Genomic DNA, 110,599 nt, shown 5'->3' with positions numbered 1-110,599 from the left:
AATAGTAATTAATAACATTATTGATTATAAAGTAAACGTGTAACATATAAGTTTATTTTGAGTAATATCAGTTTGTAATTGAACAATAAATTCATTACTATATTAATTAGAACAAAAAATTACCGATATACTATGGTCGAAAGAATAATAAGAGCAGTATTGAAAGTGAAATATTTATAAAATATTCTAAGAAAATGCTTTAACATTACATTTATTCATTATGCAAGAGAATACGTGACAAATATTAAGATAAGAAATTTTTAATTTTTTTGATTATAGGTAGCAAATAATACCATACTATATATGTAATGTATATCATATATTTCATTGTATAATAGTGTCATATCCGTTTAATGTACTCGTTGTCGCATTTATCAATGTTGGAATTATAAATAACCTGATGTTTCGTTCATTAATACATCTAATACTATTTTGGAAATTTCTTGATGATTCCTTGCTATGACTTTTATACCCAGCTTTTATTTGATTTTTGGAAGCATTGTTTTAAATAAATGAGAAATTGAAAGTTACTCTAATATAAATATAAATATATATATTTTTTTGTTAAATTAATTAATGTCATACATTAATTTTATAAAAAATCTCATTAATAAAAAATGAAGACGGGAAATTGATCTGTAGATTATATGAAAATACGATTGATGCGAAAACAATGCTTTTTTAACTATGAATTACCGTTCTGATTAAAAGTCTAGGGCTAAACTCCAGATTTATCTGGGATAAAATTTGGAATAAAACTTGAATTGATCAATTTCCCCCAGATTTACCCATATTTAACCCTGGTGTTTAATCCCTGTAAAAATATAAATAAATACTGGATGAAAATTTTAAGATAATCAGTTTTCAGAATGCAAAACGCTTTTTTCAAACCTTGGTATGATTATGTGTCATGTATAAAGTGATAGTATATAGAAAATAAGGGTTATTCGTGGTAGGTTTTGTAAGTAAAGATGAGTGATATCACAGAAGTAAGCGTCATAAGTGGTGTGACGAGTTTTTAATGTGGTTAATCAGATCTAAACACGGATATACTAAAAAAGTGCTGACTTACACGTATTGAGATATAAAATACAAAAAAGCTATGTTTGATCCATTAGACACACGAAACAAAAGAAATATTTTTCATAAAATATAAATCCTTTATTTTTTTTTTATTTTATATTTTTTACATTTTTTTTATATTTTTTTAAAGTTTTTTTAATATATAAAAATGTTCTTATATATTACTAAAAATATATATAGATAAGATTTAAAATATGTAATAATAAAAAAGAAAGTTCCTTAGATTTACAAAAAAAAAATACATGTATAAGTCAGAATAAATTAATAAATCCATAATTCACGAATAATCACCAATTTCAAAATTCTTAACAACACCTAATTTGGTATACGTTTCAATAATTTTCATATTTTCAACATTTTTATCTAATCTATTTTTACAAAATGCACTATCAATGATCACAAAAGAAAGTGGTTTTTGTGGTATACGTTTTTTCCAATCTATAAAAAAGGACTCTAATTCACTTGGAAATAATTCAAATTTTAAGTCAAACTGATATTGTAAAATTATTTCATAAATATTTTTTGAATATTTCAAAACCGTCTCCAATGCTTCCTTTTCGTTCAAAAATCTATCTCCGCACCAAATTTTAATACTTTCTAAGTATTGACAATTATTAAATAATATTTTTAACGTTTCCAATGCTTTATCACTAAATCCAGTAGAAAGTTTTCTGATGTTTGGACAATATTTAGCAATAGTTAAGTTCAAGGAATTAATACTATCTACATCACTATCCTCACTAATTCCACTTTCACAATCATCGACATCTATGTGAATTTTTTTTAAATTTTTTCCGTTATTTTTTAAAAATTTTATTAAAAACTCCATTCTTGGACATGAATATTTAATTATTAAAATTTGTAATTGTGGGAAAATAGCATCTTGTAACTTTTCAAAACTCTCAATACATTCACTAAAATCAAATGATATTTCAAGTTCTTGTAAATTTGTAAAATTTACTAGAAATGACAATGAAATTTTATAATTCCCTCCAACAACAACAAATCTGGTTAAAGTTTTAGGAAGTTCCATCGTTAATAATGGAATTGAATTGATTTCATCTTTCGGTCCATCATGTATCATCATACCAAAACATTTTAAATTTTTCTGAATGGTAATTAAATCAACTAATTCCTTTGGAACATGATAAATAATTACTACATCTAAAAGGAATAAATTGTGACATGTTTGAGTCAAATTAATAAGAAGTTCAGGTGAAATATTTGAACTAAAAGTTAATTCTGTAAGATTTTTTAAGAAATCTCTTGGACTAGGATAAATATCATAAGTTACATCAGAATATTGAACGTATTCTAAAACTTTTAAAGAGGTCTGATTCATATACATTTTACATATTTCTTGTACTGTTACGTGTGTATAATTGATAAGATCTTCAAGTAAAAGATTATATTGATTTTCAAGAAGGTGAATAATTTTTTCATGAACTTTACTAATTGATAAAACTTTACAAAATATTGCATAATTGAAAATTGGATGTGAGGTAGAAATAATAATTCCATTTTCTTTTAAATTTTTTTTGGACTCATCTGGAAGACAATTAATTAAAGTTCTATAATCCGAAATACTATAATTATTGCAATCTCTCCATAAAATTCCCACGGTAACTCGACACCAAAGGCGATTAACTAATAAACATGAATGTAAACTATATTTATCATCATTTAAATATTCAATAACTTCATCAAGACAATCAGCGAGAAGTTGAGGCATTTTGTTAATATTATTGAAAAATTTAGGTTTAATTTTAAAAAATGAAAAGGTAAGAGTTTTGGAATTTTTTTTTTTTAAAAAAGTAAAACATTTGCTTCTACGTTCAATACTGTATTACAAACAAAAAAAATCATATGGATCTTATTATTACTATTTGTGGTTACATTATAATATCATGTGAGAATAGTAAAGATTTTAAACTAATTAAGATTTTTGTTGTGCCAATCAGAATTATGGACATTTTGTATCACATTGCGTCAGTGATGGAGGTCATTTGACCATTTTGAAATGACCGAACCTAGTCATTCGGGTCATTTGTCATTTGAGTCATTTAGAATTAATTGACCAAATTTATGATGCCGACCGGAATTACAAATTCATATTATCACGTAATATAATTTTATCCTTGAAACAATGAAATTACATAGATAACTAGATAACTTTGGCCAGAATTATGATGTAATTTTAAATGGCTAGGTCATTTGTCATTTAATGCTGAAATGACCCAAATGGCACGTGACCAGTCATTTGAGCATGGCCATCACTAGGATCTGGATATCGAGAAAAGAAAGGGTAGAATAGTTAGAGGTTTTCACTAATTTTATGGAAACATTGACAATTTGTACATCTTTAAAAGCCTTGATTCTTGAAGCTACACTTTAATTATTTCAAGTTGTAATTATTACACTTTCTTATAAAAATATCAAAATATATATTATAGTTAATATTTCTTTTGTATATCTCCACTCAAATGTAGCACAATCTGACATAAAAAGCATGTTCAAAATATCATAATCCCAAAAAATCGTAATCCCGAAATGTTAATTCCTTGGCACTTCATAATCTTCGTAATATAAAATTACAAAATCCCGAAATGGTTATTGTACCATCAACTTCAGGATTTTAAATCTTTATTCTTCAAGAATTTTATGCAAATGGTGAGTAAAATTTTCTAATGGCCTAAATTCTTAGGAAGTCCTAGTAAATGTTTTTTTTTTGCATTAAAAAGTGAATAAAAAACGATGGATCATTTTATAGAGTCGATCACCAAATAGTAGAGTTTGGAACCGGTTGCACCAACCGGTTTAAAAATCGGTTCCAACCGATTTTTTGACAATTCGGTTTGACCCGAATTCATATTCTGAAACCGGTTTGCGTTTAAAACGGGTGCAACCGGATTTCCAACCCGGTTTGATATTGAAACTTTATAGTGCTGGCCCGAATTACGAATTAAAATCACGTGACCACGGCTAAATAGTTTAGCCACCGGGTAAGTTATGTTACACAAAATTTTATTACAGATAATTGTGTCCCACAAAATTTCGTATTGTGTTACACAAGGGTTGTAATTCCGGCCGGAATTATAACTTGGCCAGATTTATGCCGATCACATTTAATTCTGGCCGGAATTATCAAATATATACGATTCGGTTATTCGGTTTCAATCGGGTTTTGCGAAATCGGTTTGAAACGGATCGAACCGGTTGCACCCGTTTTAAATTCGGTTCGAAAATAGAACCGGTTCCAAACTCTACCAAATAGATATAGTCATCAATAATGTCATCCAGAATTCCAGCTATATCTAAAAAATGGATAGTATGTAATGTCTTGTACTCTTAAACATTTATTGACTTTAGTCTCCAACTACAATAATTTTTTTTTCCTGCAATAAAAAATTATTAAGAAATGATCTCTGAATTTTTTTTTAAAAAAAGTTTTATTGTGTAGAGAAATTATCTAAATATGGTTAATTTTTAATTTTTATAAGCTCATTATGTTACGAAAAAGGTAATGAATTTTGTCTGAAAAATATTTTACTTTATTATAATATCGAAATATGCAAATAACACTTTACAATCAAAATTGAATTTTTGATTTCGCCTTTTCATTCGAAACTTCAAATTTGGTTCATTAAACATCAATTGCCAATAAAAAAATCCCAAGCAATAACTAAAATAAATAATATTAAAAAGTTAAGAAAATTAACCCATTATTGATATTTAATATTTTTTTATTACCATTGAAATTTATTGATAACATAGACAATCGCCATCACAAATATGGCAATTAAAATTTTATTTTACTATGAATTTAGAGGTGTTTCACATTTGAATTCTATGATGATTTGATAAAATAGGTTTTTTTCCAAGAACATCAAAATTAAATTTGCAATAAATAATTCTAGTCTACAAAAGCTTAAACTTAACGTCATTTGTACCTTTGTAGTTTTTACATCATATATGTTTGCTGGCAATGTCGGATTTTTTGTCTATATTGTATGATCAGATGATCATTATTTTGTTTACAATACAGCACATGACATAAAATTTTGGTGGTTGCACAACTTATTTGTTTAACCGTCTATGAAAACTTTATTTTTTTTTTGCAACTTAAAAATATTTTTTTTTTCTTTTACAAAAATGTCCAATATTCGGAAAGAATTAATACGTGCAGCAATTAGTAGAGCATTTGCATTAATTGATTATAATGTTCACAATAGCTTCCATGAACAACATGAATTTATGCAACAAACAATTCTTGCTGATAATTCTCTTACAGAAGAAGAAAAAACGGAAGCAATAAAATCAAATAATAAAAATTATGACCGAGCTAAAATTATTTATAATGATGGGACAAGAAGAGTTTGTGAAAATTGTAACCAAAAATGTTTAGCTACATTATATTGTGAATTTTGTGTTCGAAATTATTTAAAATCTAATTTTTCAAATTGGACTTCTGGAAATAATGTTATTGATAATTTAATAATAAATTGTCAAATGGAAACACTTAGACCAGATGTTATTATTGAATGGATCCCATTTAATAATTTAGAAAATATTAAATATCTGACAAAAGGTGGATTCTCAGAGATTTATACAGCAGATTGGATTAATGGTGGATATGAAGAATGGGATTCTAAAGAGCGACAATTAATAAGACATGGAACTCTTGCTATAATACTTAAAGAATTAAAAAATGTTGAAAATGCAAGTCAAAGTTGGTTTGAAGAGGTTTGTAAGTTAAAAATATTTAAAGAACTTTAAAAAAAATAAATAATATTATTAACAATTAAATTTTAAATTCAAGGCTAAATCACATTTAACTATAAGTAATAAATGGGCAGATGTCGTTCAATGTTATGGTTTAACACAAAATCCATCAAGTGGAAATTATTTACTTGTAATGTATAAGCTTGATTTGAATTTAAGAGAATATTTACAACAAAATCATAATCAACTTACATGGAATGAAAGAATTAGAATTACTTTTGAAATAATCAATGCACTTTATTATGTTCATAAAGAGAATTCAATTCATAGAGATTTGCATTCTGGAAATATATTATATTCACAGTTTAATAGTCATTGGTTTATTAGTGATCTTGGATTTTGTGGCCCTGCAGACAAACCATCAACAAGTATATATGGAAATCTTCCTTACATAGCTCCTGAAGTTATTAATGGAAAAGGATATACTTTTAAATCTGATATTTATAGTATTGCAATTCTTATGTGGGAAATTTCATTTGGGCAACCTCCATTTATGAATTATGAACATGATTGTATTTTTGCAATCAATATCATTGATGGTATAAGACCAAAAATTATATCAGAAATTCCTTCCAAATATAAAAATCTAATTGAGCAATGTTGGGATGCTAATCCATTAAAAAGGCCTGATATTAATACACTTCGTGATAAGATGAATGAAATTATGACATATTATCGAAATAAACCTGATGAACTACCTCTATCAATAATAAAAGTAGGTAAAAAACCAAATAATATAATGAGTAGTAAAATATTTACAAGTAAAATTCATAATTTTGAAAATCTACATGAACCAAAAAATGCAACGGAAGGTATGCTTTTTAATGTTTATTAACTATTTGATTCTTTTTTCTTTAACATTATAATTAACGATACCTTTTTTTTAATTAAATAATAATAGAAGAACAAATAGGTAATATAAAGTTAATAATGTTTTAGTATAAATCCTTTAATTAATGATCTTTTTTTTTAAATAGCATTTTATACCACTAGATCATATGATTTTAGTATTTCTAGTAATGGTAAGTATTTATTAAAATAATATTGAATTTTATATAAATAAAATATTATATGATTGATTTTCATTATAGCTAGTAATCTTAGTAAATCAAGTAATCAGTGTACATCAATTAATTTTAAAAGTATATATTAGAATTTTGAATGAATAAATACTAATTTATATCTTGATTACAGATAATGATAGCAAAGAATCATCCAGATTATTTAAAAAATTGAAAATGGAGAATGGTAAAGTCTTAAACATTTAATTCTAATTTTCGTTAAATATAAGAATGAATATTTTATTAAATTTGATTTATTAAATAATAGACGACGTTCAAAATGACTATGAGAGAGAAATAATGCAGCAACGAACAAATATTAGTATTAATGGTAAGTAAAATAAATTATATATAATAATGGCCAGTATTATTATTCTAACTTATCATATTTTTATAGATGAAGTACAAAATAATCCAAATCTTCATTCAGAAAAAAAGGATAAACAAGAAATTCCTGATGGTTTGTTTATAATTTAATATTTTAATAAGATTAAAATAATATATTATATTCATTCACTAATATATTTATCCTCTTTAGATGGATTTTAAATTAATTTACTTGATAACAAATTCATTTTTCACTACTTATTATTTTTATTTTGAAATTATTTAAACACTAAGATTAGAGTATTAAAAAGATTCTTAGTTTGTAATTTAAATAATTCAATTCTCTATTTTTTTATAGGACTTTTCAATTATTAAATAAAGATAATTATAAAAAATATCATGTACAAGCAAGTTAATTTTGTAACAACGCACTAGTATTTTTTAATAAAAATTATTTATAAAACATTCATTTGATTATTATTTTAAATTGTATAAATTTTATTTAATAATTATGTTTTATCACCTGGCTACTAATTGGTATTTAGGATTTTTTCCGCCAGTTATAAACTGGCGGACCAATTAGTATATCTAGGATGATAAAAAAGTTATTTACTGATCTAGTTTAGTATATAAATGGGCCATCATCCTTCGGATGATAACCCATTTATATACTACTAGATTAGTAAATAACTAATACATAAAATTATCAGAATATCTAAATGATTATTATTCATCAAAAAGTGTTAACCCATTTTTAATTCATTTAATCACATTTAAATACAGCATTTGATTAGATTACGTCCAGTTCTCATCCTGTAAACAATATCCAACTGCTGGTAACCCGTTTCAATCAAATATATCCATTTTTGAGAATATTATTTGAATTTCAAAGTTGACGAAATGTGCATTGTCCAAGTTCATGGAAATATTGTCATCATAATGATGTTCTTTTCCAAAGTTAATCAAGAAACGAAAATAGATTTTTTCTTATCATTTTATATCCGTATATTATAAATTTTTGTTTATCTCAAGGTAATCATTAATCCTGATGCGAAGCAACGGGCTTGTTGCTAGTTCAAATATTTAAATAATTAAGTTACATTAAAATTTATCCAATTATATTACAAATTTGGTATGAATTCCTTCCCCTAAATCAGTTCATTTAAAAATTTAAGATCAAATTGAGTAACTTAAAAGAATTTTTAAATATTCTCAAATATTTTATTAAAAAGTCATTCATCGGTTAATATAGATAGAAATGATCATGGCTTTAAGTTACATAATTTGATATTATTTCTCATAGCACAGACATTATTAAATCGACGACCGATAATAAATAATAAGAGATTGGTACTGTAGGTCTGAATTACCCAAATTATACAAGGGAGGAACAATTTACGTATTATTTTTAGTTCCCTTGTTTTTGTTAAAAATATAAATTATTTAAATCCAAAATACATGGAAAATTAGAACAAACATAAAGTTGTTAATCTTCAATTTTTAAAAGCTTAGTAGAATTCATTTTTAGCGAAATAATTAGATGAGAAGCGTTTTTTTTTATTGCAAAAAATTGATATAACAAGTAAGCTAATAGCAGAAAGTAGATTATAAGGTGAATAATAATAGTAATTACCCATTTTGATTGTTCTTTTTGATTCTTTGTTACGACTTACGAGTTCGCGATATTTTAAATCAATTAGTAACGTAGGACAAGTATAGTCACGTTCTTATCGCCTTCATTACGTTAACTACTATACTTTGTATTTGTAATATCTGATACTAATAGAACTACAATGGACGATTGGACGTAGCATATTCAGTGATATTACTAATTTACCCTTCCAAGTATAGGCGAACTGCAAAGCAGTTCAGATGATTTTTTAACAATAATTTGTTATTTGTTTATATTTAATGTAAGATTTTTAATACTGAATATATCAAATTTAGTAATCTTAATTTAAATTTATCGTATTGCTTTACCGAAATGGGAAACATTAATCATTTCTGCGACCGAGTCTGATCTACACATGATCATTCTCTAAATTGAGACAATATTAATATTTTCATGACTGTTTTTTCGATTCTTCATCATTAACTTTTATTTATAAAATATTTCTTTAAAATAATTTATTTTCTCGCTCTTATTGAAAAAATGATTTAATGTTACTATGATATATTATAATTACGAAATTTCATATTTATTTTTAATGGAATTAGTATGAAAATCTTTTTGACGATTAGAATGATTTTTTTTTGAGTAAATTTCATCGGTTATTAATAAATATGAATTTATTTATTATCAGATAAAACAATTCCACAAATTAAACAAATTAAGCAAAATTCTTATACTCTTTTCTTTATTTTAACATTGACAATAATGGCTGAGAATAAATTTTTACCAAAATTATCACAAAATTTAATCGAAATTTTATATGATGATGAATATTATGATATTACAATTGAAGTCGATAAAAACATTTCGCTCTCACATGGTCATTTTAATTTATCGTTCTCCTTATTTACGAAGAATTTTATCAACTAATAAAAAGAAAATGACGGAACTTTAGCACATATTAAATTACCAAATATTTTATCTAAAATTTTTCAAATAATTATAAAGAAATGACAAACTAAATTGTTATAAAAAAGTCATTATTTTTGTAAAAATATTTTTTTAATTATATCTTAGATATATTTATGGTGGAAGAATTTCTTTAGTAGAATATGATATTTTAGATATTGTTAAAATCTTGATTGCCGCTAATGAACTAAGTCTTCAAGAATTAATTCCTCATATTCAATCGTTTTTGATTGAAAACAATGAAAACTGGTTGAAACAAAATTTTAACCTAATATACCAGACGAGTTTTGGACATAATACTTTCTTGGATCTCCAAAGTTTTGTGCAGAGTTATTATCCAAACATCCAGAAAAAATTTTCGATTCATCTGATTTTACTTCGACTCCAGAAAAAGCTTTAATAATCATCAAATGACTGAGGTTCAAGTTTGGTGCATGTACTTAAATGAGGTATTGCTCAATATAGGGATTGGAACCGTCCAAAAAACCTTAACCGGTTAAAAACCGGTTAACCAAGGGTCTCGGTTAATAACCGGTTAATATTAAAAATATTTTAAAAAATTTTTTTACTGCAAATTGTACCAATTTTGGATTTTAGTTATAGGAAGACTATATATCACTAAAATTATTATAAATAAATAGAAAAAAATTCGGCATTAAAACTTCAAGTTTAGGAACACATGGCCGCAATTTACATGTCTCTGGGCCGCATTATATAAATCTGACTAGAATTATGATAAATATAGTTTTAACCGGTTAACCGATTTTCAAAATCCTTTAACCGGTTAACCGTCTTAACCGGTTAATTAACCGGTTAACATTAACAGGTTCCAATCCCTAGCTGGGCTTTTGTCGGATCCTTCATGTTATTCAAATGATGATTTTAATACTTTAAAAATACTTTGCAACAATGTATTCCTTTTATGAAATTCTTTAATTTAACCCAAGAGAATTCTTGAAAAATGTGTTTCCTTATAGGAAAATTCTACCAATGAGTTTTATATAGAATTATTAAAACTATTTCTGAATAGCAATTATAGTCCATCAACTAAAAATAGTTGATTCCAAAATAATTAAAAACCAACACGCTGAATTAATTTCAAAATGGATTGATAGATTAGAAATTACAGATGAATTGAAAATTAAAATTAATTTTTCGTGGACCTCGTAATGGATTTACAGCTAGACAATTTCATAAGATATGTGATAATCAATCTCGTACTGTAGCAATAATTAAAGTGCAAGACACCAATGAAATTCTTGGAGGTAGAGATTGGACCCGTCTAAAAAAATCTCTACCCGGGTCACCTGGCAGATGGACCCGCGGGTCACCCGGGTGAAAGTCAGGTCAACCCAACCCGTCAACCCACCCGCTACCCACCCGTAATTCATATAAAAATTACTATTTATTTTAAAACTTGTAAAACATTTATATTATATATTAATTTCTTTTGTTATATAATGATTAAAAAAAGACAAATTTATGATATTTCAAATATTATTAACTCCAAGCTTTACAATATAAACTATTTCTTTTAACAAATAACAATGAATATCATGTTTTGAAGATAAATGTAACTTCATCATTTTACTAATTTATTAATAATTAATACTAAACGGGAACTTTTAAATGATTCATATTGATCAATAAAAAAATTTAATCAACAACAGTTGACTAAACAGGTGACCTGACGGGTAATCTGCCAGGTTGACCTGACGGGTTGACCCACCTGTCTCCACCTGCCTCCACCCGGGTGGAAATTATTACCACCCGGATACCCACTCACCTGCGGGTAACCCGGGTATAGTCCAACCGGGTCCAATCCCTAATATATATCATATAACTTACACCCTGTAGTACAATTAGTTAGATATAAATTTAATACATATAATACAAAAGTTATATATATTACTTACAATCTAGCTATTTAAAATATTAAACAAATAAATATAATATAATGTGTACAGCTAATATAAATTTTTTTTTTGATCTGGCCTTTATACTGTATGAGTGTATGTATATTTCAGGGTTCTTTAAAGACTGAAATAAAATTTAAATTAAAGATTGTGTAACAGAAAAATCAAATTTCTTTGTGGATTATTATTCACTTGTTTATATACTGTAGCACTTGTGCCCGTCATAACGACGTTTGCCATCACAAGCTACAAAGAACTTATTAAATTTGATAAAAATTCATAACAAATTCTCGAGTTTCATAATAAATCAAAATATAATAATAAAATGAAAAATTCAAGTCGGTAAGAAAATAAATTTGAAGTCTAACTTCTAATTAGATCTGAACTAAAATATTTAAATAAAATTTTAAATTCCCTTTTTTTAAATTACAAAGAAAAAACCAATTAAAATGATAATTTCTTATTTTGACATATATTAATAATTCGTTCAGCCATTCGTCGCGTAATAGTAGATCATTTCAAGAGTATTAACGTTATCTAATACCCGATCCTAAATAAAATAATATACCAATAAAAAAGATAAAGTAAAATAACCATTAAAGTAGAAATTATAGTTTAACGTCATTCCTGACCGCAGTCCCCTAATTAATCAATATGAAAAGCCGTTTAACCAATAATTTAAGGTCATTTCAGACCGCAGTAAATTTAATAAAATACTGCGCCCAAAAATTAACAATACTGTACATATATATGTGTGTATTATCTGATACAATTAAATTTCACTAAGTTAAATCTACGTAAAAAAATAAATTAAAAGTTATTAATCATTGATAGAGGAAAAGATTTATTTATTTTATTTATTTTATTTTATTACTAAAAGAGTAGTACTCCCAAAACTATTACAAAATAAGAGTAAAACATCATTTACATGATGGTACAAATAGGCTAGTATAGAATTTTGGAAATTAATCCCCTACGGGACCCCACCCTTCGAACAATACTATTCAAACTACTAGAACTACGCTGTAACCCGAGAAATCAGGATAATCACGTGAGCAGATGAATAAAAGACCGAATAGAACAAGGATAAATAATTAACCGATGGATAAATAATTAGCCGAAGGATAAATAATTAACCGATAAAATAATATTTATAGTTTAGTTTAGTTTAGTCACAAGATAGTCATATGATAATATATCTTTATTTTCTTATTGTTCTTAAATTTTTATTAGTAGAAAAGTTAGAAGTGGTAGAAATAGTTTTCTTAAAAATGTATAAATATAGGTGGGATTCGTTAGGAATTCCGCAGTCAGTTTTGACTCAAATTTAATAAAATAAATATTAATTATTAAAAGTTATCTTGAATATGCTCATTGTACGCTTGAGAATTAATTAATATTATTATTAAGTCCAGAAAAGTAAAGTAAGAGGAGTTATTCTCGTTTTATTGTATGAAATATAAGAAGTTAGGAGAACTCTCGCAGTTTATAAGAAATAAGATGGTAATATTTGAAAGAATAAATATTACAGGCAGCATAATATTTTGGGAATATTATGAATGAGCAGTAGTATTGAGAATAAATACTACGGATATATGAGAAAGAAAGCGAGAAGTTAAAAGAAAAATAAAATCTAAACCAAGCAAAGTAACGAGAAATAAGTTAAATGAGAAAGATGTGTTTATCCACGGGTGGCAGACGTGGGTGACAATTTGGTGCAATGCTTCCGAGAAAGGAAATGATCAATAAAGATTAAAAGAAATGAAATATGATCATTCTGACTATCTTCATATAGTTAGGTACCTGTGTGGTATTCCTAGAGGATCTGGACTTGAGTATAAAAAAAAAAAAAAAAAAAAAATTATTAAGTGTACAATGAGAAATAAAAGAAGTACAAGTAATGAAGGATAATCAAAGCGTGTATTGCTTGTGATTAGGAGATTTATCAGGAAATTATGAAGTTTATTATAAGAAGTTGAAAGAAGTATATGTTAGTATGAAAAAGGACTAACAAGAAGTGTATGTTAGTATGAAAAAGGACTAACATGAAATGAAAGAAATACACTAGACGATGTATAAGCCTGATAAATAAGAAATAAAAAGTTGTTAATGACAAACCTAGAAACTATCATACTTCGATATGAAGGTAGAGATAAGCCTAGTATAGGTTATTGGAAATAAAAGGAGATAATTCTATAAGAATTATTGGAGTTAAGTTAGTCACGATAATTGACTATAAAAGAAAATAAGACCGTATTGAGATTTCACGGTAAGAAAGTAAATCTAATAAAAGAAATAATGCAAAAGTTGCGGGTGAACTATAAACCCAAGAGGTTGCGTGGGAACCTTACAAGAAAAACACTAGTGGTTATGTGGGAACCTTTAAAACACTATAAGATTGTAAGTTGTGGGTTAAGCTGTAATAAACCCTCTAGATTGTAAGTTGCGGGTTAAACTGTAAGAAACCCCCATTATTATTATTGTACGTTGTGGGTAAAGCGGTGTTAAACCCTCATATTAATTTATTTTTGAAGAAACTTGCTGGTCAAGTAAGAGAATAAAAAAAAAAAAAAAAAAAAAAAAAAAAAAAAAAAAAAAAATAGTTGTGTCACCAGGGGCGTTTGTCAACAGAAATTTTAGTAAGTTGATCGCTTAAAAATCTGTGGCTATCCAACTATAATAAAAGAAAGAATGATGTTAATGATTATGAGAAGTATAATAAAAGAATTGTATCAAGTATGAAATAAAAAGAAATAGTATTGTTGAATATTTGATGTTGTAAGAACGGAGTTATAAAAATTAAATATGAATCCAAGGTTTAAATGTAACAACTATATGTTGTTGGTATAATGGTAAGTGTTTGAACAATTGGGCTTATGATCTTCAGTTCAATTACAAATGTGAGTGAATAAAATGAGATTATACTGCGGCAAGTCACGTGAGTAATACAGATCATGTGAGTAGTACAAGGCACAGTAAGAGAAAAGTTAAGAAAGAAAGTAGAAAGGAATTAAAGAGCGAAAGAAATAATTAGAGAAAAGGAGATTGAAGTTGAGAAATAAAGAATTATAAAAGAAATAAAGAATTTAATGAAATACTGAGAACGGTTGATGGAACAATAAGAATGAATAACCAATAGAATAATAGGAAAATATCAAATTAAGAGTATATATATAGTTGCCCCTGGGCAGGGACGACTGACTAATAAAATAATAAATAAATAAGAAATAATAAATCATGAAATTAAAAATTAAAATATCGAAAGGAGAATTGAGAAAAGTTGAAGAAAAACTAAATGATTGTATTGAAGTGGAATTTTATGATGAAAATGACATGAGACTAAAGAATTGGATTGTCACATGCGAGATAGTTACTGAAAGAATATTTAACGAAGAAAAAATTGAACTTGATGAAGATATGATAGAAGAAAGTGATAATAGTTCAGGAAATAGGAATGTTAATGATGAGTCAGAATTTAATATAGAAAATGATGAGAATGATAATGATAATATAGTAATAGATGAAATAAATAATGATGGAATAGCTGATGAAGAAAGATCAGAATTAATGGAAATAGATGACAAGAATGATAAGGTTAGAGAAAAGGAAGAAGATAATAGTAGTGAGAAAAATGGAACTGATGATAGTGAAGAAAATGAAGAAATAGTTAGATCAGAAAATTACCAAGTTTTAATGATTAGATTAAAACATAAGAAGGAAGATATTGACGAAGAAATGTTAGAAAAGGAGAATGGAGGACTATCGTTATTACAATTATGTCATAAAATGAGAAGGAATAATCAGATGTTATTGGAAATACATTATTATTTAGGAAAAAGGTTTGAAGAAAGATTAGAACAAGAAATTAATAAGCGAAAAGGGAAAAATAGAAAAAGGAGAACAGATAAAGAGGAACGAGAAAAGATATATAAGGAAATGTTGGAAACAGATGTAGTAAGAACAAGAAAAGGATTAAAAAGAATGATGGAAAAAGCAGAAAAAGTTTGTTTATTAGTTAATAAGATAGGAAAGAAAAGAGTATTCGAAAGTAATTGTGATATTACATCAGTAGATAGTTGTACTAAGAAAGAAATAACAGAAATAGCGGAAGATCTTATAAGAGGACAAGAAATAGAGGAATGAAAGGTCAAAATATAGAGATTAAAGTCTGAGAACCTTGAAATGTTTAAAATAAAGTTATAAAAAGGGCAAAATTTGTACCGTGAAAAGAATATGAAGTATATATATTTTAAGGAGTAATACGAGAGATTAAAATGGAAATACCAATATTTTATGGTATAAAAGGAGAAAATCCGAAAGAATGGACGAATCAAGTTGAGAAATATTTGTCGAAAATAGGAATTAAGGATGATAAAAGAATATTTAAGATTGCAAAGACACATTTGTTAGGAAATGCGCTACAATGGTTTGAAAATGAAGGAATGTGTATTGCAGATTGGGATAAAAATGAGATTAAATGGTTGAATTTAAAATTTAGAATAATTGATAAATATTCGAGTGATGATAGAAACTGAGTAATCAATTATTATAAAAGTAGGAGGAAATGAATAATGACAAAATAAAATAATAATAAATGAGAAATTTTGAATAAAATACGAGAAATGGAAACAACGGTATTTGAAAATATAAATGGAAAAGGTTTTATTAGAATAGACGGTAAAGTAAAATGTAAATATTGCGAGAAAATAGAGAATGTAACGTTACAAGAAATTAATTATTTTGAAGTCAGGGAAGAAAGCGAAGAAAGTTTAAGAAACAAAATAGAAATGTTATGTAAAGAATACTTTCGAAAAAGAATGGAATATCTTAATGAACATGAAGAAAGATGTGAACACAAAAATAGGAATATATTGCGAATGGGAGAATGTAAAATAGCTGCATACAGGAATAATCAGAAAATTTATGAACAGACAGAATATAGGAATTGAAGAATAAGATGAATATTAAAGGATGAAATAAATATACAAAAAGACGTTAGAAGATAACAGGTGGAATAAAAGAATATCATAAGAAGAATAATAAGCGTGAAGAAATCAAGCGGTTAAGATGGAAATACAGGAAAAATGTAAATAATAAGAATTTAGGGACAAATAGTTGTCCGGAAAGACGTTAAACTAATTAAGAATTAATGAAGTTAGAAGAATATCAAGTTATAAGTAATAGAATACCATGTAATATAAAATATAATAAAGAAATGTAGTAGAAAGTTGTAAACATGAAAATATAAAAGAAATAAAGATTGAAATGATAAACGAATAAATACTATATGAATAAAAATATAAATAGACGGGAAATATGAAATGAAATCATTTTGCAAGTAAATAGGTAAATAAAATAAATCAAGATGTCTGAAATATACGATGAATTAGAAGAGATCAAAAATAAACATGAAATAGAAAAACATAATGAATCGAGGAAGGAATATCAAGTAGATCCTTCATGCCTGAAATGTTATGGTATTGATGAAATAAAGATAGAAGATTGGTTTAAAAGATTTTGGAAAATTTTTCAAAAAGTAATATTAGAAGCAATGAGTTATAACAGAAATACGTATATGAAATTAATGGAATACATAATACTAACAAGAAAGGATGGGGAAGAAAATTATCCATCTAGTAAAAAGAAAAGAAATAAAGAATTTGAGAGAATGAGAAAAGAAGGAGAAAAACTGTTGGATGTAGTCGTAAGATCAATAAGGTATAGAAATAAACCGGACTACAGAAAAATAGGAATTATATCAGTAATAAAAGTAATATGTGAACATTACATACTGAATGAAGATAATGAACTTATATTAGATGAACAAACAGAAGAGAATTTATTAGGAAATAGGGAATTGTTAACATATAGATATATTATAGAAGATGATGAATTAGATATGAGATTTGCAAAATTTGAGGAATGGTTAGAAAAAACAGAACCAATAACCATTAAAAACAAAGGATATAGCACAATGAGATATTTCAAGGAAATATTGCATTTAGAAGAAAATATAGTAGAAGAAGAGAATAGAGAGAAAGTCAGAAAGTTTCAGAAAAGTATAACATATCAATGGTGGGATGGAAATAAATACCCGAAACCATGGATAGATGACGACATAACAGATAAGATAATAAAGAAAATTGTAGAAGCAAAAGGTTTTGTTGAAGAACAAAGTGATGTAGGAGAACTGGAAAATTCAGATGATTTAGGAGAATCAAGTTCGAATGAAGGAGATGAACATATAGAAAGAATATACAGAAATTATTGGTTAGAAAATGGTTATGAAATTGATACTGAAGAGATAAGGCGAATAATAAATTTCAGAGTGGAATATGAAATAATGAAGACTAAAGAATTTATGAGTTTTTATAAAACTATTGAAGAATTAGATGACGAAAGAATAGAAGAAGAGTTAAGAATATGGCATTATATGTATACGATAGAATGCCCAATGTGCAATAAAATAATATTAAAGAAAGAAGCAATAGAAGCGGTAGAATACAATAAAGAATTTATAGAAAAGATATGTAAAAGTTGTTATGAAAAAGGACCAGAAAATTTAGAAGACGAGAATAAATCGGATGATGAAACGGAAATAGAGAAAAGATTAGAACAGCTAAGGAACTTAATTAAAGTTTTAAAAATTGAAGTTTCTGATGGAGAATTATTAAGATTAATAAGTATGGGATATAGAGATGTTGATATATTAAGTGCAGACTTTATAAGAAAATTTCAAGAATATAAAAATGAATCAGAAAGGGAAATAAAGAGAATATTGGATGAGTACTTAAGGAAATTCGAGATTGAAGAAAGTGAAGAAGAAAATGATAATTCAGATGATTCGGAAAAGATTGGAGAGATATTAGATCCAGAAGAATATGAGATTTGGGAAGAAAATTCTGAAGACTTTGATGAAAATAGAATTGAAAACAATGAGGAAAATATTATAAATACGGAAGATTTTGGCTTAAGTCAAAATTCAGATTCGAATAATTCGTTAAATATTAAGGATTCTGATATTGAAAATTCTGATACAGAAAGTGAACTATCTGATTATAATTTACAGGATTTATTTCAAGAGAATATATTATTGAATATGGCAGAAAGAAATCACATCAGAGAAGATTTGAGAACGTTTGGAAATATAATATTAGGACATGATATAGGAAATGATTGGAATGCTTTAGTTCCACCAGCAGATACAATATTTGGAAGAATTAATCAAGTTGAAACAAGAGTTGGAAATTTGACAGGACCAGTGAATAGAGCAGCGAAAGTAGGAGATTTACCATTATATTATGGAGGAGATCAAGATCCATATGAGTGGATTAGAGATTTTGAGGTTGTTTGGAGCGCAAATGGTTATCAAGAAGGAGCTAATCAAATAGATAAAATAAGAAAAGCAGCAGCATGTATGCGAGGAGAAGCAGCTGATTGGTATGAAAACAAACAAGGAGATATACAAAGATGGGAGGACAATGGTCATAACCATGGGAATAATGATTTTACTAAAATACTGAAGGAACATTATGCAAGCGATGTTAGAAAGAATCAATGGATTAGAGAGTTACAAACGATTAAACAAGAAATGAATGAGAAAGTAGGAGCATATGCAAGCAGATTCAGAAAGTTAATAAGAAAAATAGCACCAGGAGTTAATGATTTAGGAGAAATGTATAAAATTAACTATTTTATTCAGGGACTGAATCCAGTTATGATATCAAGAGTAATGGAAACAGCACCAGCGACGTTGGATGCAGCTGTTGAAAGAGCTAAAATTATAGAGACAGGAAATCAAATGATGATACAAAGTATGATGAATCAAAGTTTGTTAAATCAGAATAATATTCAGAATAATAATATTCAAGATATTAGACAAAACAGTGATAAAAGAAATGAACAAGAAAATAAGTTTAACAAACCGTTAAAGGAAGATTATGAGGACGATTTAGTGGAAAAATTAGAGAAAATGAGAATTGCCAAATTGGAAAAACAAGTACGAAATATGGAAAGGGAGTTGAATAATAATGGGAATAGAAACCAATTGAATCAGAGAAGAAATAATGGAGCACCAATTAATTATGATGAAATAACTTGTTTTAGGTGTAATAGAAGAGGTCATTTTGCGACTAGATGTCCATTAGGAAATAATATCAGAAGAAATGAGAGAAGAGTTAATTTAATGGATATAGAAGACCATGAAGAAGATTATGACTACGAAAATGAAGAATCAGATGATGATTACGACTATGAAAATAATGAATATGATGATCCACAATTGTATAACTACAATCGTGATTTGTATGAAAAAGATAACCCAGTACAAGAAAGAAGGAGAAGTAATAGAATAAATCCTAAACAAGGATGGAAAAATTTTGGAAAGCCAAATTTAGACAAAGAGATTGAGGAAAGAGGGAAAGAAGAACATAAATATAGAAATAGAAGAGAAGTTCCGATGGAAGAATATGTGGAGGATGAGCAACCAATGTATAATAGACCAATAGGACCAGACAATACGAATATCCCAAAAAGATATAAATGGAGTAAAAAGAGAGGAGAATATTATGACACAATGGAAGGAATAAATAGATGGAAAGAAGCAGGGGGAAAACGTAGACCAAGAGAAGATAAAATTATAGGAGTTAAATCAAAAGATCCAGTAGATTATGGAAATCTACTTAATATTGTGGAACAACAAGGAAGAATGATAAAGAAAATGATAAGAAAAGGAGATAAAACAGAGTGACTACACTCGGAGGTGAAAAAGACTGAAATAAGTGGAGAAAAAGAAGTTACAACGGCAATGAAAACACAGTTTATAATAAATGATAAGGAAATCGAAGTTGTAATAGATTCAGGGGCAGCAATAAGTGTAATAACAGAGAAATTAAGAAAAGAGTTAAATATACCAATAAAAGGAAAAAGTAATATTACGTGTACATTAGCAGATGGAGGAAAGATTGCTTCATTAGGAAAAGTGAATACAGAAATAAAAGTTTATAAAGAATTAGTATTACCAGTAACATTAGATGTAATAGATTCAAAGCAAAAAGAAATGATTATAGGAAATGATTTATTGGATAAATGGAATGCAAATATCAACTATAAAGAAAAGATATTGGAATTAGAAAATGATGAAGAAATAATAGACATACCAGTGTGGTATATTAAACAAGTGGAAGAGTCAGAAGAATCCGACTATGAAAGTGAATCAGGAGAATCTGATTATGAACAAGAAGAAGGAAAGAAGTTATATACAGTAAAAGAAGCAATAAAAGAAAAGGAAGTAGTAAAAGAAAATGAGTCTCAAGAAGATAGTGAAAGTTCCAGTGAAGAAAGCTCGTCTGATGATAGTGAAATATCTAGTGAAAATGAGGATTGAATTATATAAAAAGGGCTAAAATTGTCCCAAAATGTAAAATTGTTGAAATAATAATAAGAAATAAAATAATAAATAAATTTTAAAATGATAAATGAAAATGATAAAAATGAAACTAAATGGGAAAAGTTCGATAAAAAGATAAATTTGGGAGAAGTAACAGGTAAAAGAAAGGATGGTATAATAAAGCTAATCAAAAGTTATGAAGAGATATTTGAATACGATGGAGAAAAATTAGGAAGGGTAGACACTGTTAGACATAAAATAGAAATTAAAGAAGGTCAAGAACCAATAGCACAGAAGAGGTATAAAGAGACCGAGGAAAAGGGAAAGTTTATAAAGAAAGAAGTTGAACAGTTATTAAAAATGGGGAAAATTAGAAAGTCATGGAGTCCATGGGCGTCTCCAGTAACACTAGCAGGAAAGAAAACAGGAAATTATAGATTTTGCATTGATTATAGGAAATTGAATAATATAACTAAGTCGGATGCATACCCATTACCAAGAATAGACGAATTATTAGAAAAATATAGAACAGCGAGATGGTTTACGAGTTTGGATCTAGCGGCAGGGTATCATCAAGTAGAAATGGTAGAAGAAGATAAAGAAAAGACAGCATTTATATGTTCACAAGGATTATATGAATATAATGTTATGCCATTTGGTTTAAAGAATGCACCAGGAACATTTCAGAGGATAATGGATGAGATATTAAAAGAATATATTGGAGAATTTGTAATAGTATATCTAGATGATATAATGATTTATTCAAAAAATTTTGAAGAACATGTGGAACATATCGATAAAGTGTTGAACGAATTAAAGAAAAACAACTTGATTGTGAAATTGAAGAAATGTAAGTTCGGTGAACGAAATATAGAATTTTTAGGACATATAGTTGGAAGAGATAGTTTGAAACCAGATGCAAAGAAAGTGGAGAAGATTAAAGAAATAAAGATACCAGAAACTGTTACACAAGTGAGATCATTTTTAGGATTGTGCTCATATTATAGAAGATTTATAAAGAATTTTGCGAAAATAGCAAAACCTTTATATCACTTAGTTAAAAAGGATGTACCATTTGAATGGACAGAGAAACAGCAGGAAGCATTTGAAGAATTAAAAATAAGATTAATGGAAAAACCAGTATTAGATCACCCTAATTTCGAAAAGGAGTTTATATTGATTACAGACGCGTCAGGAGAAGGGTTAGGAGCAGTATTATCTCAGAAAAATGAAGAAAATAAAGAATTTGTTATCGCCTATGCTAGTAGAAGTTTAGTGGGAGCAGAAAAGAATTATGCAATAACAGAATTAGAATGTTTAGCAATATTCTGGGGGATCAAGTATTTCCATAAGTTCTTAGCAGGAAGAAAATTTACGGTTATAACGGATCATGCTGCGTTAAAAGGATTAATGAATGCTAAAGTACCTACAGGAAGAAGAGCAAGATGGGTAATGGAGTTACAACAATATGACTTTGAAGTAATACATAGAAGCGGTAAAGAAAATAAGAATGCAGATGCGTTATCAAGACTAGAATTTGAAGAGAAAGTTATAAAAAGGGACCCTGGAGACTTAAGTCAAGAAATAATGAAAATGGAAAATAATAAAGAGAAAAAGCTGAGATATGTTAGATCAGGAAATGAATGGTTCGACGCTAGAAGATTTAAGGGAAAATGGGATGATATGAAATATTTTAATGATAAAGAAGCAATATTACTGAACTTAGAAGAAAAGACAGAAAAAGAATTATTAAAGAAATTAGGAAGGAAGAGTAAACCACAGATTATTATTGTTGATGGGGTTGATGGTGTAGGGAAATCCACCATAGTAGAAAATATAATTAAACGATTAAAAGAAAAGGATGATTTAAAAATAATATTTAATAAGTTTAAAAGAAGAAGAAATGATGATAAGAGATTTGAGGAACCTTCAAAAGAATATGAATGGTTATTTAGAAAACAAGTTGTAGAAGAAATCAATAGGAGAATAGTTGAATTTACAGATGAAGACATTATAATACTGGATAAGTCACCATATTGTGAATACTTTTATCAAAAGACCAAAAGTTTTGACAGAGGATATATTACTCCATATGGGAATCATAAAATGGAGAAAGAGATATTTAAATATAAAGATATTATAGATAATGCGATAATAATTTTCTTAGAGAATAAAGAATGTTGGAATAATTATATTGGAAGAGAAACTAAGAAAAGTAATGAAGGACATAAAACATCATATGAAACGTTGAACGAAGAGGAATACATGGACATGGTGAAAATGTTTAAAGAGCATCAGAATATTTATGAGAATAAAGGAAAATATAGGAGAATTAAAATTAAAAACGATGACAAAAGTTGGAAAAAAGTATATAAACGAGTAGAAAAGCTATTGGAAAAATAAAAATGACTACTGAAAATATTGGAATAGGAATATATATTTACATCATACACAGGAATACGAATTATCACTGCGTGTTATTTGAAGATAAAAATATTAGGTTTATTTTACCTTTTGAAGAAGAAATAGAAGATATACTAATTAATGGAAGAAGATAAATATAATGAGATAATTAAAAATATAGATAATAAACAACACTATAGGATGAAAGATGGTTTGTTATATAGAATAAAGGATAATAGAGAATTGAGAGTAATAAGAAAATATGAGTTTGAAGGATTAATGTATATTGCACACGACCATGAATTATCTGGACATTTTGGAATAGATGCAACATATGAAAGGATTAGAGAGAAATATTACTGGAATGGAATGAGACAAGATATAGAAATATATGTTAAATCATGCAATAGTTGTCAAAGAAGAGGAAAACCGATTGGAAAACACGAATTAAATGTAATAAAAGTTAAAGAACCATTTTATCAGATTGGAATAGATGTTGTGGGACCGTTACCAATAACAGAAAGAAATAATAGATACATAGTTACGGCAATGGATTATTTTACGAAATGGCCAGAAGCTAGAGCCTTAGAAACAGCAGATGCTAAAGAAATTGCAAGATTCATTTATGAAGATATAATATGTAGACACGGATGTCCAAAGAAGATATTAAGTGATAGGGGAAGTCATTTTAATAACAAATTAGTAGAATTATTAATGAGGGAATTTCAGATAAAACACAATTTTTCGACACCTTATCACCCGAAGACGAATGGATTAATAGAAAGGTTCAATAAGACACTATGTGAATCATTAGCAAAATTGAGTAACATTAAAGATTGGGATTTAAGAATACCAGGAGTCTTATTTGCATATAGAACAAAGAAGAATGATTCGACCAAGTTAAAACCAGGATATCTAATATATGGAAGGGAAATGAGGACATTACTAAATATGGAAGATGAAAATGTTACAATAACACAAAGGATTAATAGTTTAATGGAAGATCTACCGAACATTAGAAGCCGAGCCAGAGAGAATATAGAAAAATCTCAAGAAAAACAGAAGAAATATCATGATAAGAAATATAAGACGAAAAAGAACTTTCAAATAGGGGATAAAGTACTATATTATGATGCAGCAAAAGAAAAACAATGGTCTGGAAAACTAGAAGAAAAATGGAAAGGACCGTATTATATACACGAAATAATTTCTAAAGGATCTTATAAAATTAAAACTATGGAGGGAAGAATACAGAAAACGCCAGTAAATGGAGAATTATTGAAGGAATATATAGACAGGTCAAGTTTCGAAGTTATAATTAGAATTTGATGGGACTCAAATTTTTCTTGGGGGGATAGCTGTAACCCGAGAAATCAGGATAATCACGTGAGCAGATGAATAAAAGACCGAATAGAACAAGGATAAATAATTAACCGATGGATAAATAATTAGCCGAAGGATAAATAATTAACCGATAAAATAATATTTATAGTTTAGTTTAGTTTAGTCACAAGATAGTCATATGATAATATATCTTTATTTTCTTATTGTTCTTAAATTTTTATTAGTAGAAAAGTTAGAAGTGGTAGAAATAGTTTTCTTAAAAATGTATAAATATAGGTGGGATTCGTTAGGAATTCCGCAGTCAGTTTTGACTCAAATTTAATAAAATAAATATTAATTATTAAAAGTTATCTTGAATATGCTCATTGTACGCTTGAGAATTAATTAATATTATTATTAAGTCCAGAAAAGTAAAGTAAGAGGAGTTATTCTCGTTTTATTGTATGAAATATAAGAAGTTAGGAGAACTCTCGCAGTTTATAAGAAATAAGATGGTAATATTTGAAAGAATAAATATTACAGGCAGCATAATATTTTGGGAATATTATGAATGAGCAGTAGTATTGAGAATAAATACTACGGATATATGAGAAAAGAAAGCGAGAAGTTAAAAGAAAAATAAAATCTAAACCAAGCAAAGTAACGAGAAATAAGTTAAATGAGAAAGATGTGTTTATCCACGGGTGGCAGACGTGGGTGACAACGCTAATACTTCGAATGGGGAAAAGAAAAAAATAAAACCTAAAGACCCATCCGTAACGAGAGAACCTAAAAATAAAAAAAAAATTATATATATAGAAAATCAATAGTTCTAGAGTAGTATAGACTATTAAAAGCAACTACGTGCGAACGATCATTGAGGATTCGCATTGATATTTAGTAAATAAGGTTGTGTTCTCATGATCCGTATTTTTCTTTTGGCTAAAAAAGCCACCACCTGTAAATACTGTTAGAGGTGGAATGGTTCACACTAATTTTGAGTTGTTCTGTAGATAATCCTGGCTCATTACAAAAATTAATATCGAGCAGAGGTAAAACCTTCATCCAGGGAGTCAGCAAGGTAACTGGAATAAGTTCGTTTAGGTTTTTTGTGAACTGAATGTTGATTAGAAGTGTTTTGAGAATCTTGAATGATAACATTATCAAGTTGTGTATTGATGACGTTCCATTGACGTTTATTGTTTTCAATAATGTGTTGTTGTAAATTTAAAAGGTCATTGTGTTGTTGTAAATTATTGTTGTTGCGTGAAATAGAATCACTAAGTGACGAACTATCTGAAATAGGGTGGGTGGAAATAGGACTAGAGGTGTTAACCCTAAAGTCTCGAAAGGGTAAAATACCGTTTTTAATGTTCTTTCGTAAGTAATCAAACCACAAACGTGATCCAGGGATGCAATAAGTGTATGTTGGGGGTTTAACTTTTTTCTTATTCTTTTTGTTTGATGAAGGATCCAACATATATATTGGTCCATCAGGTATATATGGGCGAAGTTCGTTTGGAATATCAATATTATCAGGAACAGGATCCATATCAGGAGGAAGAGGATAAATGATATCTTTACAGAAAGTAGTCGTTGAAGCTACATCATCAATATAGAGGCTAGAAGATTTCTGAGATCGAGGTACATAATTATAACTAGAAGTAAAATCATAGATAACATGATTTGTTCTCCTAATAGGGGGTACTTTCTTTTTAAAAGAAAAAAATGGAACATTAAAATTATAATCTGATTTTTTGATACTTCTTCTCTTGTTTGAATATCGAAGATGGGTGACCGGTTTATCTATATATTGCGATATTGAAGTGAGAAATCTGTGGCGAACAGCCGACCTAAGTTTTTGTCGATCATTTAGTATTCGTAATTTGTTATTCTTGTTGTAGATACGAGTACAATTCCGCTTAAAGCGAGCCTCTTGTTTCTTTTTCGTTGAATTATTGATACTATAATTGTGACTAAAATTATTATAACGCTTTTTGTACATATAGCGATATTTGTTGTTTTTCTTAAAAATATTTTGATGACCGTTAGCGTAATAACTGGTGGTATATTTAATTCCTAACCGATTTGAATAGATTTCTTTTTTTGTGTGCGAAAGCCATTTGTTGAACACATTCGAAGCATGTGTACTTTTGTTGTTATTCATTTCATTCCTTAAATTCTGAGTAGGACGCAAGAAATGATTCACTTCTGTGCTAAAAAATTTCTTCTGATGCATCACGCAAGCACGTCGATGATGCGACATAATGAAAGGGGATGGAATTTGACACAAATGAAGAGTTTTTGGAGTTTGTGTAAGAAAAGCAGGTTTATCTGATAAAGAGTCAGATGTACAATCAGGTATACAAGGAATATAAATACCGAAATGAAAGCGATATTTTTTGTAAGAAAAATTGAAAAAAGTTTTTGTAGATCTATTACGATCGCTAGTGCTAAAACCACGTGATCGTATTATATTAATTCTATCCAATAATTTTGAACGAATAAAATCAAAAAATTTTGTTTGTATTCTACGAGGCAGAACTTCTTGTAAAGAAAAAAAGTGTGTGAGCATTTTACTAATTTGGTATTTGTGATTAGGGAGTATACTTGTGGAATGAAACCTAATTGGGGTAGTATCCATTGTATAATCGTTAGTGTGGATCTTCAGATGAATTTCATTGGTGTTTTTGTTAGGATCAGCAAGCTCAAAAAAGAAACTTTTTGAGCGGTGGCTATCATAAATCTTGTTATAACCAGATCTTTTGGGTTTTGTCACGTGAAAATTTTTCATAGAGACCAAGAAAGAATTTTTTCCCACCGGAAAATGAAAAGGTTTTGATAAAGACATAATAAAAGAGTGTAAAAATAATATTATCTAATAGTAATAATAATGTAAAACACAAAATAATAAAATTTTGAAAAATTTAAAATATAAGATATCGTAAAGTAATAAACTCTTTGTAATAAGTGACTTGTGTATTTATTGAAACTATAAAGTGTGTAAAAAAAAACTTCACCCTTCGAAAAAGGTCGTATATTTCTTTTAAAGGTCGAAACCTTTACCATATGTATATACTGTAAGATATGGAATGATGTCGTCAAAAGACGTATCCGCACTTGTGTGAGGTTTTAAGCGGAAAAGAAAAAAATAAATGTTGTGAAGTTATAAAACTTTACTGCGCCAAATTATGAAAATTTTGAGTTATCGGAAAGAGTTTTTTTTTGTATTTATTGATAGAGGAAAAGATATATGGATTAAATATCTTTGAGTAGAAGATTAAAAACCACGTGATGTGCTTATGCGGAACAAAAAAATTTTTTTAATTTTACACTACAACTTTTTGATATCATTTATTTATTTGTATATTTACATAAACCACTTTAATAAATAATTAATATCTTCCGCAGTCCCCTAATTAATTAATATGAAAAGCCGTTTAACCAATAGTTTAATGTCATTTGGACCGTAGTAAATTTAATATAATACTGCGCCCAAAAATTAACAATACTGTACATATATATGTGTGTATTATCTGATACAATTAAATTTCACTGAGTTAAATCTACGTAAAAAAATAAATTAAAAGTTACTAATCATTGATGGAGAAAAAGAGTATATGGATTAAATATCTTTGAGTAGAAGATTAAAAACCACGTGATGTGCTTCTGCGGAACAAAAAAATTTTTTAATTTTACGCTACAACTTTTTGATGCCATTTATTTATTTGTATATTTGCATATGCCACTTTAATAAATAAACAAATAAATTTTAATAAAAAATGTATTTATAATGTAATTAAGGAAGTTAATATTGACTACATGATATTGTCATACAATTGCTACGTAGTACTGCGGATAATTATTTTAGTTTTGAGGGAACTTTTATGATAATTCTTAAAAAAATTTCAATTATTTTTATTAAGCAGCTTAATAACAAAAGGAGAATAATAATCTTTTTAAAAAAGAAAAAGAAATTTTTGCTTTAAGTACTTGAGGACACTCAATTATTAATTCGTTCTTGCGTAAAAAAAAAATATCTATAAAATCGCCTAAAATTTTAATAATCGTCAGATAATTTCAATATTGAACTCGTTGTTCTTCTAATAAAGCGCAAAATTTTCTGTATCGAAAAAAAAATTAAGCATTAGGAAATAAAACTCGATAAATTTAATATTTTTTTCACGGGATAAAGTTGCAAATGATTCTAATTGGCTTACAACAGCCAGCAGAAAGTATTGCATGTAAAATTAGAGAAATATCTGGAATAATAAATCATTTTCTCATTAAGGTTTATACGAAAACTTTATTATATTAAAGAATAGTCATTAAACATTTTCAAAACGTATAGATATAAAGCGAAGTAATTGAAAATAAAAATTCGCTTTATATTAAGCAAAATTTACATTTTTATTAAGAAGAAATATGAAAAAAAAATTTACAAAAATATATATAATTAAAAAATATACATAATAAAAAAAATTATCATATTATTCGCCCGTCTTAATCAAAGATTCATAAAGGTATCAAACATTTTCATTTGGATTTTCTATTTTTTCTGATTCTAATTTTTTTGTTAAACATTATTTTTATTTCCCTCATTTTCAAGGGGCATGGAAAATACTTTCCATTGATTTTCTTTTTCAATGTCCAATTCATTTAGTAACGTTTGAGCAAAATTTACAAGGAATTTCCTTCTATCACGAATAATATCAACACCCTCGCTTTGTATTTCATCCAATTTATCAAATGATTTAACAATTTTATCTTCATATTCTAGGAATTTTTTATTGTCGATTGAAATTGGTAAAATTTGTTTCCCATTTTCTTTAGTATCAAATGTTAAATTTCCTAAATGCTTCGTTTTTTGAATTTTCTTTAATTCATTCTCAATTCTATGAAGTATATGTAATTTATTTAATATTTTACGAGTTTGTTTATTTGCCGATTGATTCTTAATAAAATTATATATTTTATGAGCCGCTTGAGATTTATTGATTTTGGCTTTTGCTTCGTCCTCATCACTCTGAATTTTTACTTTAAACGATTTTTTTGGTTGATAATTGGTGTTATACGTTGATACTTCCGGTTGTTTCTGTTGCCTTGCTTTATGATCATAAAAACTTTTCAATCGTTCTAATTCTTGTTCTCTTTCATGTTCTTGTTGTTTGCGTAAAAATTGTTCCCTTAATAATTGTTCTCTTTGATCTTCATCAAATGGAAAGTAATTTCGCGGAGTAGAATAATAAAAAGGTTCAGGTTGATTACTATAATTATTATGATGATAAGAACATGGATAATTCCTTGTATGAGGGTAAAATGATGGCGGAGTTCTTGGCTCGTACATGAAACTTGGGTAAATAAACATCTTTTATCAAAAGAAAAGAAAAGTATCTGATGCTAAACAAAATAAAAGGTGAATAAAAAAAAAAATTTTTTTTTTCTTATGTATTCAAGTTAAAACTAAGAAAAAAATTTTTTATCATATTTATAGTTTTAATAAAGAAAGTTCTAGACAATTTACAGTAAGTTTTTCTAGTAATTTCTTTAATCGAGAAAGTTCTAGATATTTTGTAAATTTTTACGGATTTAGACTAGACTAGATTCTAGAACCGCCCAGAAGATCCGCAAATCACGTTCCTATTTTGGTCATCATCAGCCAATAATACATTATTTGGCAGAGACCATAATTTCGGTGATAGATTTACTGTGTCTTCCTAATTTTTACTTTTTTTTTCTAATCATGGGAGTTAGCCTATATAAATAGGAGAACTCTGAAATAAAATGGCGTCATTTCTGGCCCCTAAATTAAGTTAGTATTGAAAAAATCAATGATGCCGCCGCATTCCCTAAATGCCGATCTCTTCCGCGAATAAACTGATCGACAAATCAGGAATGCTAATTTTTTTTTTGTTCGACACACTAAAAATGGATTCATATTTAACATATAATTGTAAAAATGATTTTTTTATTATTATTTTTTTTTATTGGCGCAACAAGTGGAACGAAATAAGTTACTATTGTCAACCTATAATAATTGAAATAGTTTCAAAAATTTTGGTTCATCATTTGGAATCCAATCTGTCTTAGATTTCATTTGGATTAGATAGAGTCCAATCCGTTATTTGGATTGAATTGAGTCCAATCCATAATTCAATCCGAATCTAAATCAGGTTTATAATTTGTAATTAAGTCTAATCTTAAAAACCTGATGGGGTTGAGTCCAATCCATCAAAAATCCTGATATAAAATTTGGATTGGATTGAGTACAATCCATAATTATAAAATTATTTGGATTGGATTGAGTACAATCCATAATTATAAAATTATTTGGATTGGATTGAGTACAATCCATAATTATAAAATTATTTGGATTGGATTGAGTACAATCCATAATTATAAATTAATTTGGATTAGATTGAGTACAATCCATAATTATAAATTAATTTGGATTGGATTGCATAATTATAAATTATAAACATGGTTTAGATTCAGATTGTACTAAGTCTAATTTTAAAAACCTGATTTGATTTGGATGGGTTGTGTCCAATCCATTAAAAAGCCTGATATAAAATTTGGATTGGATTGAGTACAATCCATAATTATAAATTATAAACCTGATTTAGACTAAGTCTAATTTTAAAAACTTGATTTGATTTGGATGGAGTTGAGTCCAATCCATCAAAAATCCTGATTTAAAATTTGAATTAGATTGAGTACAATCCATAATTATAAATTATAAACCTGATTTAGATTCAGATTGGATTAAGTCTAATTTTAAAAAACTTGATTTGATTTGAATGTGGTTGAGTACAATCCATCAAAAATCCTAATATAAAATTTGGATTAGATTGAATTTTAAACCTGATTTAGATTCAGATTGGATTAAGACTAATTTTAAAAACCTGTTTTGATTTGGATGTGGTTGAGTCCAATCCATATTTATAAATCAAAAATCCATTATAAAATTTAGATTGGATTGTGTACAATCCATAATTATAAACTATAAACCTGATTTAGATTCAGATTTGGATGGGGTTGAGTCCAATCCATCAAAGATCCTAATATAAAATTTGGATTAGATTGAGTACAATCCACAAATTATAAATTATAAACCTGATTTGGATTCGAAATGGATTAAGTCTAATCTGGTTAAAAACCTGATTTGATTTGGATGGGATGAGTCCAATCCATATTTACAAAATTTTAAATCTGATTTATTTAGATTTGAAATCCATATTTATAAGTTAATAACCTGATTTGAATTGGATTAGAAAATTGATAACCTGATTTGGACTGGATTTCATTTGAATTAGGCTAAGTCTAAACTGTACTTATAAATCTAAATCCTGATTTGGATTCAAATTGGATCGAGTCAAATACGTATTCATTTAAAATTAAAAATCCGAATTGGGGATTGGATTAAGTCGATCATTATTATGTCGCACTAAATGTCACTCATGATTATAATTTCACACGTGATTATATTGTAAACGGAAAGTTCATTTATTTCCTACTAAATATATTGGGCATGAGTTCTACTTTACGTATAAATAAAAATAAAATAAAAATTCGTTTATCTATAAAAATGTTTGCTTTAGGTAATAAAAATAAGGAGTTATTATATAATCATCAAATGACACGCCAACTGATCATATTAGTAAATAACCCGATCCATTTGATCACACTACTATTATGGTACTATCAAAATTATAAATTATGTAGATCTCAATCCAATCCGAAATGACTATATGATCGGCAAATCCAAATCCCAATCCAAAATTCGATACTTTTACCAACCTTGATTTTAAAATCATCATCTGTGTAACTTAAGCCCACAGAAACATTATTAACATGTTTATTGTTGGTACCATATACAGTCAGACCTCCATAATTGCACACCCCTTGAGACCATATGCATAATTTTCAAAATAGTGCATTTAAAGAGGGTGTGCAATTATTGAGGTAAAATAATTAGAGATTATATAAGCTTGTGACCGAACCAGAGGGTGATTATGGAGAGTGCAATTATAGAAGTCTGACTGTATACCATAAACTTCATTTATCAGACTTCGATAATTATTTAAGGACAAGAGCCGATCATAATTCGAGCGTAACAAGTTTTACTTACTAGAATACACAACTTTATTTAATTGTTTAATTAAATATCTTAGAAAATTACATATAGATACGATATTATATTTCTTTAAAGTTATATTATTATTATAAATCTTAATTTTTAAACAAATTTTAAACCGATTGTTAAAACGATAAATATAAATTAAAATGCGAGGTGCCACGAAAATGAATTTTCTTAAAAATATCTTAATTACTGCATTAAATTCAAAGGAAGTCCGAACTCGTTTATATAAGCGTAGCACGCAAATAGTAAGATTTTTTAATAAGAATTTGACGTGACATGAAATTTATTATAGAGAAAAAAATTAGTGTCACATAATAATAGACGTATGATATACCGGGATCCTCGATATATGGATCATATTGAAACGGATTATTATATATAAGATAACGAATTTTTTAAAAATTTTATTAATGGACCGGATTGTCCATTATGTCGAGTATTTAACTAATGAAAGTGGATATTATAGGTAAACATTAAGTGCTTTTATGCACAATAAGATGTAAGGAAAATTTTTTAGCTGGTGTTCTGGAGCCCATTTTATAACTTTATGAGAAAATATTTATGTTGAGAAGCCAACAAATTAATGCCTTATTTTAAAAAGAACCTTTATTTATTATTGTTAATAATGGAACCAAACCAATCATCAAAATAAAAAAATGGCGTATTAAAGTTTAAATTTAGTAATAGGAAACAACATCATTTACACCGACGATGATACGTACGTACGGTTAAACAATTTCGAAGAAATGCTGTTCATATTGTAATGAATGCAACTGATCCTAGCTAAAGTTTGCAAGAATATTCTCTAATTAGCAATATTTGATCATCCACTAAATGAACAGTATTCACACGAATGAATTAATACGGATTAAATAATTATAATAAATCGTTCCTGTAGTCTGAACGCCGTACTAAGAAGACAACTCATATTGTAGTGAATATGATTGGAAACGGGTTAAGTAATATAATAATATTTCTGTTTTTTGGAAATGTTCTATATTACAATGAGTAAATGATAATTAGTCAATAATGTGATTAAAATTGTAAATTTATTCATGCATGTGTTTTATTTTGATGCACTTATGTACGAGTATTTAGATTTATTTATAAAAAACAATAAAGTTCTAAATTAAAGATAATTTTTAATGAAACTTAAACCAGTTTCAGGAATAATCGCAAATTGCGTCCACAATTATATTATGAATTTCAAATGCTATTGGTAATGTTTCAAATAAGTTTTTTTAACAAAATATCTTATTTAATTAAATTTTGTTTTCATTTCCGCTGAAAATGATTCGTGTATTGGATGGTCACAAATTTCTATAATCAATTCTTCATTTTTGGTAAAAAATTCATTCAATGGATGAACACAAATTTTATTGATCAATTTATCATTTTAGGTTAGAACTAGACATATTTATACATCTGATAGGAAAACATGTGTTAGTACTTAATATTACGCTTCAATAACGAATATTTTTTTTTGAATATTTTTTTTCTTTGTTCTCATTTATTCAAGATTTTTAGTCGAATATAGTTAATCTCAATATTAGGGTTCATACGACAATATAATTACAAAGTTCTATTATAATGTCATATTTAATGATTCCTTCTAAATATTCTGGGAAAAAAATAAAACCATTTAACATTTTACATGTGTTTGTATTGTTCTAATAACGTCATATATTCTTTGAAGCGCCAACATGCATGAGAATTTCTAAATTTGAATGATTGTTTATTTGTAACTTTCAGGGATCGAAATAAAAAGTTCCCATGATATTTTTTAATGTAGTGTGAAGATTTTTTACAAAAATGTATGGACATGCGACACATCATACTTTATTGGCGTTGTTTCACATGCACCATTGAAATTTATTGTTTCACAAATTTGATTTGATAGTTGATTTGGTTACTCATGCAATAATTGCAATATGTGCTTAACATATTGTATTATTAAGCACTCTTTGCATAATTTCTCTTCAATAAAACAATAGTAGCTTTTTATTAAAATCTTTCTTTATCGCAAATATATCGTTTTTAGCACCGCAACGGGTCTTACTTGATACATATCGTAATATATTTTACAAATTTTACAATAAGGGGGGCCGAGAATTTAGGCCGATCGTTGATTTGGGGCACATCGTCAACTTGGGACACAACAATACCACCGGGAAAGTACTTTAACATCCAATAAGATCTGCATCAATATTTTCCTTTTATCTTTTACTGGTATTTTAAAGGCGTTCCCCTGAATGTCATTGTGGTTTTTGTTTGCAAAAAAAAAAAAATTGTTACATAATAAGTAAAACAATTATCCTTTTTAAAATGATACTTTTTATATATAAAACTAAACCTAATATATGTGTATGTATCACAGAAAAATGGACGGAATTTCCGCGCATCGTTAAAATGAAAATATATTTTTTTCCCAGATATAAAAAGGAACCATTTTTATTTAAAAAATTTCTCTTTATGATAGTTTATTATAAATCAATATATTTTTTGCTTGTAAAAATTTTTAAAAATTACCATTCTGATAAAGTGAAAAATATTATTAATATCATTTTTTATTATTTAGTTTCTAATAGACCGTAAAGACCGGTGAGCCTTTTTTCATATAAACGGGGGTTCAATGTCTCCACGAAATACATAATGCTTTATAGTGTTATGTGTGATCGTGTGTTTACAAAGATTCTGAAGGATGTCGTATTTTAATTATGAAAAGTAAAAATAAACTATCTACCGTCCTAGCCATTAATATATGAGTATGTATACATTATTTTTATCCAATAAAAAAAAAAAAGTTTTAAAAAATTCTTTTCTATTAACAGTCTATAGACAAACTTTCATGACGGAAATACGCAACCTTGTTTCAACCTCAACAACCAATCAACAACCTCAATAGGATTGATTCCTATATTTTGCCTGGTGCAGAAGAATAAGGGGACAAAGAAAGAGTATACTCTTGGCTGCGTGTAATTTTTTTAGTGAATTAATTTTAGTTTTTTTTTCTTTTTATTTTATTTGTATAAATATATATATTATTAAATAAATTTTCTTTATGGCCATGAAAATATTTTAAATATCACCGTATCTTATTCCTTTTAATAATAAGTAAATAAATAAACAATTGAATAAAATAAAATAAATGAATAATTTCTGATATGCTCGAATTCTACTAATTTGAAAACGCTAATTATAACAACATTTTTTGGGTTTGACCGTAAGGATGTGAGGAATATTTATTGTTTAGTCCTTAGTTGTTAGTTAAATAGATGGAGTAATCAATATCATGTTCCATTTTTTCTCCACTTATATTGGCTGAATTATAATGACAACGCCTTCAATAACCCTCCGTCATTATTTTATTTTAATATTTGTCGCGGAGATTGGAATTTGGAATATTACATAAAAAGATAGTGACTCAATTTTTTTTAAGTATGAAATTACTTATAATAATTTTAAAATATCATTTTAATCATAATAGCACAATAAGAAAATTCCAATGCATTTAAGGATACAACAAAAAGAGTTAGAAATACTTGAAGGATAAGAAAGAAATACAAATTATATTGGTTGTATAAGATGGAGTATTAATAAAACTACACATGGGAATCTGATATAAACGTCTGTTCGCGCAGAATTTATACTTTGTATTTGAAAATTTGAAAAGTTTAATATTATAATGCTTTGTCACGTCGCTCATTGACCAATGAGAATATAAGCATTTATGCATTATATTATTATATAATACTCAGTATATTGTTACTTTTGTGCAACAGTTTTCCGAGGCAAATTAATGTTGCGAGCGAGACCTAAGAGTTTCGCCAAAGGTCAATTCAGAAACCTGGCGAAGCTAGTTTCGCCAAACCTTTCAAAATTTCAAAACCTTCAAATTTCCTAAACGTTCCGATACTGACAAAACTTATCGAAATATTTTATGGCTATTTTTAGGCTCATGTTTAATATTTAATTTATTTTTTTATAATGTTATACATAGGTCAGATAGTATGACGAGGGGATTCCGAATGGCTAATTTTATCATCTCTCCCCATATACTCATCCCAACCAAACCAACCTAGTTTGCCTCTACTTTTTGGTTTGAAGGTTTGTCATGTGGTGTTAAAATGGACGAACCTTGAGGGTTGGATTATTGTGTTAATACAAAAAAAAAATATTTTATTCTTGTATTGCATACATATTTATTTTGCTAAACACGTTTATCACATCGTCACATTCATTTCTTTGTTTCATTTTATCGTATAATTGGATTATTTTTAAATAATTCTAATAATTTTTGTAAAAAAATTTTGATAAAAAATTTACGTCATCTTTGAAGTAACTTCGTCATTAAGCTTTAAATTTAATTGGTCAACTTTATTATATCACATGATTCAAAGAGTTCGCCTATAGATGCTAATTTTGCCAATTTCGTTTTAGCTTTGACTTATCGAAAAATCTCGGTTCTGATTCTGTTGCAATCATTAAACACAGCCCTAGTAGATGTGTGGGTTTGGACCAATTGTTTCACAATGATACATCATCATCATCCAGTACCATCTAATATCAAAGTACTTGAAAAGTATGTTAATAATATTTCTCCAAAAATTAATTGACAGCATGTTGTGAAGCAATTATTGCTGCAAATGGATGTAATATTAATTATTAATATATAATTTTTTTTATGTAAAATTAAAAAGAACAATCAGATTAATACATTTATTACTTAATAAATTTTATTTTTATTATAATATTTTATATGAAATTGTTAATTTAAAAATGTCTGTATACTTTTGGTAACCATCTGTAGTATGAAAACTAAGTGGGTTTGTAGCTATTTCAGATATAAAATATTTAAGGCCAATAGATAATTGATTATAATAGATACAATAAAGAATACCATGCTAAATAATAATAAATAAGAAAATTATTAATTAATTAAATTAATCTTTAAAATAATAAAAATAACATAATATTAAACAAAAATTTCTTATTTTGGAATTATTAAATGTTGAAGTATTTTCAACTCTTAATAATGTAAATGCTAAATCGATGACAGAATCTTGTATTATAAAAGTAGTGGTCTCAAATGTCACAGAGTTTTTTCCTTCAGGATTTTTTTAACACACTAAAAAATATAATGATATTGATACTATTAAATTTACTATAGTAAATATTATGATTAATGGAAAATTTTTTTCAAAATAATTTCCATAAAATAATAGAATTAAAAATTTAATGAAATATTAATCATTTACAAATATCAAAAATATTTAATGAGTAAACATTTACAAGTCATTGTAAAGTTGTACTTTCATCAATTAAAGATGTATACTCATTATTTAAAAGTGCTGTAAAACCTTTTTTTGGTCAAAGTACTTAAATTATCAAATATTATTTGGAAGCTCAGTTCAATTGTACTTTTAGCTTCATTTATATTAAAGGATAATAACATTTTTTTTGGTAAATAGGATCATATTGTTATCTACCATTTGTTGATAACTTCTGTCCATTTACAATTATTTTGGAAATTTCTTGAACCATATTTTTGAAAAATCCTGACTGATTTGTTATTTGGAGAATCACACATGGAGTCCATATAGATATATATATCATTATATTCTTCTTTGTTTGCCATAGTTGATGAAGGAAATGCAATAGCAGCAATATTTTCTATAGTGGCAATTTTGAATTTCCTTTTTCATTTAATTGTAGTAATCCTATAACTAGGAACTGAGACTATCCTTACTATAGCACAACCTCATTGGCAGCGTATAATTCTAATGATGAATGATGCCACATAATGTATATTAAGTTTTCCCGCTCAAATAATAAAGATTAGTGACACATTATATTTCATTGCCTAGAATACTTATTATAGGAGTTGCAGTACTTTGACTTGTAATATTTACATATATACAATCTCAAGTTTTCTACATATGAATCTCTATATGCATTAGAAAATCCATGTCCTCTTTATTTCATTTAACTATAATAATACCTCAATAGTCTTTCAATATTATATAATGATCATTACTGTAGGTCATGGAAGTTATTCTCTAATTCTGTTAACAAAGGTGGCAGCCACCTGAAATTTTTCTTGTCTTTCTAAAAATATGGAGTACCTTTTATTTTTTATTCAATTAATTTTAATGTCTGAAGTTGAAGTAATAGCAATATTTAGTGTGGGAGACATATCTAGTTCTTTGGGTTGTATACAATCTGCTGATAGGATCCTTTTTCTCTCTCATTGTAATTTCAACACTTATGTGATTTTGTTTCTTCTTTCTTGGCCAGATTAAACAAAAGGTGATTGAAAGAAGGTAAAATAAAAAACTGAAATCAAACAAGAGGAGAACCAGAAAACTAAAGCAATTGTAAATCAGCCTGTTAATTTTTTTTCAAGGACTTTATTTAAGAATAATTGTAAGATCAATACTATTCTAGCAACATATACTGTATATATATATATCATGTTGTTTCAGTATCAATGGCATTTAATATAAGATATGTAAGCCCCTATTGCCCTTTAAATATATACAAGGGTATTATAATTCTTGTGGTTAGAGAAAGGCATGCTATACTTTAATTAGCATAATTTTTTTTGATTTTCATGCTAAGTAAAAACCTTTGGTAGAAGATCATTAATCTGACTTTTGAGAAGTATCTGTGAGGTACCTTCAACATATATACTAACTTTTTTTGTAAAGATTGTAACTTGCTTAAGTTCTATATTATTCAATCTTGGGAATTATTAACATGTTGTAGATATGATATGGACTTTTTTGCTTGATTAAAATCTTTTATTTGATATTCTATAGGGCACAGCATTCCTCTATTATATAATTTATTTTGCAAAGTCATCAGTATGGATTTCTTAAGTACAACAATGCTTTATAGATTCCCATTTTACATATTTAGATTTATGATATTCATTCTTCTTGATGGTAAAGTTTTTAACAATTATTTTAAATAAAAGATAATAATAGAAGAGTATATCTGGTATAATAATCTTTGAATTTATGTATCAATAAGTAACCCACACCATGAAAAATCTAAATAATATATGAACTATAAATCAAAGAAGGAATTTTATTTTTTATATAAATAATACCTTTGAAGTTTTGATGGATGAGGATGCAATACACAGATTCGAAATTTCTGAATCAATGAATATATTAAATCATAAGGATTAGAATATGATTTTCTCCATCGGATGTAAGTTATTGACCTCTTTAATAGAAACAAAATGTATGTCTGATCTATTAAATTCATTAATCTCCATTTATATTTATTTGTTTATTAAATTCTTGCATTTAGAATACTAATAATTGAAGGTGTGAGTTACTTATCAAAGAATTATTCAACCATGTTAACATTACTATTTAATCATCTTTTCTAAATTAATTAATTCCTTGAAAATAATCTTTCTAGAGAAGTGATGCGTTTATTTAAAAAACAACTTTAATAGCAGTCAGTCTATTTATATAATTAACAATTTAATGTAAATACATAATGGAATCAAAAAAACATGTACACAGCCTATAACCATAGCCCACGGCCCACACAGCCCAAACTGATTTATTCCAGGGCTTAAAATCAAAACATCCAAGATCTACAGTACGACACAAATTTGTTGTAAAATATCAAAATTTCATGAGTTATTTAATTGATATTTTTGGTTATGTAGCTTAACATTTAATTAGCACCTGGTGTAAAAAGGATTACAAGAAATTATAGAAAACATTTAAAAACTAAGAAACTAAATATAGAATGTAGTAAAAGGCGCAATAAGTCTTTAAAGAACGGAGTTAACAACTTTTAATGATTTATGAAGTTGTTTTGATATCTTCAAAATATTTATTTTTAATTTTTTTTTTTTTTTTTTGTAAGCCGCATACACTAATTAGTAAAGTTTCGCGTGAAATATCATATGATTAACAGTAAAAAATATTGATAATGCAAGTTTATAAAGATATCACTTTTTAATAATAATTAATTTGTTCATGTGTTATTCATGTTACAAACTTCAGAATATTTAATATGGCTTTGTTGATCAAAAAAGTTTTTACCGAACTTTTAAAGGCATGAGAGAAACTTCGAAAAATCGAAAATTAATTACGAATTAAAAATTTATTCTGATGTTCACAAGCCATCAGCCAGGTATTACAATCATGATCCGGAGGCAAAGCAATAGGGGCTTTGAAATTTATATATTTCGTAATATTTAGTTTATTTTAAGTACAAATAAATCAATTAGATACAAAACGTTTTAAAACAATGTTTTGAAACTCGGAATTTTCCGTGAAAAAAAAAAGATATACCGGTAAGTAAAATATATGCATATTTAAGAAATGTGTAACCGGACTTGATGACTTGATTGATATCGATAATCAAAAAAAATTCTTATTCTTCGATCTAATTTCACAGGAAAGAAAGAAAATTTGAAAAACAGTTAATTGATGTTTACAAGAAGAAGTCATTGAGATTGTAATCAAGATCGGATACAATGCAATAGATTTATACATACCACAGGATCAAAAAATCTAAACTATTATGTTATTAGTAACTCATCATGTATTGAAATCAAATTCTGCAACGAATTTGACATCTATGTTGACAAATAATATAATGCATACAATAAGTTTCGTGTATTAAAATCAATCCGGACTCGAATCCATAGAAAGTAGAAACGTGAACCTGTTATAGACATTTGAATAACACGTGCAAATGAAAATCCTACGCGACCATTTTAAAAAATCACCAGATTACAGACAAGACTTGATATGACTTGGTCTTTTTTCATAGGGAAAAAAATTAAACTTATCTCTGATGTAGAGCCAATAGATATAATTAAGATCCGAATCACCTTTATTTATAAATATTAACCAGAACCAGTTATGGAAGAATATGAGAAGTTTTTGACGCGATTATGTATGTAACAAATTGATCAAATTCTATATTCTGGTCAGATGATGATGAATTGGTGTATTAAGAGCTTGTTAAGAATCGGGACCAATCAGGTTTTTAGTTTTTATCCCGACTCTTGTTTTTTTTTATCATTAAATAATAAGTATTTGATACTATGAGATACATACTTATTATTCTATGCGGTATCAATAAATAACTGAAATATTCACCGATGCCTTGGGGCCTCCCGAAGGGAAGAGAGCATCAGTGTATATGGAGTATTTATTAGATATCCATGGAATAACGGGCCTATCTAACAAATTTAATTTCTATTGATATAATTTTCCATGAGATTTTATTTTGCCAAATATTGAGTCAATTTTTATTTGCTGTGATCCTATTAATATTAAGTAAAAATTAATTTTTATTTATATTTACAATAAATGATATTTTTATATTACCTCTTGCTCTTCTCCTTCAGTTATATTATGAACTGAATAAGTGATATTTTATATTTATCCCTATTTAAATAAATTTTTGAGTATTTATCACGTACATAACTTTGCCCATTAAAGTTGTAATATCAAAGTTTTAACGAATCAAATTATTTAGAATTTTTTTTTTTTAAAAAAAAAAGGAGAGAAAATGAGTCGTACTTCATCACGCATCTTTTTGCATAAAGACATTTTTTTTATTTACATTTTTGGAATATTAATTAGCTAACTGAATGTGACTTCTTCCGTGACCCGCATTTGAAATTTAATCTGAAGTTCTTTGTTCATAAATTTAACGACAAAAGCAAACTGACACATATAGAAAATAAATTTTATTGTTATATTCCAATTTAAATAATTATTAATTATAAAGCAATGCCGTATTTATTTAATAATATATTTATAAGGAAAAATATGATTTATTCTACTTTCTTTCAAATGCATTTTGATGTAATAATATTAATATACATTTTTTTCAAGTAAATACGCGTATGTTGTATTTGAAATCCTGGCTTCCGATAAATAATAATGTCATTCAATATATTAATAAAAATTCTAAAACATTTCCTTTTATATTACGCGCATAATTGTCAAATTTTTTTCTTATAAAAAGGGTCAGAAAATTACTGGAGAAATGAAAAAAAAAATTCACTTTTTTTTTACAAAAAGAAATTCAAAAAAGTAAATATGCTTATTCTCATTCTTATAATTCTTCTTTGATTCATTCTTTAATACCTATTATTCCTCACTTTAATCTTAACAAATTCTCTCAACATCATAATATTGCCACAATTTATTTCATCTCAAAGATAATTAAACCATTTACAAAATAAATCCTTTGATGGAAGCCAGCAAATGAAAATGAAAAAGCTGTATTGCTGGTTTTCAAGGATGCAGATATTATATAGCACGCTATTGAATTATCACTTTTAATCCAAACAGAAAGGAACTTGTCAAACGCGGTTATGAAAAGGGGAATAGAACAGTTTAATAAAGAATGAAAACAAAGGTGGATATTGTAATCAAAAAATAAGTCAAAATAGTGAGCTCTTAAATTAGTTAAATATAATCATATAATTAAATGGTTGAAAATTAATTCATAATACTATCTATATCGATTGTTGTGGAATAACATTCTTTGATGATGGTAGCAAAAAGATTTCCACCACTTCTTTGTCAGATACTGAAAAATATATTACAGATACACCCATTATTTTGATAAATTATAAACTAGTTTGTCTGATATTGGCTTTATCTGATATTGGCAAATATACTGTGAAGAACTTATACCATTACCACTATTTTTCTAATTCTTATTGTAATCCAACATTACAAAATGAAAATCAAAAATACATTCATTCTAATATTCGATTAATAATAGTTATCTCATCACATATCCGTCACAGTACTCATCCACATCCAATTGTTAACACTTCACATTTCCTCGATCCAATGTCTTTCCTTGCCTTAATTATGGCATTAATAATTGTCAGAAGACAAAATATAATTTTAGCATAGAACAATATTTTACTATATTCATATTGACCACTCCAACAGCATTTGATCCCTACAACTTCTAAGAAAATCAAGTTATCAACAAAAAATTATAAAACTTAAACTTAAATAGTGAAAAGGAAACTAATTGTTTTCCAATTATAAAATATGGATTTAGTAATTAGTAAATATTTCGTCTATTTGAATTATTTTAAATAATCCTTACGATCATGATCATCAACACAGATTGATTACGTCACATAGATCAAGGAACATCCTCTATTAAAGGGATAAGTTGAAGAACATTTTTTTCCTTCAAATTAAAATAACGTAGTACAGTAGTAGAAATTATTTTTATTGTAGCTTTTTTTTTGTTAACGTGAACATTTGAAAAATAATGTTCCTAAAGTTTTAGTTATAAAATTTATGTTCAAAAAGTCGATGAATTAAGAAGAAAAAGATGCCAAATAATATAAAGCAACACAAACAATTGTGGCGGTGATAATTGTTGGGGTTAATAATATTCATATGATCGTGATTGGTAATAAACACGTGGTTGAGGTAGGACCCCGAGCTATATATATAGAGGTAAGGTGCAGCCAAAAAAAATTTACTATTAGCTCTACGCATTTTTTCAGGGCCGGAATTATGATAATGCCAGTCAGCGTCTAAAGAAGGAAATAAATTCCGGCCGGAATTATCTATAAAAGGAAAGATCTACATGATTATTTTGGTCAATTCTACGCAAACCCTTACCCTACCTTTTTATGTATAGCTCGGGTCCTGTTGAGGTGGTAATAGTAAAGGTAATTTCTTTTCTGGTAATTGTTTGAATCTGCGGTTTCCGTAACCGCTAAAATTCAAAAGAATTTCGAGTTCTTCTTTCCACTAATATATTTTTAAATTTACTATCGCGGTCCCTCCGAATATATTGGAAAATTAAAATTAAATGTGATTTATTTGATAAACATATACTGCTTGATCAAAATATTTTTTTTGGATTAAATTTTAATAGGTTGAAAATCGATTAATATATATAAATTTTTTAAACAATGAACACTTCTATCGATAATATAAATTATACAATATATACAAAAAAGGAGGACTGGAGAACAGACCGACTGATACTTAAGTCTAAGTTTTTTATCAAAGAGCTTAAAAATTTTTTTCTTAACAAAATAATATATTTTAAACCCTATAAAAAAAATTAGATACGTTTTTTATAAAGTTTTTATACGATTTTTTTTCCTTAGAAATAACGTATCATAATAGGATACGGAAAAATGCACAATTCCGTATCACTGAAAATATGGTTTGGATACGGAATTTGCACGAAATTCATATGGAATTTACATGATTTGATCACTGATTTTATCACGAAATTTATACGATTTGGTCACTGAATTTACTATTTGTATTACAGTTTACTATAATTATATTTACATAAATCTAATTTTACTTTATTAAATTAAATAAAAAATAAAAAATAAACAAAATACAAATACATTATGAAAATTCCCTCCTTATTAAGGCCACCTATTGCAACCAAAATTATCTATAAGTTCAGGTTCATTTGGAGTCAAACAACCTAAAAAAAACAAAAAAGAACGTCTAACTTAATTGGAAACAAAACCCCCCCTTCATATATGCAATCGTCCAAGTCACCAAAGGTCAGCATTCCTACAAAAAAAGAAAGAGAACTCCAGAATGTCTGACCTACATAAGTGAAAAGAATTATGAAACATCTGATGAAAAAGAAACCAAAACAACAAAATAAATCCAAAACTGACCTACAAAAAAAGAAGACTCTGAAGCAACAAAACTGAAACAACCTACAAAAAGAAAAGAATCTGAACCCAACTTACAAAAAAAAAAAAAAGAAAATTTGAACTGACCTAAAAAAAGAAAAAAATCCTGAACAATCCTACAAAAAGGAAAGGACTCCCAAACTGATCTACAAAAAAACTGAATCTTCTCACAAAAAAAAATCTGCTGGCCTATGAAATAAAAAAAGGGATAAATATAAATAAAAAAGAAAGGGGAATAAAGAATAAATCAAAAAAAAATATTTTTTTAAAAAGAGGGTAACGAAGTTAGGAGAGTTAAAAAAAATTTTTTTTTTAAAGGGAGGACGTCAAAGTTAGAAAAATAAAAAATTTTTTATAAAGAGGAAATAGAAATAGAAAGAAGAAAATTTTTAGAAGAGTGGGAATAAAAGAATAAAATCAAAAAAATTTTTTTTTTAAAGGAGTGATGAAAAAGAAAAATTTTTAAAGTGAGGTACGAAAAAAAAAATTTTTTTTTAAGGGGGGTGACGAAAAAAGAAGAAAAATTTAGAAAAAATAACAAAAATAAGACAAGAGAAAAGAGAAGAAAAGGAAAGACAGAAAGGAAGATCGGAAGATCAAACTCATTTATTTTTATTTTTATTTTTATTAACCATGTGAACTAGATTACAGAAAGATAGACAAGAACACTTATAAAAAGGGTCAAACGCTATCCTATACCACGCTGAAATCAAACCGACCGTAGCCAGTGCCACCCTGGTGCGAAAAAATAGGCCTATGGAGGTCGAACCGAAGCTGTCCCACCATCTTACACGAGGGAATTTGGACTTAGGGGATAATAAAAACAAAAAACAAAAACAAAGTAACTATATATTTGTGTATATTCGAATAATAAACTAAACCTTCGTTTAGAGAATACGGGGTATGGAGGTCCTCTGGTCGGAGAGTCGAATAAAGGTGCCACCTATATGATCGAGTCCAAAGGTGTTTAGTAAGTGACTCAGTTGCAACCGTATGATTGGATAATAGGTGTAAAAAGCGCAGTATTAGTTCTAATAACCAACGCTGTAAGGAGTAAAAAGTATCCTTAAAAATTTTTTCTTTTTTTGTGTAATCACGTGGTTGTTTTTGCCAAACCATTGGAAGGTAATGTTCCACGCGGTAGGTCATCTTGATATGGGAAGTTAGAGTTCGTGTACCGTGAAATTTAATTGGTGTTGGTTTGATTTTGTGTTTCTTGAAATGCACATTACATGCAGCCATAAAAGGTAAGTTGTCGCGTTTAGCACGTGACCATGCGAACGCCAAAGCGTCGAAGGCATGTTGGTCAAAGTTTCGAACGAAAGTGTCTTCTATCCAAAGTTCTAGGTGACGTGAAGAGACCCTATATAAAGAAGTCTTCTTTTTCCTGGGAATATTCTCAGGGTTAAGTAGCCGTTGTTGAAGTTTATAAAGGTTGTGTTTAAGTAAGCCCGTTTCTCTAAAGGAAGGAAAGCCAAAAAGTATTTTGCCGTAGTTGGGAGCGTCGAGTATAAGCGGAAAGGCCGAGGGTTCCAGGACCATAGTTGTGAGTAGAGTGTAGTAAAGTGTAGTAAAGTTCTTTAACCACTAACCGCCGAGTCCAAAAAGGACCCACCTCCTACCCTATCTAGAGCAGAAAGGTATTTTGTGTTTTTGAATACTGCGGAATAATAAATTCCAGACGGAAAGAGGAAAGAGTTTTTTTAATTGTCCCGGAAGATCAAACTCATCAATTTATATAAAAAACAAATAACAAAACAATAAACAATCACGTGATCTCGTGTTATGATACATTGATACGAGATTTTTGTGAAAATTATTTTCTAAAAATATTAAGTTTAAAAATTCCGTATACATTCCGTATGATTAATTTTTTCCGTATACATTAGTTTTTTTAAAAAATGTTCAAAAATGAATTGCTTATTAAATATACGGAATTTGTATACGGAATCTATAGAAACTTACATAAAATGTATACAAAACGTATCCTTTCCGTATACATATTTCTTATAGGGAAACCATTTTTTTTCAGATTCAATCAATTAAATTAAATGACTTTATGCATATAATCAATTTACTTAAAGAATTTATTAATAAAGAATAGAATAATTTTGAATAAAAAGTCATCTGGAAATCCTGAAATCTGCAGAATAATCTTTGTTGAAAATTTCTGATCGATAAAAATAATGTTTCTTTATTTAAAGAACCAATTATTTCCTTTGAAATTTTAGAAGATTCTAAAAAAAAATTTTTTCTAACGTCAAAATAATGCATTTGGCGATTCAAGCCATGATAAATAATAATGCGCTTAATCTATAATCCTATATTGATCTTTAATGAGGAATGCAGATCTAATATTTCTTCATAAGTTTTCGAAAATTATAAATTATAGCAATATTTATTATTTTAAAATTCAATTGTATAATATATTTTATTTAATTCGGTTTTCTTATTTATTGTACAAATAAAATTAGTTGTATTTTAACATATGTATCTTAAAAAGTTATTCATTATTTACAAACCAGTAAAAAATTTATTCTCACAAAATAGCGGATCATGGCCTTTTCATACGATAAAATAATATGATTGATATTTTTGACGATTTGATCTAATCATATAATAATTTAATATATGATAAATCAACTAAAAATTAATCAATTTGTAAATTCATGCTCTATCTAGTCCTTTTTATTTTAAATATAAATAAAAAAATTTTCACGTAAATACGACACTCATTATACTAATCTCAAACATTATCATACTAATAGACTATTGTAATGACCGTCAAAGTCACAAGCGACTAGTCCCCTTTACAGTATTATCAGATCAATTTTACTTATCGAGAATTAATATATTTTCAACTTCATAATCATACAAGAATACTTTTGTATCTAACAAATACTACTTCCCATCATTTTTTTGACTCCCATCGCTTCTTTTCGTCTCCCATTACTTTTCTTCATCTTCTCATTACTCATTTTCGTCTCCCATCACTCATCTTCATCTTCTCATCACTTCTTTTCGTCTCCTATCACTCCTTTTCGTCTCCCATCACTCCTTTTCATCCTTTCATATCCCATCACTCCTCTTTATCTTTCCATCACCCCTCTTCATCTTCCCATTACTCCTTTCATCTTCCATCACTCATCCTCATCTTCTCATCACTCCTCTTTATCTTCCCATTACTTTTCTTCATCTTCTCATCATTCATTTTCGTCTCCCATCACTCCTCTTTATCGTCTCATCACACCTTTTCGTCTCCCATCACACCTTTTCGTCTACCATCATGCCCTATTTCTCCATTTTGTTTCCTATCACTTCTCACTACTCTTTTTTACTTCCTTTCATCTTCTATTACTTTCCATTACTCCATTGTTATTTCATTTTTTTATTAGCATCTTTCTCCTTGATCATTGTAATTTACTTATCTTTTTTATTTATTGTTATTGTTTCTTTTATTTGTATCAATTCATCAAAAATACGATTTTTTTCTTTAAAATTGTAAATGTGTGACTTAAAATTTTATCGCAAAAGATATTTTTTAAAAAAAAATTTTTTGCAAACATATTTATTCGAAATAATCTTATCTAATGAAATTTTATTTGCAAATATTAAAATTTAAGTTTAGCCGATCAAAAATTAGCTAAGTTAAAAAAAATCAGATTAATAAATTTACTCTATATATTGTACATCATGTGACATATTTGAAAAAAAAACCAGGCGACAATCGCCCAGGCGACGTTTAGCAATTCCCTTAAATTTTTACTATTATACTATTTTAACTTATAATAAACCGAAATTTGCCATTTCTCTACACTTAATTTACTCATTATAAATAGAAACATCAATTGTTTATTCATTTTATTCAAGAAAAAGCTAGATTTAAAAAATCTATTTATTTTTAACGAAGCTTGTTTATAAAGGAGAGATCAACAATTTGTATATTTATAAATTGAAGTCACTTTTTTTTTTTACAATAACTTTCACTTAAAAGATCTTTCAATCTCCCCCATAAAATGACCTCTTGTTACTAAATAAGGGTATTCAATTATACATTTTTTCTATAACGGTTAGGGATGGCAACGGTCACGGTCATTAACCGGTTATGACCGGTCATGACCGTGACCGATATCGGTCAGTCAAAGACCTCTGACTGACCGTTTGACCGACCGGTCTGACCGACCGGTTAACCGACCGTTTGACTGACCGTTTAACCGATCCTGAAAACGTTTGCGAAACGTAATTTAATAAAAAAAATGTTTCGCAAACGTTTTTTTAATTATTTTAATAGAAAACGTTGCGAAAACGTTTTTTATTAAGTATTTCAATTAAATTACGTTTCGCAAACGTTTTCAGGATCGGTTAACCAGTCGGTCAAACGGTCGGTTAACCGGTCGGTCAGACCGGTCGGTCAAACGGTCGGTCGGTCGGTCGGTCAAACGGTCGGTCGGTCGGTCAAAGGTTCTTGACCGGTTATGACTGACCGATGACCGACCATGACCGACCGTTGCCATCCCTAATAACGGTTAACTTTACACGGAGAGTAAATGCATGATTAGTTAAGAATTTGTAAAAGTTACTATAGTTAGATCGTCATAAAAGATTTCTTACGGCTAAATTATCAGTAGTAAAGAAGGTACGACGTACAAATAAATAAAACAAGTAGGTTATGGAATTCAAGAAGATAATAAATATTTCCCACAAACTACTTGGATCAAATGATGGCATTTAATATTCAAAAATTAATTATAAATTTCGTTATTTATACTTTAAAATTTGTATATATCTTTGCTAACGACTTAAAATTTTTTAAATGTAAAAAATTTCCCATTTTATTCCCACGCGTCAAAATAACCGAAGAACCAAGTCGTCTAAAAGAAAGTAAGAAAACCAAGTATTAGAATTAGCTCAAACAATTAAAAAAAAAAGACAGTTCGCATCTAAGGAGAAAACATATTTTTTCAACAAAAAGTGCGAGAGAAGAAGAAAAGGAAGAGGAAGAACGAGGGAGAGACGAAAGGTACGAAGGGAAGTGAAAGGGCGAACGAAGGAAAAGGGAAGAATGAAAAAAAGTAAAATAGCATTCGAACTGCGGATTATATCACGTGATGCACGTGATACATAATTTATATAAATAAGAGCTTTCCCCCGAAATTTAAATTTTTTTTTTTTTTAGATTAACCAACCCCCTACTATTAACAACTTACTTTATAAACTCCCCGCATACGCAGTGATGTATATCATAGACCAACCAACGAATGGACCGTCACTTGGGACGAATTTACCAACGAACGAATATATGGTAAAACTGTCGAACAAAGTTAAAGTTAATCACACCGGTGCACTATCGATTACGTACTGCGAACACTATACTGTATCAATATACCATTACAACACGAACAGGAAAATCATTTAACGGCAGGTTGCCAGAAACATGTACCACATTACCGCGTTTCGCGACTTACGTCCAAAATGTATAACATCAACTCTATTCAAATTATCGGTTCACACGAAACACTATCACCCGTATACCAATATCAGAGTTCCTAAAATGAAATCCATATTCCCGGTCTCCTCATTATTAACACTTAAAACCTTAGTTTTTATTTTAACGCATATAAATTATGGATCCTACTCCCCACGAGACTCATATAACCACTCTTTAAGAATAAAATAATGAACCTACGACGCAAGACCAATACAACAACCTTAATCTTAAAACTACGTCACCCTATCACATAGACCAATGTTTTATTGGATCTGAAGAACATCATAATTTTTTGAAATCAACATCACACAAAAAAAGATCTCAAATTCTATACCGACGGATCACTGATCACACGTACCGTTGATAATCAACGAGTTACCACGGATGGGCAGAAATATCATCACACCCTCTCCTGTCCATTACTTACAAAGGAAAAACCGTTTTTACACCATCTTCTTGTAAAGCAGAATGATATGGACTCCTAACGGCTATCATATGTTCTCCCGATCATAGTAACGTACACATCTTTACGGATTCTCAAAATATTATCTCTCTTATTACAAAACGGCAAACAAATTATTTTCAGAACGTAAAATCAACAACCACAGCATATGGCGTTTAGTTATTTTACTAATAGACTTGAAACAAATTAACCTCAAATTTACGAAGATCAAAGTCCTTACAATGATTTAGCGGATGAGTTAGCTAAACAAGATCACTTTAATAACGCCAACATTGTACCTATAGACCGCGATATAAGCAAATACGCCACTCATGTATCCGAAGCTTTTACATTTAATTCTTACACTCACAATAAACCACTACAACTCATGCTTAATCATTTTCAACGCACCGACATAAATTGGAATTTAACACGCATCACGAAATCATCCTGGACAAAGTCTCGGACAATACCATCACCTATTTCCTTGATGAAGATATTAACTATACTCCGATCTTCGACTCCGAACATGAAATTTACCTCCTCATAAACCAATTTATTCCCATTTCACTTTCGGATTTATTACACCGATATTTGCGGAAATTTTCACTAGTCAAACAAGTGTTAACTTCATTCCTCACTAACATCATGGCTCGTCTGGATAGACTCATTTGGAAGGAGCATATGTATAAACTCAAAGATTGGGAACACAGCCGAGGCATTACCACACGCAAGAAAAAATTATACTACGAGAGACACAAAAATATAAAGAAACAACGTACGATGGATCAATCTTTAATATTCGCGCGTCCAGATACCGCGCCAACGACCATGATCGCACACTTATCGCATGACTAGAATACAATGGTTGAAATCTTTCCAGTATAATGGCAATTTTGGGTTATATTACATCAAATTATTTACACACGGGTGGATGAACTTCCTTCTTAAATTCTTATAATGCTTCGGAACAATTTTATAGAATGCAATTTATTTTTTTTACTTTGTATTCTTTTTTTTTCTTTTTATGTTTTAGATAGATTTATTATTTCTTTATCTCCTGGATCTTACCAGTTACGATATAGAAAATAGAAATTAGGTCACGCCTCAAATTGTTTTAAATAACAGGCAGGACGACTCCGTGAAATCTTAATTAAGATCAGTTGCTAGATCACTATATTAATTACCCATGTTCTTCAAGACAATTCAATCGATGCTTCAAGAAGATGTAGTTCGATCAAAACTTATTGTAGAGGCTTAAAAAAGGTAGAGATCAAAGTTATCAAATCACTCCCAAGAAAATAGAGGGACACGTATGTCTAGCTATGGCTACGACCACGATCACGATCACGATCACGACCTCGACCCATATGTTGCCAATGTTGATTTCCAGCAGTTGAAATATCATCATCACTACTAACAGAACTTGAATCACTTGTATCATCTTCAGCATTCTCTTGAAGACATAAACCTAGTTTAGTATCTTCCTCCGGAAAATAGTCTTAAGAAAGTTCGTGCAGCTATCTACTTTCTTTAGAGACACATTGGGATTGCCAAGCGAATTACCATTTGTCGCGACGATCTTAGATCCCTGAATGAAAAGCTTCCTATTTGTGGAAGATTTACATCATGAGGAAAAAAACACGAGCTGAATCTCTTTAAGTAACCTCTATACTCAGCTCAAGCATGATTTGGAACTTCCAGAGGAAGCTAGATCACCCATTTTGGATGATGATGATGTTGATTTGAAAGGATGTGGGCCAGTAATCAACAGTTAACACAAACAGGTACTAATGATCTTGCGGTGTGATGAACCGAAAAGTACAGATCCTTTGGTATGGTGGAGGGTAGCACGCAATTCCCTCCACATCTGTACCAAGCGAACGGCTCTGCTCTGATGCTGGTAATCACATTTCTGCAAAAAGAACACTGATTGGCTCCCGATTTACTTGATCGAATTTTATATTTAAAACGTAAAATACATATTTTCCCATATTTCCACCAGATTTTAGTATAATATAGTTAGGAAAACGATGTATATACTGTATGAACAATATAAATAAAAATTTTATTACATTTATGGTCTAATCACAAAGGCCAATTCGGACAAATTTTTAGTTTATAGATGTGGTAATAAACTTATGGACGAAACGAATAAAACCGGATATAATAAATTCGGATGAAGCCATCTCCCGGTGTCAAATCCGAACCGGAGAATGTCGAAGGTCGGATCTAAAACTCTAGTAGAGACTTAATTTTAAATAGTAACTTTCGGAATTACGTTTAAAATAGAAAAATTTTAGGGTTAACTGAAAATTTATTTTTTCAAGATCAGAAGCATCACAGAATAATTTTTAGTGGATCACAATATCAATTTGAGTATTGATTTAGTAAGGCGATTATTTAACGAAAAAATTATTTTTTAAGTAGTTGATATTGTGAACCAACTGAGTAACTGATATTTTAAAAATTTAAGAAATGAACTTTACACGTATATATTATTTAGCTCGTAATTGTAATTTATTCAATATATGTAATTAATCACCCGCTATCTTCCCACTTACTAAAATAAAATAAAATAAAAATATCATCCCAATTACAATTACGATTCAAATTTCAAATCGTGAAGACAAAAAAAACCCAACCCAACGTTAAAATATTTCATTCATTTTTTATCTTCTTCTCCTACCACGACCGCGACCACGACCACGGCGACCACGGCCACGGCCACGGTCTCTTGCTTCTTTGTTAGGCAATACCCAATAATGCAAATAATACAAGTTCTCCAAATAACTGACGTAAAAGGACAAATTTGAAAAAAACAGGTCAAGTGTAAACGCAACGATAAATGCGACTGCCGACGTAAAAAATACGTGAAAAATTGTTGAGTGCTTCAAGTTGGTTAAGAATTCTGGTAACGACGACGTCATTTCTTTTTTTCGGTGAAATAGAGAAAATTACGTGATCGATATGCGGTTTCTTACAATAAATTTTATTCTTGTTAATAAGATGTTTTAGAGGTTATCTAGAGGTAAAAGTTGTTGTTAGTACAAGGAACTTTAAACAATAAATTTTGAAACACTCACGAGTCACGAGAAAATAACAAGACTCTTTTAGTTATTAAAAAATCTTATATTCTTGAAATAATAAATATAAGAAATAAAAATAAAAAATAGAAGAATATAAAATATATAACAAACGTATTATTATTTTGAATATAATAGTATGAGATATTAAAAATGTAAAACAGGATTAAGCGGTATGAAAGTATGAAATGAAAAAAAAAAAAATGAAAAACAGAAAAACAGAATTCTTTTATAACGTATATGACGTCACGCGGCGTGAAAAACTACCACCAGTCCACCACCTGATCAATCTGATCAATTACGTGTTATTTTTTTTTTGTAAATAAATAAAATATTAGTATTTTTCGGTCAGTTTTGTACTACCAAAATTTAGCCAGTAAAATTTCGAACTTTAAAGGAACGCGTGAAAATGTGTTTACCCCTTAATACCTCACATTTCTGATTGGATATTATTTTCGGTCGAACTAAAAAAAGTTAGGTTGAAAAGTTCGGAATTCAGCTGTGTTGCACAAACAGATCAGACCAATCAAATTAAACTTCAAACCGACCGAAAATTGGGCTATTTTATATTCTGTCTTGTCTTCAAACAGAAATAGAAATACCAATTATTTTTATTAATATTAAAAGAACAACAATAAATACAAATAAAGACTATTTTTTTATGGAGTATTAAATACAAGTATATAAAAGTGTTTTTCAATTCTTTGTTTGTTAAAAGATACGTCTTGTCTTAATTGTTAATTTTACTAATTTTTACGCTCCGAAATATAATGGTGTAGTTAGCCGAAAAATAATTAGCCGCAAGTCCGCAACGTTGATCCGGACCCAGCTCAGGCGTAGATCGTCGTGGAATCAGGGGATTTTCTGCGATTAAACCGGTCCGGATGATCGGCAATCAGGAATTCGGCTCCGCTTTTCGGCTAACTACACCATTATCGAAACAACAATTTCGTACGGAATTTGTTATTAACCAATAAAATCTACTATATATAACTCATAAATTAGTGTTGTATTCTATATACCGACCGATACATCGGGAATTTTTTTAAGAGATATATATGATATATCGATGAAAATGCCATGTGATATATCAAAATAATTGGACTCGTCGATGTGGGTAAATGACGATCAAATAACAAAATAAGTTAAATAGCGATAATTATTTTTTATAGTTATATAATATTAAATTGTTTTATTTTTACTTAGCGATATTTTTAATTGTTAAATCACGTTAAACTATCTTTTGTTAAAATAGTATGCCAAAAATAATCCTAAATCTACTAAAAAATATTTATACTAGTCCCATTACTTCAGAGCAAGAATCTACAAATAAATTTAAAGTTTCACAAAGAAACTTACCATTTCAAATCCTAGTCGATATTCTTAAGGACCCACCAAAAATAAATAAATAAATAAACGTTAAAAATGTTTTTAATAAAAATTAACTTTGAAACTTAACATCCAAAGCCCTCAATTTTATTGATATCAGTTTTCTCTATGGAAACTACATCCATCAGGAAACTAAGGTTTATAATAATTTAATAAAATTATCACTTTAAATATTTAAAGAAAATAAATAAAAAAAAAAATTAAAAAATTTTTTTCTGAAGAAAGAATCATCGCTACGATTATATATGCTATATATATATATTGTTGTTGTGTACCCAAGGAATCTATAAAGAATCAGGAATAGTTTCTTTACAATGAAAAATCAAATAAAAAAATTCGAAGTATGTAACTTTGAAACTCACCATAACGAAGAATCCGAAGCTGAATTCAATGCCGAAATCTACTGTACAATAGAAACAAGAAAAACAAATTCATTACAAAAACAATTTATATAAGTAGTTTATTGTTACATTGTTACAAAAATATCTTTTTTTTTTTATTTTAAAAAATTCCATTGTAGCATTAAAAAAATTACATCCTCCGTTGAAAAAAATACATATATATTGTTACCATATCTTAAAGAAATTCAATATAGCAATCTATTGTTATAGAAAAAAAAATATTTGACTAATTAATATGAAAAAAAAAAAATCCCAGAAAAATTGACCCATTGTGAAAATTGTTACAAAAAATAAGTAAGTAATTATGTTAGAGCTTGATACAACCTAAAAAATAATAATATTATTAATAATAAGAATCGGGAAAAAAGGCAATTTCCATGGCGCCGCAACATCGAACCGATCACCGATCCAACTCTAAATGGTGAAAGAATGTATTTGAGAAAAAAAAAATTCGGCTTGAAAGAAAAAAAGCCAAACCGAAAAAGGAAAAGGAAAAAATTTTTCGGATTGGAAAAAAAGCCAACCGGAAAAAACAAAAAAAACAAAAACGAAAAAAAAAATTGGGGGAGGGACAAAGAGAAAAATCAGGTTGAAAAAAGAAACCAAAAAGGAAAGAAAAAATAATAAAAAAATTCGTAAGAAAAAGAAAAAAAAATTTGGGGAAAAGAAAAAGGATAAAGAAATCGGTTTAAAAAAAGGAAAATTTTCGAAAAAAAAAGGAATCCGAAAAAATAAAAAAATAAGTACCGAAAAAAATTCTGAAAAAAAAGGACAATAATTCGGTCTAAAAAGACCGAAAAAAAAATTCAAGAAAAAAATTAATAATACGGTCTTAAAAAAAAGGACCGAAAAAAATAATATAAAAAAAATCGGTCTTAAAAGACCGAAACAATAGGATTAATTAATAAAAAAAATAATATTAATAATTTTCGGTTTTGGAAAAATAAACCAAACCTAATTGGGGAAAGAATGAAAAAAAACAAAAAAAAAAAGAAAGAAGAAAAAAAACAAAAAATCTTTAAAAAAAGAAAAAAAAAAAAGTAAAAGGTGTTTCAAAAGAGGAAATTTAGAAAAAAGAAAGAACCAAAAGTAAAAGATCGGTTCAAGAAAAAAAAATGAGATTTTTTAAAAAGATTAAAATTTCACTAACCGGAATTGGATTAGATGTACAGTACAACATTACTTGCCGATTAAGCTATAAAGAATACTGGATTTCATCAATAAAGAGCTTTGTTGATTAGTTTCGATATCGACAAAGTTAATATAATAACGGATAGTGAAACAGTATATAAAAGATATTACAAATTATAAGAGAAACAATTTTATAATATGAGAAAAATATTAAAAGAACAAAATTGTGTATTAATATTCGAAGATAAAATTAAATTACCGAAAGTAACGAAGATAAAGGCTCATGATGATAATGGATATCATAATCTGCTAGATAAAAAATTAAAGAAAAATACGAAGTTTATGATCGAACGTATTCGAGATTCGAAACATTGAAGGTTTTTTAAATTTAAATCGAAATTTAAAATATGTCAAGGAACACCGTAGTTGATACTATATAATAAAATTATTTCAATTAACCGTAATTAATGGAGATAATTTTTTTTGGTTCTAATGTAATCCTATATAAAAAATTATAATATTTGCGTACAATTGTATTTGTATACATTGGAAAAATACAATGTCTAATGTCTCGACTATATATCACTAAAATGATTTGATCATTAAATTCGTAATCATAATTTTATCATTGAAATTATGATAAATTTAAAGAATTTATTCATGCGTGAAGACTTTAAGTTCATTAACTTGTTGCTTTGTTCTTTGGATAATTAAAAAAATTCTGAGATTGTTTTGCGCAATTTTTTCAGTTTTACGCATCCTATAATTAAATTATTAAATTTGATAAACGACTATATTTATTGTTATGATATAACGACAACACGAAAAAAAAAGGTTTAGAAAATAGAACACGTGAAAAAGAATTAGAATTAAAAGTAAAAACCTTATAGAAGAAGAGGAAAGAAAATTCTTAAACAGCAAGTAATAATTTATAATTGTCACAATTTTTATTTTATTATTAAAATATAGACAATGACGGGAGCCATATAAGTTTGTGGGCTGAGCCCTTACAAAAGGAAACTACTACGCTAACACTATACCCATATAAACAGGTTATGCCTTACGGTGTTAAACAGTTTATACCCAACCTTCTCAAAGAAGGGATCGTACTGCCTATTATTGAAAAAAAACAACACTAAGCATTACCAGCATTGTACGCGAGTGAGAGAGAAACAAAGAGGGAGGAAGCGAAAAAAACCAAAAAAAAATTATATCTAACTATCCTATCTTCCATATTTTTCTTTCGTCTAACGACGCCGCAAAAAGGTCCAGTATTGACTATCATAATGAGGGCCGGGCTAAATCAATCGTGGGCTGGAGTCGTATTGATATAAAATTTGACGATTGAATAATAGATATTCACGTGACAAACAATCAAATTTCCCGGCTTGTGAATTCTGAATCAGCTGTTAAACTGTAATAATGTTGTACTGTCAGAATTTACCCAATTTATAATGGGAAAAAACCTCTATTTAGAAATCGGCAAAACCGGGGAAGTCAAAATATCGATCTGATCTTGAAAAAATAAGCATTTAAATTTGTAACTATTTAATTTTAAGGAAATATGCGACCCGTCAAAAAAAAAAGGATCAGAAATAATTGATTCGCCTAATTTATTATTGTACATCAATTTTCCTTTTTCCTTTTGGGTAACAAATTTTTACACGAACTAAGCCACCATAATATATTAGTACGTATTAGTCGTATTATATTATTTTACGTCATTTGCATAACAATTAAAAAAAATTTACTTTTTTTTTGTCAAAACTCTGTCAAATGAAACTGGCTTTAACGAAACAAATATTGATCGGTTAGAATCAATTATTGAAGAATATTTAAATTATTATGAATATTCCGAATTTAATAATATACAATCAATAGGAAATGGTTCTTATGGTAGAGTCTTGGAGAGATACTGAGAGATTGTTCGAGTATTGTTCGTTTTAAAAACTTTTAATGATAATAAATTAACGTTGAAAGAAGTCATAAATGAAGTATATATTAGAAAAAAAATGATATTTGTTTTTATATACATCTGTTAATTTAACTTTTTTTTATAGACTGATAAAGCTACATAAAAAAGTTGATTTCCAAGAAAACAAATTACGATTCTATGACATCACGAAGGTAAGTTTTAACATGTACCTATTATTTAAGTTTCCTTTTTTTTTCAACGATTTAATCTTTTTTCGCTTATTATAATATATTCAGATGTAATTCGAAAATATTCATTGGTCTTGGTATATGCTGATAGTGGTACGTTAAAAATGAACTTGGTTGGAATAACAAATACTATCCATTTATCCAGCACGATACCATTCACCGTGATGTGGTTATAATAATTCTGATTATTTTAATTTAATTAATAAAGTATATAGCACAATGCAGATATAATCAGAAAAAGTTAAAGTTGGTAGATTTTGGATTATAAAAATTACTAAGGTGTCAAGTAGAACATTAAAAATACACTATTTTGTGTAATACCTATAGTTAATATGACCAAAAAGTTAAAACGATCAATGTTATAAGTTAAACAAAATGATATATGATAGTGTTGGAATTTTAATGTGGCAAATTTTAATTATTAGTTTTGACAAAAAGTTTTATAATTATGAAGGAGTTTGCATTTTACAAGCGGAAGACATTATATTTGTTAACAAGCGATGTATAATATCCGAGATATATATAAAGGATAATAAAAATTGAAATTATATAAGCCTTGTTCAATTCTAGACCGGATCGAATTTATCGCAAATTACAGCCTATAATTGGTTGCTGATGCGGTTAGCAGTAAGTCAAATAGATCTACAAAAATTGGTGTTCACCCAGATCGATTTAACACGTCTGCGTGTTTTTGCCCCATATTAATATATCCGATCAATCAAAAAATTGTGCTCAATTGTAACTATGATCTGAAATCATCTCCAATTCCACCACGTAATATAGCAGCGAGGTATAACAATGTAATATCGCCAAAAATTAACGAATTGAAAGGTATCTTTAAGGAGTGTGGAGAAGAAATGGAATGAGAGAAGGTTGATAGACAATTTTCGGCCGAATATATAATGCATCTGCAGCAACACGGGTCAAATTGTAAGATCGAAAATAACACGGCTTTATTCGAGATGAAAGAATGGTTTATTAAACACGCAGAATCACACGAGGTGATTCAAAAATATTACGCGCTTAACAACGTAATTGAAAAACGAGTGAAGGAAGAAAATAGGGAGGTAGGTGAGCAGGTAAGAGCCCAAAAGAGAGAGAGTTCAAGAAGAGATGGAGAGTGGAAGATAAATAGGTCACGAGATAGTAAAAATATTTCCAACCATAAAATTTTAACTTAGTTTAGGTACGTAGTTAGTTTAGGGGACTTAGTTGGTTTACGGGAGTTTTATTTTTTTCAATTGTATTTGTACAGTAGATAATTTTGGTGTCCTTTTGAACATTCAATCATCGTATTATATGTGTGGTAGGTAATAGTATCACAACTTCACCGTATGTGGTGAAGGCGTTGGTATGAGGGGGGAGGTATCTGGCGTTAGCTTTATACTAAACTTTAGATCTTGTTTTTTTGATGTTTGTATGTTCTTTGCCATATAAAAAAAAACTATCATAAAAAAAAATCTATGTTAACTCAAGCAAGATAATTCCTGGTGGAAGCTATCACCTTTTTTGGACAATGACCGAAATTATCATAATTCCGGCTCTGAAAATAAATGTGTACAGCTAGTAATAGTAAAATTTTTTGACTGTCTCCGATATTTTGGGATGCATAAAAATGTATTATTAAAATATTTAAATAATAACATATTTATATATTTTAGAGCTTGTGAAATTGATTTGATGTTGCGTGTTGTAAGTAAATTAACCATTTATACGAAAAGTTTTATTTAGAATTAAGGAATTACGCCCTGTAAAAAATCTGATCCGTGTTTTATCTTTCCATGTTTTTTCCGTGAATGTATCATTTTAATGGAATTTATAGCCTTAAATCATGGAAATTTTCAACTCGCTAACACGGATATCCATGAATGTATCATTTTCACGGAATTTTTACGGAAGACACAAATATTCGGATAAAAATTTTTAATAGGGACGAAATTGGATAATGAGTGCTGTTGTATTTAAATCACATCGCTTCATCAATCAAATAACTTTTTTATTAAACGAAATTTTGATAGTACGCAGTGAAATTCGATAAAATGGAACCATCCGTTCCATTAGTAAAATTTGTCAAAACCCGTTACATCAAGATTTCTGGTAAATTAAGTATAAGTACTACAAACTTTATATGTAACATTTGTCTTTTAAAGTCCAATAGTATAAAAATTAATCACATTTTTTATATAATGATTTATTTTAGCAGAATACTAACGTATCTTTTTTGTATCTGAATTTTGAGACATCTTACATATTTTGAAAGGGTATCGATAATAAATTGTTAGTAACTAGTATGCGCTAAATTTTTTATTTCTTTGATCAAAGTGCTTTTTTTTATTTAACACCACTACTCAACCATACATTACTATATAATATTTGTATAAAATGTTCTGGACAATATGCTTTAATCCATTCACCTCTTTCCGGTACGAAGTATGAAATTAATGCATCTTTAATCATTTTTTACTAATGTAGTCGTGATAACTTGTATTACATCCAGCTCTTTTACATAAAACCTTACATCATTTTGGAATAATAAAACTAATGGTCTTGGAATAATTAAGGATGTTACGTCGAGAATCTCAATGGGAGGAATTCTGCCGAGTAAAGGTCCTCCTTCATGTTCGTCACAGAGATATCAAGCAGCTGACCGAAAATGGCGAAATTGGACGGTCAACACTGTATGATTGCTTCATCAAAGAGATTACTTGGACCAGCCACAGATAAATCGCTGAAGAGTAGGAATAATAGACAATTTAAGAAAACCATTTATTTTACAAACTTACCATTTATGTAACAACTAACATATACAAAAGTTTGAAGATAATGTAAATTTATTTTTTTAATTCAGTAAATTTGGTAAGCGATATAAATTACTGTAGTACTTGTAAATTATTTAGTCCTTAAATTGATCATTTCAATGTCAAAGTAGAGATTGCATTAAATAGAATTCTGGTATTATATTTATTATATTCTGCATTCAGATTTATTATAATAAGCAAAATTAATGAATAAGTTGATTACATAAAATAATATATATTTTAAGAAGAGGGAGCTAATTTATTATTGACTTCTACTAAAGTTGGATATTTTTATTATTTATGAATATTATATAGTAATGAATTTAAGCTTTTTTCAACTTCTTGACATCCATTTTCTATAGCTTTTTTATACCAATAATTAGCATTTTCTATATTTGTTTCAATTCCTTTACCTTTTTCATAAAAGGATGCAAGGCTTAATTGAGCATTAATATTTCCTCCTTTTGCAGCCATTCTATAATATTTAAATGCCTTTTCTTCATTAATTTCAACTTCTTCCCCATAATTATATAAATATCCAATTTTATATTGAGCATCTATAAATCCTTGATCAGCAGATTTTTTATAAAACTCAAATGCCCTCCTTTCATCAAAACCAACGCCTTTTCCTAATTCATAACACTCACCTAATTTATATAATGCATATTTATTGTCATATTCTGCAGCTTTGTGGTACCAATAATTAATTTTACTGATTTCATCTAAATTATTTATTAACTCATCATTATCATTATTAAGGTAATACTGTATAGTTCTACTGTTTTCTTTACCAGCCGCTTCGTTATATAGTTCAAATCCCTTTTCTTTATTAATTTCAGTCCCAATACCATTTATATAATAATATCCAAGTATAAACTTTGCTTCCGGAAATCTATTTTCAACTGATTTTTTGTAAAATTCAAAAGCCTTAAATTCATCCTTATTTACGCCAATTCCTAATTCGTAACATTTTCCTAATTCATATTGTGCATTTGAACTATCATTTTCTGCAGCTTTTTGATACCAATAAATGGATTTATCTAAATCTTTTTTTGTTCCATAACCATCACGATATAGGTGTCCCAAGAAACATTCTATGGTATCATCTCTACTATCAACTGCTTTTATACACAATTCAAACAATTTTTTATATATCTCATTTGCTTTTGCTTTGTCAACTTCGGTCCCAATACCTTTATAATAATGATATCCAAGGTTCAATTGGGCACCTAAATATCCTTTTTCAGCTGATTTTTTGCAATATTCAAAAGCTTTAATTTCATTTTTTTTGACATATATTCCATGCATATAGAAAACAGATATGTTAAACTGTGCTATTTCATGACCATTTTCTGCTGCTTTGTTAAACCAGTATATAGCTCTCTTATAATCCATCTCCGTACTGCAACCAAAATAATATAAACGACCAAAGCTCAATTGTACTTCGCTATTTCCATTTTCAGCTTCAATTTTATGTAATTCAAATACCTTTTTATATAGTTCAGAAGCTTTTACTTTGTCAATTTCAACTCCAATTCCTTTATCATAATAATATCCAAGTAGAAGTAGTGCTTCTAAGTATTCTTGATCGGCTGATTTTTTACAATATTCAAAAGCTTTAACATGATCTTTTTTGATTCCATTTCCAAGTCTATAATATAGGCCTAAATTATATTGTGCTACTTTATTACCATTTTCTGCCACAATTTTATATAATTCATATGCTTTTATAACGTTTATTTCTGTTCCAATCCCTAGATCATAACAATATCCAAGTTGAAAGTAAGCATCTAAATACTCTTGATTAGCTGACTTTTTATAATATTCAAAAGCTTTACCATTATCCTTTTCAACTCCTTTTCCAAGTCTATAACATTGACCTAAATTATATTGTGCAGATTTATTTCCATTTTCTGCTGCTTTATTATACCAATAAACAGCTTTTTCCAAATCTGTTTTTGTGCCATCCCCATTTTCATAAGATATTCCAAGCTCATTCTGTGCATTAGTTTGTCCTTTTTTGGCTGCAATTTTATATAATTCAAATGCTTTTGTTTTATTTACTTCAATTCCAATTCCAAATCTATAACAACGTCCAAGTTCATATTGTGCATCTGTATACTCTTGATCGGCTGATTTTTTATAATAATCAAAAGCTTTACCATTATTCTTTTCAACTCCTTTTCTGAGTCTATAACATTGACCTAAATTAAATTGTGCAAATTTATTTCCATTTTCTGCTGCTTTATTATACCAATAAACAGCTTTTTCCAAATCTGTTTCTGTGCCATCCCCGATTTCATAAATTGTTCCAAGCGCATTCTGTGCATTAGTTTGTCCTTTATCGCCTGCAATTTTATATAATTCAAAAGCTTTAACATTATCCTTATCAACTCCTTTTCCAAGTCTATAACATTGACCTAAATTATATTGTGCAGATTTATTACCATTTACTGCTGCTTTATTATACCAATAAACAGCTTTTTCCAAATCTGTTTCTGTGCCATCCCCGATTTCATAAAATATTCCAAGCTCATTCTGTGCATTATTTTGTCCTTTTTTGGCTGCAATTTTATATAATTCAAATGCTTTTGTTTTATTTACTTCAATTCCAATTCCGGAATAATAACATTCTCCAAGTTCATATTGTGCATCTGTATACTCTTGATCAGCCGATTTTTTATAATATTCAAAAGCTTTATCATTATCCTTTTCAACTCCTTTTCCAAGTCTATAACATTGACCTAAATTATATTGTGCAGATTTATTTCCATTTTCTGCTGCTTTATTATACCAATAAACGGCTTTTTCCAAATCAATTTCTGTGCCCTCCCCGATTTCATAAAACATTCCAAGCTCATTCTGTGTATCAGTTTGTCCTTTTTCGGCTGTTATTTTATATAATTCAAATGCTTTTGTCTTATTTACTTCAATTCCAATTCCAGAATAATAACAACGTCCGAGTTCATATTGTGCATCTGTATACTCTTGATCAGCCGATTTTTTATAATATTCAAAAGCTTTACCATTATCCTTTTCAACTCCTTTTCCAAGTCTATAACATTGACCCAAAATATATTGTGCTATTTTATCGCCATTTTCTGCAATTATTTTAAATAATTCACATGCTTTTGTAATATTTGCCATTGTACCAATACCTTGAATATAACAATATCCAAGTAGTAATTGTGCATCTGTATACTCTTGATCGGCTGATTTTTTATAATATTCAAAAGCTATACCATTATCCTTATCAACTCCTTTTCCAAGTCTATAACATTGACCTAAATTATATTGTGCAGATTTATCACCATTTACTGCTGCTTTATTATACCAAAAAACAGCTTTTTCCAAATCTGTTTCTGTGCAATCCCCGATTTCATAAAACATTCCAAGCTCATTCTGTGCATTAGTTTGTCCTTTTTCGGCTGTTATTTTATATAATTCGAATGCTTTTGTTTTATTTACTTCAGTTCCAATTCCAAATTTGTAACAAAGTCCAAGTTCATATTGTGCATTTATATATCCTTGTTCAGCTGATTTTTGAAATAATTTAAAGGCTTTTCTTTTATTTTGTTCTACTCCTTTACCATCCTTATAACATTGACCTAAATTGTATTGTGCTACTTCATATCCACTATCTGTTGCTTTTTTGTACCAATAAAAAGCTTTCTCTAGATTTTTTTCTGTAACTTCCCCATTTTCATATAAAATTCCAAGATTGCATTGTGCAACGTTGTGTTCTTTTTTAGCGGCAATCTTATATAATTCAAATGCTGTTACTTTATTAATATCAATTCCAATCCCTTTATCATAAAAATCTCCAAGTTGAAATAGTGCATCTTTATAACCTTGTTCGGCTGATTTTTGATATAATTTAAAAGAAGTTCTTATATTTGTTTCTACTCCTTTACCATTTCTATAACAATTACCTAAATTATATTGTGCAAGTTTATTTCCATTTTCTGCCGCCTTTTGAAAGTAATAAATTGCTTTTTTAAACTTTTCTCCATTATAATTATTCATTCCAATTTGCCTTAGTCTTTCAAAATATATTGTTTTATGAATCTTAATTTCTATATTTTTATTTTTTTTAATAGATTTTTTATTATAATTTTGTTCAAGAATATGTTTTGCAATGATATTTCCATTACTGGCTGCTTTCTCATACCAGTAACAAGCTTGAAATTTATCGATAATATTTATTCCAACTCCATAATAAAAACAATTTCCAAGTTGAATTTGAGCATCTGTAATTTCTTTTTCTGATAATATTGTGTAATACTTCAATGCTTTAGATTCATCTTTTTCTATTCCTTTTCCTAATCTATAACAATTTGCAAGATAAAGCTTTGCAGTTGTATTTCCATTGTTGGCTGCTTTTTGATACCATTCAATAAATTTATTATTATTATTCTCAGTACTAATATTAAATTCATAACAATATCCTAAATAAAATTGTCCTATAATACTTTCATTTTCTGCAGCTTTTTGATACCACTTGAATGCTAAATCTTTATTTTGTTCAGTTCCATATCCATCATTATAACATTTAGCAAGATAAACTTGAGCTATTGAATAATTATCATCTGCAGCTTTTAAAAATAATTCAAATACCTTAATGCTATTATTTTCTTCTATTCCAATATCATAATAATAAAATAATCCAAAAAACCAAATATATTTTGGTTTATCCTGATTTTCTGTAAGCCAGTTCACAAGATTATTTGTAATTTGATTTAATTGTAGTATTTTTTGATTAATTAATTCTTGAATTTGATCAAAAGTATGACCTGCATCATGCTTTTTAATAATAACTGCAATTAATTCATCAACAATCATATGATTGATATTATTTTTAAATGTTGAATCAAATGAATTTCTTGATTGTGTTTGAATAAGCAGATCCACTATACTTGATTTAATGGATGATTGATCTTGTAAGATAGAACTATTTTCATAATTACTTATATTATTTAATATATCGTCCAGTATCAAATCATCATTTATATCCAAAGATTTTTGTAATAAACTAGTATTTTCTCTTTCCTCAATAATATCGTTATAGTTATTAACTACATGATATTGATCAGGAAAAGTTAATGACTTAAGAATTAAAACAACATCTTTTATATTTGGACGTTCATTTGGCTCATGTTTCCAACATTCTTATTAAAATGTATAGATAAATTAATATTATTATTAATTGACATTTATTAATTGACATTTATAAAAAAATAAAAAACTATAATTACCTGTATATAGATCACTATATTTAATAGGAGTTCCTTCAATAATTTTCTCTCGCGCTCCCCCTTGTATAGCTAAGACCAAACTTATATCATATTCCACATTCTCTGCATAAAATGGTCGACGACCACTTGAGATTTGCCATATCAAAACTCCTACACTATATACATCAGATTTTTTATTTAACTTATAATTTTCATCACCTTCATTACAATTATTATATTTTTTATTATTAAAACTTTTTGGGTCCACATATGGCACAACACCAAACATTCCTGACATGTTGCTTGATTCAGCAATTTTTTTTGATAGTCCAAAATCTGCTATCTTAATACTTTTCTGACGTATAAGTATGTTGCTTGCATGCTTTAATTGAATAAAAGCTTACATTAATTTTGAATTATCTTATAAATCAAATCGAATAATTTAAAAAAATCTGATACATTACCAAATCACGATGAATAATATCATAATTATGAATATATTCTACAGCACTTGCTAATTGGAATGCTAATTGAAATTTATCATCCCAATTAAGTTCATTAAAGTGGTTATTTAAGTAAGTTTTTAATGTACCACCATCGGCGTATTCCAAAACTAGGGAATATTTTTTCTCTGAATATTTACGTACAAAAGTGATGATTATATCGAAATACCGTATTAATAAAAAAATAACATTTAAAAATATATTATATACTAAAGCTTACCAGCTTCTATTCTCGTAATGCCACAGAGTCCTAAAATATTTTCATGAAAATCCACTCTTTTTTGTAATTTTATCTATGTAAGAAGTTGAATATTTAATTAAAAATTCATATAAATTTTAAGTCTTTTTATAAATTGTATACCTCATTAATAACTTCTTTTAGCGTAGTTTTATCAAGATTGAAAGTTTTTAAAGCAAAAAGATTTTCAGTATTTTTCCAATTAGCACGAACCACAATTCCATATGAACCACTTCCTATCGGACATAAATTATTGAATTCCGAATATTCATAATAATTGAAATATTCGTTAGCAATCGATTTTTCTAACCAATCGATGCAATCACTTGATTTCTTAATGTCAGACATTACTAAGAATATTTTATACTTTGCTTTTTTAGTCTTGGAGTATAAAGAATTTGACGTTTATAAGTTAATGATCGGCGAAATTTAAATTGCACATTTGTTACATAACAAACTGGTACTACATTAGTGCTACTACTCCACTCGTACTATACTTGCCGCCCATTTAAAATCCCCTCCCATCCCCTCCCATCCCCTCCCCTCCCATATCCTATGACGCGCCGTACTGATCAAAAATCCAGGGTGTTCACCCTGGATGCATCCAGGGTAGCTACCCGGGATGTATCCAGGATTTACCCTGGATCATCAAACGCCGTACTGTTCAAAAATCCAGGATTTACCCTGGATGCATCCAGGGTGATCACCCGGGATTTTTGAACATTTACCCTGGATGCAAATTTTACCCTGGATGATCATTGAATTTCTACACCAGTTGTTACATATTATCGGTCACGTGATATATCACATTTGTCGTTAAAACTTCAAATTGAAATATCTCAGCCAATAAGAATTCAATTTTTATGATATTATCACCCTTAAGCAAGATGAGGCCAATGAGATATAAATTATCAGTTTCTAATATACATTATTTTTATTATTAAAAAAAGGTAAAAAAAATTTCCATAAGATTTTGTTATATCTATTGGCATTAAAAAAAAATTGGAAAATTTTATTTATGATACAATATTTGTCTTATATATTATACAATCATTAGAAAAAAAATTTAAAAAAAGATCTATAGTGATCTATTAATATTATTAAAAAATAAATCAAAAAATTTTATTTATGCAATATCTGTCTTATGTATTATATCGACTGTTATCATTAGAAAATAAAAAAACTTTTAAAAAAATTCAGATTTTGTTATATCTATAGCGATCTATTGGAAAATTTTGTTTATACATGTATACCAATCTATTGTTACGATTAGAAAAAAATTTTAAAAAAAAATTCTGAAAGATCTTTAATGAACTATTGGCATTATTAAAAAAAAATCAGAAAATTTTATTTACACAATATCTGTCCTATGTATTATAAAAAAAAAAATTTTTAAAAAAAATTCTGAAAGATTTTATTATATTTATCTATTGGCATTATTAAAAAAAAAAATCAGAGAATTTTATTTATACAATATCAGTTATATGTATTATACAACTTATTGTTATTATTAGAAAAAAAAATTAAAAAAAAAATTTCTGTAAGATTTTGTTAGGTTTATTGAAAAAAAAAATTTAAAAAAAAAATCCCGAAAGATCCATAACAATCTATTGTTATTATTAAAAAAAATTGAAAAGTTTTATTTATACAATATCTGCCTTATTTATTATTATACGATCTATTGTTATTAGAAAAAAAAATTTAGAAAAAATTTTTGAAATATTCTATTATATCTATAACGATCTATTAGCATTATTATAAAAAAAAAAATTGGAAAATTTTATTTATACAATATTATCTCACGTATTATACCTATTATTAGAAAAAAAAAATTTAAAGAAAGATCTATAGCGATCTATTGGCATTATTAAAAAAATAAATCAGAAAATTTTATTAGAAAAAAAATTTAGAAAAAATGTCTGAAAGATTTTGTTATATCTATTGACATTATTAGAAAATTTTATTTCCTTATTTATTATTATACGAATCTATTGTTATTAGAAAAAAAAATTTAGAAAAAATTTCTGAAATATTTTATTGTATCTATAACGATCTATTGGCGTTATTAAAAAAATGTTTCGCTATCTTTTTTATCAATAATAATATAAAAAAATGTTGTGAAACATTTTTATATTAAAATACTTAAACACTTAAAATTTTTTATATTATTATTGATAAAAAACGTTGCGAAACGTTTTTTTTTCTAAGTATAAACGTTTTTTTTAAAGTGTTTCAATATAAAAAAACGTTTCGCAACATTTTCTTATATTATTATTAATAAAAAATGTTGCAAAACGTTTTTTTAAGTGTTTTAATATAAAAAAACGTTTCTTAATATATTTTTATATTATTATTAATAAAAAATGTTGCAAAACATTTTTTTTAAGTGTTTTAATATAAAAAAACATCCTGCAACATTTTCTTACATTATTATTGATAAAAAACGTTGCGAAACGTTTTTTTCTAAGTATTTAATATAAAAAAATGTTTCGTAACATTTTTTATATTATTATTGATAAAAAACGTTGCAAAACGTTTTTTTCTAAGTGTTTTAATATAAAAAAACGTTTCTTAACACATTTTTATATTATTATTAATAAAAAACGTTTGCGAAACGTTTTTTTCTAAGTGTTTTAATATAAAAAAATGTTTCGTAACATTTTTTATATTATTATTGATAAAAAACGTTGCGAAACGTTTTTTTCTAAGTGCTTTAATATAAAAAAATGTTTTGTACCATTTTTTTATATTATTATTGATAAAAAAACGTTGCAAAACGTTTTTTCTAAGTGTTTTAATATATAAAAAACATCTTGCAAATATTTTTTTATATTATTATTGATGAAAAGCGTTGTACAAAATATTGCTTGAGTTATCCTATAAACTAATAATTAGAAACCAATAATTTATATCTTATTGGCTTCATTTTTGCTTAGATGAATCTAATGGTGATATAAGAATGATGATATCACAAAAATTGAATCCTCATTGGCTAAGACGAGCAATGTGATATATCACGTGACAGATAATATGTAACGACTCGTGTAGAGATTTACCGATCAGATTTTAATGAAATTTATATCATTGGATTTGTCTCGATGCAAGGAATTTAATGGCAGTGAAATTATATTCCCAACATTAATATTGACTAAGTTATTATAAAAAATGTATTTTATAATATATATTATTAAATAACATGTATAAAGCAAGCAATAATTGGTTACTTTTAATATAAAAAGTTTTTAAAATATATTTATTCAATTTATTATTTTATATTTTTTATTACAATTTAACTTTGAATTAACTTAAACCTATCTATTAACTCATCAAAAAAAGTTTGATTATTTATTTCTAATATATATAATTTGATAGATATTATTATTATTGCATAAATATTTAATAAAATAATATTTACAAACCAGGAATTAATTTACTGTTAATCTAAAAAAACAATATCAGCAGATATCATCAAAATTATTAATTCAAATAAAATAATCAATATAATTATTACTGAATACTAACTGCTAACATGTTACTTTCAAATAATATATAGTATAAAAATACATTTTTTATAATAAATCAGTCAATATTAATTTTAGAAATATGATTTCACTACCATTTAATTCCTTGCATCAAGACGAATCCAAAGATATAAATTTCATTAAAATCTGATCAGTAAATCTCTTAAAAATTGGGTTTGTAGGATAAGGATTTAAACCTTTATAATTTGTAATTCCGGCCGGAGTTAAAATATAAACTTCGTAAATCTGTTCGGGATCTTAATTTTGCTCATATTCTGGTAATGGATGCAATGCTGGCCAGAATTATATGATCGGCGTAAAAATATCCTTTTTTGGAATACTTGTGAAACCAAAATCTCTCGATTTTTGCGGGAAGCAAAATTTCCTTTTTTGGAAATTTGTGTAACGTCACGTGATAATTGACCAATGAGATTATTTGGGATAAGGGATGGGATAAGGGATATGGGATATGGGATATGGGTGGGATTGGGATTTGGGATTGGGATGGGATAGAGGATTCTCCCATCCCATTTAATATGGGTGGCAAGTATAACTCGTACTATTGTTACGATAAAAAAATTATGTTTCGAAATCACGTGATAAAACGGCTGATCAATGAATAACCGGGATGATTATCGTCACAATCGTCACATAACGGGAAGATCAATGTTCGAGTATTAAATATATTAAATAAAATAAATATGACACATATGGCACATTTCAAACATTTTAAACATTTTTAGTTTAGTGTTTTTGCATATATATAGACGCGTTTATTTTTGATGTATATTAGACAGATACCAAGATACCAAGTGATATTACCAATATTAATAAAAAACGATTTGATAAATAAAGATTTATTAATAGTTTGTTGGTTATCTCATTGTTATTTGTTGTCATATACACTTAACCTGTTATTTTGTTGTCATAATCCTTTATTTGTGTCTGATTGTATATATTATTTGGAGAGCAATACTTTATTCACATCTGATCGGATTTGAAGTTAATTTGGTCAATTGTAATTTAAAGTTAAATTGTGTTTATTTAACCTTGCGTTAATAATCGTTATATTTAATTACACACATAAACTTTTGCCTACCCTAATTAATTTTTCGTTTATATTTATAAACATTAAAGAACTAATAAAAACACTATATTTGATTGACTTAAGGAAAGTTAACAAAGGCAATGAAAGAATAAATTAGAGGAAAGTCAACAAAGTAATGAAAAAAATGAAAAAAGAATTTGTCATAAAATTTTTCAAACTCAACTGCGCCACCCATTAATATTATGTGAGCACATCACTGATATAATCACATGATTAATAGTAATGAGTCTCTGCTGACAATTTTTTATAGTGACTATAACAAAATTCGTAATTACATTATATTTCATTTATTCACTCTTACCTTTCTCTCACTTCCCTTCCTTTCTTTTTCTCTCGTTCTCCCCTTTCTTTCTTATTCTTTCCGTTCCTTCACTTCTCTCTCACTCATTATTTCCAGTGAAGTAACCAAATAAACTTATCTTTCTCTTCTTTTATTCCACATTGTAGTTTTTATAATTTATTATCTATATTTATGATATATTGCTGAGTTAATATTTTCTTCCTCACACACACTCCTTTCCCTTGAGCTAGCTGGAGTTTAAATCTTCTCTCACATGGCAGGACCATGATACCTTGTTATAATGAAATATAACTTCCGTTTATAATTGAAATTTGAAATTTCGGAAAGATTTACACCGCATAGGTTTCTAAAAAAGGAAGTTTGGGAATACAAATATGTCGATAATTTCTTTTTAATGCGGCGTAGATCTTTTCTTTTTACATTTAGAACATTTTCAAAATTCGATTTTTTTTATTTTCGAAATTTTGACGCCTTTTTTTCAAACGATAAACAATAAAAATCACACGGAGTAGTGATCATGAAATTATCTTCCTTAAATAAATTCAGGTTAGGTGAAACAGTATTTATGAAGATCTTTGCAATTTTAGTAATTTTAGTTCAAATATTTCCTAAAAATTCTATCAACTAAATGATTTTCAACGTAGATCATAATGGCTCGTCACTAAGTAATGATTATCCAGTTCTAATTATCTCCTTTTTTTAGTTCCTTGTCGAGGATTACCTATGCGTAATTATTTTAAATGTATAGAATATCACGGCTATTTGCATAAATTAATTTTGACAAAAACTATTTATTTAATTTAACTTCAAATTCAACTTTGATTTTAAGTAAGAATGGCAAATGTTATATGACGTCATTATTTGGAATCGACTAAGTGGAAAGATCTTTTTTCCCAAAGACTGCATATCAAAAGTTTACAGCTTACATCATTGTGTGTTTAAAATCTGTCATTAGTATTTGAATGATACATGATTAATAAGATATTCGGCTGTTGGTATTTTTATCATTATCAAGATCCAAACATCTTTCCATTATTTTAAAAAATCTCTTCTCTGTATAAAAATCAAAAATAGTAGTAAGTACCCATAAATATTGTATTGTCAACTTGATCTATACTGTTAAAAGCCACATAAAAGTAAAGTATCACTATTATGAATTTCATGTGCAATAAATTATCAAGGTTTATGGCTTTATGCTGTACATAAACGGTATAGTTAGTATAGTTATAAATATCTTTATATCTAATGTAATTAACTGAATTGATTCCATTAGAAAAGTACCAAATGTAGAAATTGTTTATATGGAATGATTTATATGAAATCGACCAACTTTTTTCGTTTATCATCCAATATGACTAAGATAATGATTATCTTTTTATTTCAACAAAAACGGATTTATGTATTATAAATGCACGCCTCTCTTTTAACCTGATTTTTGCAAATAATAACATGTTAATCTGAGAATTTTCAATTAAAATCATTATACAGTTTATGCGAATAATTCATGCATTTGTTCTCCTCTTAATAAAATTTCTAATTATGGCTAAATCATATTGATTATGATAATTGTAGCTGACTTTTTGTACGTTGTTTTCTTGCTTCAATTTCTATTTTTAATTTTTCTTTTTTTTTTTTGACGGAAACTTTTATAGTATTGATTTCTATAACATCCTGAATAAATATAAATATTCATCAAATTTTCTCATTCCTAAACATCCACCTTTTTGTTATTCCAAAATATTCCATTTATAAAAATAATTTTTAATCAAAAATGAAATTTCTTATTTTTTTCGTTGCCTTATTAATTGTCAATGTTAACGCTAAATTAACGTGTGAAGAACGTTTTGGTGTTTCCCATTGTAATGAATGTCAAAATGAAGTCTGGGATTATGGAAGAGATCCTTTAGGATGTGGTTTCTTCAGTAGCTTATTTAGTGAAATAGAATATAGTTCATTTTTTTTAAAGTATAATTTAACTGTCTATAATGAAATCGTTAAAAACTCATGTTCAGCTGACTTCTCATGCAGTTACGATGAGGGTAAAAAAATGTGGAAAAAAATTGAGGAAAAATGTGCCAATGAATTAACAATTTACATTGATTGGAGCGCAAATCCTTCGTTACTTGATCATACTGTTGTCTCCTCTTACGCTACTATATTTTCCTATTATTCTGCCGTACCTGAACATAATTCTATATGTCATAAAACCTCGAGTGGTGGTAAGTTCAAAATTTACAATTTAATAAATTTGTTTTTTTTTTAAAAAAAAAGGTATTATTTATTTAAAAATTTAATATAATTTTAGAATTATGCGGTATTGAAGTTATTAAACCATTAGTTGATTGGTTAAAGCAAGAAATTCCTGAAGGAAATGTACAATTTTCATATAATCAACAATACGTTTATAAGAAAGATGGAACTCGTATTCAAGTTCCTATGGAATTGATGGGTCATTGTGGGGAATGTGGCAAGAATATGATTAAAGAATATAAAACTTGGATGGATAAATTTGCAGTACCGGACGTGATTTTAAAAAATGTCTTTGATAATGATTTAGAAGCACTTCAAGGTCGCTTTTCTTGCCCATTAATATTCTAATTTCATTATTTTATCATATGTAAGGTACAATGTATAATATATATATTTTGGTAAAAGTTTGTTAACAATGTTTGAGCGTTGACTAAAAAAAACAGAATAAATAGTATCACATGATTTAATTGTTAAAAATTTCTCACGTTCAGTTCATAGACAATTGATGATGTAATAGTACTTTATTATTTAATAAATCGTTATAAATCTTCTTGAGTATGGTATTCAACTAATTCAAGAATTTATTTTCGCTGCACGCAATCTAAATGTGTAGAACACGTGACAAAATGATCTTGCTGCGCCAAAAATGTAGCGCATGACTTGCGCATTATCATTACTATCAGGAGTTTTAACGTATAACCAGTCAAACGTGGTTTCATTATAAAGTGTGACGCTAGATATTAATTTTTGAATTAGTTGGCCGTGCTTTTGCTGCGCCACGTTATTAAGAATTTTGATTTTACTATAAAAGATTTATCAAAATACCGTGAATACTGAAGCAAAAAGTGTTTCGGCTTTAAAGTTTATTAAATATAAAAATAAATATTTTATACATCCTATTTTTATGTTTTGTAAGTAATATTAATATCCAATTATCGTTATACATGTTTAATGATATCTCTTAAATAATAAAGTATCGCATAGCGTACATGAAAAATACAAAAAAAAAATAAAATAAATTATATACAAAGTATATTTATTCCTAAGATTCATATTTCATCATTTTCGTTTACACTTAACGGCCTTGGAGAGAAAACTTTTATTAAGTGGATTTAATTTTTAATGTGCTTTCCTATTTTTTTAAATTAAAAATATATAATTAAATAAATATAAACTCAATATTGATAACATATAGTCAAATTAATATATACCACTATTTCCATAAGAATTGATTTCTAATTCTTCAATATTTCTCTTTGTTCCGAGTATGTTTGAGCTAATAGTATTCAAATCGTTTGAATTTAAGTTATGTAATGATGGACCAAAAATTTTAAACCTTAAATACCTTTTAATATCTATGTCAAACTCTAGTTCTATTGAATTATAATCTATAAAAGAAAATTTGATATATTAATCTAAGGACTTAATCACATCTATTTTACCTATTATTGCATACCTTTTGAATTTGAAAAAATTGATGAACAACTAGAAATAAAAGATTTTAATGATCTGCTTGTATAGATAGCACTTGGATGAGTTTTTCCATTAAACTTAAAACCAAGTTTCTTCAATTTTATTAACTCTTTTCTTTTTATTTCAGCTTGTTTGAATATTCCTATACTTTTATTTTTAAAAAACCATTTACCAAAAGTTTTACGAATTTCCGTTATAAGTGGTCTTTTTGTGGGATCAGAATCCCAACATCTTTTCATTAATTTTGCGTAACATTCAGGTGTATCTTTTGTAATTTCGGGACGTTCTCCATCAAGAATTTTATAAATCAGATTAATATCATGCCCAACATTAGCAAAAGGTTTACAACCCGTTGTAAGTTCCCACATAATCATACCCATGCAGTAAATATCAGATTCTTTAGAAAATGCAGACCCTTTAAATATTTCTGGTGCAACATATGGTATCACTCCATATATTTCATTGTTTGATTGTGCACTTACAGGTTGTGATAATCCTAGATCTCCAATTTGCCATTGATGTCTTTTTCCATTTGATAAATTGGATAATATGTTTCCACTATGAAAATCTCGATGTATAAATTCTGAATTATGAATAGTTTCAAGTCTAAAATAAGAAAATTAATCAATATATTAGAAATTATTATAAATAAATACAATGAGAATACTAATATAAATACCCTTCTGAAATTTGCCATAAAATAGCTAATTTTTGTTTATCCCATGTAATTTCTGTAAATTTCTCTCGTAAAATATTATGTAAATCTCCTTCTGATGCATATTGCATAACTAAGATATAATCACCAAATTTAGGATCTTTTGTAAAACCATACGTTTTAACAATATGATGCTTAACTTGATAGCAATATTGATTTGATTTTAACTATAATTTTGAGAGTAAAAAGGTTAAAATCAAACTATTTTATTTTGTGATCATAATAAATAATTTAAATACAATTTACTGTATTTACCTCATTTAAAAAATATTTACTAATTCCTTGAGAATTATTAAATTTTTTTAATATGACAGTTTCATTATTTCTTCTCTTCCTTGACTTTACATGATGAACTTCAATATTATTAATATTATTTATTGAACCATCTAACCAAGTCGCTTGATATATAATACCAAATCCTCCCTTTGCTATTTCTTTTACATTTGTAAATTGAGAATATGGTATCCATTCCATCAATATTTCTGCCTTATTATTACGAAAAGTACTATAAATTGTATTAAATAAGAATTCTGGAGTATAATATTTGTCAATATTTTTTATCTCGTCAGTAAATTTAGTTATTTCCAATCGATTGTGAATTTCAAGTCTTAAATTAACAAAAAAATCATCTAAATCGCTATTTCCGCTTCTATCAAAAATTATTGATGATACTCTTTTACACTTTTTACATTGTGATTGATTTGTAACGCCAAAAATAACATTTGTTGTTAAACAATATCTACATCCAGTATAAAATATAAGACAATTTCCACAATACTTTTGACAATCTGATGTAAATTTTAATTCTAAATAACAAGCTTTACAATAAGGTAACCTATGCCACCATGGTAAGTAAATAATTGGTATAGGTTTTTTAGTCAAAGTTGATTCTGTATATTCGGAAGAAATTAGATAACAATCTGAACATAATGTAAAATTGTCAAAATCGTTACATGTTTTATGGAATGCCTTTCCACATAATTTACAATTTTTTTCACTATTAATCACATTATTGATTAAATTATCATCCTTATTTCCATAATAACTACCGATTATTTGTTTAAAGCATAATATTTCTAAGCAATTTCTACAGCATTCTTGAATATTTTGTGGTTCTTTTGTCATACTTATTTCATGCTCATTACATTCTAAGTTCCTTGTAAATATATACACATCTAAATATATATTTTTATCAGTTATATTAGTAAGGTAACATAATAAACATTTTTTGCAGTATTTTTGATATTTGATTGATGTCCCAGTATAAATATCACCGCAACGAATACAATTTGAATCATAATAATTTAATGGAATAAATGAAATCGGCACAGGACTAGATTTTAATTTTGGCGTCGGATCAAAAGAATCATCATTTGTAAGCTCCATTTTATCATATTATATATAAGTAAGTACTGATAAATAATTGGAAATTTTCACAACATATATATAGTTTTTTTCGACGATTCATTATTTCGGAAATTTAAAAGATAGAACTTTCTAAAAAGTATTTCTATGGAATTTCAGAAAGTTCGTATGTTATTTGGAAGTACTTTATCGAAGGGTAAACCCGTTAGCCTTGTGATAATCACTTAATTAGTAAATACGTTACCCGTCTTAAAATTTAATGTAACTATTTTATTTATGTTTTTACAAAACCATTTGACTAAACAAGGTTAAATGTTATATTCTAAATTAGTAACTATCGACAGTCACGAGGAATGGCGCAAACAAATGACCTGTTATGTTGATGTCGATCATTTATGATTTTTCGATTCCACAAGTGTGTAACTTTTCTAATTTTTTTATTCGTACCAAATGTTCTTCAGTTTATTACTTTATAAACTTTAAACGTTAACGTTCCAGTCAGTTTAAGAAGATCTCGCTATTAAGGTTATCATTATTTATAAATAGGATAATAAGACTTTTTTTAAAACTTTTTTTATATGTAAAATTTTTTTGGAATATTTGTTATTTTCTGAATTCTTCCTGTATGATAATTGTAAAATGTATTTGAATCATCATTCCCAAATATATTTCCGGTTAAGTTATTAAAGTGAAACAAAATGATTCATAATTTATTTTTCAAACAATAATGATACTGAACTTGAGTAGAAAAGAAGTGAAGGGAAGGAAAATGAAACAAAATCTTGCAATTGAGATCACTATAACTGTAGAACATTGTGTAACTCAATATATTTAAGATCAATAGCTTATAACATATTGACGTTTAATTGAGTTTATTAGACATAATTTAATTACGGAACATTATATAAGGTTGAAAAAAGTTATCGGCCTTCTATAAATAGGTTTTTTTTTTCAAAAAAAATAAATAAATAAATAAATAAAAATAAATAAAATAATAATATTCCTATTCAAAAATTTGCTGATGTGGTAAAAGCGGAACATTTTCGATAATTTCCAGAAATTTCTTATGTAAGATTCAATGCCACTACACGGAATTCGGACTAAGTTTGAAAAATCCGTCTAGACCACATGATGTTGGAAAGAAATAAGATGAACGTGGAAGCAAATCCATCATAGAATAAAAATTTATAAGATTATTATAATGAAAATAACTATAGTTATCAAGAAAAGTGACTATGATAAATATTTAACTCACCTAGTTAGGACCTCTACCTATTTGCCAAAATCTGAAACATCGTTTGTTTATGCCATATCGCAGCGTACTTGGATTTAAATTTCTTGTTTTTTAAAAAAATGATCGATGATTATTAATAAGAAATATTTTGTAAGCAATGTTATATACTAGGAAAAAGGAAACCGTGGGAGAGTCCGAAGCAATAAAAGTATCACAAAAAAAGAAGTATTACTAGTTGAGGACGATAATCAGGATCACTTTTTTTAAAAAAAAGTTTATTTAATTCGAATTAACGACTTTCACTTTGGGGAATCATGGAGGTCAAACTGAACGCTTCTCTTCGGCTATTTTCTCATGTAACCTACACGGGGTGTTCATACATATATCACGTGACTTTATTAAAAAGTTATGTAAAAATAAATTTTAATAAATATAATTTTAAAGAAACACGCGGTATGTGTATTTTTGTCTGTTCTGTAAGTTTACTTAAAGCGTCAAAGTTGATTTGAATGTCAATTTTGATTTATTTAACAAATTCTTTTTTTTCCTATTTTTTCGTTAAATTAATTCTGCCCAACATTAAATGATCAGCATAGAAAATTTACTTTTTTGGAAACCCGTGTTTGAACACTCCCACTCCGTGTACGAATAGAAATTGTCTATAAAATAATAGTTTTATTATTTAAGATGAATTGCTGTGTAAATTTTTTCTTTATATTTTTAGTCTATTAACAAATTTTTTAATTAAAATTTCTGATTAGATTGGATTTTTTGTGACTTGCTAAGGTGTTGAGCGATCAGCTGATCGTTGGCATAAGCCGCGAAGGCTTGCAGCTAAATTTTGTGGAAAATTATGGTACTGTGCAGGTATGAATAAAGAGATTATCATTATCACCTTTGTAACTATATTTAAACAAACTTTTATTATTAATAAAATTATATATATATAATATAACTGTGTAAGTTACCTTGCATTGTAGAAGTGGCATTGCATAATTTCTGATAAATATTTCATGATCCACATACCACCAATAATATCTTAATCTTGTAGCTTGTGTGGCTTTCTATTGCCGTCCGTCAAGTACATGGTGATGTACAACAATCAAACAAAACATCTAATTCTAAGCAACAATTTGGGCTTATAATAATTTCCGTTTCCTTGTTACTATAGACTATAACATGTATAAATATCTATCTCACATTTTTATTAATTAATCTTGATAATCTTTTTATCAAGAATAATAATAATGTCCAAATTATTAATCTTTGACCTCTTATATCATATTGTTAAAGAGTCGCATAATGATAGAAAGACTCTTCTTTCTTGCCTCTTAGTTAATAAAATTTGGTGTGAGATTGCTATCCATCCTATGGAGAAATCCTTGGATAATTTAAGTTTGTCAAATGAGAGATTTCTACTGAATTTACTTATTTTACATTTATCAGTTGAATCATGAAATAATTTAGATATTTATTTTTCATTTGATTCATACAAGAAACCTTTATTTAATTATATTAGTTTTTGTAAGCATTTAGATTTAGGTAGAATCAATGAGTTAGTTGTACGTTCTGGCGGGAATGTTTATTATTACAATGATATACCTTGGAACTTTAACCATCCAATACATCTTTTACCTGGATTCAAGTTTTTCCTATCAGATATTGAATTTCTCAGTTGCAGCACTAGTTTAGAACTTTAGATAAGAGTATTCTATCGATTAATAGGGATGTGTAAATATATTAGAGAATTGGAACTTCATATTAGTAAGAAAGACAACAATCATGGATTTATTAGGTTAATTGAACTTAACAGACTATTTAATATTAGTCTTTCAACAACAAGTTATTTTAGTGGAATGCATGACGAAGAATTTATTGAAACTCTTGAGTTAACTCTAATAAAATATGCAAGAACAATACAAAGTTTCAGTTTGACTACTAGTAGACCACCTAATACCACCGATTTCCTATCACACTTATTTAATTTAACAAGTTTGAAATCAAATGGCGAATTTTGTGTTAAGAATGGAATTGCTTTGAACACAAAAGAAAAAATTTAACTTAGTAATGAAGTATACAGAAACGAGAATTTTAATGTGAGATTAATAGAAATGAAAAATAATTTAGTATAGAGAATTGTTTAATTGAAATTAAATCATATAAATTTAATCAATTAATTAAAAAGAATATTGTGTTTAAGTTCCACGTTTTTAAAGGTAATGCATTACCACATATATATGTAATTAATTGTAGGAGTGAATGTAATAGTAACAAATGTCGCTGTGAGAAGGCAGGTGGAAATTTAGCAGTAGATTTTATAGTAAGCATTCGTGCCAAAATAAATGATTTTGATGATAGCATATGACAATTATTATGTTAAAAATGCATTGTTACTAATGCATTATGAATGAAATTAATAAAGGAATTGAATTTAAAGCAACTCTTTAGTAGTATTAATTGATTTTATTTATTGATAGAAGATATATTATTTAATTTTTCAAAATATTTATAAATTTTTACTCATTCTACTCTTAAATTATCCCATACTTTTGCTTTACAAAGAAATCTAAGTAATTCATTCCTATAATGAAAAGGAAAAGGGGATGGTAAGTAACGTTCCTAACGAAAAATACAAAAAAAAAGATAAAGATCCACCCACCTCAAAGAAGATGAAATTGCTGTTTCAAAAGTTGGTTCTATCCGGTTCCTTTTTGATCAGCAGATGCTTGATAAAGTTTTTGAAGATTTCCCATATATTATATTCTAACGAAACTCTTTCATTTGAAGCACTTTATTATTATGAAGTAGATGAATGACATAACAGAAAAAAGGTGTAAGATGTACTATTTCTCATTTACGTTATACTTTCGATATGAATATTTGTATATAGTTATTATTCCAAAAATATAGAAATGTTGGTGGAATACTAAGCTTTATCGCAAAAAGTTCAAATACTCAACTTTATGTTGTATATAGTATATATATAATTGTGGTAAACATTTTTTATTTGTAACTTATAATACGATTCTTATAGCGAATTTTTCCAAAAATTGGTTCTTAATTACAAAAATACAAACTTCAAACTTAATATTACATACAACGCAAAGAAATAATACAAATATTTTACATATTTAATAAATATAAACATATAGGTTATGACTGAGCTATTTTACCTTAAATTTAATAGTATATATTTCTTCCAGAATCACACCTAAATTCTTTAATTACTCCATTTTCTTTGTATTTATCGATCAATCTCATATAGTCATCTCCCTTATATATAGGATCAGATGTAAGTATAGTAAGTGCAGGCCGGTCCTTCCAATTTTTAAAGAATGTCTCCAAATTTTTCGAAGAAAATTGAAATTCTTTAAAAAATCTAATTTCTCTTAGGTTTGTTGGTGCTGACCTAATTAATATTTTTACTAATTCTTCTCCGGTTTCTTCTTTATTAATAGTTGGTATACTTAATAATAATGATTTCAAAGTTTGACAACTTTTTAATAACGTTTCAAATTCAATGAAATGATCCGTTGTTGATGGAAATAGTAATGACAAACTTTCAATTGAAGGACAATGTTGATGGATTTTACGAATAAAATTAAGAGAATCTTCACCAAGGTTATCATACCAATATCCGTAATCAGTATATCTTAATAAAATTTCTCTGAGATGTCCTCCACTATTTTCAATTATAACAGAAGCTTCATTTAACGAAGTGAAATCAATATTAAAGGTCTCAAGTTCATGATACACCAACATTTTTAATTGGTTTTCAGAAAAATAAATATAAGTATTACTAATTATTAACGTTTTTAATTTATGAAATTTTGTGAGTACGTCTTGTATAATTGTGTGTTCATAATAATGATCAGTAAAATCAAAGAACATTATTAAATGATTGAGAGCATCAGCTTTTTTTGCTAATGCAAGAAAAATTTCCTTATAAGGATCTTCTATAAAATCTTCATCGTCAAAATCATCCTTCAACTCAAAATATTTTAGATTTCTTTGATCTTCAATTAATTTGACTAATCCATGATTAATTTTCATTTTTCTGTTTATAATAATTAGCCTTTGTATATTTTGACAAATACGTGCTAATCCATAAAAGTATGAAGAATCAATATATGTATCACATTTTAATTCGCAAAGTGATTCAAGTCGAGCCTTAGCTCCTGGAAAGTAAAATATTTGATGCTGAATTGATCTAATATTAATATACTTAAATTGAGAACATTTCCTCATTAAAAGATTGTAAATTTCTAGTTGTAAAAGAAATTGATTATATAATTCTGAAGTTCCTATAGAAATTATATTATTCAATATGTCTACATCTATGCTTCTGCAAAAAGATAAATAATCAAATAAAAGACGTTGGTGCAAAATGGGAGGTAAGAAGATTTCTAGTTTTATTGGAGATTCTTTAATATCATCTGACAAATAGGAAATGATAATGGAGTATAATGAATTTTTATTATTATAATTAATATTATGGCACCAAGGGTTTTTCCATAAGATTGGAATAACAGTTTCGCACCAAAGCCTATTAACCATTAGGCATGAAAAGAGAGATTTGGAATCTTTTTGTAACTCTTCAAAGATCAAAAAAAGAATATCTTTAATAAGTTTAGGCATTCTTTATTCAATAAATAAAGAAAAAACGTTTAATAATCTGTTATAACTAGAAGTCTGGAATGTAGAATTACAGAAGGACAAATAAAAAGAACAAAAACCCTTAAAATTTATGAATGAAACTAAATTTATATAATGGAACCAAACTCCGAGCCAATTTGGTTCATTCTGTGATACTAAACGTTTGTTCAAAATAATATTTCACAAAATGTTCCATTTAGGATGTTAATTACCTGATTAGTCCGAAGTGTAACGAAGGAATATATACTTGATGATGACATGTTTGATGTCCATCCGCCCTATAAAAAATTTTTCAGAAAAATGATCACGTGTCTGAGTTTCTTTGCAGAATTTTTTTTTATAGGGCCGGCACGTGATGATGTACAGCAATAAGACTTTTTCATTCAGTATTCGAATCAAATTTATTTTTTGTAAAAATTAAATGTACAATTATTGTGAGATTTATTACAGAAATTGTACAATTTTTATATTTTAAAATTGTATTATTTATTATTTTCATTTAAACAAAATTCGTATAATTTTTTCAATTCATATGAAATTTATAAATTTGTAACTTGTAGCATAAATCTGTAATTAATTTATTCATCGCTTTCGACAACTTTTGTGTAGTTGAAAAAATAATTATAATAATGATCTACAGACTTTGTAATGATTTTCGCATAGTTGAAAGAAATAATATAATTATATTGATTTTCATTTTATTTTTATCAATAATTTCACGTTAGTTAAAAAATAATTATATTGACAAAAATAATTACTAACTACTTACATACTGCCATTGCAATTCTATAATTTATCTGCTGAAAATCTTCGCATACTAAACTAATTTTCCATACTCAGAAAATTCCTGTTTATTTAATATCAAATGCATGTGTTCCGAAGAAGACCATTTCAAAAACAATTAGTAGAGAAGAAATAAAAGAACTAATAAATAAATTCATGTACTAAAATTGCAATAAAAAAAACAAATGTGATTTTGTAATAAGCAATGTGATATCAATTGTCAAACTTTAACACATGTTAATCGCATCAATCACGTCATTTATATACTAAAGCATGTGAATCGTGATCATACTGATAAGTGTAATTATTTAAATTATCCTGTACCATTTTTTTTACAATAATATTTTGTTACTGCACGTACATATTGTAAGTTTTTTTTTACTTATACAAATTTTGGATATGCTGCTATGAGCTATAGTTTCTTCATTCGATGCTTTTTACATCACAATCTTTTCATCATTTTGATCATTTTAATCTCTTTACGCTCATCTCATATTGGATATTTCAGCATAAAGATTTTTTAATATACTGTTTAAAAATTATTGACTTTTGCATTAATATCTCATATCTGATTTTTTTAGTGATCAAATTTTCAAATAAAAGATAATGTAATGTTTTAAATATTGAAATACTTTATATTAAAGTTAATTAGTTAATTTAGACAAATATGAAAAAATTATTGCTTTACAACAAAACATGATGCAGAAATCCAAATGTTATCTGACGAATGCCACTTAAGCTAGCATTTATAAAGGTTAAAAATTTTGAGTATAATTCAAAGAATATTTTACTTTGATTTGACCAAATTTTTTATATAATTATAGAGTATCATGAAAGATAATCAAGAACCAGCATCAAAAAAATCTCAGCAGTATTAGTTCATGGAATACATTTCAAACTGAATGGTTCAAAAAATAGTATGTTCTATAAATATTATTTGATTTAATTTATCAAGAAGTATTTTTTTTAGAAATTAAAGTTACTACTCCAGGAACTCAAAAACAATGTGCTGAAGAAATGCATTACTTGATAAAATCTTTTTAAAAACAGAACTGAAGAATTATCTAAAAATAGATTTAATAAGGAACCAAAATTAATAGAAAGTATAAGACTTCGCAAAGCTGAATTAAATAAACAAATTTGTGATTACCAGTTATAATATAAAATTTTATAGAATTAATTGTTAAATGTGTTTAATTTCTAGTATCGAACTTTACAAGTTACTTGTGGTGTAGAATTTTTAACACTTGTGATTCCATTAAGCGAAAAATTGAACATCTCTTATTTTGGAACTTCAGTTGGTGAAGAATATAAAACTAATGACAGTTTTTATCATTTTTCTTGTTTAAAAAAATCAGGTATAATATATTATTTTATATAAATGTCATAAAAATTAACTAACTTTTTCATATTTTGTATTAGCTAAAAATGAAATTATTAAACAAGTTACAGTACATTTCAAAAAGATATAGAGGAACTGAAAGATATAACTATGTTGGAAAATACAGATGATCAATTATCTATTATCGATAAAGAATATCCAAATAGTAAGAATACATGTGATAAAGTTAGAAAATATTTACAAGAGAAATGTAGTAAGTAATATAAATTTTATTTTTTCATTTAATTTAATAGTATTAATTTACTTATTTTTACATTTAATTTAATTTATATTTTAAATAAGTGATTATTAAAATTTTCATTTTTAAACAAAAGCAATTACAATAAAAACATTATTGGATTTTAGTTTTACTAATTAAAAGCCAAATTATACAATCAGTAGTTAGTGAAAAATTAATTGTTGAATATTGATATTTTACATTATTTTAATTTCTTGAAAACTTATTTTAAATATAAATTAAAATACTAATTTGCAAAGAATAAATAAGATTAGTTCCAAAACTTCCAAGAACTACATATATCCTTACCAAATTGTAAATTGAAAAATCCTCATTAATTTTAACTCCATTAAATCCATTTAGAATGTTTTTATATTGATAAGACATTAGCCCAATCTTTTGAATCTTTTGATTCTTATAAGGAACACATTTAGAAAGTTAATTGACCATCATTAATGAGGCATTACATCTTCTCCACTATCTGTTATTGAGCACATTATTATTTATTTTTTACCATAATGTTCTTTATTATGGTACATCTTGTCTATTTAATTCACTGAGATTAAAAAATTATAATCATCATATTTATACATAGTAATTCCTTTTAAATATCCTTCAGCTGATTTTTTACATCCTTTTGGTAATCTTTATCAACACCACACTACTATCACATTTAAATAATTCAAGAAATGAATAGCATTGGTCAGCATCTGGAAAATTGCTTATTCGATTTTCAACTTAGCTGGAATAAAGAGTCCTCCATTAATATATAAAAGGCCAAGATAGTAATCATAGTATTTTATTGATATAACTCTAGTAGAATTATTAAAATATTCATCTTTTACTAAATTTTCAAATAGTATTTATTAAGGTAAAAATATAAATATCAATGTTGTTACTTTAAAAATAATAATCATAATGTACCAGTAATAATTCTATTCTAGTAAGATCATTTTTGAGAATATAATTCTTTCTGAATTTCATGCACACGTTTAAACAATTTTTTATAAACTGTCTTTTTCTTCAATAGAAGCATTATTCCAAAAAATGCTTGTAACTTTTACCTGCATATTTATATGCAAAAAAATGATACAGTCCAGGAAGGTAACTCCGACTTGTGATTCAAAATCCATCCATCAAAAACTTTTCAAAAACGTTTGCCCATAAAACCAGTTTTTTGTTTGTTTTCTTTCTTCTTAGCAAAATGTAGAAATAATTTACTAATTATATCTTCTATTATTAAATTTCTAGAAGAATGGTCAAGGTGCCGAGTACAAAGGAATAATGCTCTTAATTCAACGTAAATGATATCTAAAGTATTCTATAATTGAGTAATTTTTGAATATGAGTAAGAGAAGCCTGATATATTTTTGCCATCATTTTGATCATTTGAATATTTAAATTCATACACCTTTTCCCAATAATCCATTCTAAAGATGAGAATAATTTTTCAATATTTCATCATTTTCATCATTACTTTTTTTTCTATACATAATATAAATTTTCAAGTGATAGAAACAAGTAATCACTCAACTATTTGGTTCACTTTCTCACAATCTTAACTTTACTGAAACTTGCGAAATCGGGACTGTGTAGTAGCTATGTAGCCGCTATATATATTATAAAAAAGTAGTAGGCGTATCGCTATTTTATATTTAACGTAGGGTATCCATATGGAGCGAATATAAAAATACTGTGAGTAATTTCGAGAGTCCATGTAACAAATACAATGCAAAAATGTAGTTTATTTAATGTAAATATATTGCAAAAATGTAGTTTATTTAATGTAAAAATATTGCAAAAATGTAGTTTATTTAATGTAAATATATTGTTTATTTAAAGTAATATTACAGTTTACTCAAAGTTATAATACAGCTTCATTGTATCAACTATCTAAATCTATATTAAATCTATTTTGTATCGATATTAATCTATACTAAAAAAAAGCTAAAAAAATCTTTTTTCTAAAGTTTCGAATTCCTTTTTTTGAAACTATACTTGGGATTTTGGTTTCCAAGCTGGAGCCAACTTCTCTACAAAAAAAGGAAATAAATTAAAAAAAACCTCTTTCTATAAAGTTTCGAATTCCTTTTTTTTCGAAACTTACCTATCTCACGCGAGCATCTAACTAAGAGTCGATTTCACCAAGATCCGTGTCTGAGCTGCCTAAAAAAAAAGGAAAAAAAGAAATTAGCAACCGTTTTTAAAAGACGAAATAAAGATGGAATAAGACAAAAAAATAATACTCCCACCAAAGTTCCTCGTCCAAAGAATTTAAGAACCATCTAAAAAAAAAAGAACAGTTAGAAAATGCTTGTCAAAATAAAAATCAAGAAAAAATTGCCAAACTCACCGATCACGATAAAACAAAATTTTTCTCAGTAAAACTTAATTTCTTTGATAAAAAACACAAAGTAAATCGATTACTATTCCTTTGATATCTTCAATAATTTCATTTTGAGGATCCTTATTAACACTAAATCTTCCGTATCTAGTAGCTTTTGAATCCAATGAGACACATACAGCTGAAATACTTGGCCTATTATCACCTCTTCTGGAATGGAAAATGTCAGCGCCAAATATCACTGTCAGTTCTAAAGATACAAAAAATCAATTTGATCATTGGTTAATATTACATTTTGTCCACCTAATTTTGCGTTCACTTTCAAAAAGATGTTTGAACAAATTTGATCGATTCCAATTTTTCTCGCTAATCGTTTGAGTAAAATACATTGAGTTGGAACACCCAATTGCGTGTCCCCAATCCTTTTAATTTCTCCATATATTGGACCCGTTGATCCCAAAATACATATAATGATATGTAGAAGATAATTTTTGTTAAACAAAGATTTGTGACAAGCAATATTCAACGCCGTAGTAATTTTGCCTTGAGGATTTGTATACATGACGTAAGGATCATTCGGGATGTCTAAAGACTCAGTCTTTTAAAAAAAGAAAAAATAAAAATGTTAGTATACGTTACATTAAAGAAATATATAGAAATATAAACATTGTCCGATTTCTCACCAAAATCCCATGCGTTTGAAGGGTGAAACGAAAACAAAACTTAAAAAAGAAAGTTTAATAGTTTAGTACCAAACCAAAGACAACAAAAAAAACCAACAAACAATAGAAAAAACCCACCTTAATTTCCACAAAAGAAACATTAAACCATAAAAAAGGAAATACCAAAACCTAAAAAGAAAGATAACACTGAAGGGGTCACCAAAATCTAAAAAGAAGCCAAATCTACAAAAAAAAAAGAAAATCAAAAGTTAATGACGAATACGAAGAAATAAAATGGCAAATCTAAAAGAGAAAAATGAACCTTTAATAGAGTTCGTTAAAATAAAGTAATTTATGAAAAAAAATTACCTACCAGAAGAATCCAATGTTAGAAACTGTTCGTTAAAAAAAACGGTGATGGATGCTTCACTGAAGGAAGGTAGTTCAGAGCTGATATGGAAGGTGCGGAATTACAGAGACTAATAAAGAAATGCAGAGCAATTGTTAAAAAAAATCCCGAATGCCAGTTCCTAAAGGAAAAAAAAGGAACGTTAGTGACGTTCCTATAACAAAAGGACCATATGCTTAACTTACCCTTTCACGAATTCAAGTCCAGGTGACGGTTCCTAAAGTATTTCCGTAAAAAAATAATTTTTTTAATAATTAAAGACTGAACTTTAGTGGTCCAAAAAGAAACGTTAAAGAGTTTCTTAATTAATAAACACATCCGCACATACCGCTCCTCATTTACCTCTATTCCTGATCATCACCGTTTCAAAAGAAGAGACGTTCCTAAAGAATAAGAATAAAGTGAGTAAAGAAAAAAATAAATAAAAAAAATGAAAGTAAACGAAAAATATACTAACCTCCCGTCTATCTTGCATTCTTAGAAATCCACTGAAACTGCTGTTCTGAAAGAAGAGACCGTTCCTAAAGAAATAAAAATAAGGTGAGTAAAGAAAAAAATAAATAAAAAAAAATGAAAATAAACGAAAAATATACTAACCTCCCGTCTATCTTGCATTCTTAGAAATCCACTGAAACTGCCATTCCGAAAGAAGAGATCATTCCTAAAGAAATAAAAATAAGGTGAGTAAAGAAAAAAATAAATAAAAAAAATGAAAATAAACGAAAAATATACTAACCTCCCGTCTATCTTGCATTCTTAGAAATCCATCGAAACTGCTATTCCGAAAGAAGAGACCGTTCCTAAAGAAATAAGAATAAAGTAAATAAAAGAAAGAAAAAACTGAAAATTATAAAATAAAAAAAAAGAAAAAATATATATATATAACGAAAAAATATACTAACCTTCCCGTATCTCTTATATTCGTTCCAAAAGAGACAATTCCTAAAGAAATAAATAAAGTAAGCAAAAAAAAAATGAAAAAAAAATGAAAAGAAAAAATGAAATATACTAACCTTCCAGCTTCCGCACCTCTTGCATTCTTAGAAGTCCAAATCACCGTTCTGAAAGAACCCGTTCGGTCTGTTCTTGAAGAAACTGAAGAAAAAAAAATTAATTAAAAAAAAGATCAGATAATCAAATCTGATCATCCAATCATTTTTTTTTAAGGAAAAAATTTATTGAAGACCGAATGTTAAAGATAATGTGATCATCATGTGATTAGCCACAATTACGTCAGGGTAATTTAATTAGATATTTTCAAAACTTGCAACCGTGAGAAGTATAAAAAAGTTTATTTATTAAAATATATATATAGAAGCTTATTTATTAACATATATGGGTTTTATATATTAAAGTTTCAAATTTAAATTATTCGCCTAAATAAACTTAAACATATAATAGACTTTTTCTTATATTAAGTTTAAAAATAAACTTTTATAAACTTTTGTTTCTTGATAATAAAATTAGTAATAAAAAAATAATTTTTTTAAATTTCGTAACTAGTACAGTACTTCCAATTTTATAAAAAAAAACATTTTTAAATTATTATTTATTTTTTTTAAAATGACAAGAGTACGAAAAGAACAAAAAACTACCATGCAAAATGAAGCAGAAGTCACAAGTAAATATTTTTTATATAAAATTGCAATATAATATGATTATAATTTTTTTATTTAGTACTTTTTAATTTAATTAGAAGGTCGTGAAAAAAATGGCGGTAGACGTGGACGAGGTTGTGGTCGTGGTCGTGATCATAGTAGTGATATACATCAACCAATTGAATCTTCTGTAAGTTCAACCCAAGTGCTAAAGACTACTGTGGGTAATGTCTTCAGAGTTCAGACTTTTTTTTAAAAAAAATTAGTGATAATTTCTATTTTAGCAATTTTTTCTCAATTTCTGATTTGCATTTACTTTAATTGGTGATCGTATCCGGGGTAATAAAAAACAAGTGATTAAATGTGATACTTCGATTCAAGAATATGAAGCTGAAGCCGGTAATTAATTTTGAAATTTACCATTATTTTATTTTTGTAAATTTCAAATATTGATTTAATGGATCTAAACCAGACCTTAATGTCATTTCTATTTCTGATGATGAATTAGGACCAGCATTTGATGATACACTCAATGATTTTAGCATTTCTGGGCCTTTCAAATTAGATTATAGTACAATTATGGATAATTCTGAAAAGATTTGTGATGATGATCATGAAATAGAAACAGAACGTGACATACGCCCATTTTATATATATTCTTTAACCATGTACATTCTTAAAATTTGAAACAATTGTATTTTATTCTTGAATGGGTTCCCACCTTGTTATGGTTGTGTCACCAGGGGCGCTATGTCAACGGAAACTTAGTACGTTGATCGCTTAAAAATCCGCGGCAATCCAATCATAACAAGAGGAATTAATTTTTATATAAGATATTGTACTATTTGTGTATGTTATAATTAAATTACAATATTTTACAATTATACAATTAATAATTTATTATTGATAAAAAAAATTATGTAATCTATTAAAATTTTAATAATTAATAATAAAATGCGTTACTTAATTTTTTTTTTTTTAAAAAAAATAACTATTGTATGATATCCAATAACGAGCATCTTATTATGGTTTGTATACAACTTATCGCTTCTATATAACAGATATGAAGTGAAATGACAGAATCTATAATTACATGTTTTTTAAAAATAAAAATAATTGTATTTTCAAAAATTAAAAACGTATTTTTCACAATTAAAAAACAAATAAAGTTTCATATTACCTCCATGTAGAAAATATAAAGTAGTGAGGTAGAAACTGGACAGTCTAGACGAAAAAAATGCCACTAGCGATCGACCATATAATCACGTGATAGTCACATGCTAGAAGCGTTAAAGTTGCTAAATCAGAGGTTTCAGCAAAGAACTTTAAAGTGAAACACTAGTTTACTTTCTCATAATTTTCAAAAATCTTTGATAATTTAATTTCTTGGTAATTTTTTAATTTCCTGTATTACTAATTGAATTCAAGTGAATGTGAATTTGATTTTGATTGTATTCAATCATATGTTAATAAATTTAATAAATTATTAATTAACACTAGATTGTAATAAATAATCCAAAGAAATAAAGAAATCATTTCTACTTGGTCTATTCTTTATATATGCATGAATTAGTATAATGCATTATTCACTTCTAAATATTCATTCATCTACAAGGGATTATTTTCTGATATATTTATTAAAATTAGTATGTGAGAATATTTGTTGAAGGAAAATAATGTGAGTGGTTTAAAAAAAGAATATTTAAGTATTTAAATGATTCAGAATTCACTATCATTTTCATCATTGCTTTTTTTTCCATGCATGATATAAATTTTCAAGTAATAGAAGTAAGACTATTTGGCCCACTTTCTCATAATCTTAACTTTGAAGTGAATCACTTATCTATTTAGTTCACTTTCTCATAATTTTCAAAAATTTTATATAATTTAATTTCTTTCAAAAATTCTTGGTAATTCTTTAATTTGCTGTATTACTAATTGAATTCAGGTGAATGTGAATTTGATTGCATTAAGAAATTTAATAAATTATTAATTAACACTAGATTGTAGTAAATAATCCAAAGAAATAGAGAAATCACTTCTGTTTGGTCTATTCCTAATTCCTTATATATGCATGAATTAGTATAATGCATTATTCACCTCTAAATATTATTCATCTGCAAGAGATTATTTTCTGATATATTTTAAAATTAGCATGTTAGAATAGTCAAAGGAATATATATAATGTGAGCAGTTTAAAAAAAGAATATTTAAGTATTCAATGATTCAGAATTAATTTCCATATAAACTAAAACTACTTTTTCCTTAATTATCTTTATATTTTCTTCCTTTAAAATGTTAAAAATAGTATAGATTTAATACTCATCTTTCACTAAATTTTCAAGTATTTTATAATGGTATTTTACTTTAAAATAATCATAATGTACCAGTAATAGTTTTATTCTAGTAAGATCATTTTTGAGAAGAACAGTTTTTTATAAACTGTTTTTTCTTCAATAGAAGCATTATTCCAAAAAATGCTTGTAATTTTACTAAACTGTTTTAATTGAATGATTAGTTAATATGAGTAAGAGAGGCCTGATATATATCTCAATTATTTGAATTAATTGAATATTTAAATTCGTGCACCTTTTTCCAATAATCCATTCTAAAGATGAGAATAATTTTTCAATATTTCCATTATTTTCATTATCACTTTTTTTCTATACATGATATAAATTTTCAAGTATTGGCCATCATTAAGGTATTACATCTTCTTTGTTATCTGTTATTGAGTTTGCATTATTATTTATTTATTACCCACTATATTTTGATAATGATTATTTCTTTATTTTCTTTATTATGGTGGTATGTGATATAAATTTTTAAGAAAAGAAGTGAATAGTAATTAGTTTACTGAGATTAAGATACCACTGTTTTTACTTTGAAAATTATAATCATCATATTTATAAATAGTAATTCCTTTTAAATAACAACCTTCTTCAGCTGATATTTTACATAATTCAAAAGCCCTTTGGGTAATCTTTATCAACATCATACTACTATCACATTTAAATAATTCAAGAAACAAAAAGCATTAGTGCATCTGGAAAATTGCCTATTTGAATTTCAAATTTAGCTGGAATAGAGTCCTCCATTAATATATAAAAGGCCAAGATAGTAATCATAATATTTTATTAAATTTTCTTTAAAATTATTACCAGCAACAGCTCTAATAGAATTATTAAAATAATTATCTTTCACTAAATTTTTAAGAATTTATAATGGTATTTATTAAGGTAAAAATATAAATACCAATGCTATTACTTTAAAAATAATAATCATAATGTACCAGTAATTGTTCTATTCTGGTAAGATTATTTTTGAAAATATAATTCTTCACACGTTTAAACAGTTTTTTATAAATTGTTTTTTCTTCAATTGAAGCATTATTCCAAAAAATGCTTGTAACTTTTATTAAACTGCTATGATTAAGTGATTTTTGAATATGAGTAAGAGAGGTCTGATATATTTTTGCCATCATCTTGATCATTTGTATATTTAAATTCATGTACCTTTTTCCATTCTAAAAATAAGAATAATTTTTCAATATTTTATCATTTTCATCATTACTTTTTTTTCTATACATGATATGTAATAATCTTTTATTTGTCCATTTATAATTAACACATGGGTTCCTTTTGAGCTATCAAAAGCTCTGGCTTCAATAAAATGATAATACACAATAGTATTGTTTGCCATTTCTTCCTTGACTTCCCATCTAGGATCAATAATATAATTGAAAATTTCATGGCGATCATAGATATTCAATCTAGATGGCTGGGCCAGCGAAATCTAAATGAGGATACAATGATACATTAAAGAAAATGCAATCAAGTTGGAACAGATTGTTATATACCATGAAATTTCTTCAAGTTATCTTTATTTTTTTCAAAATCGAGAATTTTCAAGTAATAGAAGTAAGTAAACACTCAACTATTTGGTTCACTTCTTATAATCTTAACTTTGAAATGAACCACTTATAAATATTTTATACAAGGGGCCGTTACTATTCTAAATTTAGAAGTACTTTATTACACCTCAGAAATAAAAAAATTGGCAGTCTTTAGTGTAGTCACTAGAAGTGACTCCTATTTTTGTTATGATTCACGCTGTACTGATTGGTATCTGTTATAAATTTGGCGAATTCGGAGCTAATTAGTTCACTTTCTCATAATTTTCAAAAATTTTTGATAATTTAATTTCTTTCAAAAATTCTTGTTAATTCTTTAATTTTTTGTATTACTAATTGAATTATTCAGATGAATGTGAATTTGATTGACATTCAGTCACATGCTAATAAATTTAATAAATTATTAATTAACATCAGATTGTAGTAAATAATTCAAAGAAATAGAGGAATCACTTCTGCTTGGTCTATTCATTATATATGCATGAATTAGTATAATACATTATTCACTTCTAAATATTATTCATCTACAAGAGATTATTTTCTGATATATTTTAAAATTAGTATGTAAAGAATACAAATAAGAATATTTAAATATTTTAATGATTTCAGAATTCACTATCATTTTCATCATTGCTTTTTTTTCTCTTTACATAATATAAATTTTCAAGTAATAGAAGCAAGTAGACACTTGTCTATTTGGTTCTCATAATTTTCAAAAATTTTTAATAATTTAATTTCTTTCAAAATTCTTGGTAATTCTTTATTTTCTTTCTTTTCTTGTATTACTAATTGAATTCAGGTGAATATGAATTTGATTGACATTCAATCACATGCTAATAAATTTAATAAATTATTAATTAACATCAGATTGTAGTATATAATCCAACATGGATATTTTGTCAAGAGAAGGAAAGAAAGAAATGGTAAAAAAAAAAAATAAATTGTGAAACAGCTAGACAAGTTGTATTTATATGCAAAATGCTTTGACTACTATTATTGCAGAGGGCTGTGTTATAATTAAAATTAAAAAAAGGCTTGGCAAAGTTACATTAAAAGCCACACCAGCATCAGAGATGGTAAACCTTTTCACATTTTCTTCTCATACTTGTTTAAAATTAATTTGTTAAACTTTTTTTTGGATTTTGTAAAAACTTGTTTAATAAACACACAGCCCATACTAATAATAAGCCCATCTTTGCTTTTTTTAAACCAATTGATTTATAAAAAAACTTATATTGCTTCATAAAATATCACTATGACTTGTTAAATAAATAAATCTTATCTAAAATCAAAATACTCATAATACTTGTACAAAATTATAAAAAATGTAAGCAATTTAATAAATGTTATGACACACATATTTCTTATAAGGATTATAAAAACAACAAAGCAGTATAGTAATTATTTTAAGTGAATGGATAATGATTGTTGAAAAAATAATAACATTAATATACAATATATATATAATAACTTGTTTGGTTAAAAACATGAACTTGTTCATTTATGTTAATAATCATGTGATATAGTACCATTTTGATATTAATTTTATTGGCTATCAATATTCAATATTATATAGGAGCATAATGAATATATAATGTAATGTTGTTATTTTATTTAGTGGAACCAGTATTTCTTTTGAAATTTCATTTTATGTTTAAGTGGTGCAAACATGCTATGTAATATACATAAAATTAAAAAATTAAAACACAGTTTTAGAATGTATTACTGAAATTAAGTAAAATTGAAATGCAATGTTAGTTTTAAAATATATATATCGTGCTTCAGGTGAGGTGTCAATTTTTATCAGTTGATAACTGATACTTTGATACACAATAGAGTCTTCCATAGTAAACACTTTTTTTTTATTAATGAACCACTTTTTATTCTATAAATAAACTAATACATCACAATGTATTATACATATTATAAAAGTTTTATACTTATTTAATTTATATACTTAAAAAATCTTGTAATAACTAAATAATTGTGTTTTCTATGAATTCGAGTCTAATCAATTTTATATTTTAGGATTGCATATTTTTTAATGTGATAAATAAATTTATTTAATAATAAAAAATTATTAAGACTGGAAAAATTATAATAGACAAGTGACGTGCGTCAGGTGTCAATCTACATCTGACGCAAATCAACACCTGAAGCTAGTGCTTCGATCCGGATGAAAACCGTCATCCGGATTACACAAAAAAAAAATCCGGATTCTATCCGGATTGATCCGGATTAATATCCGGGTCAGATAATCCGGATGGAAACCGGAATCCGGATTGGATTTACATATAAAATTTTTTTTACTAGTTGATGATCCATATAATAAACATCGAATAGCATTCCAACATATTTATTATCAAAAAATTTTAACAAATATTTTATGAAATTTGGATTAAATTAATATTAATATCAATTTAATTTTTAGAATTTATAGCTATACTTTGTAACTTTTACAACTTAATTAAACTTTATGTATTAAAATACAGTATGTGGCTTTGTTAAATAAACACTATGGCTTTTATTTAATAAGAATCTAGGCTTTTTTTATGAACTTTATGGCTTTTATTTAATAAGAATCTGGGCTTTTTTAATAAACTTTATGGAGAAGAATAGTAAATAATTAATTTTTTTATTTTGTATTTTTTTTTCAAATACTCTAACAATTTAGCAAAAATTTTTATTTTTTAAAATTTTTTTTTATCTGCATATTTGAATTGAAAAAGGTGTATTCTTTACATTTTTAAAGTTAATAAAATAAAGAACATTTAAATATATTTTACATTTAAAAAAAAACTATTTTACAGTTCTTTTCTAATTAGTCAGAACTGTTTTCGCGCAATAACTCGCTATCCAGTGATCGTAAAAAAATGATTAATGGATCATTAGAATCCACTCATAGAGAGCTTTCGAATGGTACCAAAATAACCTTTCTAGCATCAATAGATGGCGAGTTATTCATGTAAATATTTTAAAATTATCTCATCATCTATCGAAGCTAGAAAGCTCATTTTAGTACCATTCGAAAGCTCTCGATGCGACGATTCCAATGAGCCATTAATCGTCTTTCTACGATTACTGGATGGCGATATATTGCGTGAATATAGTAAATATATATGAAAACTCATCCGGATTCCGGTTCAAACCGGATATTTTCCATCCGGATCAAAATCCGGGTCAAAATCCGGATATCCGGATAAAAAAAAAATCCGGATTCATCCGGATTCATCCGGATGAGACAGAAACGGATCGAAGCACTACCTGAAGCAAAATACAGTACGCTAATTTTAAGTATTTTGGGGAAGAAATTTTTTATAGCATGATATAATGATATATATAACACAAGTATAATGTAAGATAAGAATAAAATAACATACAACTAAATTTAATGCATGCACATGTTCCAGAAAGTAAAATTAACTTTACTGTGATGGACTAATCCCTCAACTTTTATCGTGTAGACCAAGAGACTTGTCCAGACTGACTCAATCCTACAATTCTATGTTTTCATAAATATCTTATGATACTTTTGACTCGTTTATATAAATCAAAGAAAAAATTAATCTTATAATCATCTAAATAAATAAATCATGTTTAATATTATAATAAAATTAACATATTTTAAATTATTTACTTGCCATTTTTTGAGCTTCTTTTGGATATATTGGATAACCCTTTGCTGCTGACTAAATAATCATCGGGACGTAATACTGTACTACTAGTCTGATAAGGAAATTAATTCTTAATTTCTTTATGTAATGAACAGCATTGCACACTAAGCGTTTAGGTAACATATTGCAATAAAACATTTTGAATTACTGTTTGCAAATGTAATGGATATTATAACACATCCTTGATTGTATTTTCTGTTCCTATTTGATTTATAAATTAATTTGAGCGAGCTTATATTTCATTTTTTTCAGTTAATAAATTATATTTTAATGGGTAATAATCTACTAGTAATAGCAATAAATAATAAATAATTGTAAGGAACATTTCATTCGCATATATTTAAACGAATAGACACAAACATCTCTTTATCAACATATAATTAACATAAACTTTGCAATAATCGTCAAATATCTGCCCATAGTTAATAAACTGTTATAAATGCTTATATATACAGAACATAATAACATAGTATCACGTGACAGCACTTTCTAGTAACTTGTAACGCTAATTCACCGAAAATTTAACCGGTACCATACATGTATTACAGTATCGGTCAATCTATCTTTAAAATGATTTGTCAACTCATTATACTATGCTGAATGGAGATATCAATTCATTTCTAAAGAAATTTCAAGGACAACATGATCATGGAAGAAACTACAAAAAAAAGTAGTAATCTTAATATTGATTCGGGTGCGTAAGCCAACAATTCTCTGGAAACGCACCTCTACTGTACCAGAAAAAAATAAACAAAAAGACAACGAAAGTAAAGGAACACAAATAAAATAAAATAAAAATAAGTAACTTTTTAAAAAAATATTGTGGACCCCTAATAGGATATAGTACAATTACAATCATAGAAGTAAGTTGCTAATTCTTAACTTACCACAATAGTGAAGAAAATTTAAAATTCGTAGGTCAACAAATTTAAAATTTCATCAGGACGCCATTCTATTATATTCTTAAATATATATAAAAAATCAATAGATGATTAATATTAATTTCAAGATCTCGTATATGTTTTAATTCAATATTTTTTGAATACAGTTTAAATTTTAAAAGTAATTATAAATAATATAATTTATAATTTGATACGTTTTAAATATAATTATATCGAAAGTTTAATATTTATTGTAAATATTTTTTATATATACCATACTATTATCAAATTAAAAAATGATGTTGAGACATAAACATGAGCTTCTTAACATTTTTCTTCAGCTAAAATAATAACGTATTTTTGGTTCCAAAATGGTTACTCTTCCCTATAAAAAAAATATCAGAAATTGTCATTGAAAATGTCCAGAAAATACTTTCTCAACACTAGGCCTGAATCCTCCTAGACATTTTCTGAAAAATCACAATCATGTCTCAACATCCGGAATATTGCAATTTTCCGTCGGACATTCTCTGCATTTTTCCAGTCATTCATTTTTTATATGGGCTTATATTGGGTCAACTAAATATTTTAAGTAGTTAATTTTCTCGAAGCAAAACAAAAACAATTTTAAGAGTTATTGTTCTATCTTATTATAATTTTTTGTGAGATACATCACAAAATACAATTGGATTTTCCATTTACGCAGATGACGATATACCATCACACCAATGCATTTATTGTTTTATTTTCTCTTTTGGTAGAATAATAAAAATAAAATTGTTCTTTATCCGTATAGTATTTCTAAAAAAAGAAAAATACTTTATAAAGGAAAGCAAATTTGAATCATAATTATACTTTAACCATGAAAGCTTCGATTATTATTACTAAAATTATTTTTATTCTTTGCTTTATTGTATGTATTGGTACAGGTATGAAACTTGCAATGTTTTTTTCCAAATTTCTAAATAAAGAGAGAGAGAGAAATTTCGTATTTAGTATCTTTACATAATGTTGTGTTGTAAAGCTATTATACAGAGGTACATATATTATTCAGGAATTCTGTAAGTAATTTCATACGCGTTACGTTTTTTACCTTGAATATATTAACTTTAAATATAATTTAATCACAGTTATTTCATTGGAAATGTTTTCCTAATAATATTTAGTAAGTTATAATCCTATTGATATTGATCAACTATTAACGAAAAACTATATTTAATTTTTAGTATTATATCGCGATACTCCTAAAGATTTATTCACTTATACTTCGTAAGTAATAAATGAAATTGTTGCCTCTTTGTTATATCAATTTGATTTATTAAAAATTATACAGTGCTAGTATTTGGTTTAGCATTTTTTGGCAAGTTAGTAAGAGAGTATTTATTATATTCCTATGTTTATATATATAGTTCCTAATATGAAATTCAAAACCAATGTAGCACTTTCAAGAAACTAAGCAAATTTATTAATTTTATTTGCTAATTTCAGTATATTCTCTAATGAATAGGTCCAGAAAAGTGGGAATCTTATTTTAGAAATGAATATTTTACTTTGCACTCCTAAAATCATTCTTAAATAATGTATAATATTTAGATAATTTTCTTTTTTTTTAAAAAAAAAATAAAAGATTAGCAATACAATATTAATTATTTAACGATATTGTGGAAATGGTCCGATTGCAATTATTTTGAACTGAAAAGTAAGCCATTATATTAACACATTTAGTATTTTATAAGGTTTATAATTATATTGTAGAACATGAAACAAAATTTGTTCAAAAAAACTATCTTAAAAAAAATATTTTAGTCTCAGATTATAAAGAACAGACAGGCACTTACTAATAACTCTAAAATCATAAATCTAATATGCTTACCTATAGTTTATAAAAATGTATGATTCTTACAATAATGTAAACAATAAAACTGTTCCATCAGTTTTAATAAAATAAAGTTAAAAGCTATACTTGTTAAACCCAAATAATGTATAAATTCTGAATTTTTCGTTGAACTTTATAATCTACAATTTATTCTTTTGCCGGTAAGACTAACTTCTACTATTAGAAAAAACAATAAATAAAATCATGAGCTACCTAATTATTCAATCAATGCTTCGCTTAGAAAATAAAACTTATGTAATTAAATATATATAGATACAACTTTCATTAGTTCAGAAAGTTACTAAAGTTATTAAAGACGATTATTGAGATATTGTATATTTTTTCTCCAAAATAATAAAATTTACCTAATTTACAATTACCATAAACATGATGATGACATATTAGATTTTCCCTCATAATCTATACAATACGTCCTTATTAAAATATTAGACTGTAAAATTATTAAAGTAAATATTTATCAAACCGATTTTACCAATTAAGTTTAGGAAATAATGTATACAAAAAAATTTATTACTTTAAATAAAATATCTATTTCTTTTTCTTTTATGAAAATTAATACTTGAAGTTTATCAAAATAAAGAAAAAGATTTTTTGTAAACTCTCACTATACCATGAAATTATCACCTATGTTTTAACTTAAAATTTAATGACAATAATAATATACATATACTTAAAAGAAACGATACAAAGATCAGCAAACTCTTTCCTAAGTTTTTTGACTTAAACTCGAAAAACTATATCTTAAGACTGAGTAATATATGTAATTTGAATTAATTTTAAGCAACTGATACTTAAAAAATATCAACATACTGCATATTCACTGCCTATACTATATTCATCGCATTAATAAGGTAGAAATATTTGTAAATTTTTTAAATTTTATTGAACAGAAATTAAATCTTTTAATCTATTTGAAATAACTTTTTTTAAATGTTATATCAAATAATTGTATATTATGACATATTTAAGATAATCGATAAAACGATTGAAGACAAATATTTGAAGAACAGTGTAGTTCTTAAAGATCTTTTAAACGATCTCTTTCTCCAATATAAAAGGTAAAAGTAACATTTGATCTTAACAATAATAAATAACTAATCCAATTTCTTATAAAAGAGACTTTCGTGACACAATACATAAATATTAGTTCAAGTTCGCAATTAAATTCACAGATTGATAGAATTATACAAAATGATGCATAGTTAAACATTAGAAGTTTTGAAGCTAAGGATTAAGCAATAATATTATTTATCATATAGAATTTAAACATCATACCAAAGGTGATTGACTTTATCATGTTCTATTTATTCAAAAATTTCGTTAAGGCAATCAACATATCAACCTTAAGTTGAGACATTTTTAATAAAGATGAGGAGAGAAAATATTTGTGTTATAAATATGATGCAAGTATTTTATTTATTACATGATCAATTTTGAATTCTTATACGGTCTAGGTCATTAAGTAATAATTAAGTTTACCGTAAAAATAATACTTTTGCATATTAAGAAAGTTTACATAAATTAATGCAAATTTTACAGTAAATAACATAGCTATTAGTTAAGACTCTAATAAAATCGAAATAAAATTATTTTAAACTGTATTTAACTTGTAGCACGTTCACTGGCTTATTATCATAAATTTTGGTATCAACACTTTCTTTCTTTCAAATGAATTCACAGATGAATTTTAATTTTACAAGAAATTTTATAAAGTTTTTACATATTTATTGATAATATATTTAAAATTATTTTATACAAAATTTATTGAATTATGAATATACAAATGAATAGAATATATTGTAAGCTAATAATAAATAATACAAAGTATCAACTTATTACAGTTCCATTTTCTGCAATAAATTCATAATAAATATCTAAATTATATTTTGCCACATCACATCCATTTTTTGCCGCTTTATTATGCCAATAAATAGCTTTGTCTAAATCTTCTTCAGTTCCTTCACCATTAATATATAAAATTCCAAGATTATTTTGCGCTATGCTATATTCTTTTTCAGCTAGTTTCTTATATAATTTGAATGCCTTTTCCTTATTAACCTCAGTTCCATTTCCTACATCATAACAATATCCAAGTTGGAATTGAGCATCTAAATATTCTTTCTTTGATGATTTTTTATAAAGATTAAAAGCTTTAACCTTATTTTTTATAATATATTCATAATAACTACCTAAATAACATTGTGCTATTTCACATCCACCTTCTGCTGCCTTTCCATACCAATAAAATGTATCTTTTAAATTATCTCCTTCGCCATTATTATACAATCTTTCAAGATGTTTTTGTGCTATACTATGTACTTTCTTAACTATAGTTTTATATAGATTAAAAGCTTTTTCTTTATTAAAATCAATCCCAAATCCTTTACAATAATTACTTAAATTATATTGTGCAATTTTATTTCCATTTTCTGCTGCTTTTCGATACCAATATATGGCTTGTTTTATATCCTTCTTTGTTCCTTGACCATATTTACATAAATTACCAAGAAACATTTGAGCATTACTATTTTCTTTTTCTGCTGCTACTTTATATATTTCAAATGCTAATTCTTTATTAATTTCTGTTCCAATTCCTTCATCATAACAATACCCAAATTTAAATCGAGCATCCAAATAATTTTTATCAGCTGATTTTTTGAAACATTCGAAAGCTTTAACTTCATTTTTTTCTACACCAATTCCTAATTTATAACAATTACCTAAATTATATTGTGCCACTTCATATTCACTTTCTGCTGCTTTGCTATACCAATAAATAGCTTTTTTCAAATCTTTTATTGTTCCTTCACCATTTTCATATGAAAATCCAAGATTATTTTGTGCTATATTATGTCCTTTTTTTGCTGCTATTTTATATAAATTAAATGCCTTTTCTTTATCAATATTAGTTCCAATACCATTAAAATAAAAATATCCAAGCTGAAATTGAGCGTTTAAATATTCTTGATCAGCTGACATCTTATAATATCCAAAAGCTTTAACCAAATCTTTTTTAATACCATTCCCTAATTCAAAACATTTACCCAAATAATATTGTGAAACTTTGTTACCATTTTCTGCTGCTTTACTATACCAATAAATGGCTTCTTTTAAATCCTTTTTAATTCCTTCACCTTTTTCATATATAATTCCAAGATTAGTTTGCGCGTTACTATTTTCTTGATCAGCTGCTGTTTCATATAATTGAATTGCTTTCCTTTTATTAATTGCAGTTCCAATACCTAATTTATAACAATATCCTAAATTAAGCCTTCCAATAATACTATCATTTTCTACGGATTTTTTACACCAATTAAATGATAAATTATAATCTATTTCAGTTCCATATCCTTCAAAATAACATTTAGCAAGATAAACTTGCGCAATTGGAAAATTTTCATTCGCCGCCTTTAAAAACAAGTTAAAAGCTTTAAAATTAAAATCCTCCTCTATACCAATATTAAAATAGTATAATAAACCAAGAAACCAAATATATTGTATCTTGTCTTGGTTTTTTGATAACCACTTTATAATTTTATCCGTGGGTTGACTTAATTTTAATAATTGTTGATTGATAAGTTGTTTAATATTTCCAAAAGTAAAATCTCTATCATGCTTCTTAATTAAATATGCAATAAACTCATCGATAATTATATTATTGATTTTATTAGATGCTAAATCAAATATATCTGTTGATAATTCCGTTAATTGAATTAATGTATCTGATGAATTATTTTCAGTACCACTTTTGGATTCATTAACAATTATTAAATTGAGTAAATTAAGGTTTGACGCAATTTTTTCTAACATTAAATCATCATTCATGATGTTTTTATTTGATCCCGGATTTTGTTGTATTGAAAAATTTAATTTTTTTAAAATAGATACAATGTTTTGTATATTTGGACGTTCACTTGGTTCAAATTTCCAACATTCTATTTTCACATAAATGATGAAAAATATTAATATTTTTTTTTTTTTAATAAAAAAAACATGATTATTAACATAATAATTAAAAATTATTAATTACCTTGATATAAATTAGAATATTCGATAGGAGTTTCTTGAATGATTTTTTCTCTTTTTCCGTTCATTATACCTAAAGCTAAATCTATATCATAATCTTTTGTATTAAATGGTTGATATCCACTAGAAATTTGCCACATAAGAACTCCTATACTATATACATCAGATTTTTCATTGAATTTATATTTTTGATTTTCATTAATATAATCAATTCGATTATTAAAAATTTTTGGATCTATATAGGGTATTGCGCCAATAATTTTTGGTGCGTTAATTGATTCTTCAGAAATCCTTTTCGATAACCCAAAATCTGCCACTTTAATATTATTCTTATGTACAAGTATATTATTCGGATGCTATATAATATTTAAAAAAGTAGAAATAAAATAAATAGTTAATTGATTTAAAATCATTATAATAAGATAAAAATAAATAAATAAATAAATAATATACCAGATCACAATGAATAACACCGCAATTATGCATACATTCCACGGCACTTGCCAGTTGCAATGATAAATTATATTTGTCATCCCAATCAAGTTCATCAAAATATTCACTTAAATAAGTGTTCAATGTACCTCTATTAGCATATTCTAAGACCAAAGAATATTTTTTTGCTTCATAAACATCTGAATGAATAATAAAAATATAAAAAGTAAGAATAGGTAATAATATATTTAATACATTTATAAATCAAAATGATACAAATTACCCATTTCTACATTCGTGATACCGTAAAATCGTAAAATATTTTCATGAAAATCAACACTCCGATACAATTTTAACTACGGTATAAAAATATAATTTCTTTTTTTTTAATTTTTATCTAATCAAAGTAAAATAACTAAAAATATATATATATATATATATATATTACCTCTCTAATAATTTGTTCGAAAGTTTGTTTATCGTTATTAATATGTTTCAGAGCGAAAAAACGATCAGTGTTTTTCCAAGTAGCACGAACGACATTACTACTTATTTGTTTTATATATTGAAAGTATGAATAATCATAATATTTGATGAGCTCATCAGGAATTTGTCTGTGAATATCCGAATATGTTGCTTGATTTGACATTTTTTTCTTTTTTTTCTTTTTTTTTTTTTCTTGAAAAGAAAAAAAAAATAAGAAAATGATTTATTTAAGCTGGTATGATTGATCATATGATCCAATCTGTACGACAAATATTTATTAAGAACTGCGATGATCCAATTCAATTATCGGTTTAGCTTTGTTCATCACAAATATAATTAATTTTTAGATGATGCACAATCGTTTGATATTCACAGGATTTAACGATATTAACGTACTAATTTGGTGATCAAAGATATCGAAAAGACGCAAGTATTTAAATAAAATTAAATACTTTTTTTTTCTTATTTAATAATTATTATAATTCTAAATACTGTGTTATTACTAAGAAAAAAAAATTCAGGTGACTATAGAAGTTTTTTAACGTAGCGACAACGGTAGAACACTTCATTTAGTTTTATAGATTCTCCTATTCTTTTTTTTTATTCCATATTGATGACAATAACTTAGAACATTAATCCTTTCTTTTTTATTATTATATTAGTTGTTAGAATGTTTTGTCCATTGGTTCAAAGCATTTATCCACAGATTTTATTTTATGATATGCACATTTTTCAAATGGTTAAACTCCTTTAACACCTTTGTAAATGAATTATTTTATAATCGAATTTAAGAACTGATTTCTTTATGATTTTTCATATACATTACATTAAATTCTCTATACTTGACGAAAAATTAATCAATGATGATAAATGACGTCCCAATATATATATATATGACACGGAGTCAGATTATCATACTCAAAATGACGAGAAAACGTGTGATGATGAATTAAATATACGTAATTTTTTTTTTATTTAAGAATTAAGATATATAAATAAATTTTTTATTAACTTTGTTTTATTTTTATTACAAAGGTATACAAGTCAAAATAATAAAATTTTATAAACAAGTTTAACTTTGAATTATTATAAATAATGATCTCAATAGCATGTTACGGAAATGCTAATGTGCTTTTTTAAAAAATATATATATATTTAAATTCAATAAACATCATTATTCTAAAATATTAAAACAAAACTTTCATATAAAATTAATAATCGTTACTAAATCTTGCATCAGCATTTATACTAACCCAACTCCCCTCCCGTAAAAAAAGTCGATCCTATTTTTTACATTCCGTCTTTTTTCCGTATAAGGCTCATATTTCCGGAATTAATAACCTTATGTCTCGGAATTGAATTATTTACATTTTCCGTGAATGGTTCCGTGAAAGGCTCATCTTTACGGAGTTTTTATAGAATAACGGATAAAATTTTTTATAGGGCTCTAAACATGAACTTTTGTTGCAATAACATAGGGTGTTGAGGTGTCTACAATCAGGCCTACCATAAACATAGGAGTAGCTCCATAATAAAAATCATTAAAGATTTTTCTATAGAAATTTCAAAATTCCTACTGCGAAAAATTTAATTTCTCGCGATATGTTTCAGAATACTTTACGTACATTTTATGCAAGTTTTCCGTATTAACCGGCTTTTGTGATTTTTGTGTTTTGTTTTACAGAAATTGTACAGAAAATATCCTGAAAATATCCTGAAAATGTACGGAAATGTACGGAAAAAAATCGCCCCATATGAAAATATCAAATTTAAATAACATAAAGTGTTTTCCGTTTTTAACAATTGGAAAACTGCAAATTTGAATAATTACTACGTAAAATTTATTTAGAGAATTTATTAGAGATGTCAGATTCAAAATAGCTTGTACACAAAAAATCTTCATCAATGATTTTTACCATGCGGCTAATACTATGTCCTGATTGTAAACGCCCTAATAGGGCTCTACCTATACCAAAATAGTTTCAAGGATTCTATTTTAATATTGTTATGATAATGTCCGATTAAAACTCGAAGTTAATATTTCAAAACAACTATCTAAATAGAACTCAACTCAATCTACAAGACAACACCTCAATAAAAAATTTTCTGAAGAAAATTCCGATAAATGATCATTTTTCTAGTTTCATTCTAAACAAACTCCGATATGTGATTAATTTCTAAAAAATTTTTTATAGGGAACCAGACATTTTCTACAATTATTTATGCGTCGGTAGCAATTTACTGTTTCTTATTTTCGGCGTTTACTTCTCTGAGCACGTCTCTAATTTCACTTTTGAGCCTTTTAGGTACTATATCTTTAATTCTGCATCCGACATACGACAATTTGGTCACTCTTTTCTAATCAAAGAAACAAAGAAAGTAACTTGGTCCTCTTTAACTTTAGATTTAGAATAGCCCGGGCTTCAGTACGCGTTGGAACACTGACTTCACAAGATGAACCACCATATTTAACGACAGCAGATTGCACTCCTATAATTGTAAGAGAATAAAATTATAAAATTTCCTTTATTTAATATGAAAGAACGTAAAAAATTATTTTTTATATATATATCTCTAATACCCTGTAAAAAAGTCGATCCGTTTTTTATGTTCCGTCTTTTTTTCCGTAAAAGGCTCATTTTCGGAATTAATAACTTTATATCCCG

At 26.9% G+C, this 110,599-nt stretch overlaps 16 protein-coding genes across 16 annotated transcripts; 7 read left to right on the top strand and 9 right to left on the bottom strand.

The window, feature by feature from the left end:
- Window positions 1-1,360: 1,360 nt before the first annotated feature.
- On the bottom strand, window positions 1,361-2,815 carry OCT59_026592 (uncharacterized protein; the record flags this gene model as incomplete). The annotated part of the gene is made up of 1 exon (XM_066143263.1): window positions 1,361-2,815. One exon carries the CDS (start codon window positions 2,813-2,815, stop codon window positions 1,361-1,363), a length of 1,455 nt encoding a protein of 484 aa, XP_065992798.1.
- Window positions 2,816-6,604: 3,789 nt separating this feature from the next.
- OCT59_026591 (uncharacterized protein) lies at window positions 6,605-7,475 on the top strand (the record flags this gene model as incomplete). The annotated part of the gene is made up of 7 exons (XM_066143262.1): window positions 6,605-6,677; window positions 6,767-6,778; window positions 6,843-6,887; window positions 7,060-7,113; window positions 7,195-7,257; window positions 7,324-7,386; window positions 7,465-7,475. 7 exons carry the CDS (start codon window positions 6,605-6,607, stop codon window positions 7,473-7,475), a joined length of 321 nt encoding a protein of 106 aa, XP_065992797.1.
- Window positions 7,476-14,987: 7,512 nt separating this feature from the next.
- On the top strand, window positions 14,988-15,893 carry OCT59_026590 (uncharacterized protein; the record flags this gene model as incomplete). The annotated part of the gene is made up of 1 exon (XM_066143261.1): window positions 14,988-15,893. The coding sequence occupies one exon, from the start codon at window positions 14,988-14,990 to the stop codon at window positions 15,891-15,893; it is 906 nt and encodes a 301-aa protein (XP_065992796.1).
- A 479-nt stretch (window positions 15,894-16,372) lies between these two features.
- Window positions 16,373-16,699, top strand: OCT59_026589 (uncharacterized protein; the record flags this gene model as incomplete). Its single annotated transcript, XM_066143260.1, has 1 exon — window positions 16,373-16,699. The coding sequence occupies one exon, from the start codon at window positions 16,373-16,375 to the stop codon at window positions 16,697-16,699; it is 327 nt and encodes a 108-aa protein (XP_065992795.1).
- Window positions 16,700-20,808: 4,109 nt separating this feature from the next.
- On the top strand, window positions 20,809-21,135 carry OCT59_026588 (uncharacterized protein; the record flags this gene model as incomplete). The annotated part of the gene is made up of 1 exon (XM_066143259.1): window positions 20,809-21,135. The coding sequence occupies one exon, from the start codon at window positions 20,809-20,811 to the stop codon at window positions 21,133-21,135; it is 327 nt and encodes a 108-aa protein (XP_065992794.1).
- Window positions 21,136-25,900: 4,765 nt separating this feature from the next.
- On the bottom strand, window positions 25,901-27,130 carry OCT59_026587 (uncharacterized protein; the record flags this gene model as incomplete). The annotated part of the gene is made up of 1 exon (XM_025321061.2): window positions 25,901-27,130. One exon carries the CDS (start codon window positions 27,128-27,130, stop codon window positions 25,901-25,903), a length of 1,230 nt encoding a protein of 409 aa, XP_025169861.1.
- Window positions 27,131-29,440: 2,310 nt separating this feature from the next.
- On the bottom strand, window positions 29,441-30,232 carry OCT59_026586 (uncharacterized protein; the record flags this gene model as incomplete). The annotated part of the gene is made up of 1 exon (XM_025321062.2): window positions 29,441-30,232. One exon carries the CDS (start codon window positions 30,230-30,232, stop codon window positions 29,441-29,443), a length of 792 nt encoding a protein of 263 aa, XP_025169862.1.
- Window positions 30,233-45,431: 15,199 nt separating this feature from the next.
- Window positions 45,432-47,255, bottom strand: OCT59_026585 (uncharacterized protein; the record flags this gene model as incomplete). The annotated part of the gene is made up of 6 exons (XM_066143258.1): window positions 45,432-45,493; window positions 45,571-45,621; window positions 45,696-45,737; window positions 45,801-45,829; window positions 46,595-46,656; window positions 46,830-47,255. 6 exons carry the CDS (start codon window positions 47,253-47,255, stop codon window positions 45,432-45,434), a joined length of 672 nt encoding a protein of 223 aa, XP_065992793.1.
- Window positions 47,256-52,962: 5,707 nt separating this feature from the next.
- Window positions 52,963-53,331, bottom strand: OCT59_026584 (uncharacterized protein; the record flags this gene model as incomplete). The annotated part of the gene is made up of 3 exons (XM_066143256.1): window positions 52,963-53,144; window positions 53,210-53,234; window positions 53,311-53,331. 3 exons carry the CDS (start codon window positions 53,329-53,331, stop codon window positions 52,963-52,965), a joined length of 228 nt encoding a protein of 75 aa, XP_065992792.1.
- Window positions 53,332-62,905: 9,574 nt separating this feature from the next.
- OCT59_026583 (uncharacterized protein) lies at window positions 62,906-68,934 on the bottom strand (the record flags this gene model as incomplete). The annotated part of the gene is made up of 7 exons (XM_066143255.1): window positions 62,906-65,499; window positions 65,854-66,039; window positions 66,202-67,779; window positions 67,867-68,227; window positions 68,310-68,476; window positions 68,569-68,641; window positions 68,710-68,934. 7 exons carry the CDS (start codon window positions 68,932-68,934, stop codon window positions 62,906-62,908), a joined length of 5,184 nt encoding a protein of 1,727 aa, XP_065992791.1.
- A 6,353-nt stretch (window positions 68,935-75,287) lies between these two features.
- Window positions 75,288-76,114, top strand: OCT59_026582 (uncharacterized protein; the record flags this gene model as incomplete). Its single annotated transcript, XM_025330738.1, has 2 exons — window positions 75,288-75,735; window positions 75,822-76,114. The coding sequence occupies 2 exons, from the start codon at window positions 75,288-75,290 to the stop codon at window positions 76,112-76,114; spliced, it is 741 nt and encodes a 246-aa protein (XP_025169867.1).
- Window positions 76,115-76,878: 764 nt separating this feature from the next.
- On the bottom strand, window positions 76,879-79,340 carry OCT59_026581 (uncharacterized protein; the record flags this gene model as incomplete). The annotated part of the gene is made up of 7 exons (XM_066143254.1): window positions 76,879-76,898; window positions 76,978-77,042; window positions 77,112-77,154; window positions 77,223-77,316; window positions 77,722-77,845; window positions 77,919-78,121; window positions 78,210-79,340. The coding sequence occupies 7 exons, from the start codon at window positions 79,338-79,340 to the stop codon at window positions 76,879-76,881; spliced, it is 1,680 nt and encodes a 559-aa protein (XP_065992790.1).
- A 2,940-nt stretch (window positions 79,341-82,280) lies between these two features.
- Window positions 82,281-82,613, top strand: OCT59_026580 (uncharacterized protein; the record flags this gene model as incomplete). Its single annotated transcript, XM_066143253.1, has 1 exon — window positions 82,281-82,613. One exon carries the CDS (start codon window positions 82,281-82,283, stop codon window positions 82,611-82,613), a length of 333 nt encoding a protein of 110 aa, XP_065992789.1.
- A 1,120-nt stretch (window positions 82,614-83,733) lies between these two features.
- Window positions 83,734-85,191, bottom strand: OCT59_026579 (uncharacterized protein; the record flags this gene model as incomplete). Its single annotated transcript, XM_066143252.1, has 1 exon — window positions 83,734-85,191. The coding sequence occupies one exon, from the start codon at window positions 85,189-85,191 to the stop codon at window positions 83,734-83,736; it is 1,458 nt and encodes a 485-aa protein (XP_065992788.1).
- Window positions 85,192-92,589: 7,398 nt separating this feature from the next.
- OCT59_026578 (uncharacterized protein) lies at window positions 92,590-93,311 on the top strand (the record flags this gene model as incomplete). Its single annotated transcript, XM_066143251.1, has 4 exons — window positions 92,590-92,647; window positions 92,723-92,848; window positions 92,979-93,023; window positions 93,097-93,311. 4 exons carry the CDS (start codon window positions 92,590-92,592, stop codon window positions 93,309-93,311), a joined length of 444 nt encoding a protein of 147 aa, XP_065992787.1.
- An 11,505-nt stretch (window positions 93,312-104,816) lies between these two features.
- On the bottom strand, window positions 104,817-108,124 carry OCT59_026577 (uncharacterized protein; the record flags this gene model as incomplete). Its single annotated transcript, XM_066143250.1, has 4 exons — window positions 107,896-108,124; window positions 107,469-107,803; window positions 107,020-107,371; window positions 104,817-106,924 (listed from the first exon to the last, which is right to left on the bottom strand). The coding sequence occupies exons 2-4, from the start codon at window positions 107,499-107,501 to the stop codon at window positions 104,817-104,819; spliced, it is 2,493 nt and encodes an 830-aa protein (XP_065992786.1). The 5' UTR covers window positions 107,502-107,803; window positions 107,896-108,124.
- Window positions 108,125-110,599: the final 2,475 nt, after the last annotated feature.

This window comes from Rhizophagus irregularis, chromosome 6 (genome assembly GCF_026210795.1).
Source record: "Rhizophagus irregularis chromosome 6, complete sequence".
Classification (NCBI taxonomy): Eukaryota; Fungi; Glomeromycota; class Glomeromycetes; order Glomerales; family Glomeraceae; genus Rhizophagus; species Rhizophagus irregularis.
Note: the sequence above shows the minus strand (reverse complement) of the source record. Positions and strands in the feature narration are given on the sequence as shown.